The sequence below is a fragment of the Ostrinia furnacalis genome, unplaced genomic scaffold, assembly GCF_004193835.3.
Source record: "Ostrinia furnacalis isolate ACB-3 unplaced genomic scaffold, ASM419383v2 OfSCF1083, whole genome shotgun sequence".
Lineage (NCBI taxonomy): Eukaryota > Metazoa > Arthropoda > Insecta > Lepidoptera > Crambidae > Ostrinia > Ostrinia furnacalis.
This window is the reverse complement of record NW_021131322.1, coordinates 34-126611: the sequence shown is the minus strand read 5'-3', so window position 1 is coordinate 126611 and position 126578 is coordinate 34. Positions and strand designations below refer to the sequence as shown.

Genomic DNA, 126578 nt, shown 5'->3' with positions numbered 1-126578 from the left:
CAACTAAAATAATACTTGTTTTAGTAAGTTACTGGTACTACGTACGATTTTCACACCAAAACATGCGGCCATCTTGGCAACGACCACTGCATTTTGAATCCTAACTCAACTGAATAAAGAATACAAGTGCTTTCTCAAATTACGAGGTAACCAGAGATTCCAGTAGAAAGTGGTCAGTCTCTTTAGCGGTACAGACCGCGTCGCTCGTAGCACCTGGCCGTTTCAGAAAAAAAATCACCAGTGGCGGGAAGATTTGACAGCTGTCAAAACATAACGTGCGAAATTTCTTGTGGTTTTGTGCAATTTACAATTTAATTTGTGTTGTTCCAAGATATTTTAAAAGGTGAGTGTTTTAATACATTTCTTATGAACTAGTTTAAGTTTTCTTGTGGTGGTTATCTGAGATATTTTAATGGGTTTACAATGGTGTTGCGCCTTAGCGCACTCGACTATGCTATTCTATGAGATAAAAACAGAAAGCAAGCTAAGAAAGACGTATTTTCTTCATTATGCCCTTTACTTTTTATGCTTAACTAGTACCTACTTACCCGCGACTTCGTACGCGTGAAAATACTTTGAATAATATTCCCCATTGCAACATTATTCTTTACTGTCAGTGGCCTGTGCAGTGACTAGAATACTGACCGGCCACTGCAAACTAAACAAACATAAATCGAACATGAACATGACCGAGGAAACTCTGTGCAGATTCTGCCATACAGAAGAAGAAACGGCCATGCATGTTCTTTGCTCATGCTTCCCGCTTATGAGCAAAAGAAGTATCCATCTCGGGCGACACATCATGCACCCGGACGAGATAGCAGATATCACGCTCCAAAGAATCTGGAAATTTATAGACTCAACGGGACTAAGCAGTGAACTCTAAAGACAAGGGCTGCCACAATAGATCAAACCTGGTCGAGTTGGCGCAAATAAAGGCCCAAAAACCAATAATAATAATAATAAATATTCTTTACTGCTATTGGCTGTAGGGTGATGCTATAGCCTAAAGCCTTCCTCGATAAATGGGTTATCCAACACAATAAGATTTTTTCAAATCGGACCAGTAATTCCTGAGATTAGCGCGTTCAAACAAACTCTTCAGCTTTATAATATTAGTAGTACCTATAGATTCATTATAGATCTGGATAAAGTAAGTACATTTTGACCTTTAGAACCGTATCGAAGTCGATTTAGTATTTACTACGATATTACCTAATCAAGCAAGGCCAGATGATTTCAAGAAGTAATAGAGCTCGGCTATTTATGTTTTAGGCGCCCTTAAAATGAATAAATTGGGTCGTATTCGGTATATCAATACCTTAGGTACTTACGTAATTCTGTCTCTATAGTCGGCTGGAAGAAATTTCTTTTGCCTGCCTAAATATAAAATGCGTAAGATGGTTAGTAACATTTTTATGCAAAAACGATTGAACGGATTGCCATACGGTTTTCGTCAAACGAAAGAGGATATCTACGACGACGGTTTTTAACCAACTTCAAAAAGGAGGGGTTTAATTAAAATTAAAATAAATTCATTTGAACAATAGAGACTAACACCCATATTCAAAAACATTACTATGAGGTCTCACAGTGCGCGTGGACGCACAGGGTGACACGAACCAATTACAGAGCTCCATTCAACGCTGTGCGTTCGATTTGCTGCTTCACTTAAGCAAGCATCGTTTGTGCATACAGGCGTAGGTATATGTCCTGACTCATCATCATCATCATCAACAGCCCTTTACAGTCCACTGCTGGACTATGAGCCTCCTCCATTATAGTGGAGGGTTTTGCCATAATCCCCACGCTTGGCAGGCGGGTTGGAGATCGCAGTTTAAAAGATTGATGTTTTCCAGTGCTGCTGCCCGTTTTCTGTTTGATGTGTAGTCCCTAAGTCGCCTCTTACGACACCCGCGGGAAGAGTAGGGGTTGGTGACAAATGTATTCTACTCTGCCGTCACCACTCGGCTTTATGATGATAATTCTATCAACAATTTGTGTAAGTAGGTCTATAAACTGATACATTTTAGTGTTTCGTTTCACGCTCTCCTTATAACGGATCTACTTACCTATGCGCGGCGCATCTGAACTTACTTTTACTCAAGCACACTACTTATTTGCTTTGCTACACTTTCTTTGTGTCAATGTACATTTCTATTGACATTTATTGGGGCTTCTTCACGGTTTCAGAAGGAAAAAATCTTCGTGGGTTTTACGCCCGTCGTCACAAACATTACTTACTTATAATGGGGTCTCACAGTGCGCGTGGACGCACAGGGTCACACACGAACCAATCGCAGAGCTCTATTCAATGCTGTGCGTGCGATTTGGTGCTTCTCTAAAGCATCGTTTGTGAATACTTAGGGTGTTAATATCTTTTCTTCCGCCACTTCTTCTTAGCGCCAGCAGATATTATGTTGTCCCGAAGTTCGTTCGTTCGTTCGTTTTAGCCAAATGACGTCCACTGCTGGACAAAGGCCTCCTCCAAGGTTTTCCACAATGCACGGTACTGCGCTGCCCGCATCCAGGCTCTTCCCGAGACCTTAAATATCGATTTCAAGTTAATAAACAAGAAAGTAAATAATTAGAAATTGTCTAACCTATTTCAACACTATTAATGTGTGTGTACTTAAGCGATCGGTTACGAAATCGACTTCAAGTTAATTAAACAAGAAAGTTTTAGATTTTGTAAAAAAATAGTCAGAACTTCCAATTTACTGAAAATATCGATTTTCGATCAATTTACAGTTTAATCGATCCTTTGATCCATAAAACAATCGAAGAAATTGATCTCAGTAGTTAATTATGCGATGGCTTATCGGTCATATAAGTCACGGTCTATCGTTTCTCTTATCAGAATAATTAAGTAAGTACGTACTAACATGGGCTTTTCAAGGCGAGAGTGAATAGGTACTTACAGGGCAGATATGTACCATCCTAGACTGCATCTCACTTAACACCAGGTGCGATTGCGGTCAAATACCTGCCTTGTCTTACATAAAAAAATGATATATAAAGAAACGGATAAGAATTTAAAAAATGTAAATGCATATACGCATTGATTATTTCCAATTTCTATTAATTGTTAATTACATATAAATATTTATAAGTTTTTATAACATTACTTAGGATATTGTTTCCTCGATATTTCTTTGCCGCATTTCCTTTTATCATGATACTAGCTGTGCCCGCGACTTCATCATCATCATCATCATTTCAGCCACAGGACGTCCACTGCTGAACATAGGCCTCCCCCAATGACTTCCACATCGCCCGGTTCCTGCTACCTTTATCAGGCCGTCGGTCCACCTTGTATTGTAGACTTAATTCCCGTTTTTGCAACATTATTCTTTACTGCTCCGCCCCTATTGGCTGTAGGGTGATGTTATACAGCCTAAAGCCTTCCTCGATAAATGTGCCATCCAACACAAAAACAGTTTTTCAAATCGGACCTGTAGTTCTTGAGATTAGCGCGTTCAAACAAACAAACTCTTCATTTATAATATTAGTATAGATTGGATTCTAATTTATATGTATTGTTATATGTACTTACAGTTAAATGGAATACCAAATGGATTACTGCCATGTAATGGAATAATCGTTATAATAAACCAATCAGAACCAGTTGATTATATAAATTAGTAAATAAAACAATAATGTAGGGCATGTACTTGTCATATTATGATACTTGTTTTTTCTAGAAGTTTTTTTTCCTTGCACAATCAAATGAACAAAATGAAAAAAAATGAAAGTCAACAAAACCTATCGAGTGGGGTATTATCTATCCGCGTATCGCGTTAAAACCTGTTTCATCATCATCATCATCATCATTTCAGCTACAGGACGTCCACTGCTGAACATAGGGTTCCCCCAATGATTTCCACAATGCATGGCCGGTTGGTGGCGGCCTGCTTCCAGCGCCTTCCTGCTACCTTTATGAGGTCTTCGGTCCACCTTGTGGGTGGAAAAATTGTTTAAATTAATTTAATTATGCAACGCGAAACTTTAAAATGAATTATTATGACCTATCCAATTTGAAAAAATCAAATCGGACCAGTAGTTTCTGAGATAGCGCGTTCAACTAACCAACTAAACATATTAGTATAGAAATTGTAGTATGAAATTCCATACATTTCGTGAATTACAATATATCGTTTATAATGAATTAATTTTATACTATCGTGACTATAATAATGTTTGGACATACCAGAACGGAGTTATGTTAAATAATTCTAATGCTAAGTTTCACGTTGTTTAAGAAATTATGAAATGCACTTTCACTTATGTGAAAATAGCTACAACGCACCAAATTCTTATGTCCAGTATGTGGGGCAGTGGTTAGTGGTAGACTAGTTAATGACGGCGACTTTGTCTGATGTATTTAGGTCTTTTATATTCTAAAGATGTCGCTGACATAGCCCGACGGATTAGCAAGCTGAAGGGCAATGGGCAGGGCACATAGTACACAGAACTGACGGCCAATGGGACAGCAAGGTTCTGGAGTGGAGGCCGCGTACCGGAAAACGCAGCGTGGGATGACTACCCACAAGGTGTACCGACGACATCATAAAGGTAGCAAGAAGGCGCTGGACGCAGGCCGCTACCAACCGGGCAACATGGAAAGCATTGGGGGAGGCCTATGTTCAGCAGTGGACGTCCTGTGGCTGAGATGATGATGATGATGATGATATTCTAAAGATGTCGTTTGTAACATAAAGACTCATCGCCGACTACAGCCTTTTTTTAGGCCGATAGTTTAGTCGGGCTGTTAATAAGATAAACAAGTAAAGTACGTACCTACATTACACCAATATCGGCTGTTTCCTCATAAAAATTAGTTAAGCTGTCCAAACTTACGGGACAATTCCCACCTCTCGTTCCCACCGCTGCAACTCCTGTGTAGCCAGGATCTACAGCTTGACCGTCAACAACCCAACCAGTGAAGGCCAAGTTTGTCCCGGGGGAAAGTTAAACTGGCATTGGACCCGTAACTTAATTACTAATCAGAAGAAAATAGGAGGAGGTCGAAGATATGATTGTCAAATTAATAAAAATACACACCAAGTTACTTATTTTTGTTTACTAAACGAATCACTGCGCAATTAATGAATGCATCTACCTTGATTAGTAACCCTACCTAGCCAACAATATACTTGGAGTACAAACACAATTAAATTCCTGTACAATTAACTGCTACAGTTGCAACAGTGGACCCCATTATTGACATGCGATCATTGTACACGACGGCACGTTAAGCTCCACACTGTGTACACCCTATGTTGTTGATATAGGTGCTATTTTCCAATAAATATGTAAAGGCTGACGTGCTATGGTCTGCACTTTGTAGGACTGCAGGTTAAGTGGTCTGGTTTTTTGCGTACTTTAACACCCGTATTTACGAACGATGCTTGCTTAAGTGAAGCAGCAAATCGAACGCACAGCGTTGAGCTCTAGCTCTGTGATTGGTTCGTGTGTCTGTGCGTGGACGCATAGGTTGACACACGAACCAATCACAGAGGTCTATTCAACGCTGTGCGTTCGATTTGTTGCCTCACATAAGCAAGCATCGTTTGTGAATGGGCGATAATCAAGGAATTTTAACCACAAAACCATATTATAATCGACAATACCGATACCGACGATATCGATATATTTGCCGACCGCTTGGGTACAATATTAGTATTAATTAATCGACTTTTGTGTAATTAATAACTATAATATGGACATTAATACTAATATCTGGACATAATAATATTTAATACTTATTCTTATTATGTAGGTAATATGACATTCTAAGACAATTATTTATGTATTTAATTTTTGATTTTATTTGACTGATTTGTTATCGTTTTACTTGACAATTGTACACAATATTGACATTTTTAATTGATATTATTTGCACGATTGTACCTATAACTTGTTGGCGCGTTGGATTTTCTGTAAGCCTTCAAGCAGCCTTCTAGAATAAATAAATAAATAAATAAATAAATACGTCCATAAAGTTAATATCATTGCATGTCATCGCGACATGTCGCAAGATTAGTTATTACGTGCGCGTTACGTCACACGTTACGTACGCGGCGCGGCGACGTTACGTTGTATGTCGACTGGTTTTAAATACAATGTTTATTACTGCAGTAATGCTGTGGATATCTTATACTAGCTGCGCCTATGACTTCGTACGTGTGAAAATAGTTTGAATAATATTTCCCGTTTTTGCAACATTTTTCTGCTGTAGGGTGATCTTTTATAGCCTAAAGCCTTCCTAGATAAATTGGGCTATTCAACACAAAGAGATTTTTTCAAATAAGACTATTAGTTCCTGAAATGAGCGGGTTTTGCAACATTTTTCTTTACTTCTCCACCCATATGAGCTGTAGGGTGAAGTTGTATAGTCTGATAAATAAATGGGCTATTCAACACAGAGATATTTTCAAATCGGACAAGTAGTTCCTAAACTGAGCGCGTTCAAACGAACAAACCAACTGTTCAGCTTTATAATATTAAGTAGTTTGGTTATATGTATAGTTTTGAGTTCGTCCCATTTGTGATTTAAACTTTGCTTGCGGGTTCGCTTGGATTTTGATCGTTGATGTCAATTATTACAAATTCAAATTACAATGGTGACCGAGTTTGACAGACAAGACAAATGATTTGAAGAGTGCGTGGATTTTACCTGCCTTGCTCGCATTTATTGCGTGTCATGTAAACTATAAATTACTGTTTTTTATTGAAAAAGAAGCTGACAAAGGTGACTGAGTTTCTTTCGTCACTACTTCTGAGCGCCAGCCCATATGTTGTCCCGAAGTGGTGGTAGGGCAAGCTATATTTGGGTGAATTTCAACAAGTGCATATTTTTGCCTAATTTTGGTGGAAATTGTTATTTGTGTATTTTTATTCTTTAATTATAGATCAAATTTATTGGAAACTTATACTGTTTCTAAAATGATTAAGACATTAAATTTTGTCCAGTAGTTTTTTAGATTTTCTTTACACCAAAATTAAGAGAACACCAAAATTTATANAAGACTAGAAGCCTAATTCCAGCCGTTGTCTTGGCCAAGACAATAGTCGCACTCAAGAAATCTTGAAGTTATGCCCCAAGACAATGGTAAGCAAAAAAGGGCACAATCCTTTGGAAATCACTGAGACAGAGTTAAGATAACGCTTAAGGCAGACTTAAACCCTAATTAAGAGTGTAGTTTTAAGAATTTCTAAACAAGTACTATAATATAACTTGTAGTATGACTGTAGACAAGGAAATAGAGTTGAAGATATCTTGAATACTTATTTAAGAGTAATAATTATTTTTACAGCTAAGGTTTATTTAACTTCATGAAGAACTATGTAAGACACTTTTTATTAAAGAGGAACTTTAATTTTGTAAACATTGTGATCTTTAACACTAAATCAACTTTAGATAAAGGTTAATGAAAATGGCGATTAACTAATTTATATTATGTCTAGAATTAGACCGTGAATGTCATTTTTGCATAGGAAATATAAAACGCATTGTGGTTTCTCGTGTAAAATCAATGGATAATGTTATAAAACAGGAGGGCCTTGAAATAAAACTTAATAAGATAAATTAAATATTACGAAATTGTATTGCATAAAGAAAACTTTGAGGTTATAAAATAAGATTTTATTTTATGCAAACGTTCTTAGACATTTATGCAACTAGAAAAAGTGTAACAAAGACGTACTTCAATTTAAATGTCCTCTTGTTATGATATTATTGGTTAATTTCTGATTTATTTTTTGTTACACATAGCTCATAATGGCGGTAATTCTAATTTATCTCAATGTAGCAAGAGTATAGAAGATTTTTAATTTGTAAGTTTAGTGAAGAAAGAGTTGAGTCAAGTTATACTTTACATAACTAGCATTAGTTTAGAAACATTAGATTTAACTTACACTTAAAATTCACTTGATGAAGTATTACTTAAGTGCATATGGTATCAAGTAGATCTTTAGTTTTATTTAGTTAAAACTATATAGTTTTCATTCTGTCTCAGTCTTGCTTAATTATTGGTCCTGCTATACATTAAAGAACAATTCATTTACTAACTAATTTATTAATTACATGATTTCTCCCTCGGATTGTCCGTGTGGAAGTCGAAAATGGTTCTAATAGGATTTTAATTGGTTTTTACGTTTTTAGTTTTGTTATAACACTAGCGGCCGCCCGCGACTTCGTACGCGTGAATCCCGTTTTTCCCGCTAATTCCCGTTCCCGTGGGAATTTCGGAAATTCCTTTCTTAGTGCACCTCTACGGTACCTAAGCTACGTCTCTTCCAAATTTCAAGTGCCTACGTTTAGCCGTTTAGGCTGTGCGTTGATCTGTCAGTCAGTCAGTCAGTTTCTCCTTTTATATTTAGAAAAAGATATAGGGCGGGTAAATTGCACCACCCGCATATTTCGCTTCAAAGTATTCTTTGAACTTTGTAATTGCGACACTCAGAGATAAGAAATTAAATTTATTGAATATCGGCCATATGATTTTTGCCGTATTAATGAACACAATATGACGTATTTTATTGTGAAAAGTTTTTATTTAATTGTTTTTATGGAATTTTAACAATTTGTGATTTTGTTAAATTTAATCACACAGTGTAAATTTATTAAATGAGAAGATTAAGAAGCATTTTTAAAAATTACTGGTCGATAGGTTACTTTATTTTGAAGAATAAATGTTATTAAAAGTTTTTTTCTAAAACTGATAGTTTAGCCGGAAAAAAATATTTTCCATCCCATTAGTACGCCGGCTGCGCTCGATTCGGATATAATGACGTCACGCGACCTTGCGTACGTTGACTTTTAGCGGCAAAAACGGCCTATGTTTATTACTTAATATCTTCGTAAGTAATGGTCCGATTTGGATAATTCAAAAAGATATATCTTTCTTATGTCTTAAAGATTAACGTAGATACTGGTTTTATTGAATTTTCTACAACAGTACTGATCCTCATTAAGACATGTTATGGTTGTATTTTTTTCTTAAAGAGGCAATTAGTGAATATGTACTTTAAACAAATACAGAAATTCTCGACTTTGACTTATGACACTCTTTTCAAATTGTTTCACCTTATATTTTTAAAGAATCGAAATTCAGAATCCAAATACAGAATTCATTTTATCGAAAAACAACAATTAAAAAAATATGATCAGTCAAAACGAACTCGTTTAAATTAACACATGGACCGCCTTTTTGAACGAATCATTAACATTTAATGAATTGCCAATTCCATCAAAAATTACCTTTTTATCTTGTGAATTGAATATTTGTTTATTATTGCAGCTTAAAAGACAATAATTCCACAATCGCTTTTAAATATGAATGTTCCTACCGATTGAAAACAAAATTAAATAATGTAATAACTAAACAAATATCCATTCTCATAATTTCGTTGGAAGCCATCCTGTTGGACCATAGACAACTGCTACAATAGACTTTACCTAATATTGGGTAACTTTTTTTAAGCATAACAAGGCAGATATTTGACCACAATCAAATTCAAATTTATTTATTTGCATAAAACAGGGTTACAATGGGTCTTTTACATTTTCATGTTTCGAAGTGTCAGTGCCTGTTCAGCCTTAAGTCATAGCACCTGATATTAAGTGGGATGTCTAGGAAACATATCTGCCCTGTAAGTGCCTATATTCTATCCTATCACACGCACGTCACAGAAATATTAATATCGTGATCGTGTTATATTAACTGCAGTTGCAATTAAGTAGAAAAATTCTTCGAGTTTTACACAGCTTAGGCTATCCTCAGCGAAAGTACTAAGTTTATTAGCTCAACCTAATGGGATAAATATTACAGTACCAAGTGTTATGGTTTGCGTATAGGGCANTTTGTGTATTTTATGTATTTTTTTAGTATTGCCTGTTATTTAGCATTGTTACTGTTTTTATTGTATCAAGATATACCGCTTAGTTTAAAAGTTATTATGTTTTCTTTACAATAAGTAATTGGAAGAAAAAAAAATCTATAAAAAAATAAAAAAAAAATTTTGACCTCTTTTTTGTCGATAAAAATAGGTCTAGTTTCATCTATTTTGATATGTACACTTTAACGTGACTCACACTGTATATATAGATAGATAATGTCGTGCCCTGCGTGCCCAAACAACTGCACGCAGGAAGATTCAATGAAGGCTACTGACAACGCCACTCTTGTGGCGGAGTTTTGAGCTGACACTGTAGGTTTGTTGTCGACACGACAAGAAGAATAATAATAAAACAAAAAGGTAGCCCTTGGGGCACTTTACATGTCTCCTTATCTTTTGGGCCCAACCAGCTCTTCGATAAAATGTTCTACTAACTATTTCTAATTAAATTTTCAATTTAGACGTGTGAACACAATTTTATAATACAAAGGTAGAGACTGTCCAATATTTAGCAGACTCCGGCATGAGCACGAGATGACATGCAACAATTTACGGATTGAACCCTATAAGCCACAACAAATCATAACAAAATCCCAACCAATCGTCACGTTCATAGCCCTCATTAACTCAATAGTCCATCAACTCAAGGGGATCAACAAAACATAGCTTGTAAGCTACGTATTGTTGGATCTCTCTCTCTTTTCACGTTTGGTAGCAGACTGTATCCATTAGCAGACTGCAACTAAACGCCCTTGGAGCTCAGAACTTTCGATGTTCAATAAAAACTGTGAGCACATTATTAGGTACTTTAACCAAAATCGAAAAAGTGCCGAAGACAAAAAAAAATACAAAGGTAGGTCTAAACCGATGAAGCAAGATGTGTAGGGTTATTCAATCATTATTATTTATTGCACAAAGTATGTCATATCTTGCCGTGCCAAATTAAGGCTGATTGTCCACCGATGTGCTAAGCTATGCTTTTTATGGCTTGCATTGTCTCGAAGGTAGGCTTTTATAATACTAGAGGCCGCCCGCGACTTCGTACGCGTGGACCCCGATTTTGAAAAACGTTCGTACGTAACGTTCTAAAAGGAACCCCCATGCAAAATTTGAGACTTCTAGCACTTGTGGTTTCTGAGATTTCGGGAGGAGTGTGTGAGTCAGTAAAAAAAAAATATTCCCACCTCTCGTTCCCACCGCTGCAACTCCTGTGTAGCCAGGATCTACAGCTTGACCGGCAATAACCCAACCAGTGAAGGTCAAGTTTGTCCCTGGGGAAAGTTAAACTGTCATTGGACCCGCAACAAAATTAATCAGAAGAACATAGGAGGAGTTTGAAATTAAAGTTCGACTTCCCTCCATTGCAAAAGCGGATGACAGGTGACCAACTAAGTGAGTCAGTCAGTCAGTCAGTGACCTTTCGCTTTGCTTAGCTGCCACTACAGAGCTGGCCTATGGATGACACTCCTCATTAGGCAACACAACCTTTGCCCAGGGCTGTTTCAACACCCTAACCTAACGGATAGAGGTCGCTACGTGACGCTTTGTGTATGCACGACGCATCGTGGTTGATGCATGCCGGTGAACAAGGTCAAGTTGAGTTTTATTTATTTAACTTTATTGCGTGGGACATCCACCCACAAGGTGGACCGACGACATCATAAAGGTAGCAGGATGGCGCTGGACGCAGGCCGCTACCAACCGGGCAACATGGAAAGCGTTGGGGGAGGCCTATGTTCAGCAGTGGACGTCTTATGGCTGAGATGATGATGATGATGATGAACTTTATTGCATAAAGAAAAGTATGATTAGTGGACAGCATTAATTGCTAGGCAATCTTAAGGCAATAAATGTGACAAAGCCCAGCGACATAGAATTTGTGGAACGCTGGTAGGTACACTTGGTATACTCGTACATCTCACCTCAGTTGATGAGGCGCACTTAGGACTATTCTAGTATCAGCTTTTATCTTAGTACTTGTCTTTAACCACCTCTGTGGTCTAGTGGTAAGACCACCTGCTTCAGACGCAGAGGTCCCGGGTTTGATTCCCAGTGGGGGCAGATTTTTTTGTTCGGTTTGGTTGGTGGTAGGGCTTGTTCTAAGTCCGCCTGTCTAGCTACCACCATCTTACCTAAGTCTGTCGCCATAACAACGTTAACAGCTTTGTTGTGTTCCGGCGGTTGAGGTAAGATAGCCAGTTCCTCCGTGGTTGAGGATTCCGGGTGAAGCTCGCTTCCACCTTCGGCCTGATCGTCACTTACCATCAGGTGATATACAGGCCAAGAGCTTCCTCGTTGTGGATAAAAAAAAGTTCATCACAAGGGTTAGGTCCTAGATATACATAGATACATTGTAAAGAGTCCCTTTTGGGGTACCTTCCTTTTTTGACGTTCAGAGTCAGGGCAAACTTTCCCCCGGGACAAACTTGACCTTCATTGGTTGGGTTTTTGTGGCGGTCAAGCTGTAGATCCTGGCTACACAGGGTTGCAGTGGTGGGAACGAGAGGTGGGAATAGTTCCGTTCAGAGACAGGGTAGGGTAGATATAAATGACTTACACTGAACCGTCCCAGCTATGACATTGTCGGGAGGGCGGTACTTTTATAGTCTATCCAATATAGCTTGATTAGAATGACGGCTGTCAAACGAATGTGACTAGTGATGGGTATGTTTCGTACGGTTCACATAGATGTATCGATAAGTTTTCGAAAAAATGATATGAAAAAATGCACCCAATTTTTCTTCATATATCTTTATTCATAAAAAATACAATTATGATTTAAATTTAAAGACAGTAAAATTTAAAATTCATGTCAAGGGTGTACAACGGCTAAGTCGTAGTCATTATCATCAGTGTTCTTCAGTGGTTTTTTCCTCTCGCTAGAGGGCGGTGGACATCTCATCTAGAGCAACGGTGCTATGAATACCCAAAAAATTACCGGTGATTGATTTCCGATGTTTGATTATTTAAGAATGAAATGTTTTTTGGTTTTTAATAGTGAACATTTAGAAAACGTATAACTTGACTTAAATATGTTAAAAAATTAGTTAGAAAAAAAAATTGTTAAATAAATGTTTAAAAAATAGTTTTAATTTAATATGACATTTGTCGATATGTCCCAACACTAACATTTTTGTAACTCGAGATAACCTTGTAGAGACGTCGTTAATACTCTAGCTTGATTTTTATAATTTCGAACTACTACTTATTGGTGTAATTTAACGCTGCATTTACACGAAATTATCATTTTTATTGGAAGCACTGTCGTCGAAAATATTGTTTGTAGGTCAGACGTGAATTATTTCTTGTCCGCCAATATTTAGCTCTCATTGATCGCGACTACAAAGTTATGTCGTTACTTTTGATGACAGCTGTCATTCTAATCAAGCTATGTTGGATAGACTATAATACTGGATTATTAGTTCCGATTATCGCCACGTTGGACAACCATATAAGTAACTAGCGGCCGCCAGCGACTTCATACGCGTGGATACTGTTTTACCCCTTTAGAGGTTGAATGCAAAATCCCGTCTTAGTGAGCACCTACGATCTAAAAGGAACCCCCATGCAAATTTTGAGACTCCTAGCACTTGTAGTTTCTGAGATTTCGTGATGAGTGAGTCAGTCAATCAGTGACCTTTCACTGTTAGGTATAGATATAGATTATGGCATTTACAGGGGGGCGCTACTATCAATACTATCAATCCTTAAATAAATACTAAAACCCAGTAAAACTCATTTATTTCTGTAAGTAGGCTTTTAAAAAGCACTTTTACACGTCCCAGTATTAACCCTACCACTGCTTCAGGACAACAAATGGGCCCGTGCTGAGAAGAAGCAGCGCAAGAAACTCAGACACTATTGTCAGCCTCTTTTTCAAAGGTTTACTTAGAGGTTTTCAAAATACATAGTTTACTGTTTTGTTACTTTTTGATTTTTGCCACTTATTGAGTTCACTTGAAGTTTCAAAATCTTTGGACTATACGCGTGGTTTTCCTAGAAATGCTTTGCGATTTGAACCATCCTATAAATAAGCAGACACACATTAAATTATGTACTTTGGCAGAATATGACCTCATCTCTATGGGGTGTGTTAAGATACACATCTGTTACAAGGCTGTAGCATTTTTTGCAATCAGATGGTTTCAACAGAAACGTGTCTGATATTTGATATGTGCTTATTTATATTCTGATTATGGAATCAGATTAGATTTATACAACTAAGATATAAGTAGATTTATGGGATTTTCGTGTGTAGAGTCATCCATTTTGTTCGAATATATTACAAGGTTTTTTTGCACGACTGTGTGCAGAAGATAGTTTTTAAAATTATTTGTTAATTTTTCAAGTTTATAAAAAGCACCACACCACGGGGCCAGTTGTTAATCCGAGTGCTCCCGAGAGTCGGTCAAGACCCTCGTCTTCGGCTTGCCGAAGTGGAAACCGAGAGGGTCTGCAGGACTTTCACCTCTGGCTTGCCTTAACCGGCCGGCCAGAGTGGAGTCGCTAGAGCTATATGCTCCAGGGGTGGAAGTGTTAAAGGGCATAACGCCGCGAGTAACTTCGGAGAAAGCGCAGCACACCTCTCTACACCCCTGAGCTGGCAGACGCCAATGTTGCCCCTTAGTCCAGTCTATACGACTTACGCCAGGGGGGCCATTTCGTCGCTAGCTAGTCACCGCCTGCCATTTTTACCCGACTACGGCAAAGCAAAAGGAGGGTTATGAGTTTGACAGGCTATGTATGTATGTATGTATGTATGTATGTTCATGTGTTCCCTCGTAACTTCTAAACTACTTATCAGAATTCGACAAATGACATATCATTAGAAGCGTCTTAATTGTCCGCTGGTTATAGGCTATATGGGGTTTCACAAAATCGAATGTGGCGCCCTCTAGCGGACAAAACATACAGAGTAAAAAAATAAAGTTAAGATAAATATGCCGTGTTTGGTATCATTTGAAAGCGCTTTACTTGTACTAGCATTTGCTTGTGACTTTACCTGTATTCATGGGCTGATTGCATATAATTCAGATCTTTTCGTTCATAGCTTCTTTACTACTTATTAGTTCATCAATTTAACTTTTGTTAATACATATTATGCGCCACAAATACACTTTAACACCAAAATAGTACAAATAATAAAAAGTAAAAAAACTAAAACCCAACTACGACAAAAAACGACGCTGAAAAAGTATAAAACAAGATTTTCAGAATACTGAACTGAACGAAGTTGCCAATGTAGTTGATTGAATAACAAGCGATCTCAGCAATTATTTTGTAATACTTGTTTCATTTACCCCTTGGTCATTTGGGAAAGTTCAACATGAAAGCGTTATTGGCTTATGATAAGCGCAGTATAATTGTATTATTACTGCGCATTTAAAGTTTTGATAAATTATTTTGATTCACACTCCCACTCATAAATGCAGTAAGTTGTAAAGATACGGCGCATATATTACGTTGTAAGAACTAAAATTTAAATCAATCATTTAACACATGTACCGTAAGTAACGAAAACTACTGATAAACGCAGTAAGGAACAATCATACTGCATTCATGGGTAGTAAGTATCGAACGAAATCTTAGTTAATCCATAACATAAACAGTTTTTTGATAATTTTAAATACAAAATATTAATTAAAATACAAAAACCTCATATCAAAATAAACTTTGAGTTTAGCTCTATAAGCCCATATATTTTTTTTTACAAATATTTGCGTAACTAATTGTAGACACCCCAAAATAAAATTTCAACTTTGATCGCGTTTTTCTCGAAACTGTTCGCGTGTTACTTACTGCGTTTATAAATTGTGCGGCAGTATAGTCCACGAACGCCAAGCATAGTGGCAAGTTATACTCCTCAGTCTTCTGATTTATATTAACTGATTGATTCGCCCGACGGACGGATTAGCAAGCTGAAGTGGCAATGGGCAGGGCACATAGTACGCAGAACTGACGGCCGATGGGGCAGCAAGGTTCTGGAGTGGAGGCCGCGTACCGGAAAACGCAGCGTGGGACACCACCTACAAGGTAGACTGACGACATCATAAAGGTAGCAGGAAGGCGCTGGACGCAGGCCGCTACCAACCGGGCAACATGGAAAACATTGGGGGAGGCCTATGTTCAGCAGTGGACGTCCTATGGCTGAGATGATGATGATGATGATGAGGTTCTTTTGTAATCATTTGAGATGTTCAATGAATGACGATGTGTTAGGAACTTAGGATGCTCTCAGTTTCTTATGTTCCTATTTTCTTAACACCAAAAACTTTTTTCAAGTAGTTAGAATTAGATTTTAAATCGGAAATAATTCCTACAAAAGATTTTGTTGCTTTAATGGCTTCATTGGTTGCCCATTAAGACTCTCCTAGGTTTTCGACTTCGACGGAGTTGTGCTTAAGTGGTGGGGCCCCCCGAAAGGGGCGAAACTTCTCCATTGAGTTTATTTATGTGCTATAAAATTGGATATTTATTTTGGTTATATTCGTAACAATTCTGGATTCTATACAATAAAAAAAATCAAATTCTTTAATTTGCTACAAAACAGCACTGCTGCACAGGGTGTTTGACGGAAGGTTAGACAAACTTCGTGGCTGTATAGATAGGGTCATTTTAAGAATACGAGTTCGCCCATTTGAACCTAAGTGAGCTACTTTTTTGTAATTGGTATTTTTGTTTTTATTTATTTTAGGTGCGTGGATCCCATTTTACCCCCTTCATCTATCTTACGCGGTATAGATTTTTTTATACAAATGTTTTTTCCCGCTAACTCCCGTTCCCGTGGGAATTTTGCAATATCCTGTTGTAACTAAGCTTTAAGTTTACTAAGGTACCTGCATGCCAAATTTCAAGCGTCTATCTTACGCGGTTTAGATTTTTTCATACAAATGTTTTTTCCCGCTAACTACCGTTCCTGTGGGAATTTTGCAATATCCTGTTGTAACTAAGCTTTAAGTTTACTAAGGTACCTGCATGCCAAATTTCAAGCGTCTAACTTAAGCGGTTTAGATGGCGAACATATATTCTTAAAATGACCTTACCTATACACCCACGAAGTTTGTCTAAACTTCCGCCAAATACCCTGTATACAATTGAAGTATTCAAATCCATTTTTGTACGTCAATAGGAAAAATTCTTGAGATTATAGTTCCAGAAAAAAACATACTGTGGTGGAGGTGAATGGTTTATGGAAACACCATGCCAACCAACTTCATCATTGTAGTCGGGACTTGTTGTAACTCAAAATCCTGTATATGTATTTAATAAAAAAAAATCCAGATTTTTCGAGTCAACATACAGTTTAGTTTTTAGAGGGGGGGAACTTAAACTTTAAACTTTAATATTTTGCAAACGGATCCCAAAATCGTAAAATAGTGAAAACCCCTAAGCCATTTAAAAGACCTATCCAACGATACCCTACACCAGTGTTTTTCAACCTGTGGGTCGCGACCCCCTGAGGGGTCGCCATGCCTCTGTAGGGGGGTCGCGAGAGGTCGTAAAAACTAGCTCAGTAAAGTTATAATGATAGATTTATCCGAAATCTAATAATTATCCAAATGCACAAAATGTTGTATGGATTGAAATATTCGGTACCTACAACATTTTTGTGCCATTATAAAATGTATGAAAAAAAAGCGAACGGTCGGGGGGTCGCGAAATATTTTTTCATACTAGAGGGGTCGTGTCATGAAAAAGGTTGAAAAACACTGCCCTACACGATGGGGTAAAAGATGAAAAAAATTTCATCCCCACATTTTACATGAAGGAAGCTACCCTAAAAATTTTTTTTGTAGGCTGCCGCGACACAAGCACAGCTTAGTGCAGCAGCCGCTAGATAAACAGACTGTTAATTTTTTGTTGGCAAATAAAATACTTTACTTTACTTTTCAAATTTTATTCCACCACTTTGTCGGCGTGACTAATATACATACCTCCACAAAATTACAGCTCTCTAGTGCCAATAGTTTCCAAGCAAAACCTCTGATGGACAGACAGACGGACATGACGAAACTATAGGGGTTCCTTGTCAGGACTACGGAACCCTAAAAAGTTAGACTGAACTACGGAACGGAACCTTTTAAAGGCCTAAATCGGTTAAGTTTTGGACAAGGAATCAGGAGACTACGAATCGATGATTTTTTGTAATTTTAATAGGTAGGTATTTTCAGTCCAAGTTGCAGTTGCCTCTATCGTGCTTTGCGGGGGGAGGTTTGAGGCTTGCGCGACAGCAATAGATTTTAGAAATAAATAATTATTTTCCATTTCTCTATGCCATGATATTTCAAACAAAACAAAGTTTCAAGTGGACATGTGTTTTGCCATAGATATCTAGAGAGACGAGAAATTCACACACACAAAGTAATCAAAATAAAAACAATATGTCGCGAAGAGTGTGTGTCATGCACACACATTGCATTAAGTGCTACTATTCGTTCACATACCAGGTTGCAAGTAATGTACGTACAACCAGGCCTGTTCATCTCCGCGAGTTTACATCGAAAACAAAACACGCACGATGGCCCACCTACAGGATACTATTCGACAAGGCCTCACATACGAGCGAACATTGACTCACGCACGCGTATTCTTGTGTATGATGGAAGAAAATAAAGAAAATGGTGTACTAAATACTGTGCAGTATTTAACTGCCTAAATAAGAATAAAAACACAGAATGTACTTTTTTAAGTTGCCTCAAGACACTGAGAGGTAAATAAGTAGTTAATATTATTCATGATAATTCATGCTAAATCATTTGTATTTCCTCCGCCATTTTCCGCAGTTTGGCACCTCACGTCACATCATTTTACCGAAGTCAGCCCTATAGCTTCGGCGCAGTGCCGATCACTGACGTTTGTCAACAAAATGGTGCTTGAATCTTGAGACAGGCTAAATTACACCATATTGTTAATGACATTGAGCATAATTTTTTTAAATACCTTCGCGAAGTAAAACTTCTGTACGTAGTACTTATTATTATTCTGTGGTACAACTACAACACCACTACTACCTAACCTACATACGCAGTGACGTGCGATTGAATGAATTATGTTAGTGTGAATGTGCTCATTATCCACTGCGGTATCGCCGGTATCACTACTCAACGTTCGAATAATCTTTAGTACTACCACAGAATAATAATAAGTACTACGTACAGAAGTTTTACTTCGCTAAGATATTTAAAAAAATGTATGCTCAATGTCATTAACAATATGGTGTAATTTAGCCTGTATCAAGAGTCAAGCACCATTTTGTTGACAAACACAAAGTGATCGGCACTGCGCCGAAGCTATAGGGCTGACTTCGGTAAAATGATGTGACGTGAGGTGCAAAACTGCGGAAAATGGCGGAGGAAGTACATGATTTAGCATGAATTATCATGAATAATATTAACTACTTATTTACCTCTCTGTGTCTTGAGGCAACATAAAAAAGTACAATTCTGTGTTTTTATTATTATTTAGGCAGTTAAATACTGCACAGTATTTAGAACACCATTTTCTTCCATCATACACAAGAATACGCGTGCGTGAGTCAATGTTCGCTCGTATGTGAGGCCTTGTCGAATAGTATCCTGTAGGTGGGCCATCGTGCGTGTTTTGTTTTTGATGTAAACTCACGGAGTTGAACAGGCCTGGTACTACGCAAGCAAATGTAAACTGTTTGACATAATGATGTCACTGCTGTTATCATTGCTGTCGCGAGCAGTGTTCTGTTTTTGAGCATATTGCATATTGCTGCCACACAAGCCCCGCCCCCTTTTTACCCGACTACGGCAAGCAAAAGGAGGGTTATGATTTTGACAGGCTATGTTTGTATGTTCATCTGTGGATCTAAACAAAGTGCAAATTATAATCGCAAACCAGTCGAAAAGTGGTCGAAAAGCCCCTTTTTTGTATGGAGTTTTGACGGATTCGATTTTCGATTCGATCAAAAAGTGCGTTTTGTCTAGGGGGGCTGTTCCCTCGTAACTTCTAAACTACTTATCAGAATTCGACAAATGACATATCATTAGAAGCGTCTTAATTGTCCGCTGGTTATAGGCTATATGGGGTTTCACAAAATCTAATGTGGCGCCCTCTAGCGGACAAAACATACAGAGTAAAAAAATAAAGTTAAGATAAATATGCCGTGTTTGGTATCATTTGAAAGCGCTTTACTTGTTACTAGCATTTGCTTGTGACTTTACCTGTATTCATGTGCTGATTGCATATAATTCACATCTTTTCGTTCATAGCTTTTTTACTACTTATTAGTTCATCAATTTAACTTTTGTTAATATTATGCGCCACAAATACACTTTAACACCAAAATAGTACAAATAATAAATAAAAAGTAAAAAAACTAAAACCAAACTACGACAAAAAACGACACTGAAAAAGTATAAAACAAGATTTTCAGAATAGATAAACGACACTGAAAAAGTATAAAACAAGATTTTCAGTATAAAACAAGATTTTAAATAAAGAACTGAACAAAGTTGCTAATGTAGTTGCATAGTAATTTTCATGTTTGGAAAGACGTAGTCACACGTTACATATACCTACCTACCGTAGCACTTAGACAACGTGTGACTACGGTTTTCCAAACATGAAAATTACTATGCAACTACATTAGCAACTTTGTTCAGTTCAGTATTCTGAAAATCTTGTTTAATACTTTTTCAGCGTCGTTTTTTGTCGTAGTTGGGTTTTAGTTTTTTTACTTTTTTCACATCTCCCTTTAGTTTCTGTGGTCTGTGGGTTTTTCTAACGCCCTTGGTCAAAACCACTTTTGACTGATTTTTGCAGTTAAAAGTTCTTTTGACAGATTTTATTTGGGTTTCAACTGTAATGTAACAATAAATGTAATATAATATTTTATACATTTTCGGATTCGATCCCCATTCCGAATTAAACAGCAAAACTAGCTTAACTTAAAATGCGCTCTAAAATATTAATCAAATAAGCAGATAACATAATGCGTTGAAATGAAGAGAGCTGGCAAACTCGTTTAAAATGATGTTTAGTGAGAGAAGCAATTAAGATCATATTGTACATAGGTGAGGGCGGCGAGCGAGCGGGCCGCCCGCCCACGGGCCCGGCCGCCCGCCCCACGCGCCGGGAGCCGAGATCACTTCGCAGCGGACTCTTGCTCCGGCCGCTCGCACTTAGTTTCGAGTTCCACTGTTCCGCGCAGTTCGAGGACTCGCGTAAGAAATTACGTCTCGAGACTTCAGCCGAACGCACGACTACTTCTAAATAATTTTCAACGTTAATTGAATTGAAATTTCGTTTACGGAGACGTTTGTAATCAGATTTTTATTTTGAACTAGAAACTTTTATTAGGTACCTACTTTGAATTTGAATCTATTCAGTTATACTTACATCATCGACACTCCATAATAGTCTAGAACTAATCATAGAAGGTGATTAAGACATTTTTAAAATTATTATTACTTAATCAAAACTTTTAAAAAATCTATCAGCGGTACTTCTTCAGATATCTTTAGAAAGTCCCGTTGAATTCTGATTTGTAACGCAAATACTGAAAAGTTTTGCGTTACCGCCGGGCAGCAGCCCGCTTGCTTAGTGGCGCGCGCACTGCTGAGGGACAGCACCCTCTCGTCAGCCGTGTCGGCGGCTTGGAATTAGAAAGCAGCTTTCGTTAGTTTTGAATATCGCGCGTACCTAACGAGACTGCATTAAGTTTACACTTGCATGATGTTCAAGTTTCCACTTTGAATGGATTTCCTCAAATTATCTTAATTTTTTAGTAGTAATATTGAATCGAAGTTTTATAAGGTCAGTCTGAAAGTTTGATAAGCTTCACTGAGCAAAAGTGCATTCGAGTTGACACCGCTAGGCCGCGGAGCTCGCGCACGCAGCGCCCGGGTAAATCCGCGAAACAGTAAAAAACTTATGTTCCGATCGATTAAAAAAAAACTGTTGTAGTTCTGGTAAATTAAACTTCTGAATAACGATTCGTACAAGTTTCNTTTTTACCCGACTACGGCAAAGCAAAAGGAGGGTTATGAGTTTGACAGGCTATGTATGTATGTATGTATGTATGTATGTTCATGTGTTCCCTCGTAACTTCTAAACTACTTATCAGAATTCGACAAATGACATATCATTAGAAGCGTCTTAATTGTCCGCTGGTTATAGGCTATATGGGGTTTCACAAAATCGAATGTGGCGCCCTCTAGCGGACAAAACATACAGAGTAAAAAAATAAAGTTAAGATAAATATGCCGTGTTTGGTATCATTTGAAAGCGCTTTACTTGTACTAGCATTTGCTTGTGACTTTACCTGTATTCATGGGCTGATTGCATATAATTCAGATCTTTTCGTTCATAGCTTCTTTACTACTTATTAGTTCATCAATTTAACTTTTGTTAATACATATTATGCGCCACAAATACACTTTAACACCAAAATAGTACAAATAATAAAAAGTAAAAAAACTAAAACCCAACTACGACAAAAAACGACGCTGAAAAAGTATAAAACAAGATTTTCAGAATACTGAACTGAACGAAGTTGCCAATGTAGTTGCATAGTAATTTTCATGTTTGGAAAGGCGTAGTCACACGTTACTTAAACCTACCTACCGTAGCATTTTGACAAGTAGTCCGAGACTATGAACCAGGCAGGTGACCCGTAGTTTCCATCCATAGCCCTGATCCATTCTTCAATAACTGCAATAGCTCCTGTGCACAGGCTGGGGATGGTCTTTGTCTACATCCCATGATATAGTCAGAGGCTAGATCCAGCATGTGCACCACTTTCACTTTTGTCGATTATTTTGCGCTTAAAACGGCCTCTACGTGTTGGATCTGTATCCCCACGCAAGCCTTATAAAGGACCGGGCCACTTTTGACCCGTGAGCTCCAAAGCGTACAACAAATAATAATAAAGGATATTAGCCTTTGTCTGAGTAGTGTAGTGTCGAAGTAAAGTCATGTCGATATTCAGTAGTGTCGGAGTAACGTAATGTCGAAGTAACGTAATGTCGAAGTAACGATTGTCGGAGTAGCATTTTATAGCCCACCACAAACTATAATAATTTGGTAACCAAATCGTACCTATATTTAGGACGCCACTTACGTGCGTTAGGCTTAGGACGTTACGTGCGACTATTATGACATTTATAATGTTAGCAACATTCTTTTCCGGACAAAGCGTAGTTAATCTATATTTAATTTGCCCAAAAGTAGGCGAGTACAAACAATTTATGAACTAAAGTGGGACAGAAAGTACTTCAATTGTTTCCCAAATTATAACTTGTAGGGCACAGTTGACGTCACATCACACGGTATTTTTGTTGCAAAATTGGCCAAGAGCGTGTAGGGTTCCGTAGTTGTCCGTCGTTAACACAATATATTTCAGAAGCAAGCAATTACTTCATCTAAAGTTACTTTTAATATTTTCTTCTAAAATTTTAATTAGGTAGGAAATTTTAAAATACATGAGTAAACAACTATTACTCTTAAACTAACTAATCAATCTTAACCGTTATAGTTTTCTTTGAAAGTTCATAAAAAGCACTTTTATTATAAATTTTTTCAGATTTTTTAAGCCAACAGTTTAGTTTTTAGAGCGGGGGGACGCCCTACTCGAACAAAAACTGGCACATGATAAAGATAAAGATATTTTTATTTATCAGAACATGTGTGACAATACAGAAATATATTTTTGGTGTTAGTAGGTTTTGTTAGTATCAACATGTCTTACCGATATTCGGCGTGTAAAAATTATAATTTGTCTGTTTTTATAAAACTTTATTTATTTATGTAACTTAATTTTTTTGCAAACGGATCCCTAAATCGGAAAATAGTATTTGATACTAAGCCATTTTAAAAGACCTATCCAACGATACCATACAAGATGGGGTAGAAGATGAAAAAAAAAATATCCCCACTTTACATGTAGGGGAGCTACCCTACAAAAGATTTTTAGTTGGCCGATTGGGTTGGGCTGTTATCAGTATGGAGATGTATGAAAGTGCGCACATTATACCGATTTGGTATCGGCCGATTCTTGATACAAATTAGAATCAGGTCCAACTATCGGTCAACTAAAAATCGGTGATCTGCGCCTAGACTTCGTTCGTTTCAGCCGAAAGACGTCCATTGCTGGACAAAGGCCTCCCCCAAGGATTTCCACAAAGACCGGTCCTGCGCCGCTTGCATCCAGGTACCTCCCGCGACCTTCACCAGATCGTCGGTCCACCTAGTGGGAGGCCTGCCCACGCTACGTCTTCCAGCTCGTGGTCGCCACTCAAGAACTTTCCTGCCCCAGCGGCCATCAGCTCTTCGAGCTATGTGCCCCGCCCACTGCCACTTGATTTTAGCGATTCTGCGGGCTATGTCAGTCACTCTGGTTCTCCTACGGATCTCCTCATTTCTGATTCGATCACGCAGGGAAACTCCGAGCATAGCACGCTCCATCGCTCTTTGGGTGACCTTGAGCCTTCTTATGAGGCCCATAGTAAGCGACCACGTCTCAGATCCGTACACCATCACTGGCAACACACACTGGTCAAATACTTTTGACCAATAGTCGCCTAGACTTAAACTGCATAAAAAGTGATAAATAATCATAAAACAATAATAAAAGTTGAATAAATACCTGAATAAGCAGTTTCTTACCTAAAGTTTTTTTGTACATATTCAAGTTATTTTATTAGTGTTTATTTCAAGAAGTAGGAGCTTGTGTGACTTCATATCGAAAAAACACGATCAAGGTTAAAAAACGTCTATAAAACGCGTGCTCCAGATATATGAACTACTTCTGTTATTACATAAGCTTTTTGCAAACAACTCGCGATTTCAATTAAATACGGATTTTTCTGTTATATTGATTTAACCAACTTTGATAAAATTTAAGTGGGTGGAATATATCTTATCAAACAAGGATTTTTTGGAATCGTTTCGTAATTTATAGAGTTCTGTGGTAAAACATATCAAATAAAAAAATACATGTAAAGCCTGGTCCGTGAGCACGTAGAATTTTGTCCAATGACCCCTAGCTACCCATCCTTATCGCTCGCGTGTAATTATATTGCTGTCGCGACTGTGCGAAGGGCGCCCGCAGTGAGTGTGTGAGCGCGACAGCAACATAAATACGCGCGAGCGATAAGGATAGGTAGCTTGGGGTCATTGGACAAAATTCTACGTGCTCACGGACCAGGCTTTAGAATAATTGAGTTCTCTTTAAAAAAAAAAAGATTTGGAGTGATATATTTAACTATTGTTCATCACCATCTCAGCCATAGGACACTGCTGAACATGGGCCTTTCCCAATAATTTCCATTGGCCGTTTGTTTGCCATCTTGTCTGCATCCAGCGTCTTCCTGCTACCTTCATGAGGTCGTCGGTCCACCTTATGCGTGGATCCCACGCTGCGCTTTCCGATACGTGGTCTCCACTCCAGAACCTTGCTACCCCATCGGCACTAACTAGGTATTGTTAACCATTGAAAGAGCTGACAAAGGTGACTCAGTTTCTTCTCATCACACTAGCTCACTTGTCCCGACGCAGCGGTAGGGTTAAAGTTAAAGTTAATACTGGAACTTGTAAAAAGAGAAGCCTCGCTACATATTGTTCAGACTTTCGTCTTGAGCGTTGAGGCATGGCTAGGTGTGTTATAATACTCCACCATCAGTCAAGCCTGCTCAGAAAGTCTTATGAAGACGAATGCGGGCGATGATTAGTGAGTACAGTCGGGGGACAACAGCCAGTTCATTTGTCATTTTCTTTTATGGTGGGTTGGCCTAATAATAAAGGAATTTAACAGCCAGCTCGTTTGTTGTTTAACATGGGGTTCCCTGATAAAGTGTGAAAATACAGATTTATAACATGAATCCTGCAACTAGAATGACAAGAAAGTTTAATTTGATCGAAAAATATTTGTGTAAAAGTTTCGTTCGTTTCAGCCAAATGACGGCCACTGTTAGACAAAGGCCGCCTCCAAGTTTGGCATTTTTCTGCGTTTTGTTTCATGTATTGAACACGAGTAAATTGACTAAGTAGTTACATTATTCTTCGCATGGTCTGTAACTGTGTCAAAGTTCAAGTATGGACGTGACGAAAATAACTCGTTGAATCAAAATATGCTCTCCAAACAAATTTTTGGCTTGGCTTCACCCGCGTGAAATTTTGTCCGTCACAGAAAAACTTTATCGCGCGCTTCCTATAAAACTATCAAAACTATCCTATATCCTTTCCCGAAACTCAAACTATCTCTATGCGAAATTTCATCAAAATCGGTTCAGTGGTTTAGGCGTGAAAAGACCCAGACAGACAGAGTTTCTTTCTTATTTATAACTAGCGGCCGCCCGCGACTTCGTACGCGTGGATCCCGTTTTAACCCATGGAGTTTCGAAAATCCTTTCTTAGCGGATGTCTACGTCATAACATCTACCTGCATGCCAAATTTCAGCCCGATCCGTCCAGTGGTTTGGGCTGTGCGTTGATAGATCTACGCACTATGTCAGCCAGTCACCTTTGAGTTATTATATTTAGATATAAGTAGGGATAAAGTCCCCAAATTCCTGACAATTACACACATACTCACACTACGTACAAGCTGTTCTCCCTGCGCTGCGACACGTCGTTACAATTTCTACAGTTTCCGCACTAATTACCATCGCAATCGTGCCGGCGCGCGTCGCTTGCACGCGTAGGGTAGGCTTTCGTGGGGTTTCACCGGATTTATCACCTACCCTCACCGGTGTATTCACCGCCAGGAACTACTCACTAAAGGTCGAAGGACGAGGATACCCACTAAAGCCCGACGGTGTCCACCGGAGCCCAAAGAAACGGAGCCGCGAGTTACGCCCGTATTCACAAACATTACTATGAGGTCTCACAGTGCGCGTGGACGCTCAGGGTGACACACGAACCAATCACAGAGCTCTATTAAACGCTGTGCGTTGTGTGCTTCACATAAGCAAGCATCGTTTGTAAATACGGGCGTTATTGTCCTAACTTAGACATTCGGCCGCAGCTCTGTCCCATAACGGTGTCTTTTAATTTTTAAATGTTTTTGGACAATGTCCACTACAAACTGATGAACGGAAACTCTTCTTATTTTTTTATGTAGCACTAAACAGTTATTTGACTGCAATCGCACGTGATTTGCGTGAGATGCAGTCTAGGATGGTACATATCTGCCCTGTAAGTACCTTACTTACACTCTCGTCTTGAAGAGGTCCTCACTCACTCATCACGAAATCTCAGAAACTACAAGTGCAAGTGCTCAAATTTCCTTCTAGAACGTAGGTGCTCCCTAAGACGGGATTTTGCAAAATTCAACCCCTAAAGGGGTAAAACGGGATCCACGCGTACGAAGTCGCGGGCGGCCACTTGCGCCCGTATTCACAAACGATGCTTGCTTAAGTGAAGCAGCAAATCTAACGCAAAACTTTGAATAGAGCTTTGTGATTGGTTCGTGTGTGACCCTGTGCGTCCACGCGCACTGTGAGACCTCATAGTAATGTATGTGAGTTTAAGAGTTAGGCCCAGAACAGACGGTGAAACGCAACTGCAACGAAACTGCAACTGCTAGTTACTTTTGAGTTGCATCTAAGTTTCTGCCATAGCGTCCGTTGAGAGACCACACATGACGCGACCAGTTCGAAACTTTCTGTTTCAGTTTCATTCATCAGAATCATCAGAAAGTTGCAGTTTCGTTGCAGTTGCGTTTCACCGTCTGTTCTGGGCCTTAGTCTCTTAAAGAGATTCCCAGCGAAATTTCCATCGTTTGATACCTGTCATAAATTGATCGTGTTTCTATAATTCTACGCTACCAAACAACCTTACTAGCGAGCTGCGCATGCGCGTTGTTGTGACAACCGAGCCGATGTTATCATAACACCATTGTGCTCGGTTGAGTCACAAGATCGTCTGTCTGTGTAGTAGGTACTTGATGTTCGACCCGGCTTATGAAGATTTTAAACTTTGGCAAAATTACGTTCATTATGCAGTAGGTGAACATGACCTACCGATGATCTGGTGAAGTTTGCGGGAAGTGCCTGGATATGGGCAGCGCAGGACCGTAGTGGAAATCCTTGGGGAGGCCTTTGTCCAGCAGTGGACGTCATTCGGCTTGACTTACATCTTGACATTTTGGCAGCAGTATGTACCTACATCGTGCAAGCAAATTCCGTGTAGTTTGGGAGAATATAATCTTTTTCTTCGTAGGATGTCGTAAGGGGGCGTCCATTAATTACGTGAGACAATTTTGGCTATTTTTTAACCCCCCCGCCCCCCTTGGTGAGATTTCATGAGATTTTGCCAGACCCCCACCCCCTAATCTCAAGTGAGATTTTCCAAAATGCCTATGTGCAATGTAAATGAGATAATCCATGCTTCGAAAATATTAGATTTTATAATAAAAAACCAGATCTGCGTAAAAGAAAATACTTTTAGTACAATTTTTAAGCATTGGTAGCAAACTGCGGATCTAAAAACTGGGCCTGTGTTCACAAATGCAGACGGAGGATTTACTCTGTTTGTTATGGAAAAAAATTACGTGATATTTCTCGACACCCCCCTCTCCCCCACGTGAGATTAAGTGAGGTTTTTCTGGACCCCCTCCCCCCCTAAAAGTCTCACGTAATTAATGGACGCCCCCTAAGCGACTAAGGGTCAAAGGGTCAAATATGGAACTTCAGCCCCCCCCCCAACCCTTCTGGCCAGCGTGGGGGGTCCCTGGCTGAGTTAAACGGTAGACCTATAGTTTAGTAGATTCAAATAATCATCATCATTTCAGCCACAGGACGTCCACTGCGGAACATAGGCCACTTCCACTGACTTCCACATAGCACGGTTGGTAGCGGCTTGCATCCAGCGCCTTCCTACTGCTACTTTTGTGAGAGCGTCGGTCCACTTTGTAGGTGGACATCCCACGCTGCGTTTTCTGGTACGTGGCCTCCACTCCAGGACCTTGCTGCCGCATCGGCCGTCAGTTCTGCGTACTATGCCCTGCCCTGCCACTTCAGCTTGCTAATAAGTTGGATCGAATAAACAATGTACACAGTATTTTTCCAACAAAACTGTGAAACCTAAGTTTACTTAATCTGTTATGAAGCATCAAATCAAACAGTTATTTTCTCGATAATCAACCGTTACATCGATTGGTTATTCTTTGCTTTCAATTATGTACGAAATCAAGACTATTTTGTGGAAGATTGACCTTTTAAACGGGTTTATTTGCAAAATAATGTCAATAATGTTTTCGTAATCAAAATATCATCATATTATAAGAATGCCATGTAGTTTCGTTACAGTAGATACCCCTACTTTTCCCATGGATGTCTTAGTTAGCGACTAAGGGACAAATATACGAACATCAGGCCTCCCCAACCCGTCTGGCCAGCGTGGGGAGTGTGGGCAGGCTTCCCTCTAGCAAGGTGGACCGACGATCTGCTGAAGGTCACGGGAGTACCTGGATGCGGGTAGTCCAGGACCGGTCGTCGTGTAAATCTTTGAGGGAGACCTTTGTCCAGCAGTAGACGTCATTTGGCTGAAACGAACGAACGAAATACATCATCATCGTTTCAGCCACAAGACGTCCACTGCTGAACATAGGCCTCCCCCAATGATTTCCATAATTATGTTGGTTGGTAGCGGCCTGCATCCAGCGCTTTCCTGCTACTTTTATGATGATTTATTATTATGGGGCGGCAAGGTTCTGGAGTGGAGGCCTTGTACCGGAAAACGATATAACTCAAAGGTGACTGACTGACTGACTGACATAGTGATCTAATCAACGCACAGCCCGAACCACTGGACGGATCGGGCTGAAATTTGGCATGCAGGTAGATGTTTTGACGTACGCATCCGCTAAGAAAGGATTTTACGAAGCTCCACCCCTAAGGGAGTAAAACAAGATCCACGCGTACCAAGTCGCGGGCGGCCGCTAGTACCTAACTAATATAAAAATCTGTCTCATAGTGCTTCTAAAACACGCTTTACAACTAATTTGACAAACAAAACTTGAAACCAACTCACTTTTCAAAGATTTCTCGTAACCCAGTTCACGAGTCCCATACGCGTACAAGTGAATTCGAAGCATTGTTTTAGTCAAACGCCAGAATGTAAGAGTAGTTGGCATATTATGACAGTCTGTGGTATAAGAGGGAGCGGGTTTGAATTTAATAGTTTTTGAGATCAAAGTGGTAGGCGTGTATAAGTTGCAATATACTAAGTAGAAAGGGTAATTTTGAGAAAATGATATTACTGAAAATCGTCATTTGATTGCAATAAACTAATTTGATTTGATTTGACATTTTGACTGTGCTTTGAGGTAAGAAATAGAAGCCCTCCTGCAGTGGAGACATAATTATGATATACAGCAGACACCAGAGGTAAGTGCCAGTATGACGTGCTAATTTTGGGACAGCCTGTATATTTTTTAGCTGAATATGCTTGTGTTACGTACGAGTGAGCTCACCACAATGGTCGAGCGGCGGTGGGATTCAAACCCGCGTTCCTCGGATCTCGAGTCGGCCAATCCGACCCCTTTACCGTTCGTCTATCGTGGCTTTGGATGTACCGTGGCTAATGATGATGATGTACCGTATTTTTGCTTGCAAGTAAGAATCTTCCTTTCTGTGGTAGATTTCTTTTAGCTTCAACCACACCAAAGCGTGCAGATCGCCATCGCCGGCGCGATCATAGGGAAATGACAGGTCGCGTGAACTGTCATGGGTCGCGCGACCTGTCATTGGTCTTTGGTGCAGCGATGGCGACCAGACTTAAATGCATTAATCGCCATCGCTGCACGCCGGCTGATCGCGTGTGATCGCGTTGGTTTGGCCGAACCTTTAGTGTGATTGAAGCTCAAGTGATTTAGTTTCCAGCGCTGCTTCTTCTAAACTTACAAACTTACATACAATTATAATAATTATTGTCCCCAACGTTGTAATTTTCTTTACAAATTCTAGCATAGTCCTAAGTCTGTAGCCATAGCAAAAATTTTGGCAGTTGGCTGTAAGATAGCCAGTTTCTGGCGGTCCGAGTGAAACTCGCTTTCACCTTTGGTCTAATATTCTTTTTCATAGGTGAGATAAAGAGCTAAGGCAAGAGCTTATAAAGCAGGGGAGGCCAACTTGATTAGACATAAGATCTAATGTTTACTAACGAAACCCTGGGCGATCTAACACTTACATACTTCTTGAAATCTTAAATGGAACAGCATAGTTTAGTACACAATCATGTATAGTATTTTTTGCCTTGCTACGATCGACTGGACTAATATTCGCGATCGACCGGTTGACCGCCCCTGTTATAGAGGTTAAAATATTGAGTTTTAGCAGAGTAAATAAATACAAGTGAGTAGGTCATCTTCATAGAAACGCACCGAGCGCGGTTTGTATGTGAGCGCGCGCCGAATACGTATTGGCGCGCTCACATACAAACCGCGCTTCTATGAAGATGACCTACTCATTTGTATTTACTCTGGTTTTAGTACCCATTTTCTACCCGCTTCAGCTTCTCACACAGACTCTACCGCCTCCGAGAGTCCGCCCGCTTTCTCCCGCTCCGTTTTTTGCGTCCATCTCGCTCCAGCTTATTTACGATCGCACATACTTCCACATAATTGACTATACAACTATTTGGGAATGTTGTTTTTAGATGTTTAGTTCGCCGAACAAATTGTTTGACGGAATTTACTTGAAATGTATAGTTAATTTAATGACAACTATGATCTGAGCTTCTTCAAGGCGAGAGTGAATAGGCTATATTTATTGATATGAGCACAGATCACAGAAACTAAAGGGAGATGTGACAAGGGGGCGGGGCCGGTGTTGCAGCAATATGCCCAAAAACAGAACACATTGCTCGTGAAAGCAATGATGACAGCAGCGACGTTATAAGTTTACATTGCTTGCGTAGTACTAAAGATTATTCGAACGTTGAGTACTAATACCGCAGTGGATAATGAGCACATATTTTGATTACTTTGAGTGTGTGAATTTCTAATGCGACACTGAGTTTCGAACTCAGCGCATTAGTTGGCATCTCTCTATACAGGGTGGAAACGATAAGTGATCTCACGCGATTATTTCTAAACTATACAAGATATCGAAAAACTGGTTACTGATCCTGAAAGAGCTTCACGAGCTCTTTCCAACGTTTTAAGTAATAGGTTACAGAATTAACTGGATTTATCCGAAAATTCAATGTTTTCAGCCTCCATACTAAATGTATGCCAGCCACACAATATTAGAAGTGTTAATTTTTTTTAATAAATAATAAACACTTAATATGAACTCGTAAATTGCATTCTTATTTAAAATTATTCATGGAAAACATTGGTTTTAGGCTTTACTTGCTATAATATTATCAAGACATGAGTGCCATGACTGTTGTAGTACTAAATGTATGGAAGCAGGAAACATTGAATTTTCGGATAGATCCAGTTTATTTTGTAACTTATTATTGGTACCGTTGGATAGAGCTCGTGAAGCACTTTCAGGATCAGTAACAAGTTTTTGGACATCTTGCATAGTTTTTAATATTATGTGGTTTTACTAAATGTATGGAAGCTGGAAACATTGAATTTTCGGATAGATCCAGTTTATTTTGTAACCTATTATTGATACCGTTGGATAGAGCTCGTGAAGCACTTTCAGGATCAGTAACCAGTTTTTGGATATCTTGTATAGTTTCGAAATAATCGAGTGAGATCACTTATCGTTTCCACCCTGTATGTATATCTATGAGTATGAGTATGTACTATACTGGACTGCATTTACTATACATTGCATGATTGCGGTCAAATACCTGATTCTTCTGACTAGACGATCTGGTGAAGGTCGCGGAAAGTACCTCCATGACCGGTAGTTGTTTAAATCCTTGGGAGATGCCTTTGTAAAGCAGTATAATCCGGATAAATAGCAGTATAAGCAGTATAATCAAGGCGAGAGTCAATAGGCACTTACAGGGCAGATAATTGTACCATCCTAGACTGCAGGGGAAGACCGCCTAAACGATGGACAGACTATATCCGGCAGCAGGCTGGAGTGAACTGGATGCGTGTGGCCAGGGACAGAAAACGGTGGAGGGTTGAAGAGGAGGCCTATGTTCGAAGGCGAACCCAAAGGCTGACATAGATAAATAGATAGACTGCATCTCACTTAAAAAACATAAAGTGCGATTGCAGTAAAATACCTGCTTTTCTGCATAAAAAGTGGACGTCAGATGTCAGTAATGAACGAACTTGACTTTTGATGTATAAAAACACTTGTCCCTTAAAACCTGTTAATAACTGTCAAGGGCAGTGAAAACAAAGAAAATTCCACACAAAAGAATCCTGACTCACTCTGATTTGAACCTGGGACCGTTGGCTGAGGTCATACACTCAGTTCCTCCTACGCAGTTTGCATACTGATGGAGTTTGCCGTGAGTAATTGGTTAGTATTGTATTGTTCCTTATTTGCAATTTAATTGTGTACCTGCCTACTATTATTATTACGAAATCTCCCTTCTTAAGTTCAAATCAATTCAATTATTAAATACTTAGGCCCCTTCCAGGGCACGAACAGCTAGGGACTGCTGCTGTCTTGCCTGAACACTATAATCCGAGCCTTTTCAAGGCGAGAGTGAATAGGCACTTACAGGGCAGATATGTACCATCCTAGACTGCGTCTTACTTAACACCAGGTGCGATTGCGGTCAAACTGCCTTATCTTGCTTAAAAAAAAGTTGTGTGTAGAGAGAGACATCTTTGAAAATATTTGGCTTGTCCGTTTCGTTTACTACAAGAACTTTGTAGTGGCAGGGGCATACCCGTGCCGCCAGATTTAAATCCTTTGAGTAGTTTTTGCTTGAATTAAAACCAACATTTTTCCTCACAAATTTTCACATGTCTAATGTTAGTAAGAACTAGGCTAGGACTCAAGAAGATAGAAGCAAAATTGGAAATTCATCTCCTATTAGCATTACACAAGTTCCTATTGTGCAACGCGCGCCACTTTCGACGCGCGCGCAATTACGAGCACGCGGCGCGCGCGCTCTTTCCTAGTGGCCGTGAATTTGGCTGCGGATTTAATAGGATTAACGGATAAAAACTCTACTCAAAGTTGCACCGGTGTTTCTTACGATATCGAATTAGAAATGAGGATCAACTTTTTATAACATTACATTCAATTACATCATTACATTACTTTTTAGTCTTATACGAACAAAAGTCGCTGACATAGCCCGACGGATTAGCAAGCTGAAGTGGTAGGCAGGGCACATAGTACGCAGAACTGACGGCCGATGGGGCAGCAAGGTTCTGGAGTGGAGGCCACGTACCGGGAAGCGCAGGGTGTAACGTCCACCCACAAGGTGGACCGACGACCTCATAAAGGTAGGAAGGCGCTGGATGCAGGCCGCTACCAATCGCGCGATATGGAAATCATTGGTGGAGGCCTATATTCAGCAGTGGACGTCCTGTGGCTGCAATGATGATCAAGCCAGTGCCCCACTTCATTGCCAGTGAAGCGACGCGTGCGCATCATAACTCGACGGCGCATACAAATCGGCGCATTGGAATAATTAGAAAATAATAGTGTTATATTGCACATGCCACGGACTATGTAGGCTTGAAAAAAATGATTTGTGGCGTTACTAGATTTTGCCCGCGGCTTGGCTTGCTAGGATCTCGTTGTCACGGAAAAATATACGTCATTATTTAGACTCCACTGCAGGAGCACGCCTACACTCTCCACGCTGACAGACGGGTTGAGGTCACACACACTTAACTTGACTTATGGTCCTATGTCCCCTAGATGGGGCAGAGGGCGTCCACAACAGTTCTCCATCTCGTTCGGTCTTGAGCTTCTCGCTTGATCTCGCTCCAGGTCTTGCCGATCTTCTTCGCCTCGTCCGCTACAGTGCACCGCCAAGTTTGCCTGGGTCGACCACGTTTGCGTTTTCCTGTTTTTAGATTATTATGTGTCACTGATTTTATAAAGGTCACTGACTGACAGACCGATTGACTCACTCACTCATCATGAAATCTCAGAAACTACAAGTGCTAGGAGTCTCAAATTTTGCATGGGGGTTCCATTTCTAACCTTCTTCTCAGCACTGGCCCATTTATTGTCCCGAAGCAGTGGTAGGGTTAATATTGGGACGTGTAAAAGCGCTTTTTTAAAGCCTATTTGCAAAAATAAATGAATTTTATGAATTTTATGAATAACGTAGGTGCTCACTAAGAACGGATTTCACGAAACTCCACCCCTAAGGGGGTAAAAACGGGATCCACGCGTACGAAGTCGCGGGCGGCCGCTAGTTTGTATATAAAAGGTTAAAAGTTAAACATAGGCATAACATATGCATAGTCAGCGAGAAGTAGGTTGCAATAGAAAGTGTTTATGTTACCGGCTCGTGGGCGAAGATGATTCTGTGTTTAGTCATTGACAAGGTCGACTGGCGGAGAACGCTTAGCATTAAGTCCGCCTTTTGTACTTTTTGCAATAAAGTTTTAAAGAATAATTAATAAGCCACAATAGTAGCCAGTCCCAACTCTATCCATTCGATAATCTGATGATGATGATTTAACTTTTTAGTCTACACTAATGATAAAATAAAGATTTGATTGTTAGAATTATACAGGGTGTTTGGCGGAAGGTTAGACAAGATACGTGGCCACTCAAGAGCCTTGGCTTGACGTTGCCGGGGCAATATTTTCCGGAACATAACTGGCTGTCAATGGAGATTTCTAACCACTTTTATGATCTAGTATCTTCTCTATGGTCCCCTCACAAAAAAGTGGCAATTTCCTGAGACAGTGAATACTGGTCTAGTGTTACACCACTTGCTTCAGACCCAGAGGTTCCGGGTTGATTCCCAGTGGGGGCAAAATTTTCTGCTTGATTTGGTTTCTATAACTTATTTTAGCATAATAATTTCGTCCTTCGTTTTCCGAAAATCCTTTTACACGTCCCAGTATTAACCCTACCACTGCTTCAGGACAATAAATGGGCCAGTGCACAGTGTGTTATGGGACTGTATAAACGGACATTCTCATTGATTTGATGAAACGTATAGAGCTCAGTTATACAAACATGATAGTAAAACTCCCGTTTGAAAATTCCACGTAGTTTTCGCGGTATAAAAATTCAAAGTTACCTATTTTTTTACTTCAAAATTATGCAAAAATATTCTCACTTGTTAACTAATAACATTTAATTCAGAATTGTTATAACACTTCATAGAGCTCTTAAAACTACACGCAATAAGCGTATTAAGTGCTTCGTAAACGCATTCAGTTAATTAGGAAAAATGATTTTAGTGATTTTTGTTTTTATTTTTTTTCTCAATTTTACCTTAATATATGCAAACATTTTTAATTGCAAGATATAGTCTGATATTTAATCTAATTGTATTAATAAAATCAGCTTTAAACTCCGTGATATATTTGAGAAAAAACATAAAACGTCTTAATAAATTTTTTACGAGTCTAGGGTCGACAATTTTGGAAGGAATAATTCATGTCTAAAAAGTTTCAAATCCCGCCTGTTATGTGGCGTCTTTCCGTTCTATACATGGCCAGAACGCACCCATAGGAAACTGCTCGTGTATATTTTGTAGTGCCCGTTTGTAAATCTGTGACTCCAAACTATACACGAATTCTGATCGTGTATAGTTTGGAAGAGCTTAGTAAAAAAAGTCATATCCAAACTATACTCGATTAGTTTCTACTACACCACTTACACTTGACTAGAGTGTGTTTTTAGTTGATATTGATTTAGTAAAATATGGAATTATATTTAAAATTACATTTATTCGATATTATTACATAAAATATTATTATTTTACTGAATCTATAATAAATCTAGATTTTTAACACTATTGTAAGTGGTTTTTGAAATTAAATTGATTAGGTAGATTTCAAATTAAATAACAATTATTAGTGTAATCATAAATTCATTTAAAATGAGAGAGAGTGAGAGAAGAAAGTTCAACGTGCATTATTAATACATTATGCGAGACTTTAAATGCTAGGTTTGTATTATCGGCCGTTTGGTGTAGTGGTTCGAAACGGACTACTATTCCGGAGGTAGCGGGTTCGATTCCCGCACAGTACAAACATTTGTGTGCATGAACATATTTGTTTGTACTGGACTGGGTGTTTTCTATGTATAGTAAGTATGTATTTACAAAAAAAAAGTATTTAAGTATGTATGTTTAATACTTAGTATTATGTACAAGCTTTGCTTAGTTTGGGACTAGAAGCGCAGTGTAAAATGTCTAAGGATATTTATTTATTATTTATTTTATTTATTAACTTTTATCTCAAGAACAAAATCATTTTGACATATTTCCATACCTACATAATTCTTAATTTAAGAGTTATTCGAGAATTGGTGAAAATTAAATATCAGCCCCAAAACAAATATCTTTTGGGCAAAATACGTGTCGAAAGATGATTCAATGTTTAAAGTAGACACGCAGATATGAATTAATATGTAATGGAAAGAGAGGTCAATAAGACAAAATGAATAGCATGCAACTACTCGCGTATAAATTGTAATCACGCACTTATTACAATACATACATGATTAGTCCGTATGCGTACTGGCGATGTATATTTTGGAGTAAGATAATTGACCTAAGTCACTACAAAGTATACGCGAGCAGTACGCAGCATATGCGTACTGGTCGTGTATAGTTTGGAGGAGCTTATTAAAAAAAGTCATCTCCAAACTATACTCGATTAGTTTCACACCCTTGCGTTCTGGCTATGTATAGAACGGAAAGACGCTGTTATGTGCATAGTGTTGAAGGTTCTAAAAAGTCACATTCACATTGTTTTTAACCGACTTCAAAAAAAGGAGGAGGTTCTCAAGTCGAGTCTTTTTTTCTTTTTGAACACTCTTATATTAACTTAAGTTGTATGTAAGTAACTCACTAAAAAAGTATGTAAACAAATCTAGGAAGTCGAATTTATTCTACCTTTAATAATTTTCTCATCGATTTGAAACCTATGTAAATCGAATGTCAATACAATAATTTGGTACAATCGAGCTGATGATATTTAAACATTCAAAAGAAATATTGCTATTAAAAAGTGATGGGAAATTTACAATTCTATATGGCGCATATTTTCAATTTGATTTTCCTCAAATATATCACGGAATTTAAAGCTGATTTTTTTTATACAATTAGATTAAATATCAGACTATATCTTGCAATTAAAAATGTTTGCATATATTAAGGTATAATTGAGAAAAAAAATAAAAAATATCACGGAATTTAAAGCTGATTTTTTTTATACAATTAGATTAAATATCAGACTATATCTTGCAATTAAAAATGTTTGCATATATTAAGGTATAATTGAGAAAAAAAATAAAAAAAAAATCACTAAAAGCATTTTTCCTAATTAACTGAGTGCGTTTACAAAGCACTTAATACGCTTATTACGTGTAGTTTTAAGAGCTCTATGAAGTATTATAAGAATTCTGAATTAAATGTTATTAGTTAACGAGTGGGAATATTTTTGCATGATTTTGAAGTAAAAAAATAGGTAACTTTGAATTTTTATACCGCGAAAACTACTTGGAATTTTCAAACGGGAGTTTTACTATCATGTTTGTATAACTGAGCTCTATACGGTTCATCAAATAAATGAGAATGTCCGATTATACAGTCTCATAACATACTGTGCAGTGCTGAGAAGAAGCAGCGCAAGAAACTCACTTGTTACGGCCAGTAACAATATTCAATATTTCCGATGGCATAAAACTACTTGTAATGCATTGAATCTACTTTTTGCAATGCTTGAGCAGTATTTATTCCGCTATGATGATAGGGTGATCCATTGTGATTAACGCAAGTATTCACAAACATTACTATGAGGTCTAACAGTGCGCGTGGACGCACAGAGTCACACACGGACCAATCACAGAGCTCTATTCAATGCTGTGCGTTCGATTTGCTGCTTCACATAAGCCAGCATTGTTTGTGAATACGGGCGTAAAACAAAAACGGATTGATTCTACAGTCTACTGCTCAAATACAATAATGAAAAAAGTTTAAATCTTAAAAAACCTTTCCATACAAATTGTCATCAGTGACCAGCAATTATTTTTGAGATTTTGGATATTTTTCATGTTGGTATTTAGTTGCTTTTGAGCAGTAGAATCAATTCATTTGGTTTGATGACCCACCAATGGGTCAGGGACTATTCCCACCTCTCGTTCCCACCGCTGCAACTCCTGTGTAGCCAGGATCTACAGCTTGACCGCCAATAACCCAACCAGTGAAGGCCAAGTTTGTCCCGCGGGAAAGTTAAACTGTCATTGAAATTAATCAGAAGAACATAGGAGGAGTGGGTCACCCTGTATACATTACTAGCTTTCCGCCCGCGGCTTCGCCCGCGTGAAATTTTGTCTGATATAGAAAAACATTATCGCGCGCGTCCCTGTTTCCAAAACCGGGATAAAAACTATCTTATGTCCTTTCCCGGGACTCAAACTATCTATATGCCAAATTTCATTAAAATTGGTTCAGTGGTTTAGGCGTGAAAGCGTGACAGACAGACAGACAGACAGAGTTACTTTCGCATTTATAATATTAGTATAGATAGTATAGATAACGTGACTATCAAGCTTAATGGGGAGGCATGATGATTGCATTCCTTTATACCCTCAGTAGCTTTTGAAACACTCCCCAACCCGTCTGGCCAGCGTGGGGAGTGTAGGCCAAATCCTCCATTTGCTGGTAAATTAGAGAGGGTCGTGCTCCTGCGTGGGCAGGCCTCCCACTAGGTGGACCGACGATCTGGTGAAGGTCGCGGGAGGTGCCTGGATGCGAGCGGCGCAGGACCGGTCTTTGTGGAAATCCTTGGGGGAGGCCTATGTCCAGCAGTGGACGTCTTTCGGCTGAAACGAACGACGAACAAACGAACGTGTTCCTGCAGACTGAATGACCTGATGATGGAAGATATCTTCATTTGTCTTTGAACCTAGAACTCTGGCATTGACGGGCGTGTTTTAAAACACAAATATCTGATTGTTCTTCATACTATGCTAATGTAGCCCCAGTTATTTCGAAGGTAACCGAAGTATAATGGGGTATGTTGTGTTAGTCCGTTATTCGTGGGAACTATTATGATTGTGGAAATTGGCCAACAGTTTGTCTTGTTCAAACATTCTCATGTAATTGTGGTTATCTGTACGGATTATTGTATAAATCGCAAATTTTATACAGGGTGGTTATTTATTCAAGGATACAAACGTGTATGCAAAGTAAAAGTACCTAGGTACTTAGTTAGATATTATGAATACAGCTATTACTAGCTAATACAGTCATTTTTGGCATAAACCAGTCAATGCCAGTCTAATTTGGACCACGGCTGCAGCATAGCAGCCGAAACATCAAGCCGTGAGTGCATACTTAAATAACTCATAAAACTCATTTATTTATGCAAGTAGGCTTTTAAAAAGCACTTTTACACGTCCCAGTATTAACCCTACCACTGCTTCAGGACAATAAATGGGCCAGTGCTGAGAAGATAAAAATGTTTGCGCTAAGACCCGTGTTTCTCTATTTTAGTTAAAAAATAATTCATCAAAACATCAGCCCGTATTCTGACCTAGAAGCAAAGTGAGCGGATGTCACGGTTGCAACGAGTTGTGCGATTTATATAATAAAAGAAACTGTCGTATTACGAACACGAGCATTCGTATGGGCTTCCGGATTTTGCGTGTTTTGAGTTGGGGCCGTTTATCTCGCGGGCGTTGATTGTTTTATGAAAACACTAGTTTTCCCGTGGAATTTTGTCTGTCACAGAAAAACTTTATCGCTCGCGTCCCTGTTTTAAAAAACCGGGATAAAATCTACCCTATGTCCTTTCCCGGGACTCAAACTATCTCTATACCAAATTTTATCAAAATCGGTTCAGTGGTTTAGGCGTGAAAGCAAGACAGACAGAGTTACTTTCGCATTTATAATATTAGAATATAATAGATAGTATAGTTAGGTGTATTTGGAATTGAAGTGGTTTCCCACGTAAAATGCGTCTGCACTCACTTTTCAAAATCCAGCCATTTCTATTTAAAAACTCTGAATATAGGAAGGCAGCGACCTACTAAAAAATCCTCGCTATCCCAGCTTGTATTATTATGAAAAACGTTACAAATGCTTCCTTTACTTGTGAAGTCTTCCAGCGACTTTTATCTTAGTCCACGGGCCAAGTCACCGGTTTGAATGTTTAAATGTTTTTTCTTCCGGCAACTGGGCCCACCTTCAATGTTTTAGTAAAAAATATACCTATACCAAATCAACAGAAATCTACTCTACAATTTTAGAGTGAGCCCAGTTGCTAGAAGAAAAAAATATTTAAAAATTAAATCCAGCTACTTGGCCCGTGGACCAATCTAAAAGTGGGTCAAGACGCTAGCTAGCTAGACTTTTAGGGGGGACAACCTTGACCTGAGTATACCTTAAAATAGGAAGCAACCAATATCGGTCACCCATCCTCGTTTCTTCACAGCACGTGACGAGAACCATTATCTGATTACCCTCACGTGCGAATTATAATTACCCCCAAATTACAACATTGGAGTAATGTTTGCAACTTCCTAGTGGCTGACCTTTAGCTGAGTGCGGCAGTGTTTCTCAAACTTTTAGTTTAGTGGTCTGATAATGAGGGCTATCGTTTTTATACTTAACAGTTGGCACTCCTGGCGATTGACAGGACCTTACTCTACAGTGGCGCCATCTTGATGAGTGCAAATGCGATAGTCTTCCTACCATATTCGCGCTCACCAGTTGGTGCCACTGTCTTCGGTACTAGCAAGTGACAAGACCTGACTCTACAGTGGCGCAAACTGGTGAGCGCTAAAACGATAGCCCTCATTACTTTTGCGATGGACTGACTTTGACTTTTGACTTGTCAGCACTGGCCCATTTATTGTCCCGAAGCAGTGGTAGGGTTAAAGCATAAATATTAGAGAGATGCCAACTAATGCGCTGAGTTCGAAACTCAGTGTCGCATTAGAAATTCACACACACAAAGTAATCAAAATATGTGCCCATTATCCACTGCAGTATCAGTACTCAATATTCGAATAGTCTTTAGTACTACGCAAGCAATGTAAACTGGTTACATTATGACGTCGCTGCTATCATCATTGCTATCTTGAGCAATGTGTTCTGTTTTTGGGCATATTGGAGCAACACCGGCCCCGCCCCCTTGTCACATCTCCCTTTAGTTTCTGTGATCTGTGGGGCCTGCCCACACTACGTCTCCTGTCCCGTGTCGCCACTCGAGAAATTTGGTTTTGTGAGTTCTCACCTAACCCTGGAACAAAATAGTTGTATTAAAATTATTGAAATGTTATTTCCTCATATTGACAATCGGTGCCGTGTCAACAATATGCTCTGCATCATCATATTTCCACATTACCGTTACAAAACACTCTGGGAAGCTCGGATCCTCTATGAACCGGAAAATATACTTAATTCCATACTGCAGTGCCGTAGTGGTGTGCGTTTATCGATAAAAATATCTATAGTCATTGAAACTTCGAAGCAATTTTGAAACAATTTCTAATCAAATCAAATTTCTTTATTTGCGTAATTCCAGGTACTTGGTACATATTTGGTAGGTTTCACTAATATGAATAAATTCAGATTTGGTGTAAGATAACTAGTCTTCTGTGCTGGATAAGCCTCCTCCAATGAATGGCGCGTTTCTGAAAACCTTTAAAATATGCAATCAGTTGCAATCACTCTCCTGAAAATAGTTTTATTAAGTCACGAGTTCACGACCCCCTACTATTTTAGAAAGAGGCATATTTAAAATGGAAGATATGAAAAAGCTGGCCAGACGAAATGGGGGGTGGATAGTCACAATGTTACATATTTGTTAATGTTTCTTTATTTAGTCGTCTCTTACGACATCCACGAGAAGAGTGAGGAAGATAAATTGTAACCACACGACTACATAAAGCCTGTTGTCAACTCATTACTCTTGCCAACTTGAAATTCGATGACCTAATTATTTTTCCAATACTCAATAAAACTTCCACGCCAAAAGAAATTCCATCGACAACTCACCCACTCATGCGCACCCCTACGAGTAATCGTTGCACGCGCCATTTCCAAATAAGTGGCGGTTCGACTCCGGTTCCTGCGTCGGTTGCTAAACTCTTCCGGACGTTCGTTCAATGCCATAACAGGGGGGGGGGGGGGGGAATTGGGTCAGTTAAGATGGGCGGTTATGTTCTCTTAAGTTCTTCTGATGTATTTATTTGCGGGTCCAATGACAGTTTAACTTTCCCCCGGGTTAAACTTGACCTTGATAGTTATAATTCTGATATCACTAGATCAGGTGTTTTCTTTGGATGTAGTCATACCCCAGGATGTCGGGCTACCGATTCAAAGATGAATAGTTAATTGATACTTATATTCGCATCCCCTCTTCCCGTATCCAGTGACACATGGCATGTTAGAGGCCCAGGGCCCCCCTAAAATAACCTACATACGCCAATGGATGTAGTCTGACTAAAGCTAGGAATCCATCATCATCTCAGCCATAGGACGTCCACTGCTGAACATAGCCCTCCCCCAATGCTTTCCACGTTGCCCGGTTGGTAGCGGCCTGCGTCCAGCGCCTTCCTGCTCCTGCTATCTTTACGATGTCATCAGTCCACCTAACTAGGAATTCACAATGCCTAATTTCGATCATTTAACTACTGGAACAGCCCAGGAGCGGTCGTTGTGGAAAATCTTTGAGGGAAGCCTTTGTCCAACAGTAGGTCGTCTTTTGATTGTAAAGACGGACGAACTACATAATATTCTAAATGACGTCCGCCATACAGGTTTCCATAAAACATAATGTATTATTTAACCAAAAATAAAGAAAATGGTGTACTAAATACTGTGCAGTATTTAACTGCCTAAATAATAATAAAAACACAGAATGTACTTTTTTAAGTTGCCTCAAGACACTGAGAGGTAAATAAGTAGTTAATATTATTCATGATAATTCATGCTAAATCATGTATTTCCTCCGCCATTTTCTGCAGATTGGCACCTCACGTCACATCATTTTACCGAAGTCAGCCCTATAGCTTCGGCGCAGTACCGATCACTGACGTTTGTCAACAAAACTTCTGACAAACTTGCTTGACTCTTGAGACAAGCTAAATTACACCATATTGTTAATGACATTGAGCATACATTTTTTTAAATACCTTCGCGAAGTAAAACTTCTGTACGTAGTACTTATTATTATTCTGTGATTTAACTTCGAATGACTCGTAATAAAAATAAATTAGTTTTTTTGTGCAAGCTTGTATTAATATGTTAATTATTTTGTTTATTATGTTTTAGTCGTGATGTTGCTGTTTTATAATAGCACAAACTTTTTTTTTAAGACTTCTAATTGTTTTTTGCATAAATTACTTATTAATAATTTGTTTTTGCACAAATTACTATTAATAGTCCCGTTAGGCCCTGTAAGGAAATATACTTGTGTCACGAGTGGGCTCACCACAATAGTCGAGCGGCCGCGGGATTCGAACCCTCGGATCACGAGTCGGCCAGTCCGACCCCTTCAACGTTCGGCTATCGCTTGCAATTTGGTAACTTTGTAAGCCTGGCTAGCTACCACCATCTTACCTAAGTCTGTCGCCACAACAACAATGTTAACAGCATTGTTGTGTTCCGGCAGTTAGAGGTAAGATAGCCAGTTCCTCCGTGGTTGAGGATTCCGGGTGAAGCTCGCTTCCACCTTCGGCCTGATCATCACTTACCATCAGGTGAGATACAGGCCAAGAGCTTCCTCATTGTGGTTAAAAAATAAGATCACATTAAACGTGGCAACACTAGCTGGTACAGTAGAATAGAACCATGCCAGTGGGGGTGCCGCACTCTTCCTGTGGATGAAGTAAGCGACTAAGGGACAAATATGCGAACATCAGGCCTCCCCAACCCGTCTGGCCAGCGTGGGGAGTGTAGGACAAACCCTCCATTTGCCTTTGGTAAAGAAAAACATAACCCTCATTCTGGCGCAGTCGGGTAATAAAGTGTTGTGCTTCTGTAGTAGAGTAGATAAAATTTTGCTGACAATAGTGACTGTTTCTTGCGCTGCTTCTTCTCAGCACTGGCCCATTTATTGTCCTGAAGCAGTGGTAGGGTTAATACTGGGACGTGTAAAAGTGCTTTTTAAAAACCGAATTGCAAAAAAAAAGAAAGAGTTTTATAAGTTTTTAAAATGCTAAATGATGATCTAAGTATAAGCTACAAAATAAAGAAAACTGCTAAAATAAATATCTTTCTTTTTTGCTTCACCGTAGTCGGGTAAAAAAACGACTGCCTCAGTTGAGATTCGAACTTATGACATTCAATGATTGCCTCTTTTGCTAAAAAGTGGTCGATTTTTAAGAGGAAAGTCAAAGAAAACTGTTTATATTTAGCATTTTAATGGAAATATATCACAAAGGTTAAAGTTTGACTCTTTATTTTTTACTTTGCAAAATGATATTTATTTACATAAATAAACAAGGTCGTTTTATTTTCATAATAACAAGAATACTTATTTTTAACTAAAACATTTTTTTATGCATAACAAGGCAGGTATTTGCCCACAATTAGGCACTCACTAAGTATAAATAGGTATTGTTTATTTACTACATAATTAACATTTTTAACGGAGAATCTTTTGATCTGTATCTCACCTGATGGTATGATGATGAAGCCAAAGGTGGAAGCGAGCTTCACCCGGAATCCTCAACCACGGAGGAACTGGCTGACTTACCTCTAACTGCCGGAATATAACAATGCTGTTAACATTGTTGTTAAGGTGACAGACTTAGGTAAGATGGTGGTAGCTAGCCAGGTGGACTTAGAACAAGCCCTGCCACCAACCAAACTGAGCAGAAAATTTTGCCCCCACTGGAAATATAACCCGGGACCTTTGTGTCTAACGCCCGTATTCACACTAACCAATCACAGAGCTCTATTCAACGCTGTGCGTTCGATTTGCTGCTTCACATGAGCAAGCATCGTTTGTGAGATCACTAGACCAGGGTTTCCCAATTTTTTTTTGCCAAGGAACCCTAATTGATTATACTTTTCCTAGCGGAACCCTACTTTGATAAATGGAAATTTAAATGAAAAACAATAAAGTTTTTATGCAATTATTTGTAAACAAGTCGGTGCGCGCGAACAACGTCGGTCACGAAACGTGGGATAATATTTTTACGGAACCCTTGCGCCCTTTCCACGGAACCCCAGGGTTCCGCGGACCACCTTTCGGGAACCGCTGCATTAGACACAGACGCGGTTAAACACATAACCTCCTTAAAAAAGAAAGAAGAAAACTTAAAAATATGTAAGTAGTTCACGGACTCACTCTGCGAACTTTTTGCGGATGATTCCATAGATTTCTCAATGCAAAAAGGTCCATAGACAAGAATCAAGGCCAAACAGTGCTGTCCATAGCGAATACTCCGCACTTTCACTAAAAAACAAACATTGAAATCGATTGGCACGCTGTCTTGAGCGCTCGTGACGTCTTTGTGACGTAATTTTGGAATTTAAGTATGATACTGTACTCAAGAATGGTTTAAACTTGAGATTGGGCAGTTGACTTGACACTATCCTACTAATATTATAAATGCGAAAATTCGTAAGGATGTATGTTTGTTAAGGTTTAGTCAAACCACACGCGATCAGCCGGCGTGCAGCGATGGCAATCAGACTTAAATGCGGCTTCACCTGCGTGAAATTTAGTTTGTTGCAGAAAAATTATTGCACGCGTCCCTGTTTCAAAAATCGGGATAAAAACTATCCTATGTCCTTTCCCGGGACTCAAACTTTCGCATTTATAAATTAGTATAGATCACAAATGTGACCGAGTTTCTTCCGCCACTTCTTCTCAGCACCCGCCCATATGTTGTCCCGAAGTGATCACTGTCACTGTTAAGTTATTTGGGACGTGTATAAGCGCTCTGGAAAGGGACTTATGCCCGTTTTCACCATCAATCCCTAATTTTTAAGTGACCTCTATGGTAACACATAACGGGAATTATGTTTTCATAGGGGTCACTTAAAAATTAGTGATTGATGGTGAAAACGGCCATTAATTTGTTACTAATTAATGACTCTTGAATTACCCCTTTCAAGCAATAGATCTAGAATCCCTGTCACCTTGTCAATGTATTCTTTATTTATGGTTAGCTAAGTATTACTAAAGCAATAATCATAGAGTCGGTGCTCTATGGAAACGTCTATAGGCCGTTTGAACTAGTACAAGGTCAGTCCATTGCGATCGCAGTACTTAAAGATAAGTAAAGTCAAAGGTTTCGCAAATGTATAGTATTGCGTGCTCAAAACTTTATTTTTGCTTGAGCAAGTTAAATTTTGTAACTGGAAGTATATTTGTAGGATTATGGCGTTTGGAATGGACGTTTTATTTAATTACCTTAATTGACGGTTTAAGAAATGTTTAATTGATAATTAAGCATTTTAACATCACCCTACAGCCAATAGGGGCGGAGCAGTAAAGAAAGATAGTGTCACGCGCAGTGTAGGGTTCCGTAGTTGTCCGTCGTTACCACAATATATTTCAGAAGCAGTTACTTCATCTAAAGCCACTTTCAATATTTTCTTCTAAGGAATTTTATTACTCTTAAACTAACTGATTTATCTTAACCGTTATAGTTTGCCTTGAAAGTTCATAAAATTCTCCAGATTTTTTAAGCCAATAGTTTAGTTTTTAGAGGGGGGAGGGGGATAGTTTCCAAGCAAAACTTCGGATGGACAAACGGACATGACGAAACTATCGGGAAATTTTTTTTTTTTTTTTTTTTTTTTAATTTATTTAAGGCAACATACAGTCATGTACAATCAATAGTACTATAGTAAAGATGAATATGATTAAAGACCAAATTAGTGCCTATTTATAGCTATTACAATATTGGTTACAAATGAGCCACTCTTAGGACTAAAATTTTTAACAACAAGCCAAAACCTAGTGCACAGACAACGGCATATCGAGCCAACCACTATGGAATCTTATGTAGTTGTAATAGTTACTTTTTGCAACTGAAATATATGTAGATATAGGTCCGACATGCCGTCAGTCGGAAACAAAATAAAATAAAACAGAAAAATAAATGAGGAACACAAAGATAGTGACAGATTGGAAAGCTATTCACTAGCCAAACTATTAAAAAGAACGGATTTGAGCTTTGATAATGTTACATTAAACAAATCAATTTCTGTGAAGTTTTTATTGTAAACGTTAGTGGAACGATACACGAATGAGTTACGAGTATAATTTTTACGATATCGCGGGGTAACGAAAAGTGGTTTACTACGTGAGGAGCGCACTGGCAGACGAACTCGGGACACAAATGACAACTTACTCAGTAGCATCGGGGAGTCGACTAAATTATTTAAAATTTTGTAAAGTAATACAATATCGAACATTTTTCGCCTGTTGCAAAGTGATAGCAATTTGTTATTTTTTATTCAAACTATTTTTACGCGAACGAAGTCGCGGGCACAACTAGTTGAACATAAATTACCTGTACTTATTATTCATAGCATTATAGTAGTGATAAATATATGCAATCTAATATACGAGCAGTGACAAGCAGACAGGTCTGTCTATACGACAGATAAATGTCGAGCTGTATTATGAATTTAAACCAGTTTTTAGTCATTATAATAATCTCAATTTACGCCTGCTCTTAGACTATTTATGCCTGCGACTTTGCCTGAATTTCGTAGTAAGTGTATTTTGATTCTTAATGAAAAAAAAAACCGGCCAAGTGCGAGTCACACTCGCGCACCGAGGGTTTCGTACAAACCTGTTCCATCTAGAGCCCTATCGATATTTTGGGTGATAACTATAAGTAAGTTTTCAGGGTTAAAATCTGGTTTCCCTTAGAAAATTTGTGCCTTGGTGACCTGAACATACATATTACATGCCCTATACTTAGCTCAATATCATTTATTTTATTCATAACAAGGCAGGTATTTCACCGCAATCGCACCTGGTGTTAAGTGGGATGCAGTCTAGGATGGTAGGTACATATGTGCCCTGTAAGTGCCTATTCACTCTCGCCTTGAAAAGACCCGGATTATAGTCTTCGGGAAAGACAGCAGCAGGTATTGAATTCTAGCCCCTAGCTGTTCGCATTATAAAAGAGTCTTACATCCTTAATTCCATCAAAAATTCATTCACACACGTCCAAAGGCATCACTTACAAAAAACTTCAAATTGAATTTTATCGAACAAAATTCACTGTACTGACTACAGCATATTTAAATGACCCTTATGTATTTAAAATAGAGAGCATTTTGTATTGAAGCTGATGTTGAAGACTGTACAGTTCGCGACCCTGACTGTACGACGTTCAACAGTTGTGACAAGAATGAAAATTACTGCTAACTATACTTTACAACTGTCCCCGTACTATGATACCTCAATCTATAGTCAAGGGCCAAGTCACTGGATTGAATTTTTAAATAAAGTTTCTTCCAGTAACTGGACCCACCAATATTTTTCGTTCGTTTCAGCCGAATGACGTCCACTGCTGGACAAAGGCCTCCTCCAAGGTTTTCCACAATGAACGGTCCTGCGCTGCCCGCATCCAGGCTCTTCCCGCGACCTTCACCAGATCATCAGTCCACCTAGTAGGAGGCCTGCCCACGCCACGTCTTCCAGCCCGTGGTCGCCACTCGAGAACTTTTCTGCCCCAACGGCCATCGTCTCTACGAGCTATGTGCCCCGCCCACTGCCACTTGATTTTAGCAATTCTGCGTGCTATGTCGGTTACTTTGGTTCTCCTGCGGATCTCCCCATTTCTGATTCGATCACGCAGGGAAACTCCGAGCATAGCCCGCTCCATCGCCCTTTGGGTGACCTTGAGCCTTCTTATGAGGCCCATATGAGGAATATTTTTATTAATATTAAACACCAAATCAACAAAAATCTACTCTAGAATCTTAGAATGGGCCCAGTTACAGAAAGAAAAAGTATTTCAAAATTCAATCCATCAATTTGGCCCGTGGACCAAGAAGTGGGCCAAGTCACTGGAAGACTTAATCTATACTAATATTATAAAGAGGAAAGATTTGATTGTTTGTTTGAATTGAATTAGCTCCGAAACTACTGGACCGATTTGAAAAAAAAAAAAAAAAAAATCATTTTGTGTTGGATAGCCCATTTATCGAGGAAGGCTTTAGGCTATATAACATCACCCTACAGCCATTAGGGGCGGAGCAGTAAAGAAAAATGTTGCACAAACGGGAAATATTCAAACAATTTTCACGCGTGCGAAGTCGCGGGCACAGCTAGTAATTTCACCGAATTGTTCCTTTATTTCAAATTTCAAATTCAAATTCAAAATATTTATTCATAGCAAAATACATATTGCGTTGAACAAGTTACAAAAATACATTACATTATATTTCAATTAACTAACATGTCATTTTAAATAATCATAATAAAAATAAAAAATAAATAAAAATAATTCAATTGATATACGATAAAAATGTCATAATTTTTTAAATTGCAATTAGTCAAAAATATGTCCAGCCATTAAATATTATACTTATCATTAATATATTCCGCGACAGAGTAATAACACTTTCTCAATAGAAATGATTTTAATTTTCTTTTAAAAACCGATAATTTGTTAATGGTCTTCAGTTCCATCGGGAGCCCATTATACAGACGTGATGCCTGATAGTAAGCACTGTGTTTAAAAATGTATAAACTAATGTATAAAATAATGTATAAACTAAGGCGATATTCAACCTTACAGTCAAAGAAATAAGGCAGCGATGACAGCGACCGTCGCATGCGCAGATCGTAGCTTGGTAGCAGCCGTATGACGTCACAAATTGGGATGCATGTAGTGTCACAACGATGTAGGTTACGTGCGGTCGTTGGTTACTTGGAAACGTCTTTTTCCTTTTAGTTCAATAGCTATTTTGTTTAAAGAAACAGAGCCTTATTACAAAAAAGTTAAATTGGTTTAAGTTAAATTGGCGTAGTGTGCGCCTGCGCACTCTCATACATGCCCATACTGATCAACTGCCTGACCAAACTATCGGCCGACGAAAAATCAACGGTTGTGCGCCTACTCCAAATGTGAATATAAACAAGTGGTCAACGTGCGTTTAGCGACCCACAATCTTTATCTATCAATTTTTTAGACAATGTCAGGTGCGATACATACACCTGTTAACTTAAAAAAAAAAACAGACTGTAAAAATGATGGGGAAAATTCAAAGAAAAAAAATAATAATATGAAGAATTGGGTAATATGAAATTTTTTCCCTGTGTCTTGCCTTGGTCTGTCTTGGTTGAGCTTGTTTTTTGCAAGAACTGTTTTTGCAGGATATAATAATATGTAGTTGACTAGTATCTATTGTACTTTATTTCTTTGTTGCTTATACTATTCCCATCTCTGCAACCCCTGTGTAGCCAGGATCTACAGCTAGACCGCCAATAACCCAACCAGTTACGGTCAAGTTTGTCCCGGGGGAAAGTTAAACTGTCATTGGACCCGCAACGAAATTAATCAGAAGAACATAGCAGGAGTTCTAAGTTAAGGTTCGACTTAGCCTAAGTGCTGTTGTCTACTACTCGTAATTAGCATTCTAAGAAGCTCGTCTCAAGCTCACGACTCTGGGACACGATTGTTAATACTTATTTAACTTAAGTAATACCAGGAATAGGTAGTTGGGATGAATGTTAAACTGTTATTAGGTAGTTAAGAACATCATGTTTGATTTTGTTTAATGGATGTGAAACTTTAACTTAGTAATCAATATTTTTTCATAGAGTCTAGAAAAGAATTTTTCTAGAAATAAAACTCATTTATTTTTGCAAATAGGCTTTTAAAAAGGACTTTTACACGTCCCAGTATTAATTAACCCTATCACTGCTTCGGGACAATAAACGGGCCAGTGCTGAGAAGAAGCAGCGCAAGAAACTCTGTCACTTTTCAAGGGTTTACTGCCTTTACAATATTACATAGGCATCATAGTAAAAAAATATCTTTTATCGCAAGAAAATCTTAAACAAGTGAAATAGAAGATGAAAGTTTTGAGGAAAATCCAAAAAAATTCAAAAAATTCAAAAATCAAAATATTTATTGCTTACTAAGTGACAATTTGTAATGGTGTAAATTACATAATATACAGGAGCTTAAAAACCCATCATTCATTATGTAAATAATCTTTGACAGACGTAAATCACAGCGGTTAAACCCACGGGATTATGTTAAGTCATTTACAAAATTTTAGATGCATATCTATATTCATTTCTAAGTATACTTTCACCTAGTTGCGTCATACTTTATGTAAATATTCTTTAAAGATGTACTCGTAACAAACTCGTTTTGAACAATTTGTTATTTATTACATGACGTAAGTGTGTAATAATATATCAATACTCTGGCCTTGGACCTTTAAAACTATTTTTAAGAACCTTTAGTCTTTAAAGATGTATTCATTCGTCGTTTCTGCCAAATGACGTCCTCATCATCATCATCATTTCAGCCATAGGACGTCCACTGCTGAACATAGGCCTCCCAATGCTTTCCATGTTGATCGATTGGTAGCGGCCTGCTTCCAGCGCTTCCCTGCTTATGATGTCGTTGGTCCACCTTGTCGGTGGACGGCCCACGTTGCGTTTTCCGGTACGCGGCCTCCATTCCAGAACCTTGCTGCCCCATCGGCCGTCAGTTCTGCGTACTATGTGTCCTGCCCATTGCCACTTCAGCTTGCTAAACCGTCGGGCTATGTCAGCGATATATTGACCGGTTGGTAGCGGCCTGCATCGCCTTCCTGCTACCTTTATGAGGTCGTCGGTCCACTTATGTTCAGCAGTGGACGTGCTATGGCTGAAATGATGACGACGAAGCGAAATTAAATTAGAACTTAAACGATTTTTTATGTTTCGAAGACAATAAAAGGGCAAGTTACAATATTATTTGTCAGAAACTTTCTTTCAAACAAAAACCAAGAACAAACCTGCGGTAATAATTAATTAAGTAGGCACAAAATTAACTAATCTGTTCCAATTATTAATTTACTTATTACATAACAGTGTTACATAGAGTCACCTTAATACAACGAAATACGCCCGTATTCACAAACTATGCTTGCTTAAATGAAGCAGCAAATCGAACGCACAGCGTTGAATAGAGCTCTGCAATTGGTTCGTGTGTCACCCTGTGCGTCCACGCGCACTGTGAGACGTCATAGTATTGTTTGTGAATACGGGCTAAGTGAAGCAGCAAATCGAACGCACAACGTCGAATAGAGCTCTGTGATTGGTTCGTGTGTCACCCTGTGTCACGCGCACTGTGAGACCTCATAGTAATGTTTGTGAATACAGGTGATAGAGTGACTAAGAGCTAGTGAACGCCAGACCTACGTCATTTTATAAAAGCTGAAAGTTTGTCAGCGTGTGCTCCCAATAATAAGGATTAATGTTGGTGAATTATGAAGTTTGGGTCATCGTGGCTGAAATGACGTAGGTCAGGCGTTCACTAGCTCTTAGTCTAATTAGTTACCTACCATGAATCAGTGTAAAAGTATTTAATAGAAAGTTATAAATATGCATAAGCCAAGGGACTGGTTAGGCTTCGTCATTAAGGTCTATTATTGTGCGAATTTAAATTGAACAATGGTAATTACCATCACAATGAGGTGACATAATCGCCAAGCGAGTTTCGGCGTTGTTGTAGAATAATGGCGTTTAATTAAATTATAGTTTTTCAATATACTGCCAAATATTTGACTGGAAAAACGCGACTAAAAGGTGACTGATGCCCGTTTTCACCATCAATCCCTAATTTTTAAGTGATCCCTATGGTAACACACATAGAAATATAGGGAAATGCCAACTAGTGGCTGAGTTCGAAACTCAGTGTCGCATTAGAAACTGACACACACAAAGTAATCAAAATATGTACTCATTATCCACTGCGGTATCAGTACTCAACGTTCGAATAATCTTTAGTACTACGTAAGCAATGTCTGTTTACAGCAAAGTGTTCTGTTTTTGGGCATATTGTTGCGACACCGGCCCCGCCCCCTTTTCACATATCCCTTTAATTTCTGTGATCTGTGGTAACACATAACAGGAATTTTGTTTTCATAGGGGTCACTTAAAAATTAGAGATTGATGGTGAAAACGAGCATGAGTTTCTTCCGCCACTTCTTCTCAGCCCCAGCCCATATATTGTCCCGAAGTGGTGGTAGGGCAAGCTATAATGACGTGGATAAGTGCCATGAAAAGGGCTAGACACTAATAAAGAATTTGAATTTGAAAAGTGGAATAACCCGATAAAACCAATGATACAATGATAAAACCACTTAGGTTGTGCTGTTTCTTTCATCATCATCATCATTTCAGCCACAGAACGTCCACTGCTGAACATAGGCCTCCTCCAATGATTTCCATGTTGATCGATTGGTAGCGACCTGCATCCAGCGCCTTCCTGTTACCTTTATGAGGTGGTCGGTCCGCCTATGTTCAGCAGTGGACGTCCTATGGCTGAAATGATGATGATGATGAAACAAAATTAAATTAGAACTAAGACGGGCTTATGTTTCGAAGGGCTTAAAAGGGCAAGTTACAATATTATTTGTCAGAAACTTTCTTTCAATGATTTCCACATCGCCCGGTTGGTAATGTCCTTTATGTGGTCGTCGGTCTACCTTATGGATGGACGTCCCACGCTGCGTTTTCATTACATTAACTAAAAACTACTTTTTCTATGTTTATTCCCCAGTTTTCTTTTCTATACGTATTTTATCCTGTGTTTTTCTGTCAATGCCATTCCATTAAAGGTATTTTCAGGTTTCTTGCTGGCTCGTCGCCAATCGATTTATTTATAAACCCTTTTATGTATAATCCAAGGTTTTATTAGTTTTTGAACACATCTGCGCGTTTACTATCTGCTAGTAATGCATTTAGGTGTAGTCCACACTGACGAGTATTCATCATCAACACTGGAATATTCCCACATCTCGTTCCCACTGCAAATCCTGTGTAGCCAGGATCTACAGCTTGACCGCCAATAACCCAACCAGTGAAGGTCAAGTTTGTTCCAAAAACAAAGTTGATGAATGAAAGTCGAATCTTAACTTCCTATGTTCTTCTGAATTATTTCGTTGCGGCTCCAATGACAGTTTAACTTTCCCCGGGACAAACTTGACCTTCACTGGTTGGGTTATTGGCTGTCAAGCTGTAGATTCTGGCTACACAGGAGTTGCAGCGGTGGGAACGAGAGGTGGGAATAGTCCCGTACCCTAGAGACGTCTAAATTCCAATATGTGGCTGCTTTTTAACCCCAAATGAAATAGGAAATGGCAAAGTTCTTGAGTGGCGACCACGAGCCGGAAGACGTTGCGTGGGCAGGCCTCCCACTAGGTGGACCGACGATCTGGTGAAGGTCATGGGAGGCGCCTGGATGCGAGCGGCGCAGGACCGGTCTTTGTGGAAATCCTTGGGGGAGGCCTTTGTCCAGCAGTGGACGTCTTTCGGCTGAAACGAACGAACGAACGAACAGATCACATAAGAAGGGAAGCCTTTTCAGCAAGAAACTAATGCCCGTATCACAAACGATGCTTGCTTAAGTGAAGCAGCAAATCGAACACAGCGTTGAATAGAGCTCTGTGATTGGTTCGTTGTCAATTGCCTCCAAGCGCACTGTGAGTAATGTTTGTGAATACGGCCGATACTGTGCTCCTCCCCTAACACTACATAGGTATCCATATACATATACGCAGTCGACTATTTACGTTCGAACCGGTCGCTGTGCAAACTAAACAGTTTCTTAGAACTCTGCTTTATTTATAGGCAGATTTTATCTACCCATTAAGCATAGCTTAGGGTTCATTGGATATGTTTTTAGTTAGCTTATTAATAAGGTTTTTCTGCTTTATAAGATTTTTTCGCGACTTCGTACGCGGGGATCCCGTTTTACCCCCTTAGGGGTGGTTTCGTAAAATTCATTCTTAGCATATGCCTACGTCATAATATCTACCTGCATGCCAAATTTCAGCCCGATCCATACAGCAGTGGTTTGGGCTGTGCGTATAGGATGTCCACTGCTGAACATAGGCCTCCCCCAATGCTTACCATGTTGCCCAGTTGGTAGCGGCCTGCGTCCAGCGCCTTCCTGCTACCTTTATGATGTCGTCGGTTCACCTTATGGGTGGACGTCGCACGCTGCGTTTTCCGGTACGCGGCCTCCACTCCAGAACCTTGCTGCCCCATCGGCCGTCAGTTCTGCGTACTATGTGCCCTGCCCATTGCCACTTCAGCTTGCTAATCCGTCGGGCTATGTCAGCGATTTTAGTTCGTTTACGGATCTCCTCTTTGAGTTTATTAATTAAGTTATAATTTTTTGCTACGATCTGTAAGTATCATCATCAGATCATTTAGTATCCACTGCAGGAGCATGCCTCTCCAATTTACCAGAGGTAAATGCTACTGAAAGATAAACAGAGAGACAGATAGAGAAAAATCCCATAAGGTAGACCGATCTCAATAAAGGTAGCAGGAAGGCGCTGGATGCAGGCCGCTACCAACCGGCCGTTATGGGGCCATTCGGGGAGGCCTATGTTCAGCAGTGGACGTCCTGTGGCTGAAATGATGACGATGATGAAATGCTACTGAAGTGGCAGTTAAAGGAAAATCCGCAATAAAGTTTACCTACTTTGATAACATTGGCATCTTTCCTGTTATTTTGATACGATAAAAATAAATAAATAATTTATCAAATCGGTTTTAAAAACGGAGTTTCAAAGCAAAAATATTTGTATAACATACTTTTTCCCTATACAGCAGGGTTCGAAAATATCCGATATTTATTATAAATATCAAAATATCGGATATTTATGATATATATCCGATATATATCAACTTTGATATATATCAATTTTGTATGAAAGCCACAGTATTATTTTATTGTATTATTCATGAATAATATTGCATATGTGTTACATAAACATGTATTTAATGTTTTTAAACTTAAAATCAGATAAATAAAGCAAAAACATAAAATATTCTTTTAAATACGGCAAAATCAACTAAAAAAATCAAAATCTTATGTCAAAAATTACAAATACAGTAACAAATTTTAAAAGTTGATATATATCATCAAAACCGGCTTGATATATATCGGATATATATCCGATATATATCTTGATATATATCCCTTGATATATACGAGTATCCTCGAACCCTGCTATACAGTGTGATAAAAGGTTTTAAGTAAAAAAAAGTATTAGTTGATTAGTTCTATAAAAACGTCTGTTTTTTTGTACAACATGCAATTAATACTTATCACAGATTATTCGCTGCTTACTAGCTGTGCCCGCGACTTCGTACGCGTGAAAATAGTTTGAATAATATTTCCCGTTTTTGCAACATTTTTCTTTACTGCTCCGCCCCTATTGACTGTAGTGTGATGTTATATAGCCTTAAACCTTCCTTGATAAATGGGCTATCCAACACAAAAATAATTTTCAAATCGGACCAGTAGTTCCTGAGATTAGCGCGTTCAAACAAACACACTCTAGCTTTATAATATTAGTATAGATTAACTTATATTACGTGGTCAAGCGTTCGTAAAGGACGTAGCACATTTATCAACCTGGAAAGGGATCGTAATCGTATCAACTCGAGGCGGTCAGTATTTTTTGTATGAAACTCCATACTGCAACGCACATTTATCCGCACCGTAACGTAAACGCCTCGCCTCGCGGTTGACAGCGCGCAAAAGGCGATGACAGCTCGCGAAAGCTGATATACATGACCCACGCTAAACTGTCCCATCAAACTCAATGACAGTGGGGCGCTACCATCGTTCAACTATTATGGTTTCCAACATGGCAAAAATCGGAACCAGCGATCCGGTATTGACGGTGGCGCCCCGCTGTCAATGTCATGGATAGGACTAGGACAGTTCAGTATATTAGAACTTTACGGTGTTGGTCCCTTTTCGAGTTGATAAGTCTGCTATGAGCTCAAATGTTGTTTTTGCTAGCTCCGCCAAGAACGGGTTGAACTAGTGAGATTGCGAAACTAGTTTCTGAGAAAAAAATCAAATGTTTTTCTTATCTGACGTAGTAAGTTAATCTAGTGGATGGCAAAGGCATTTACCTACCTAAGGTACTGTTGCTACGTTCTGTTTGGCAAAACCTTTAAGGTTGCACCTTCTTATTAAAATAACACACGTAAAAAGTCTGTCAAAATCTATACAAAAAAAACCGGTTATGGTTAAAGTCACGGTTAAAATCAGGTGATGCAACTTAGCCTTACCCGCAGATTACAGAGTTTCTGTCATCTGATAGTTTGGTCGTTTTCCGATTTATATGAGAAAACGGCCGATACCAAATCGGTGTAATGTTCATACTGATTAACAGCCCGACCCAACTATCGGCCGACTAAAAGTGTAGTCTGCAGGGGCTCTTAATGCTGTCATAGTTCTACTTATCGGCTGGCACAGAATAGTCTGCGGGGATTATTATCGCTGTCATAGTTCTACAAATATTACTATGGATTGGACAACTATAACCTAAGTCTGTATCCTATCATCTTACTAAGTCTGTAGCCATAACAACAGGGAAGGGCAGCTGCCCCCCCTGGAAATCTCGCAGAGTCGCTTTGAGGAACTAAGTCAAAGGATCTGACCTAAAAATCTGAATTACTCCCCCTAGTCTAGAACGGGACTATTCGCACCTCTCGTTCCCATCGCTGCAACTCCTGTGCAGCCAGGATCTTCAGCTTGACCTTCATAAAAACCCAGCCAATTAAGGTCAAGTTTGTCCCGGGGGAAAGTTAAACTGTCATTGGACCCGCAACGAAATTAATCAAAAGAACATAGGAGGAGTTCGAAGTTAAGGTTTGACTTCCCTCAATCGCAAAGCGGATGAATGGTGACTAACAAAGGCTTTATAACCTTCAAGAAAAGATTATAAGCTATTAACATTTTTCACAAAATCGCTTAAAAGCACGGAAAATTTTCCTTGTCGCAAGATCGGTGTAATAAATTGCCTAATCTAGAAGCTGGGTATGACTTGCCCCCTCCCCTAGGTCAGAAGCTGGGTACATCCATGTATAATTGTATCCTTACAGTGCGGAAGACCGGAGACTATAACAACCTTTTTACGAGCTAAATGAAAGTCTGATAAAATTTCCCCAAATATGGCATAATTATGCGGAACTCGCTGAAAGATGCTATACTCCTTGATCTTTACAAAGATCACACGGTAAATCGTCATCGAGGATGTAATAAAATTAAAAAGTACATTAATCTTGGCATTTCTTAAGATACAGGGTGTAAAGTGCTGACAATTAACTAAAGTGTCATGAAATTTAATACATCCGAAATTATACTACTTACTTATTAACTCGATTATTAATTAGAAAGTAACTCTTTTTGTCTGTCTGTACCTTTTCATTTAAACCACTGCACTGAACCGATTGAGTTTATGAGATAGTTAAAGACGCAGCGAAAAACATAACCCTCCTTCTGGTGCAGTCGGTTAAAAACTAGATTTTAATGCAAAGATATCAACCTGGCTTTACTAAAAAAAAAAAAAAACTAAATTATTTTCTAAAAGGAACAGCATACTGAGTTGTTACAACACTGTTTTGACTTTGACTCTAAAGAGTTCAAGATCTGTGGAATTTTTGAATAAAAAATAACATAATACGTATATTATGGCGACCAAGAGTCAAGTAAAATGCATATTCATAATGCTTAAAAATTGTGCCGTTTGATTTTCAAAGTACTTCTTTTATTTGTCTGTTTTGTGTTTAGTGCTTTAAAAGGTATTTTTAAAGACTATTTATTATTAACAAATCCAAGATAGTAACTATGATTTTTTTGTACTTTAAGTACAGTAAACATTTGCCCAGGGCTTTGCCCTCATGAATTTTAGTCTGTCACAGAAAGACTTCAACACGCGCGTGTTCTATAAAAAACGGGGAAAAAAACTATCCTGCTTTTCCCCGGACCTTAAACTATCTCTATATCTTTCATTAAGTATGTTTCAGTAGTTTTAAGCATATGTAACCGATTTATTCTCGCATTAATACTAATATTATAAAGCTGAAGAGTTTGTTTGCTTGAACGCGCTAATCTCAGGAACTACTAGTCCGATTTGAAAAAATGATTTTGTGTTGGATAGCCCATTTATCGAGGAAGGCTTTAGGCTATATAACATCACCCTACAGCCAATAGGGGCGGAGCAGTAAAGAAAAATGTTGCAAAAACGGGAAACATTATTCAAACTATTTTCACAATCATCAATCATCAACAGCCCTTTACAGTCCACTGCTGGACTATGAGCCTCCTCCACTATAGTGGAGGGTTTTACCATAATCTCCACGCTTGGCAGGCGGGTTGGAGATCGCAGTTTAAAAGATTGATGTTTTTCAGAGAGCGCTGCTGCCCATTCTCTGTTTGATGTGTAGTCCCTAAGTCGCCTCTTACGACACCCGTGGGAAGAGTAGGGGTTGGTGACAAATGTATTCTACTCTGCCGTCACCACACGGCTTCACAACTATTTTCACGCGGGCACAAATAGGTAAAGGAAAGAAGATTATCGATGTATTGTATGTTTGTATACCATAATAATGTAACAGCTGATTTGTGTTATTGTATGAAATCAGCTCAGTAAGCGATTTCACGGTTTTATTTACGACTTTGTTTACAATGTCGGTTATTATAAATCAATACGCAATAATGTCGCGGAAAATGGCGGACGACACGCTAGTGTAGTTAGTGTTAAAGTTAATTTAGTTTAAAAGACTTATTCTGAATTGATAATGAAGATTTTGTGACAAAAATGAGAGTAACAGAATCTAAATTCAAGTTGTTTATAGGATGTCTACATTAGAGGAGTCTTCGATAGTGAGTGTAGTGGTAGTTAATAAATGAAAAGAGTGGACTGTATGAAAATAATTGTCTATTCGGTATAAATTTACAAGATTATCGAGACCGTTTAGTGCAAAGTCGTTGAAGAGAGTGCGTCAGGATCGTCTTCTTCGATGTTCGCTCGCGAACCGAACATTGCTCGTTCGTTCGCCGAACGCTCGCCGCTCCCTCCGGTCACGCCGCCCGCGGGCAATGTCCGTGAGTAGACAAGTTTTAAATATTTTTTCTTCCAGCAACTGGGCCCTAAGATTCTAGAGTAGATTTTTGTTGATTTGGTATTTCATTCATTACTAAACCATTGACGATGGGCCCGGTTGCAGAAAGAAAAAATGTTTAAACAATCAATCCAGCACTTGGCCCGTGGACCAAGTTACAAGTGGGCCAAGTCGCTGGAAGAATAAGAATAGAATAAGAATAAGAAGACTCCTTTATTTATTTATTTCAAGACCTAAAACTTTTTAATCTTTTTTTTATCCACAACGAGGCTTTTGGCCTGTATCTCACCTAATGGTAAGTGATGATAAGGCCGAAGGTGGAAGTAATAGGGATGTTTCCTGGGTCAAAAAGCAAGAGTTTTAATTAGTCCGTCAGTTAACTTATCAAAAAATACTCTACGCGTATTTTTCACTTTTTCAAACTAATGAAAATTTAAAGAGATAAAGCGCGCCAAAGTTCATAAGAAGAGGCCCGTGACGTCAATGCGTGCATAAAAGTGCCGCACGTTGTGACGTCGCGAATGTAATTATTTGTTAGATTGACAAATAAAAATATACGTGTCCAATATTTTTTTGATATTAAACATGACGGACTAAAAAATTTTTTTTAAGAAACTAGCCTATTAAGCTATCTATTTATTGCACCTGACCGGTGTCAAACCAACAACTTGTAGTGACTTGACCTTTGCCTACAACTAAGTAGGTACTATTTGACCAACCAGTTGCTTCATCAACCTGTATTTGACCTACAGATACAACGCCCTTGGAGGTCAAATAAAACCTTTAACAAAAATCGATGAACGAACGCAATCGTTTAGAATCGAGTAGTTTGTTTTTAATCGAATCTTTACGATGTATTTACTTTAAAAAAAAGAGCAATGACAAAAGATGGGATAAGCAAGATATTGATTTGGCATCCTACTAATATTATAAATGTGACACTTTGAATGGATGTCTGGATGTTTGTTACTCTTTCACGCAAAAAGATTTTGATGAAACTTTACAGTATTATTCTTTATAACCCAGAATAACATAATTATAATTTATGACGATCTGTGACAAACTAAATGTCATGATGATGGTATTTGTATCGATAACTCTGTTTTTATATTATTTTACACTGTCATCCCATTGTTTCTAGATGATATAACTAATTAGAAAGAAAGAAAGATACATTTATTACAATGGACATCACACAAATACATAGACATGACAGTGGCACATAATAATGGAAGAAGAAAAAATAAAAACGAGTAAACTGAGCAGTGCCAGCCATTCACCAACAAGATGCCCACTGCAACGGGACCCCACTCAGCATATGCCGTGGCCCACGGTGACAAAGGCCACGGCGCTGGTTTTCAGTGTGCCCCATTTAATTAGAAAATACTAGCTTTTGCCCGCGGCTTCACCCGCGTGAAATTTAGTTTGTCACATAATCGTCATAAATTATAGCCTATGTGTTATTCTCGGTTATAAACAATAATACTGTAAAGTTTCATTAAAATCCGTTAAGTAGTTTTTGCGTGGAAGAGTAACAAACATCCAGACATCCAAACTTTCGCATTTATAATATTGGTAGGATAAAAAAGTCTCATCAAACTTTTAATTAGGTACTAGTATAAAACATGACCATGTAAGTATACCAATGTATTTATTGCACGTGTCTTTTATTAATTGTTTTGTATAGCAAATCATAAATTATACCAAACAAGAGAATAATTAGTTAGTTTTACGATGTTTTTGGACTTTCAATTTGTCTAAAAATGCTAAAAAACACGTTGTTTTTTAAACTTCCCTGTTGACATGAAAACTGCCTAGATTTCTACCCTAATATTTTAAAGAGGAAAGATTTTTTGATTCTTTGTTGATATTGAATAGTCTCCAAAATTAAAAAAATAAATAAATATCCTTGGACATTTTACACTACGCTTCTAGTCCCAAACTAAGCAAAGCTTGTACTATGGGTACTAGACAACGGATATAAACATACTTAAATACTTTTTTTTTAATACATACATATTATACATAGAAAACACCCAGACCCGTCACAGAAATTAAAATTCATCATTTCAATTTCTGCCCGGCCGGCAATCGAACCCGGGACCTCTCGGCGTAGTAGTCCGTTCTGAACCACTACACTTAACGGCCGACCAATTTGAAAATTGTTGCACTACTTATTAGAATTCTACATTATTTCTGATAAATACATGTCATATAGGCGGTACGAAGTTCGCCGGGTCAGCTAATAGTTCATAAATAAAATAAAATTACATATTTAACTAAAACATTTATTGTCCTGTAGCAGTGGTAGGGTTAAAAAAGTGGAAAGTGGTTCAAGAAGCTTTAAAAGAGCTGTAAAAAGCCAATTTTCAGAATTTATGACGTTTAAGAATGCATACTTCGTTTGTTTCAGCCTAAAGACGTCCACTGCTGGACAAAGGCCTTGGGAAATCTTTGGGGGAGGCCTTTGTCCAGAAGAATACATACTTTGTACAACTTAAATCTTATAGCACTTTTTTGAGTATTAGAAAATTGATCCTACCTACATTATCATTATTTTTGAAGGGTATATCATTAATTCCTTACATTAATATGAATGAAAGCTACCGTCCCACTAGAATCTTGCGAAAAATTGGTCGCCTATACTGTTTTTGTCCCCGTGTTAATATTAATTGGAATACATTTAAAATTACCATCACAATACCGTCTATTTCACTAAATAGTTCGTACATTAATTACCTACTATCAATTTGTAATTACGGGACCTATAAGCTTGACTCACAGTTCAAAATCCTCAGCTTAAACTATACTAAACTATTCTTTCTTTACAGCGCGCGCGCAGCCAAGAATCGCTCCAAACCAGTCGCCGCCCGACCGCCGCCACGAACGGACGTATGGATTTAGTGAAGTGCAGTGAAATGTCAGTGTAGTGTCGATAAATTACAGTGTTTTATATTAAACTATCAAAATGCAAGGCCGGGATAAATTATGCGCGAAGCTCACCAGCGCGTTTCTAAGGAAGTGGTGTAAGTTTTTGATTTTAGTTTTAAGAATATTTTAAGTAGACGTGAGTGCATGTACGCTTCCGGAATCGAGTCGGTCAAGTGTGGTAGTTTTAGTGCAGCTTAAGGTGTTATAAGTGCTAAAAGTTTCGCTCAGGTCTTGTTTAATTACTTCTAGATCGATATCAGTGACATAGGAGAAGGAATAGTCGTTCTTTTTCAATAAAATTGGTTTCTAAAATGATTTTGCAAGCTGTTATGTGTTGGTCTTATTTCTCATTAAGACTTATAAAGTTAGACCCTTTTCAGGGCACCTAAACACGTCCCAAATAGAGCTTGCCCTGTCAAGTATAACATAGAGGTTTTTAACATAATACTTACAGGTTTTTGACAAGGCATGCTATGCAGTTTCACTCTCCATTAAGTGACCTACTTGCCCCCTCTTCAAGAAACTTAACTTAATAGCAAAACTAAAGAGGTTTTAAGAAGCGAAATAACTTTTTAAATCTTTGGAGTCTTTAAGTTGCCGTTCGTTTAAATATTGTAAGTTATGAATGCGTTGTTTTTGAATGACAACGATTTTGCTCATTCAATTGTTTAATTTCAATTCAATTGAACAAAATAATGTTCTGAATGTTGAATGTTTGGTGTCGCTTAACCCAATATTATAAATGCGAAAATTCGTAAGTGTGTATGTTTGTTACCTCTTCACGTCTAAACGGCTGGTGCGATTTTAATAAAATTTGGTATGGAGTTAGCTGACACCCTGGATTAATACATAGGCTACATACTGCGGGTAACATCGCGGGGCACAGCTAGTATTGTAAATGCGAAAGTTCCTCAGGTGTTTGTTACTCTTTCACGCAAGAACTATTGAACGGATTTTGATGAAACTTTACAGTAATATTATTTATACATCAGAATAACATATAGGCTGTAATTTATAACGATCTGTGCCCAACTGAATTTCACGCGGGAGAAAAGTTGGTGACACTAATTTTTATTTTTTATTGTATAATCGCTAAATAAATAAGATGCCATAGTGATTATAATGCAAATAAATGATTTTATTTGATTAGCTTAAGGTGCTATCTGAACTTTGATCAGACTTTTCTTAACTACTAAAAGATAGTAGTTATGTGAGCCCCAAACAGGTTATTTGATAGAAAACAGATAAATTACCATAGATAGGTATAAACTAGTTATACATAATCTACATTCCAGTTCGTAAAAGAAATAATATAAAAAAGTCATTTAAAAACGTAACTCAATTACATAAAAAAGTAATTTCGAATAGTGCTAAGAAGTCCAGTGGTAAGAGAATTGGATTCTTAAAGAAGTGTTGGATTCAATTTCAATGTGGGACAAATACATTGGGACTTACATAAATACAAAACTAATTAAAAATATAGATTAACTTTTTTTTCTTTCTTTCTATTGACATCTAACTATCTATCTTCTATATTTATAAAACTGTCACTGACTGACTGACTCATCACGAAATCTGAAACTACAAGTGCTAGGAGTCTCAAATTTTGCATGGGGGTTCCTTTTAGAACGTAGGTGCTCACTAAGACGGTATTTTGCAAAATTCAACTCCTAAGGGGGTAAAAACGGGGTCTACGCGTGCGTTAGTTTTCAATATTTGCTATTGATTTTTCAGTATTGGGAAGGGAAGTTCCTTACATTGAATTTTACATTACATCGAATTGTATTTTGTAGTTTTTCTTGTCAAAGAAACTGGAAAAAGATACTTAATTTAGCATGCAGTCAGTGACATATTCAAAAGTCAAAAATCCTAGCAAATTCAGTGTGTTTTTGTATTGCAAATGTCTGGAATAAACAAATTTATAAACAACTAGCTGTGCTGGCGACTTCGTACGCGTGAAATTTAGTTTGTCACATATCGTCATAAATTATCCATACTAATATTATAAATGCGAAAGTAACTCTGTCTAGTCTGTCTGTCTGTCTCTCTTTCACGCCTAAACCACTGAACCGATTTTGATGAAATTTGGCATAGAGATAGTTTGAGTCCCGGGAAAGGACATAGGATAGTTTTTATCCCGGTTTTTGAAACAGGGACGCGCGCGATAAAGTTTTTCTGTGTCATACAAAATTCCACGCGGGCGAAGCCGCGGGCGGATAGCTAGTAGCCTATAATGTTGTTCTGGGTTATAAACAATAATACTGAAGTTTCAATAAAATCCGTTCAGTACTTTTTGCATGAAAGAGTAACAAACATCCAGAAATCCAAACTTTCGCATTTATAATATTAGTAGGATATAAGATTCCTCATCCTCATACAAATTGTAAGCAGACCAAACCAGTATTTTGTTCTATCAGCCAATAAAGTCTGCGGGGACCTTTATAAATGACAGTGCTCTCTGAATTTGACACACTTTCTTCGTTCTATTGACCATTATGTAATAAATGACCGTGCATTATTTGAGCAGCATTAAACCGGTAAACAATGCCGCACCAGCCCATATGTTGTTTCGAAAAGAAGAAGCTTTTTAAGCCCTTGAAAAAGAGGCTGACAATAAAATTGTGACTGGGTTTCTTGAGCTGCCTTCTCAGCACTGGCCCATTTATTGTCCCGAAGCAGTGGTAGGGTTAATACTGGGACGTGTAACAGTGATTTTTAAAAGCTTACTTGCAAAACAAATGAATTTGAATTAATTCTTTCTCAGTATATGTTGGGATGAAATGATTTAATTTAATTTTGACCAAGATTTGACTCTTGTGTTTTGTGCTAAGTCTACTTAAAATAATTTTCATTTCATATTAATATGTAACTAGTTAATATTTATTGTAGTTGTAAAAAATAAAATAAGATAATGTATCCGGGCTCAAATATTAAATAATTACATTATTTACAACTGGAAAGCGAAATTACTGACTAGTTAGTGTTGTAACTAATAAAATTTCGTAATGAAATAAAAAGAAAGTATTTAACTAAATTACATAGCAATTAACTAAATAATCATTAACGATGACACTGTCTGAGAATTGATTCAGGATTTTGAGACTATGAAATAAGTAATTGACTAATGTCTTTTTAAATCATCATCATCAGTTCATTTAGTCTCCAATGCAGGAACACGACCCTCTCTAATTGTTTATGAATGGAGGAATATTAATTAATATCAAGTAACTACATTACATAGAGGTAAGATAGCCAGTTCCTCCGTGGTTGAGGATTCCGGGTGAAGCTCGCTTCCACCTTCGGCCTGATCGTCACTTACCATCAGGAGAGATACAGGCCAAGAGTTCCTCGTTGTGGATAAAAAAAAAGAAAAAAAAGTATAAAATAAAGACACTTTTCGCTGTCTGTCCCTATGTATTAGATCTTTAAAACTACGCAACGGATTTTGATGCGGTTTTTTTAATAGGTGAAGTGATTCAAGAGGAATGTTTATATGTTATACTTAACACCCGTGTGAAGCTGGGGCGGGTCGCTAGTTGAAAATAAACTAGTAGTTATATTCCGGAATTCTGCTAAAATTCGACAAAAGATATTCTGTCGTAAACAATGAAAGGGAAATTGAGGAAATGCCAGCGATATGAATGTAGCTAAAAGGTGGAAGATGGAGATACTAAAAATCCTGTAACGCCTTATAAAAATGATTTGATTTGATTATTTGTACAAGAATATACCATAATTATGTCTGGCTTTACACTAAACATTGCGTAGTTAGTAGTTGATTCTAACAAAACAAAATGTATAACCTTATTATTTTTAAGGCGGTTGAAAATTATTAATGGAACATGAATAATGACATTAAGTTAGTATTAATGTACTAAGAAATAAATTATTTCTATAGATATTTCACAACTGTATCGTAAGGGCGATTTAATTTAAAATTCAAAGATTACAAAACGATTAAAACATTGAATACAATATTAATAATCTGATCACTATAACCTCTTTTTTGCAGTCGGTATTACTCGTTGTGTAACATCAATATGGCTTACTCTTTAGTTTTTTACGCAAGAAGGTACAAGTACCTACCTACTTACTTGTGGCCAACAAGTTTGTGTTCAACACAAGGTAAACGTACAAAATTGGTCAAGTACAAGTCTGTTCTTAGTTGAAAGATTCCGTACTTATTCTCGTATTCACAAACGATGCTTGCTTAAGTGAAGGCAAATCGTACGCACAGCGTTGAATATGTTAGGATTATATTATCTTTGGAAGTGTATTAAATATTAAAAAGTTAACTGTTTCCGGTAGAACGTTCTTCCCTCTTCCGGCTATGTACGAACAAGATGTGTCTGTGTAAGAACCCGAATAATAAATGCTTATCTCGCTAACTATCGGTCTTTTCATTAAAGAAACACAAGTTCTGATAGGTTATGGGCCCAGACGCCCGTTAGTTAGAGTTAGGGAAAGTTTTAATTGTAGATTATTCGGGAAAAAGCGGATTTGTGAAATATAAAAATGGCGATGTCAAGTAGTAACACGCCGCTACCGCAATTGAGTGCAGGGGCATACGACAACTGGGTTTTCAGGATAAAATGCATACTCGCAGAAAAAGGTCTAACAGAAGTTTTGGATATAAAGAAAATAGTAGACTGTGATGAGAAGATGAAACTCATGGATGCAAAAGCGAGAAGTATCATCGTCCAAAGCGTGACAGACCAACACTTAAACCTGATAAAAGAAAGCACAAGCGCGAAAGAAATGTTAGAAGTTTTGAAAAACACATTCCAACGAAACACGGTCATATCAAAAATATGCCTAAGAAGAAAGTTATTGACTTTGAAACATACAGGAAAATTAGAAGAATATTTCGCCAATTTCGACAATCTTATAAGAGAATTAGAAGTGTCAGGAGAGAAAATTGCAGAAAATGAAAAAATCAGCTACCTCTTAACTGGATTGGGAGAGGAATTCAACGCAATAATAACAGCAATGGAAACGGTAAACCAAGAGCTAAGGCTCGACTTATCAGAACTTGTGTTTCTTTAATGAAAAGACCGATAGTTAGCGAGATAAGCATTTATTATTCGGGTTCTTACACAGACACATCTTGTTCGTACATAGCCGGAAGAGGGAAGAACGTTCTACCGGAAACAGTTAACCTTTTAATATTTAATACACTTCCAAAGATAATATAATCCTAACACTCCCTCTCAATTACAAGTTAGGCTTTAACTTTTAATTGCAAAACAAAATAATTTTTATCTACTAATAAAAACTTCTAATAACAATATTCCACTTATGTTTTAGTATGGCAACATTAAAAAAAAGAATTTGACATTTCAGAAACTGACATTAATGACAACTAGTGACACATGCAACTCACTTCACACTGTTCTATTAATGTNTAGAACAGTGTGAAGTGAGTTGCATGTGTCACTAGTTGTCATTAATGTCAGTTTCTGAAATGTCAAATTCTTTTTTTTAATGTTGCCATACTAAAACATAAGTGGAATATTGTTATTAGAAGTTTTTATTAGTAGATAAAAATTATTTTGTTTTGCAATTAAAAGTTAAAGCCTAACTTGTAATTGAGAGGGAGTGTTAGGATTATATTATCTTTGGAAGTGTATTAAATATTAAAAGGTTAACTGTTTCCGGTAGAACGTTCTTCCCTCTTCCGGCTATGTACGAACAAGATGTGTCTGTGTAAGAACCCGAATAATAAATGCTTATCTCGCTAACTATCGGTCTTTTCATTAAAGAAACACAAGTTCTGAGCTCTGTGATTGGTTCGTGTGTCACCCTGTGCGTCCACGCGCACTGTGAGACCTCATAGTAATGTTTGTGAATACATCTTACTTTAACTGTAATAACCGTCAAAAATCTGTCAAACTTCATACAAAAATAAGATGGTGCAACTCAGTCTTAGACATTTCAAGGAAAATATTTATAAGTTAGTATGATTTTCAGTTTTTTTTTATGCACAACGAGGAAGCTCTTGGCCTGTATCTCACCTGATGGTAAGTGACGATCAGGCCAAAGGTGGAAGCGAGCTTCACCCAGAATCCTCAACCACGGAGGAACTGGCTATCTTACCTCTGACTGCTGGAACACAATAATGCTGTTAACATTGTTGTTATGGCGACAGACTTAGGTAAGATGGTGGTGGCTAGCCAGACGGACTTAGAACAAGCCCTACCACCAACCAAACCGAACAGAAAAATCTGCCCCCACTGGGAATCGAACCCGGGACCTCTGCCTCTGAAGCAGGTGGTCTTACCACTAGACCACAGAGGCGGTTTAAAGTAATTAAAAATGAGGATTTCTTCTTCAACCACTGAACCTTCACTGTGGCCTCATTAGTTAAGTAATAACTATAATATTTGTGTCGCTAAAGTAACATTATACGGCCCATTAAGTTTAATAACTCGGTGGAAACCATCTTAATGTCAAAATATTAGTGGTAAGGTAGGTAGTTAAAAATTGCTTAAAACTAACCACCTTATTTCTTTGCTGCTTATTGTCTAATATGGACTATCTCATCTGCAACTCCTGTGTAGCCAGGATCTACAGCTTGACCGCCAATAACCCAACCAGTGAAGGCCAAGTTTGTCCCGGGGGAAAGTTAAACTGTCATTGGACCCGTAACGAAATTTATAGGAGTTCAAAATTAAGGATCGACTTTCCGATGCAAAGGGGATCAAATAAAGATGTACCTAAGTAACATTTAGGAAACCTCGTGGACTATTCATAAACTTGTATGGAAGTCAGACTGCACATAACACCGATTCGGTTACGGATTCCTCTTACAACTTAGAATCCGATCAAACTATTGGACGACGAAAAGTTTGTTATTTTCGTGGAGTATAAAGGAGCTTGCATTAATCAAACAGTCAAAAGTATTAAAGTCAAAGACAAAATTTCTTTATTTGTTTAGACTAATAAATAGTTCTTACAAATCGTCATTTTGCTCTTAAGGGGCCTTTACATGTCTCATAATCTTTTTACCCTACCAGCGCTTCGAGACCAACATTTGGCAAGTGCTGAGAAGAAGCGCCGCAACAAACTCAGTCACCACTGTCTGCCGGTTAATATGAATAAATAGAAAAAGCAGTAGTAGGTACATTTGATTCAGGAGCAGTTCACTGAATTTACCACGCATTCTTGTATGATGTATCTTATAAGAATGGGTATACAAAATTGCGTGGCATATTAAACAAGGTAGTAACGTGCTAATATCTAGACTTACAAATTAAGATACTTAAATACCAGGAGAAATGATTCCCATTAATAAATTTGAATAACTTGGATTGACCAGTCCCCGAAAGCAGCGCCTGTTCACAGACATGACAAGTGAATTAATAGTGACTGAATTTCTTGCGCTGCTTCTTCTCAGCACTGGCCCATTTATTGTCCCGAAGCAGTTGTAGGGTTAATAACTACTGGGACGTGTAAAAGTGCTTTTTAAAAGCCTACTTGCAAAATAAAATGAGATTTTATGAGATATCCTTTCCTGTTTCAAAAACACGCTACAGTTGTACATTTCGATCCAAACTGTTCATACATAAAAAAAACTCATAAAAAGTCATGAAACTCATTTATTTCTGCAAGTAGGCTTTAAAAAGCACTTTTACACGTCCCAGTATTAACCCTACCACTGCTTCGGGACAATAAATGGGCCAGTACCGAGAAGAAGAAGCGCAAGAAACTCAGTCATGATTTTAAAAGTACACAAGACTAAAAATTAGGTAAATTTTGGCTCAAAATATTCATATCTGAGTTTTAACACGAGACGAACACCCAACACATGTATTAAATAACTCGCAACGCAGGCGCAGGTTACTTAACCCATTCGCTGACGCAACAGTGCCTCTTACTCGCACTTAACTCGCCACTGACCTACATGCGGTGTGCGAATTTGACTGAGCCTAGATGTGTAGGGAGGAGGGGGGGCACACTTTACACTTTATTTAAGAGACTTCATACTTGCGAATCTGTAGGGGGGACACTTTATACTTTATTTATCTGTGGGCTCAGTGTGAGTTTACATCGAACTAGTGAGCGCGTTAAAAAAAATATTACAATTTTAGTTCGTTTCCGAACGTTTCCGCTAGGGGCGCTGTTCAATCCGTCATACATTTAATGTAATTTTTACGCGCTCACTAGTGACAACGTTTTCTATAAACTCACACTAAGCTCTCTGACGAGGGGCTGACTTGCGAATTTGCGCAAAATCTGTGGTTATATCATCTTTTAACCGCCTATTTGGCCAAATAATAAGACCTCCTGTCTCAGACCTAGAGATCCCAGGTTCGATTCTCAGTGGGGGCAAAAGTTTCTGCTCGGATTGGTTGGTGATTATAAGATTCTATACCTGCCTTAAATGAAAGCCTAATTAGCGTAATTGCGTTCACCAGTTTCACTGTCTTAATCACAAGCAAGTGACGACACCTTACTTGTCACTGAAACCCTCATTGAAAACTTTTTCTGCTACTTCTCAGCACCAACTGATGTTGTCTTGAAGTGGCATCATTGGAGGCCAAATTCTCAGAATCTATTGGCTACATATTACTAAACCTTTGTTTGTCGCCTGTCATCCGCTTTGCAATGGAGGGAAGTCGAACCTTAACGTCGAACTCCTTCTATGTTCTTCTGATTAATTTCGCTGCGGGTCCCTGCTACACAGGAGTTGCAGCGGTGGGAACGAGAAGTGGGAATAGTCCCGTTTGTGACTATACTGTACTGAGAAAGAAAGATAGGATTACTCCCGTTCCCGTAACAGTTTTTCAAAAAGTAAGACCATATCTCGTTAGAAACTTACCAGTTTTGTGGTTAATAACCTCATTTGAATATTTTCAATCATTTCATAGAAACAGACTGATTCATGGCTCTGTAGTTTTTATATCTATGCTATAAAAAGAGATATCTGAATCAATAAGCTTACAACTTATTTGACCTAGAAAGTTTATTGCGTAGGTTTCTTCTATGATATTAATATTTATTAATGAATGAGGAAGAATATTTTAAAATTAAACGGTGGCCTAGTTAATGGACAGACTTAAAATTTTGATTCATCATCATCATCATCATTACAGCCATAGGACGTCCACTGAACATAGGCCTCCCCCAATGATTTCCACAATAGCCGGTTGGTGGCGGCCTGCATCCAGCGCCTTCCCGCTACCTTTATGAGGTAGGTACCTAGTCGGTCCTTTTGATTAATACAATTAAAGAAACATGTAGTGTGAAAAATATTAAAATGTCAATTCTACTATACCGTACCCGGACAAAGAAACTAAACTAGAAACAGAAACACACATAAATCCTAAATAACAGTACATTTTTCGCCAAACCAAAGCCAGGCGTGCTCCTTCACAATCAAAATACAACAAACTACCTTTCTCTTTCAGTCCCAATAAGTGGGACTGGGTCAAAACTAGTCTGAAGCAACAATAGTTATCTTGAATCGAATAATATTTACGTTCGAGAGACAATGGCGTCCACAAACACAGGCTAGCGAGTACTATTATTTATAGTAATAGTTTAAATATAGTCTACTAGCGACTACGTGCGCGTGGATCTCGTTTTTCCACCTTAGGAGTTGAATTTTGCAAAATCCCGGCTTAGTAAGCACCTACGTTCTAAAAGGAACCCCATGAAAAATTTGAGACTCCTAGCCTTGTAGTTTCTGAGATTTTGTGATGAGTGAGTCAGTCAGGGATCCACGCGTACGAAGTCGCGGGCGGCCGCTAGTTGAATTTGGCATAGTATTTTCTTCAACAATAATGAGATTGTCCAAATTCTAAGGAATTGGTTTTTTGCATGACACTGTAAGAATCAGTTCCTGCAAGAAACATAATGTCTCCGTGCTTATGCTACTTTGCCATTGCATTCTTCCGCCACTTCTTCTCAGCACCAGCCCATAAGGTTGTCCCGAAGTGGTGGTAGGGCAAGCTATATTTGGGACGTGTTTAAGTGCCCTGGAAAGGGCCTATGTACTGAATAAACTATTTGAATTTGAAACACAAATGTAGCATGATGTGCTTGCTCTTGCTAAGAGATGAAATAACCTCATAATAATTTCTGCAATAACGTGGTTGTTTTTATACTTAGAGAGAATAATTGATTATTCATAAAAAAAATCTTCATACAAGACTATGAGTCAGATCAGAAGTGAAGAAAAAATACCTGCTTAATACCTACATATTTAACCTTAAAAACATACTTAAAGTATGTTAACTTCCTAAAAGAATAGTGCAAAGTTGACAGCACATCACGTTTGTTTTAAAATACCTACCTTTTACAAACGTTGTAAGATATATCATGCCCGTATTCACAAACGATGCTTGCTTAAGTGAAGCAGCAAATCGAATGCACAGCGTTGAATAGAGCTCTGTGATTGGGTCGTGTGTCATCCTGTGCGTCCACGCGCACTGTGAGACCTCATAGTAATGTTTGTGAATACGGGCGTAAAATACCCAAAGTTCCAAACACGACAGAAATTCTAAAATCTTGAATTTTGTTGTAGTCGTATAATAGCGTTTATTTTAAGCAACATAAGATGGCTTATAGTTGTAATATTTTAAAAGTGACACCCACTAATGTGTCTAGTTATCCAGTCTTTAAAAAACAATTAGTGACAATTACTAAAATGACTTTTTCAATGTCTCCACAGATTACGTGCACGATTATTTTTAACTAGCTTTCCGCCCGCGGCTTCGCCCGCGTGGAATTTTGTCTGTCACAGAAAAACTTTATCGCGCGCGTCCCTGTTTCAAAAACCGGGATAAAAACTATCTTAAGTCCTTTCCCGGGACTCAAACTATCCCTACGCCAAATTTCATTAAAATCGGTTCAGTGGTTTAGGCGTGAACGAAAGACAGGCAGAGTTACTTTCGCATTTATAATATTAAGTATAGATTTTTCCAAAGACAGAAATATCCACAAGGAAGTGTTATGAGCCCATGACTGTTTTCTGTTGAGAAACCACGAGTTAAGTGTGTGTGCTTAGTAGAATATGTTTGCGATAGGCAAATATACGTCGAAGATGAATAGCCTGCAAGGTCGTGATAGAAACTACGTACTTTAGAAACCAAGTGTGTTAGAAGTTAAGCTTAAACCACACCAACGCGTGCAGATAGCCATCGCCGGCGCGATCATAGGCCAATGACAGGTCACGCGACCCAGGGTCGACCCAGGGTTCTACAGGGCCCGCGGAGCGAGAGCGCGAAGATGATCCAAACGCGCCCTCACTCCGGCGACGGCGGAGGGGTCAGAGGAGGCGACAGTATGATCGCCTCCAGTTTCCTCTCCTCGGTGATGGCCAGCGGGCCGGGGGCGTGGGGGCGCCCTCGCCTGCATTGCACAGGCCACCACCACCGTCGGACGGGAACAGCTGTGTGCTCCTAGCTGCTCCCGTCGCCCCCCGTCCTGGGGGGCCTGTAGGGCCCGCCGTGTAGGCGGGCAATCGCCGGGAGGGACTGTGGTAGTAAAGGCTTTGTCCGGAATCCCACAGTTCCTTCCCACTTAAGGCGAATGACGGAACACCGGGGTCTTTTTAGTGGGTATGCCTTTGTCCTTCTGACTTGGTGAGCCCCACATAACCTACCCTGTCCCCGCAGGATAGGTATGCAATTCAATGCATTTTTTCCCCGAAAAAAAAAGGGTTCTACAGGGCGATCTGCAAGCGTTGCTGTGGTTGAAGCATTACTTGATACTTGACAGAAGTTTCCAAAGATGGCCGCTGGATGCCTTCCCCCTAGGCAAGTTACAAAACGTGACAATATCAAAAATAATATGACGCTTTTTATATCTTGTCTAGGGCGTTCAACGATAGTTTAACTGCACCGGGCAAAATGGACCTTCCCTGGTTGTGATACCTAATGGCGGTCAAGCTGTAGATCCTGGCTACACAGGAGTTGCAGCGGTGGCAACGAACGTCCCTTTCTTTCTACGATTAGAGGGCGAAATGATGCCACATGGTTTTACCTGGTCGGAAGTTAAAGATTTTCTATGTTTCCGGAAAATATTAGATGTAATAATTATTTAAAAGGACTCTCACAATAGTGACTGAGTTTCTTGCGCTGCTTCTTCTCAGCACTGGCACATTTATTGTTTCGAAGAAGTGGTTCGTTCGTTCGTTCATTCGAACGTTTATTGGCCCATTTATTGTTCCGAAGAAGTGGTAGGACTATGAAGTATTCTAGGACGTGTAAAACCACTTTACAAAGCCTTTTGCAGAAAATAAACGACTTATAATCATCTTCAGTTCCTCTCTCAGCAGAATTTTCCAATCAAGTTTAATCATGGTGTCATGACGTAGGCAGTTTTGAATCGAGCTCACGATCTTTATTTACATTATTTTACATGTCTAATTATTTAAGCAAATATACGCTTCATTTTACCTACCTATACCATTTTTTGCATGTGCTTCCCCTGAGGTTAAGTCCGTGATCGATGCTTGCTTAAGTGAAGCAGCAAATCGAACGCACAGCGTTGAATGGAGCTCTGTGATTGGTTCGTGTGTCAATCTTTGCGTCCACGCGCACTGTGTGATCTCATAGAAATGTTTGTGATACGGGCGTTTTTCACTAATCTCAATATTAAAACTGTTTGAATATTCAAAGATATATCTTAGTAATATTTTACAAATAAAATATTACTAAGATATATATAAGATATATTTTATTTTACAAATAAAATATTACTAAGATTCTCAGAGACTTTGGTCATATTTCTTGCGTTTCACATAACCCTGAGTTAAGTGTGAATTTTAATTTCCTTAACAGACATATCCATTTACCTATATTGTTATGTGTCATTTTACATTATGTATTTTACATAGGTCAGTATTTGCAAACTCATTAACACTACTTGACTCTAGTACAAGGTACAGCCAGCGTCAAATAGTAACACCCAAAGTGGTCAAAATGTTGACAACACAACTTTATTCCAATAAGGGCTATCGTTTTAGCGCTCACCAGTTAGCGCCACTGTAGAGTAAGGTCCTGTCACTTGCTAGTAGCGAAGACAGTGGCGCCAACTGGCGAGCGCTAAAGTGGTAGGAGGACTATCGCATTGGCACTCATCAAGATGGCGCCACTGTAGAGTAAGGTCCTGTCACTTGCTAGTAGCGAAGACAGTGGCACCAACTGGTGAGCGCTAAAGTGGTAGGAGGACGATCGCATTTGCACTCATCATCAAGATAGCGCTACTGTAGAGTAAGGTCCTGTCAATCGCCAGGGGTGCCAACTGTTAAGTATAAAAACGATAGCCCTCATTGTAACAAAGACGTGTTGCGAACTTTTTGGCTACTTTGGGTGGCACGAACTATTTGACGCTGGTTGTACTAATAGAAGTTCAAAATGAGATTCAATTTTAAGATAGGATTATGTTTGGTTGAATTAAAAAATGTAGAGCTATCATAAGAGGGAACCAGATCATATGACAGATTAGCAGATCAGGTCTAGGGCTAAAAATTCATGAGACATGGTAAAAGTATCAAGATTTTTTTTCGATTTGTGGGAATATGCGAGTACTAATTTATTTAGTCCTCACAAAGAAATATTTTTTTTATTGAATTGAGTTTTGCTTCGTTCTGTTGTGCTAAGGACCTATGGAGCTTCCTCAGTCACTGTTAAACTTTCCCCCGGGACAAACTTGACCTTCACTGGTTGGGTTGTTGGCGGTCAAGCAAACGAGAGGTGGAAATAGTCCCGTTCCTCAGTCAGTTACACCTATTCATTCGAGTTGGAAATATATAGGATATTGTAAATTGTAGTATGTTCTAGTGGTAAAACCACCTGCTTCAGACGCAGAGGTTTCGATTCCCAGTGGGGGCAGATTTTTCTGTTCGGTTTGGTTGGTGGTGGGGCTTGTTCTAAGTCCGCCTGGCTAGCTACCACCATCTTACCTAAGTCTGTCGCTATATAACAATGTTAACAGCATTGTTGTGTTCCGGCAGTTAAAGGTAAGATAGCCAGTTCCTCCGTAGTTGAGGATTCCGGGTGAAGCTCGCTTCCACCTTCGGCCTGATCGTCACTTACCATCAGGTGAGATACAGGCCAAGAGCTTCCTCGTTGTGGATAAAAAAAAACTAATTATTAAACATAGAAATCATGTAATGCATTCAAAATAAGGAAATTTCACGCGAGTGCGCAGGGCCGCCGCAAGCGGGCGTGCAATGCGTGCACCGCACGCGGGCGGCACGCCCAGGGGGGCGGCAAATCGGGCGCTCAGAGCTTCCGAGAAGAGAAGCTCAGGGCGCTTAGAACAGCTGGGATCACGCAGCTGTTCCCGTCTGACGGAGGAGATGGTGTGTGCAATGCAGGTGGGGGCACCCCCACACTATCAGCCGCTGACCATCATCGTGGAGGGGAATCAGGAAGCAATCATATTGTCCCCTCCTCTGACCCCTCCACCGCCGACGGAGTGAGGGCGCGTTTGGTTCGTCCTCGTGCTCTCGCTCCGAGGACTCATTTTGCAACATGACGTTTTCGCAGAAGGAGGCTATGGCCGCCCAGGCCTCATTACTGTCCAGCATTGCTTTGACTATGCTAGCCAGCACGAGGTCCCGGCCCTTCCTCGAGCCCACGCCGCACACACTGCGAGGGTATCGTGCGCCTCGTCCTCCGAGCCACGCGGCGGACCACCTGCTTGTACGCAATGCTTTTCAAAATGCTGGCGTAAAGGAGCCGCCATTTGGCTCTCGAACCCCCCCACGATAAAGCATCCGCGGCCTTAAGCAGGCGCTATGACAGTATGGCAAAATGAGGGTCAAACTGACACCGGCTATCCGACTATCAGGCCCAGACAATTGCTCTGAACCTTAACTTCTATCCTGACTCCATCCACGGTAAAATAATATGGGCGTTAGGAGAAACACTCCAGTCTCCAGACGCGCGCAGGCAATTTAAGTACTGGCAGTGGTCGCCAAATTGGCCGCGTCCATACAATCCCTCAGGCTGTGACGAGTGTCACCTGCATAACTGATAACATCTACGCCCGGGAGGAGGGCGCCGCTTTGTACCCAGTCATATCCGATGTTGAGTTACCTGGACGGCCTTCCTTGCGCAGCAGGCATAGTTATCCGGCCTAGGCAGGCAAAGAGGGGCTCCCTCCACAGCTGAGTTGACACTGCGGGAATCTATCATGGATGGTAGAGCGAAAAAGGCAAACTGGTTCGGGAAGAGCGCTCGCAAAACCTTGTCTAGCAGAGCCTGCTCTTTAGTCAGTGGAGGACCAATAGGCTGTAGTTGGTTTCTAGCATAAAATCTCCCACAGTTAGTATCGTCGTCCAAACTTGCGAGCATTTCTGCCCTCGCTCGGTCTTTGGCGGCTCCGATTTCATAAAGGCAAGCCATATGACGGGTCTCGTGAACGTTTACGCCAGCTACGAGTGAACGCAGCTCAGCTAGTTCAGCCGACCACCAGTAGACAGCACGACAAGGTGTGCGGTAGCGTAATCGAGGCATGTTAACATCACACACCTCAATTAACGATTTTCTTAATTGGTTGGCCGCCATATCACCGTCCGTGACTATCGCATACGAATGCAGCCTCCTTGGCCATCTCCCGATCAAAGCGGGTAAGCGCCCATCTGGGTAAGGGAGAGGAAATTGAGCGGGTCGCTCCCGCACCCTTCATTGCTCCAGTGCGGTTAGAGCGGGAGTAGCACACGAAACGTCCACCACTAACCCTCCCTGCTATCGCACACTCGTGTGCACCGTCCCTCTACCCAAGAGGGATGGGGAGGCTACTACAATGATTTTTGTGCAAATGAAAATTTTCTACCTTGTATAACTTTTTATCAACAACGCGACGTACAGAATAAATAAAAATACTTAAACAATTGAAATTTTATCGTCTTTATACTTCTCAAAGACATTTTCCTCATATAGTCAATTATTGAAGCGTTAAATGTAAAAAATAATTAATGTTCGGCCCTTTAACTCAAGATGGTGACTAACGCTCTGACCTCTCGAGTTCGAAAACATACTTTTTTCATAACTAGTCCATACATAAAAATATACTTAATACAAATTAAAAAATTTTACTTTCCACCTTTTGCAGGAAAAAAATACCAATTGATTGGACTATTAAGCATGAAAAATGAGAAAACATCAATTAAATTAGCCTTTTTTTGACAAAACTCATTAAGTAGGTAGTCGTAGGGCGGCATAATCGGTTTTGCACGCGGGCGACGAAACAGCTAGCGGCGGGCCTGCGAGTGCGACACGCGCCCGCTTTAGTTTTTTGTCCAATAAATTATTATAATCGCTACATAAGTAACGCCATCTATGCTATCTGTGCAAAAACTTGAGTTATTGAACTAAATTCGCCGAGTTTTTGCACGTTTGGCACAGAGGTCGTTACAGGCGAATGCCTTCTGTTAATATTAAGTATTACTTTAACAGATTAACCCAGTTGTTACGGATATTGGTAATTGGTACTTGTTGGTGTTCAAATAAATAAATAAATAAATATCCCTTTTTTCTTACGATTCCTGTGATTTTGCATACATCGGCTATTTAATGCATCAAGGCAACAGGAAAAATACAAAAAAAATGATCGGTCTTACGGAAACTCTGGAAAATGGTGTTTGATATACGGAACGCTAGTAATATGTACGGCCACTTGTATGAACTTAGAGATAATAGGTACCTACTCTTGGCGACTTGCGTAACTTATTAAAGTATTTGCATAAAATATGGAATATTTATTAATAAAATAATATTATTTATTAATAAAATAAAATTTATTATTTTTCAAATTTAATTCCAGTAGTGTGAACTGTATAATTACGCCCAAAACATTTTCTGCGATAAAGGGTACTAATATATTTCTTGAAAAAATTTTTTATCAAAGCGTGAGTTTCATAAAAACTGTGTGTTGTGAATTGAACTGAATTTGAGATGTGAAAATACTTCTCGTCTGTTTATGTGGCGGAGAAAATCTCTTGGTTTTGACAGTTGGCGCAATTTTCAATGCATTTGAAGCAACTGTAACCACACTAAATCATTTCATTTACAAAAAATAATTTTCTTCATATCTTCAAACATGACTGACCCTGTCTAGGGCATAATTGGCAATCTAAGCTAACGGGATGCAGTCTTCTTCATCATCACTGGATGAAGAATTCTCTAGTTATTTCTATGTGGGCTCTCATTTGTAATCCAGGCAAATCTATTGGCACTTTATTTTCATCACCAGAGTTCTCTTTGGTTAAGTCACCATTACAATTATCCGGATTTTCCTGCGGGAAAATTGTGATTGAGTTAGGAATACACTCATTTTCATTTTTCTCCAATTCTTCAATGATTTCATTTAAAGGAAAGGGCCTCGAAGGCAGGCGCTAAAACAACAAAATACCGCAGTTCATATTACTAGCGTTCCTTATACGGATCACTAAGTTTAACGTTGAATTAGTAACAGTTACTGTAAAAATGTTTATAACTATGTTATCGATTTACAAAAAGTGGGCTACAAACTTCCAAATTTCGGCAAGAAATACTCTAGAATAAATACTTGTCATGTTTGTATTCACCTTGAAAAAGTCATCGTAAAATTTACGAAAACAAAAAAACGCTTACGATTGAAATGTGACACCCAATGGAGAACAGAACACTTCTGATGGACAAAGGGACCCCACAGCAATCGTTTAACATAAACAATGTTATCAGAAACCACCCTCATTGTTTATAATAATGTAATTTTTATGTTGATCCGTATATCAAACGCTAGTAACAAGTGGGTTAACAAAAATTTTTTTATTAGGTACATTATACAGGGTCAGCGTCATTTTTTAAAATTAGTTACATTATACAGGGTGTCCCGAAAATAGTGTCAAGCCGTAGCCCAGAGGTAAAACAAAACAAACACAAAACACGAAACGGAATGGAGAAATGCGGAGAAATGTTTACCAGACTGTGCCAGAAGGAGGGTTAATCTATAGAATTTCCGCGTCACGGAGCGTTGATGTGTGGGGCAGAGAGGAGAAGTGGAATTAAGGCGATTAGAGTCCTCAATGACCTTGGGCGTTTGACCTTCACGCCGCGCGAAACACCCGCGCACCCCGCACGAAAACTCCGATTTGACACCGATCAAAATTACACGGGCATAGGTAGATACAGAATAGAAGCTCTTTTTTCATGACATTACTGCCTATTATTTTAAACTTGAATTGATGAACCTTTGATGAAATTAAACAAATCTGCGTCCAGGAGAGGATGTTGGATTTATGGACGCATAAGAGAAACTCCTTACTAATTGTCTTTGGGCACTCTCGTCCTTGTCGCGTTGACAAAATGTTCTCATATATTTTACTCTAAAATATAAAGTCTTCATATTAAGCTTTGTTTAATTTCATCAACCTTGATGTCGGTGTCATTTAACTCAGGCGTAAAGGTATTTAATAAAAATAACACAATCCATGAACATTTTGTACAGGATATTTTTTTTTAATTTTTTCGTAATTTTTCTAATGTTTTTGTCGGTTCAGCCGTTCTCGAAATTTGAACATGTAATATGTAGGTAACTTCGGGTGGAATCTTGCAAGCTGAATTTGTTAGACCAACTTCCTGACGACAACTGTAGGTATTGGAACACATGGTAGTATTGTCTATGGTTTAAAAAAGCAAATGATTCTTCTTTTGTCTATTGTCATTCTCTTTGTGTCACTTATGAAGAATAAACTGAAAATGTGTTTAATCTCGTCTCTTTATTAGAAATCCTTCAACAACTGATTGAGTTAAAATTTTGGAATACATGTCATTCGGATGACAATGCAATATTGTGATGACATGGAGTCGATCTGATGATAGAACTGGAATGCCAGTGGCCCCATAGCAACTCCGGGATTAAACGATTCCATCGAGTTTAGGCTCGTTTGATTTGTATTTATTTATTTATTTATATAAATATAAGTAAGTAATATTATGTAAGTAAGCTACTTTAAAAATCACGAGTACCTACCTACTTCAATTCTCAAAGACAAACAGGGTCTGATGATGGAGCTGGAATGTGGCCGTAGGAATTAGGCTAGTTTCTTAAAAAAACACTTTTAGTCCGTCAATTACATTATCAAAAAATATTGGACACGGGATATTTTTATTTGTCAACAAACAAGTAATTACGAAGTTATGATGCGATGAAACTCCGCGTGACGTCACAAATCGCAACAATTTTAAGCACGCCTTAACGTCATGGGCCTGTTCTTAACTTTGGCGCGCTTTATCTCTTTAAATTTTTATAAGTTTAAAAAGTGAAAAATACACTAAAGTATTTTTTTGGTAAGTTGACCGACGGACTAATTCAAACTCTTGCTTTACCCAGGAAACATCCCTTTTCTTCGAAATTATTACGAGCTACATAACGAAAAATCTTTGCTACTACGCCGCAGCAAATTCCGCATCATAAATAAAAAAATAAATTAACTCAACAGCAAAACGTTCGGAATTTATCAAAAGTAAAATTTATGAATGAAAGTAATGTTCGATTGAAAAACGCAACGTGTCATTTAAAGATTAAAGAATTCCTAATCTATTCGTGTAAAAATCTTTTAAATTAACATAGCCGTTTTGGAGGAGTAGGGAATTTAAGTAAAAAATCGATGTCCCGTATTTATTTTTTTAATCCAAAACAAAGAGACGTAGCAAAAATTCAAACGTCACAAATGTAGTCCTTGAACTGTTGTATAACATATATTTTTTTCAACTATTTCTGTCCAGCAGTAAAAGAGGAGTAGGCTTTACAAAATGCCCATTTGACGCGGATTGAGGACTCTAATCGCCTTAATGAGGGTTTTCGCGATTGAAAAATCCGCCAGATGGCAATACGTAGACGGGAGGTCCAAATACTATAGATATGTCAAAATCCACCAATCATGCAGCATTTGGACCTCCCGTCTACGTATTGCCATCTGGCGGATTTTTCAATCGCGAAAACCCTCATTAAATCTGATTGGCGGAGAAGTGTTTATTCAAAACAATTCTCCGCTCAGCTCCGCTCGTGAAAAACGGACCCAAGTCGGCTATTTCGTTATATCTTCACACAGTTATTTAAACTTGGTGATATCATGATAATGACGTACAGTGACTTTATTTACTATGTTGTTAACAACTTACGCAAATAAGAACATACAATTATATGATGGTTGTAAGAGCATTGTACTGTAAGATGGAGACTTACTTGTACCACTATTAAGTATTCTATGCTTGTACAGTCACAGCTCACAGTACATCAGAATATTATACAGGGTGAAAACGATAAGTGATCTCACTCGATTATTTCTAAACTATACTGTTAATTGTGAAAAATATAAAACGTTAAAATAGCGGTATCGTTATAGCCAATGAGATGCTGTCATAGTGACATTGACAATACGTCAATGTCACACGAGAATCAAACGTCAGAATAGAGGGACGCGCGGAGACGACTCCGCGCGCTTTTGTGCTAAGTGATGAATTGTAATTAAAATAAGGCAATATAATGTGAAAGTTGAGTATTCAGTGTTTCATTTATGAGAATAGATCGACCGGCCTCTAATAATACAAAATATCAAAAAACTAGTTACTGATCCTGAAAGTGCTTCACGAGCTCTATCAAACGATCTGTTCTGATCTGTCCGAAAATTCAAAATTCAATGCAAACCAGCTTCCATACATTTGGTACAGTCACATAACCGTTACCGTTTGAAAAATCTCGTGAAGCACTTTCGCGATCAGGTGTCAGTTTTTCGAAATAATCGAGTGAGATCACTTATCGTTTCCACCCTGTATATTTTTGTTGCAAAATTAAACTTTATTGCATCTAAATATGTCGTTCTTTAAACATTACTATGAGGTCTCATAGTGCGCGTGGGCGCCCAGGGTGACGCACGAACCAATCACAGAGCTATATTCAACGCTGTGCGTTCGATTTGCTGCTTCACTTAGCAAGCATCGTTTGTGAATACGAGCGATGCCTTAAATGCCAATTGGTAATGTAAACGTTAATTTCAAACTAAAAATACCATATTCTCGGAAAATTTTTAGCTTAGTCATCTTTCATGTTTTCTAATAAACAGTGTTAATATTTTTGCTAAAATAAATAATAACAAATACATCAAAGTTTAACCGGATACTCGTAAGTGATGAACGGAAACCAACATTTGAACTAAATGTTAGTTATTTGGAGTTATTTGGCAGGATGGACATGTCAAGGCTCTGGAAAATTGATATGTAGCAAATATCAATTAACTTCGCAAATATTTTGTTCTGTAGTAGGTACACGCAACTTGGACGTTTTGTAGGCCCATGGTTTCATCGGTTTGTTAATTATATGAACATGAATGCAACATTTATAGATCGTTTCATCCACGAAGACGCGCCCCACCATTCTTCCGCTAGTGTTTGATTGTTATCGGTACACGCTAAATGATCCATGAGTGCACACGCACACTACAATAATGTCGCTCGGATTGCTCGGATCAAACTCCCCGCACCCGCACATATCATAAGAATCGGTCAAGCCGTTTTGGAGGAGTTTTGTTACAAACAAACACGAGAATTGTAGGATGATTCTTTTTTTTTAGGAAAATTGGAACTTATAAACCTTCTTCAAAGTCAAATCCAATCATCAAATCCAAATACCAATATTCATCAATATTGTTTCAGCTGTGTAAGTGGAAGTAGGTACGTAAAGGCAGATTTATATTTGCCTGACGTATTTTGTCGTAACGTATGAGAACAGAACGGAATCGTTTTCATACATTTGGTATTCGACACGTTAAAGCCATCACGACACGACACATAAAACTAATTAAAAACTAATTTATTATTTCAAATAGGCTTTTAAAAAACACTTTTACACGTCCCAGTATTAACCCTACCACTGCTTCGGGACAATAAATGGGCCAGTGCTGAGAAGAAGCAGCGCAAGAATCTCAGTCCCTAGAGCTATTTAAACTATTTCTTGTGGTTGTAACCACTGGTACTAAACTCTGGTGACCTGGTTTTATTTTTGGCCACAATTTTTTGTCTCGCTTCAATGGCATTGTCTTAACTACTAATTAGAGATCCGTATTGAGTAATTTGATGGTAAAAACCCTTTAATTTAATAGGTACTACAACTTTGATTGAACACGGTACTATTCCCACCTCTCGTTCCCACCGCTGCAACTCCTGTGTAGCCAGGATCTACAGCTTGACCGCCAATAACCCAACCAGTGAAGATCTAGTTTGTCCCGGGGAAAAGTTAAACTGTCATTGGACCCGCAACGAAATTAATCAGAAGAACATAGAAGGTGTTCGAAGTCAAGGGTCGACTATCCACCTGCTACATTGATTGCATTCCCCGACTCGTCTATGGATGTCCTAAAAGGCGACTGAGTCACAAATATGCGAACATCAGGCCTCCCCAACCCGTCTGGCCAGCGTGGGGAGTGTAGGACAGATCCTCCATTTGCTGGTAAATTAGAGAGGGTCCTGCTCCTGCATTGGAGACTAAAGTGTCTCTACCTTTTTACGCTTAAACCACTAACCCGATTTAGATGAAAATCGGTATTTATAAGTAGTTTGAGACCATGGAAAAACAGGATAGTTTTTATACCAATATCTGAAAGAAAAGTCTTCCTGTGACACATCGAAATTCACGAGGGTAAAGCCGCGGGATGAGCCTGGATGCGGGCAGCGCACGACCGGTCGTTATGGAACTCCTTGGGGGAGGCCTTTGTCCAGCAGTGGACATCAAAAACGGGACTATTCCCACCTCTCGTTCCCACGACTGCAACTCCTGTGTAGCCAGGATCTACAGCTTGACCGCCACAAAAACCCAACCAATGAAGGTCAAGTTTGTCCCGGGGGAAAGTTTTTCAAACTGTCATTGGACCCGCAACGAAATTAATCAGAAGAACATAGGAGGAGTTCGAAATTAAGGTTCGACTTCCCTCCATTGCAAAGCGGATGACAGGTGACAAACAAAGGTTTAAAACCTTTAAGAAAAGATTATGCACCACGGACAATAAATGGACAGCAGTGGACGTCATTTGGCTGAAACGAAGTCGTGTGCAAAAGCTGTACATATTTATCTTTACTTTAAAATAAAATTCTCGCCATTTTGCTAGTGAAGCAAGTGTACGCAACCAAACCGTTCAGAGCAACTCAAGCTTGACGCTTTTTTCATAGTAATTACCGTCTCTGTACGGCCTCGACTGCAGAGGTCGGGGGTTCAATACCTGTACAGAGTTTGTATGTTAATTTTGAGTATAATCTATATATATAAAAATGAAACCCGTTTCGCGTTGTCACGGCATCACGTGTGAACGGCTGAACCGATTTCGATAATTCTTTTTTTTAAATGTTTGTGGAAGTCCAAGGATGGTTCTTACGGAAAAAAATATTAAGAAAATCTCTACGCTAAGGCGGTACGAAGTTCGCCGGGTCAGCTAGTTCATAATAATAAGGTGTTTAGATTCTATGTGGAAATTATTCAAATAGTTTATTCAGTACATAGGCCTTTTCCAGGGCACTTATACACGTCCCAAATATAGCTTGCCCTACCACCACTTCGGGGCAACATATGGGCTGGTGCTGAGAAGAAGTGGCGGAAGAAACTCAGTCACCTTTGTCAGTTTCTTTGTTTTGTGTAGAAATATTAAAGCTATCTATAATTTAATAACTACCTACTACTTATAGCTTTACAAAAGTTCCTTAAAATTAATTTCATCCCCTATTTCACCCCACAAGTAGGTATTTTTTTGCGACAATAATACCTACCTGTTTCTAACGTGAAAATATTATGCCACACAAACTTTCAAGCTTATTATCCAATTATCATCATCATCATTTCAGCCATAGGCCGTCCATTGCTGAACATAGCCCTCCCCTAATGCTTTCCATGTTGATCGTTTGGGAGCGGCCTGCCTTCCGCGCTTCCCTTCTAAAATATTATCCAATAGGTCTGCGATAATTTCGTCCAGGTTGGAATTTTTTTATTATGATTTCCTTAGATTTCATCCTATTGTACCCCATAAGTTTATTTATTCCTTTATTTTCATCTCCTATTTCTTCCCAAATATTTTTGCTATAGAAGTTAACTTCTTCAAGGTCCAATTTGTTTCTCTATCCACCAACATTAATCAATATTGATTCAGCTGATTAAGCGTAGAAACAAACGAATGTGAATTTATGTACTTTCGCATGTATGCTATAGTAATTTTAGTAGATAACAATGGCTATTTTCTGGATATATTTACCTACCTACTCTATATTTTCCCTTTTAATGTTGAACATGAACCTTTCGAAGAGTGGTTAGGGGTTTAACCCCTATAGGGGATTAAAGTAAGTACGAGAAACTAATAATTTATCTCATATAACAGATAAAAAAATAGAATTTTGTTTATTTATTATTATAACTGTTACATCTTTGGGTGAGTAGTGTCTTATGAAAGTATATGTATTTCTTCACGTAGACCGGTAGGGGATGAAATCTTTTCTTATTTTATCTTATCTATGAAATGAAATCATTTGTTCATTCAGTACTTAGGCCCTTTCCAGGGAACTTATACGCGTCCCAAATATAGCTTGCCCTACCACCACTTCGGGACAACATATGGGCTGGTGCTGAGAAGAAGCGGCGGAAGAAACTCACGCCCGTATTCACAAACAATGCTTGTATAATTGAAGCAGTTAATCGAACGCACAGCGTTGAATAGAGCTCTGTGATTGGATCGTGTGTCACCCTGTGCGTCCACACGTGAGACCTCATAGTAATGTTTGTGAATACGGGCGTCAGTCACCTTTGTCGGTACATTTTGCAATTGCAAGATAACCGTAAAATTATCAAGTTCAATATAACTTTTACAGTTAAAACTACAGACACAGCCGCGTGCATTAACTAGTCACTAAATAAATACCAGACGGACTCTTAGCTGTATCAATTATTATTTTATTAAGCACGTATAACAATTTTAATTGACCGATTTCTTAGAGTAAGAAATAAACTGTTAATTGTGTAATAAATTACTGTTTAGATATTTTTTTTGATTCACTCGCAAACGAATAAGATCGTATTGACGTTGCGGTGTGATGGAGGAATCAGTGGTTTGCGCAATTTTCCAAAGTTTTTGTTTTATTTTGATCTAGATTCTAGACTAGCGGCCGCTCGCGACTTCGTACGCGTAGATCCCGTTTTACCCCATTTTAGGCCCAGAACAGACGGTGAAACGCAACTGCAACGAAACTGCAACTTTGTGATGATTCTGATGAATGAAACTGAAAGTTTTAAACTGGTCGCGTCATGTGTGGTCTCTCAACGGACGCTATGGCAGAAGCTTAGAGGCAGCTCAAAAGTAACTAGCAGTTGCAGTTTCGTTGCAGTTGCGTTTCACCGTCTGTTCTGGGCCTTAGGGGTTGAATTTTGCAAAATCCCGTCTTAGCCTATACGTTCTAAAAGGAACCCACATGCAAAATTTGAGACTCCTAGCAATTGTAGTTTTTGAGATTTCGTGATGAGTGAGTGAGTCCAGTCAGTCAGTGACCGTTCGCTTTTATCTAGATTCTAGATTTTTAAGTCGTCAATCATTTCCCCTAGTGGTTCGTCTATCGGACATTATTTATTATTGTCATCATCATCATCGTTTAGGTTGCTATTCACAAACGATGCTTGCTTGAGTGAAGCACCAAATCGAACGTACAGCGCTGAGTAGAGCTCTATTATTGGTTTGTGTGTCACCCTGTGCGTCCACGCGCACTGTGAGACCTCATAGTAATGTTTGTGAATACAGGCGTAAGAATAAGTGTAATGCTTACACTTATTCTTTGGGGCTGTCATTCTTTATTTTTTAAGTGCCAAATCTCAGTAAAAATAGAATAAAGACATTTTTCTTGAGTGAAGGCTAACAAAACATAACAGGTAGATACTTACTCAAGTAAAGTATACCTGTTGCCTTGTAAAGTTTTATTTCGTTTACAAAATAACATAGTTGGTTTATTGCGAAAACTAAACCGGTTATCGGTGTAGCTGTTAATAAATGCAACTCTATTTGTTGGAGAACCTAAAATATTTTAGCATGTTTTTTCATACATTATTTCTTATATTTAAACTGTTTTTGCAGAATAGCTAGGCACCTCATCAACATCATCATCTCAGCCATAGGACGTCCACTGCTGAACATAGGCCTCCCCCATGCTTTCCATGCTGCCCGGTTGGTAGCGGCCTACGTCCAGGGCCTTCCTGCTACCTTTATGAGGTCGTCGGTCCACGGTCAGCAGTGGACGTCCTATGGCTGAAACTTAAGGTGCTGTGGTCTGGACATACAGATAAACTGATATGTCCACAAATGAAGTAATATTTCATACAGTAAACAAAACGATTTTTACATATATTATTTGCAGCAAGATTAGGGTAAGTAGTTTTTGAAAATGAGAATCTTAAGAAATATAGTCAGTATTAACACCTTTGCTGCGGCAGTAACTTTCTAATACTTTCCATTCCTTCGGTACAAGGTCGGTAAACCTGGTATTAAAACTTACATTGCGGCGGCACAAGGCTTAAAGACCTTGTAATATTTAAGATGTATTAATTTTATTTTTGGCTTCATGTTAATAGATATTGTGTTTTTTTCTATGGATATTAATAATAATAGCATTTATTGACATACACCTGAAGGCGTTCGTGAATAACTTGTTTAGTATAAAAATTATAGCTATATTCAAAATACAAGGCTTATGCACCCTGTGTCGCACTGAAGTAGGGAAGGCTGGTGGGTATTCTAGGGATGTGAAATACAAATATCGATAGTTTTAATTAAGTTTTAATAAAAATTTAAAAAAGTAACAAACAAAGATGTTTTAATAATTTAGTCTAAATATTTTAAAAATAAGACATACGTGCATAAATACTTAAATAAGCTATATTTAACGAAAACATATTATTTAATAACATTTAGTTACAACTTCAAATATTTGTCACGAAAAACTATTTAAATTAGCAATAAATCGTGTAGCAAATTAAATAATAATCAATTTTCAGTTTTGATTTTGTTTGTTTCTCTTGACGCCATGTCGACATGTGCGTTTCTTACGAATGCGAGGCAACACTGGCTGCACGAAGCTAGCGTGGGGTGCGGTACCAGGTGCGCAGGGTACAAGGTGCTTCGACCTGGTTTCGCATTGTGAAGACATTTTATTACTTCCGTGCGGTACCAGGTCTAAAAACCTGGTATTAAGGTAGGTACATCATTGGATTCTATTTTAAGAATACATCATAGATATATATTCATCACTTTCCTACACCGGACCCAATTGAAGTTATGCCTTTCGCACGACAAGGAAGACTATAATTTTCTTAGCCGCACGGTAAGCGAAACGTACACAAGGTCTATAGACCTGGTTTCGCACTCAACGTGTTAAGACCTTTGAGTGTTCAGTTTTTGGTTTGTTTTACTTTCCCTCGATTCTTATACCAGCACATAATAATCGGTTGCTCAAAAACTAGATACTTAAGTATTTGTATTTTTCTATTATTGTTTACAATTACTTTTCACCGCGTTGCAATCAATGCTGTTACGAAAACCGGACAGATCACAAATTGTCCGACGCGAAAAAAAGGTTGAACTAAAATTGCACAGTCGCTGTTACAGCCAGTTACGGCCGCGCCGCCGACGCAATATGGCGTCTCGCTGAAAACTCCTTGGTCCAAAAACTCTTTTGTCAATTTTCCCGCGCGAATTTCTTTTTAATCTGTGCGCCAAGTTTTTGGGAATGACGTACCACTCCGTTTCGCGCGTTATGGAGACGTTGCGGTTGAATAGGAAAATCAGTGAGTGTTATAATATAATTTCAGTGACCTTTAAGTGTAGCAAGCAAGAGTGAAATATTCTACGGCTGTGCTATTTCAAATATTTGGCATAAATTCCGTTTTTATGATAATTTCGTTGCGTAAAACGAAATCGAACGGTGTACTGTTGACATAACGCGTTATAGCTGTGTCGAATTGATTTCAATCTTCGATAAGTGGTTGTGGGATTGATTTTTTGCTGATTTCCTACAATTTATTATACTTGCTGTTAAGAAAAGCATCTGAAACTAATTTGTTAGCTTGAAAATTTCGTGGGTAACTTATTGGGAATTCAAGTCACCCAGCAAGCGATAGGTCCTAGATTCAATTCCAATTAGGGCCAAAATTTGATTACCTACAAATAAAAGCTTTTTCGCGGGCCCATTTATTGTCCCAAAGCAGTGGTAGGGTAGGGACGACCTCATAAAGGTAGCAGGAAGGCGCTGGATGCAGGCCGCTACCAACCGGTCAGTCTGGAAATCATTGGGGAAGGCCTATGTTCAGCAGTGGACGTCCTGTGGCTGAAATGATGAGTGGTAGGGACAAACACTCTTCTCACTGGCCCATTTATTTTCCCGAAGCAGTGGTAGGGTTAATACTGGGACGTGTAAAAGTGCTTTTTAAAAGCCTACTTGCAAAAATAAATGAGTTTTACCTGGACGTGTAAAACTTTAAGCCTATTAGAAGATAATATATGACTCTTATGACACGTTTTTATAATTTAGAGCTGTATATCGTCATTTTAAACGAAATACCAGTAAGAACAACGATCTTATATTAGTCGGGAACACAGTTTTTGCTGGTAAAAGTGTCGTATATCACTCTAGTAGTTTTCTAGAGAGACTAGTTTTTGACGCGGATGAGCAATTTCAGCGATTGCTACTAACAAACTGACAACTTCACTTGTTTTTTAATAGCTACAAGTTTTTAAGATTTTTTTGTGCACAACAAGGCAGGTATTTGACCGCAATCGCACCTGGTGTTAAGTGTACAGTCTAGGATGGTACATTCTGCCCTGTTGCATATTCACTCTCGCCTTGAAAAGGCCCGGATTATAGTGTTCGGGAAAGGCAGCAGGCAGGGAATTCCAGTCCCTAGCTAAATCGTAAAAAAGTGTGTTCTTTTATGCCTATCTGTCTGTATATCACAAACCATCAAAATACTTGTAGATTTAACAAAACAGACGAAACTCCTGAATTGTCTGTCATTCTCAAATCTGACACTGGATAGCAGCCTATTGGCCATAATTGAAGCTACAAATTGCTTAATAGGTATCACCATCACAGGTCACTTAGTCTCCAGTGCAGGAACACGACCCTGTCTAATTTACCAGCAAATGGAGGATTTGGCCTACACTCCCCACGCTGGCCAGACGGGTTGGGGAGGCCTGATGTTCGCATATTTGTCCCTTAGTCGCTTACGACATCCACGGGAAGATTGGGGGTGGTCCTGTTCTACTCTCTGAGTTTGTTCCGGCGTTTCTTCTCAGCACTTGCCATATGTTTGTCTCGAAGCGCTGGTAGGGCTCAAAAGATAAGGAGACAAGTAAAGTGCCCCTACCTTTTTTTTATTTACTATATTTTGACGTTCATAAGTGCCACCAGTGGTCTAAATTGATTAAAATATTTTTGATTTTGATTTTGATTTTACTCAACACACTTATAATGTAAAAAATTTAAGTCAAACACGTGGCATCTCTAAATGTCTTGACACCAAAGATGTTACAGCTATTAGAGTACTTAGTAATTAAGATAAATATTACTCACTCTTAAAGTACCAAATAAGGAAAACCTTTGTTACATGCCTAATTACTTACAGTAGGTATTTCTTACCACTGATACAAGATAAATACTTAAGTATGTTCAGGATACATTATATGCTATTGTTTATGGTATTTACAAACAATAACTTTGAACTTGGATAGGAAGTGGTCTTCTGCATTACCATTTGAGAAATAACTGCATTCATTTAAAGGGCAAACTCGGGGCATGTAACTAACTACGTAATGAAATATTTCATTTTAAAGTACTCGTAACTAGGCAGTTTAGTTTTTCAAATTTATTTTAGAACTAGGTTTCCGCCCGCGGCATCGCCCGCGTAGAATTTTGTTTGTCACAAAAACTTCGCGCGCGTCTCTGTTTCAAAAACCGGGATAAAAACTATCATATGTCCTTTCCCGGGACTCAAACTATCTCTATGCCATATTTCATCAAAATCGGTTCAGTGGTTTAGGCGTGAAAGCAAGACAGACAGACAGAGTTACTTTCGTTCGTTCGTTATATTAGTATAGATACGCTAAAGATATTTGTATATCTGTGATTGTCATCTACATCAAAATATATGACTAATACATAATTTTCACATCAGTCACGATTGTACGTGACATCTCATTCAATTCATACAACTGAGGACAGATCATCTAATGGAATAAAGCCTTTACTACTTTCATATAAGAACGAATTTGCATTTGAGGGACTATACGTTTTGTGACGTGCGCAAGAGTCACGTAGCTGTCAAAATGTGCCAATTTGCAGTTTGTGTTACAATAGGTTTTGCACGCGGCTTTGGTTGTATTGTTTTTGGTACTTAAGCCTTTCAAAGTACAGGCAGTAACGGGACTATTCCCACCTCTCGTTCCCACCGCTGCAACTTCTGTGTAGCCAGGATTTACAACTTGATCGGCAATAACCCAACCAGTGATGATCAAGTTCGTCCCGGGGGAAAGTTGAACTGTCATTGGACCCGCAACGAAATTAATCAGAAGTAACCTACTTATTATAGTTCATCATCATCATTATCATTTCAGCCGAAGGACGTTCAATTCTGAACATAGGCTTCCCCTGATGACTTCCACATCGCACGGTTGGTAGCGGCCTGCATCCAGCGCCTGCCTGCTACCTTTATCAGGTCGTCTGTCCACCTTGTGGGTGGACGTCTCACCTAGATCTTTCCAGCGAATTTATCTAGAAAACTCACATTAACATAAAATTATACAAAATACTTTTATTTGACTCTAGTAATTGCAGTGACAACCTTGGCTTGACCGCAGTGTCGAAATTATAGTCAATAAAACACAATTCGCTAGTACTCTTGAGAAATTTTGAGATATAAAACACAATTTGCAAGTACTGTTGAGAAATTTTGAGAGATTGCTGTATTTGACCGTGTGGTTCCGGCGAATAGAATACAATACAACCACCCACTCGTCCCGTGGATGTCGTAAAGTACTAAGGGACAAATATGCGAACATCAGGCCTCCCCAACCCGTCTGGCCAGCGTGGGGAGTGTAGGCCAGATCCTCCATTTGCTGGTAAATTAGAGAGGGTGGTACTCCCGAAGTGGAGACTTTATGAAACTCTTTAAAATAAGCATACCTACCTATTTGTACTTTTGAAATATTATACATAATTATGTTTTATTACAAAATTGCCATATTGTAATTATTTTAGCAGAATAAATAGCTTACAGTACATGGTTATTTCTTCATACTTTATTGTTGGTTGGTTATTATAATGACAGCCATATAATTTTGTAGTATTCTCGTTTACAATACTGAAATGCAACTACGTGTAGCTATTTACCGTCATTAAAGGTAGACTTTACAAGTAATAAATAATATTATGTAAATTATGTGTTTTAGGGGCCTTTGCCTCACTATTTTATCTTCATATAGATCAAAATCAAAATCAAAAGTATTTATTCAGTTTAGACCACAAGTGGCACTTATGAACGTCAAAATTATTATATAGAAAATAATAAAAAAGAAAAGTTAGCCCTTATGGGGCACTTTACATGTCTCCTTATCTTTTGGGCCCTACCAGCGCTTCGAGACAAACATATGGCAAGATTGTTCGTTCCTTCCAATCAAAAGACGTCCACTGCTAGACTACTTGAGAATTCGCGTTATTGCTGAAATGAACTAACGAACGACTGTGCACAATCTTGACCTAAAAATAAATTCAGTTTCCTTTCACACAACTGGACTAGCTTAAGTTAGTCAACTTTTATTGAAGTTTTGAATTGTTTCAGTAGAAAAGATGACCAAAATCGAACCAGACAGTGATTTACACTCTGTATACCTAACTAATTGGTTAACAATTCTGGCCCTGAAACTTCAATTAGTTCTCAATTAACTGTACAATAAGATTTTATTGGAGCTAGTTTAGTTGAGTTGGCGACAAAATGATGTCATAACTTCTCTTTGGCATTCAAAGTCTATGGTATCACGAAAATATCAATTTACTGGTGTTGTCAACTACAATTTTGGTGAACTTGACCTTCACTGGTTGGGTTATTGGCGGTCAAGCTGTAGATCCTGGCTACACAGGAGTTGCAGCGGTGGGAATAAGAGGTGGGAATAGTCCTGTTACCGTTTTGGTGTGATTTTTTTTCTTTTGATAAACATACCTACGTTACAAGAGGTAGGTGTATGTTACATTGTTGGATACAGTCATACTTGTTATTCAAGATTCATTTAAGACGTTGTCCTTTTCCATCATAAAAAGGGCAAAAATATTTTTGCAATGTCAAAATGTTAATTTGATTGTCATTTGAGATTGTCAACTGCGTGGAATTTTTGCTGTTGTAATTTTATTTAAGTCTGATACATAGTCTTAAAATATAATCTCAAATACTCTTCATTATCATGATCATCATTTCAGCCATAGGACGTCCACTGCTGAACATAGGCCTCCTCCAATGATTTCCACAATGGCCGGTTGGTAGCCTGTATCCAGCGCCTTCCCGCTACCTTTATGAGGTCGTCGGTCCACCTTGTGGGTGGACAAATACTCTTATTAAAGTTGAATATTTTCATCAGTATTCAAGTAAAACTAAAATCGGCAATTATAAAATACTATCCCCAGCAAAAAAGTTTTACCCCTTAGGTCTACTTGGGATCTAGGTGGTCAAATTATTTTCTAAACATATGCCTAGACAGTATTATAGTGGTATTATATTCTGAAAAGAAGATACACTTGTCCTTAGCACCGACCGCAAAAACATCTTGTGGCAAAAATGGTTGACAGTTGACACAATTCGCACTCACAGGTCAAACAATTAACGTCAATATTTTGACAGAGAACCGCCGCTTCCGTCACTCTTCCAAGAAACAGATAACAAACAAAAACTTGTTTACAAAATCATTACCTACACAGCCATGTTGTAGAATATGAACCCAAATAGTGACTATTTCTTCCGCCATTTCTCAGCACCAGCCAGTATCCTAATAAATACTTATTATGTTTATTGTAGGTTTCAAAGCACCTGGCTGGATGCTATAGACTCAAATAATGTATTTGAGGCATACCTCATAATAAGGCTCAGGTCACCCAAAGGGCGATGGAGCGGGCCATGCTTGGAGTTTCCCTGCGTGATCGAATCTGAAATGAGGAGATCCGCAGGAGAACCAAAGTGACCGACATAGCTCGCAGAATTGCTAAAATCAAGTGGTAGTGGGCGGGGCACATAGCTCGTAGAGACAATGGCCGTTGGGGCAGAAAAGTTCTCGAGTGGCGACCACGGGCTGGAAGACGTAGCGTGGGCAGGCCTCCTACTAGGTGGACCGACGATCTGGTAAAGGTCGCGGGAAGAGCCTGGATGCGGGCAGCGCAGGACCGTGCATTGTGGAAAACCTTGGAGGAGGCCTTTGTCCAGCAGTGGACGTCATTTGGCTGAAACGAACGAACGAATGAACGATACCTACATATGTTATATGGAATTTGAGTTTGAATATTACTACTACAGAATAAGCACATAACAGAGTAGGTTTTTGATGTAGTGGAGCGATGAGAAAGGGTGGGTCTTTATCCACCCATCTGGATTACTCTTGTAATAAGAACACCTGTCTCAGACCCATTTCATTTCAATATGTTTTTAGTCAAAATATCTACAGTAGTTTTTACAATTTCATATTGTTTAAAAGATTAAACAATGTTAAAGTGTATCGAAAATTATGGATATTTGAACGTACAGATTCAAAGACAGTTATAATTCGCATTTGGACATAAGAGCGTTTACGTCTAGCGTGGCATGTCAAGTTTAGGTAATTTCGATGCTATTTTTATTCACACTAAAATAATTGTGACTGTGTGCGTGTTCTCACGCTCTATAGTCAAACCAAAATACTTTGATCCACCATCGTAAAAGTGTGCCAGGCTGTCAAGTGACAGCCCAAAGAAACTATAAAATCTTCAAATCTTCCAACACCGACTCTATAATTATAAATAATGGTATACACTAGTCCTAATCAATAATAAATACGTAAATTCTTTATCAAATAGTAAATTATCAAAGGTTTTTTACTATTTTGAGAATATTTTATACAGCCTATGTTCAGCAGAAAAAAAATGAATTTTAATGGTGAGAGATTTTTTCAAATCGGTTCTATTCAAAACAAACTTTTCCTGTTTACTATTCTTTTTTTATCCGGAAAATGCATACCATTTCATACCCACCAGCTGCGGGGGCAGCTAGTGGGTTATGTGGGGTTCTTCCTACCAGAAGGTGGGTAGCCCCTACACCCACTAAAAACCTGACTGTTTCTGCCATGATCCATATGAGAGATATGAGGGAACGCGGGACATCGCCATTGGCTGTTGCCTGTAGCATTCGTCCTTAGCCGCCACCAGACACCTCCATGTCTAGCGACCGAGGCCTGTTAGGAAGGGACAGTTGGAGGCCATAAGCTGTCCTCTTGCGCCCAGGGTGTCGGCGGCGGATAACCGGAGTGTCGGCTGAGGCCTCTCGCTCCCCCTTTCCACTGCTTCTTTCTGTGAAAGTGTTCTTTCAGCACGTAAGTAAGCACACTATACCATAAGATTATTTGTCTCATCATATATTTTATACCTACTAATGTAGATATTGTTTCCGAAAGCGAGCGGGTTCATTCCGTACCTGTACGCTTCATGCGTTCTCTAGCAAAAGCTGAAAATCAGTGTTCTGCCCTTTTGAGGGTAGTGTTTATACTGAGCTCTTTGCTTTTTGCATCGCTGCGGCACACATCACTCTGACGCAGGGAACTATTTGAAACGCTAGTCATCTTTATCTTATGTTGTTTTGTCACTTTTGTTATGTTGCAACTGTTGAAATTATTAATAACCTGTGTAACAAAATACCAGTGGTGTCACCTAGTGTGTTTCTTGACTAACTAACTTTATTTCGATATTGAATTGAATTTCAATAGCAACTATACATAATGTGTGTGTTAAAAGCATTAAAAAAAGTGTGTTACAACAAATAAACAGTTTATCTATCTATCTCACGCCTCTTCCCGATTGGTAGGGAGAGGTCATTTCCAACCGCCGCTCGTTCGCTTAGGCTGGGCACTGTTGGAGCGTGTCAGTCTGCTGCGGTGACTCACGTGCCAAGACTGCAGTGTTAACTGACAACCATCTACAGGCTCTCGGCCTATACGGTGGAGGAATGGCCCGAAGCACCCATGGCCCGGTAGAACCTGGGTCGCCCTTTGTGTGAGGCGATCATGCCGTCGCACCCACTCCTCTAATACAGGCAGAACTGCCTCTATGGTGCGACGTAAAATTTGGCTGACGGCCAGGCGTACCCTTCAGCACTCTAGGGCCTAGATCCTCAAGCCTCTACCTTTTGGTTTCCACCTCTCGTGGTGCACGTACACGTACATTTCCCCTTGGGACCTATGGTCACCTCGCAACTGGCGTCTATTCTCGGTTGTCGACACTAGCTTTGTCGCCACTGAGGATAAATGGCATAAATAATATCGATTGTCACCAGTGGTGACACATACTTTCCCAGTTGTAGCTACAGGCTTTCTCACAACTTAGGTATGACAAATTAGAATAATACATCCCAATTATGCCTAGTGGGGACGTACACAAATATTGACGCAAATGTCATCGTGCATGACATACGTAAAGTAAAAGTCAAGTAAGACCAGATGAATACAAATATTATTAATTTTATTTTGAACTAGCGGCCGCCCGCGACTTCGTACGCGTGGACCTCGTTTTACTCCTTAGTTCGTAAAATCTGTTGTTTGATATCATGTTGATAGATGGCGTTTCACGGCTTCCCCCGCATGAATATTTACGAACGTCAAAAACAGTAGTTTGTCCAGCACTGTAGATTTTAACCAATGACGATAGATTGCGCTTTTTAGACACGTCTTATTTATTTATTGAAATTTATTTGTCACATATCGTCATAAATTATAGCCTATAATTATGTTAATCTGGTTTATAAACAATAATACTGTAAAGTTTCAACAAAATCCGTTCAGTAGTTTTTGAGTGAAAGAGTAACAAACATCCAGACATCCAAACTTTCGCATTTATAATATTAGTAGGATTGTTATACGTCGCCACTAATGACAATATTTTTTTTCCCATTTATCCTCAGTAGGGACATAGTCAGTGTCCACAACCGGGAATAGACGGACTGCGGATACTATGCGGTATCCACGAATTACCTCAGCCTGTGCCTCAGTGATATCATGCGTTGCGCTTTTTTGAACAGTAGGATGCTCCACGACTACACAGCACTGTGCCATACTCGAGCCCCATATAGGACCATATAACGCGCGACGCAAAAGTATAGTCAGCGACTCAGTGCAGCCGGGCCTCCGAGATTAGGCATCAACCGGCTTAGTGCGCCGGCGGTAGCCAAAAGCTTAGGGGTGAGACGATTCAAGTGGCGGTCAAATGACCACTGTCCAACTAACTACAATCCGAGGTACCTACCGCAAAGATTTTCCGACTGTAATATGTTGTGTATGTTCCCCCTACAACTAGGTGGGACCCTGCTGGCAGAGCATTCCTATTAACTATTCTGTAACCACCTATTTATGGCAAATAAATTATTAGTATTATTCCTCTTTATAATATTAGTAGGTATACATACATAACTTGCTGTTCCAAATTTTCGTCATTCGTTTTCGTTTCATCGCTAAAAATAACTTAATTTTATTTTTCATTACGTCTGAAATAGAATTTGTAGTAAAAATAGACTGTAATGAAAAATAACAATAAAATATTTTAATTACCACGTGATCGCAAAATCTACCACCAAGATTTTGCGGATACACTATAAAAGTCCAGCTACCTGTCAAAGATCAACGTACGCGTGACACATGTCAGCAGAGCACCGAGCGACGTGACCTCACTCTGGAACGCCTCGAGGCGGACTGAATTTGAACGATTCGTGCGCGGCGATTTATAGTAGTTTTCAAATACTCATAGAAAAAAAATTACAATGAATTATTTTAAATTTCAAAGTAAATATTTTAGATAAGATATTCTTCTATTGTATTAAGCTATTTTTGTGTTGAATAAAGGAAGAATATTGGTGAAAAAATCACTTTGATTTTTGGGTATTTCACGTTTTTTTAATTTGTGATTTCTTACTGTAAAATGCTTAAATCTAAAAATTTTCTCAGATAACTATTTGCCCAAGGATCTATGCTATAGGATATAAATGTTTGTTAAATCGTTTTCACAGTATTTTTATAAAAATTTCAGCTTGTAAACTGACGCTAAAGTGGAAATTTACAAAACCTGTGTGGACTTATCTTGATATAATTCTTGAATACTAAACTAATCGCAATATTTTCTCAATTAACTATTTAGACGACGAAATTGCCTAACTATTTATGCCTATAACATATTTGTAGTATTACTGGTTAATGATTGTAACGAGTTGAAAAAGTACTGTTTTTGCGCCAAACGGCGTAAACGCTCATAATGGGAAACGGACGTTAGTTTACAATTGACATTTTGTTTAGAATTAAGTTTGTCTTAGTTTTAAAAAAATCTGTTTATTGACAATAATTGTTGTTAGTAATCATATGAGTTTAACTAGTGTTTAATACATTTTGCATATTCAAATTAATTGTAATGAGCTTCTGTAATTTATATAAATTACAATGTATTAATTACTCAGTTATGTATAGTTTTGTCCGCGAAACAAAATAAAATGTTTTGTAAGTAAATCGTTTTCCCCATATTAATTTGTTTTTCGGTCTCTCTTCAAGTTTTCTTTCAGGACACAAAATCACAGTCTGGTCTTTTACATGAGTCGAATTTTTGTCTACTATTCAAAAATCTACCTATTTACACCAAAATTCATTATGATTGGTTCAGGATTTTCACGTAAAAATATAAAAAGACAGACATGGTTCTTTCGTATTTAATGAGCAGTGAAGAAATAAATCCTTGGGGAGGCCTTTGTCCAGCAGTGGACGTCTTTCGGTTGAAACGAACGAACGAAGAAAACTTTTGGATTTATTTTTATTTAGCAGTCTAGCTAGATGAAATCCACATCTAAGTGCTTGTTACGTCACTCGAATTAAATTAAATAAAGTATTGGACTGTGAACTTTGGCCAATTTAGTTAGGTATCATTGTCAACAATCATGGCCGAAAAAAAACTATATTAATGTCACCCGCTTCACTGAATTTCGAGAACGTTACATATTTTTTAAGGAAAATGAGCCATGAAGTACATTTATTTATAATAAATATTTATAAAAAATAAAGGGCGTAAAGGACAAAATGACGCAAATGAGTATTTAATTCTCTTCGATCTGAATATTTTGTTCGTTGAATTTCCTAAAAAAAAGTGCCTTTACGTATCTTATATTATAAGATGTCACATTTCAGCTTGATGTAGGTAGGTACAGTCAGCGTCAAATAGTTCGTGACACCCAAAGTGGCCAAAAAGTTGACAAACACAACCTTATTCCAATTGTAACAAAGACGTGTTGCGATCTTTTTGACTAGTTTGGGTGTCATGACCTGTTTGGCGCTGACTCTACTTACTTACTCAAAAACTACCTGGCTGACAATAGTGACTGAGTTTCTTGCGCTGCTTCTTCTCAGCACTGGCCCATTTATTGTCCGAAGCAGTGGTAGGGTTAATACTGGGACGTGTTTTGAAGCTTACTTACAAAAATAAATTAGTTTTTTATGAGTTTTACCATGACCTCATAAAAATATGTTGAAAACAATGCCTTGACAGGAGCTTGTTAGTTATAATGATGCCAGTATCTTACAAGTAATCGCAATAGGTATTTTGTTTCGGGGTTCCTTAACTCAAAAAAAAATCCTTATAGAATCACCACATTGTCTAGCTCAATATTATCCTTGGACATTTTACACTGCGCTTCTAGTCCCAAACTAAGCAAAGCTTGAAGTACTATGGCATGGGTACTAGACAACGGATATAAACATGCTTAAATACTTTTTTTTGTAAGTACATATATGTTTTTTAAGTCTTACTAACTACATTGTAACTTTTCCCGGGACAAACTTGACCTTCACTGGTTGGGTTATTGGCGGTCAAAGCTGGAAACATTGAATTTTTGGTAGATCCAGATTATTTTGTAACCTATTATTGATACCGTTTAATAGAGCTCATGAAGCACTTTCAGGATCAGTAACTAGATTTTTAATATCTTGTATAGTTTAGGAATAATCGAGTGAGATCACTTATCGTTACCACCCTGTATACTAGCGGCCGCCCGCGACTTCATGCGCGTGAATTCAGTTTTATCACCTTAGGGGAGGAGTTTCAAAAAATCCGTTCTTAATGAGAACCTACGTTCTGAAAGGAACCTGCACCATTTTTTTTTAATTTGAGACATCTAGCACTTGTGACTGAGTTTCTTGCGCTGCTTCTTCTGCACGGGCCCATTTATTGTCCCGAAGCAGTGGTAGGGTTAATATTGGGACGTGTAAAAGTGCTTTTTAAAAGCCTATTTGCAAAAATAAATGAATTTTATGAATTTTTATTTTATGTAGTTTCTGAAGATTTCGTGATGTCATCATTTTCGTGAAGTGTTTCGTGACAGTCAGTCAGTCAGTCACCTTTCGCTTTTATAATTATAGATTTAACTAGCTGTGCCCACGACTTCGTACGCGTGAAAACCCGTTTTTGCAACATTGTTGCTCTGCTCCTATTGATCGTAGCATGATGTTGTATAGCCTATAGCCTTCCTCGATAAATGGGCTATCTAATACTGAAAGAATTTTTCGAATCTGACTGGTAGTTCCTGAGATTAGCGCGTTCAAGTAAACAAACAAACAAACTCTTCAGCTTTATAATATTAGTATAGATTGGCCATTTCAAAACACAGACCAAAATCGGCATGGTCCTTGAAACCACGGCAAAACTCCGTAACTGTACTTACCTACTTTTACTTGATCTCTGGCCAACGCGGCCAAACCGGTCGGGTACGATAATGTGCAGTTACACGAATCAATGGACTATTCATAAGGCTGTACTCTAGTGTGGATAAAATAGGCCTTATTATAGCCATTTTGTAGCTCTAAGGCCCAGAACAGACGGTGAAACGCAACTGCAACGAAACTGCAACTTTGTGATGATTCTGATGAATGAAACTGAAACTGAAAGTTTCAAACTGGTCGCGTCATGTGTGGTCTCTCAACGGACGCTATGGCAGAAACTTAGATGCAACTCAAAAGTAACTAGCAGTTGCAGTTTCGTTGCAGTTGCGTTTCACCGTCTGTTCTGGGCTTAAGAAACTCAGTTAGTGCCTGAGATATGGGAGCGGGACCACAGATCACAGAAACTAAAGGGAGATGTGACAAAGGGGCGTGGCCGGTGTCGCAGCAATATGCCCAAAAACAGAACACATTGCATGCTCCGTCAATACCGGATCGCTGGTTCCAATTTTTGCCATGTTGGAAACTAAAACTTGAAGGATGGTGACGCCTCCCTCTCAATAAGTTTGGTGGGTCAGTTAGTGTAGTTCATCATAAATGCTCTTTCACGTCATATTATGTCAATGTCACCCCTCCCGTGCCGCTCAATGAGGGCTATCGTTTTTATACTTAACACTTGGCACCCCTGGCGATTGACAGGACCTTACTCTACAGTGACGCCATCTTGACGAGTGCAAATGCGATAGTCCTCCTACCACTTTCGCGCTCACCAGTTGGTGCCACTGTCTTCGCTACTAGCAAGTGACAGGACCTTACTCTACAGTGGCGCTAACTGGTGAGCGCTAAAACGATAGCCCTCATTGATTAGGATGTCCACTGCCTGTGCCTGAATATGGTTAGGTTTGAGAGAGCTCTTGAAGAATTTAAATTTTGTTGTTATAGCCCTCAAGGCTCCAGGATTTGAATTTGAATATTGTGTTTGTCGCCACCCTAAGCCTCTTGATCATCAAAGAATCTTTGAATTTGAATTTGATTGTGCCGTTTGCCCCCAGGGTTTGTGCTGGCCACCGCGGTGATCCTGCTGCTACTGGGCATCATCTGCGCGATATTCTTCGGCACGTGGGTCCGGCTGTTTATTGACCATGTGAGTATATCTATATATATGTATTGTTTACTTTTTCTCTTACATTGCTTCTATCACAAAGTAATATTTTTCCTTATTGGAGAGGATACCATACTCTATTTTTAAAAATACGTGTAAGTATATGCTACAATCTCATCGTCATAATAATTTCAGCCATAAGACGTCCACTGCTGAACATAGGCCTCCCCCAATGATAACCGTATGTAGCGGCCTGCATCCAGCGCCTTTCTGCTGCCTTTGAGGTCGTCGTTCCACCTTGTGGAGAATTTATCTTAGATAACCTAACAAACTGACTCAGTTCACAATTTTTTCGATGGAAACTGGTCGCTGAAGAATTATTTTAGCTAAAATTCAAACAAGTATCGTCTTCTAACCATACAAACTCGTTGGTTAACCGACAGTCGTCCGTCATACAGATCGCGTTAATCGTGGCTATTGGCAAGACATGTCGTAACTGCTTGCCCAACGTCCGAGTTGTCCGAAGTAGTGTTGTGAGTGGTATAAAATATCTATAGTGTATCGATACTAAGGCCTTGAAAAACACAAACGATATCGACAGGAATATTAATGGTATCAGTAGCCAATGGCCTGTTGAGATACCACCAGAGGCGAGAGTGAATAGGCACTTACAGGGCAGATATTATGTACCATCTTAGGCTGAGTTGCACCACCTAACTTTAACGGTAACTATGATGATAACCGGTGCTTTTTGTATGGAGATTTTTGACGTTTGTCAAAGTTAAAGTAAGATGGTGCAACCCACCCCTAGACTGCATCTCACTTAACACCAGGTGCGATTGCGGTCAAATACCTGCCTTGTCATGCATTAAAAAAATGATGTCATAGTATATCTGTAGTCTACTATTTAATTAGATACTATCAACATCTGTATGAAGAACATACTAAATAAGTATTATTGAATTCTTAGCAGAATAACTACATCGAAATTTGCCTATCGATAGTTCTTCAAGCAAATAGTAATAATATAATCTTACTTATAATAATACATACATACTATGTCCTTGTAGTATGCACACGATGACATGACATGTTATGCAAATAAATGATTTCAATTTGAATCGTTTTTCCGATACTATTAGTCGATAATTTTTTTCTGTCTTCCTTCCTTCTATATGCCCAAAAAAGGGCCCTGTGTAGTGCCTTGAAAAGAGCCTACATACTGTTAAATTAAATAATTTGATAAATTTGTGACTTTCGATGTCAACTATCGACACATTCGACACTAGCAACACTAGTCCGAGGATGCGGCGCCGAGGTCGCTGTATGAACAGGTATTGGGCCAATGCTGCATTGCCGGTTAATAGAATATTATTATAATAGGTCTTTACCTATTAAGTTGTATGAACCGTCTTTTCTGCAGAATGTAAGCATAGGCGCAGACCACTGACTTTTAGTTGGCTGATAGTTATTATGTCTAGTGTCTCGGCTGTCAAAATTTTCTAAATTCCTTCCACCTTCGGTCTGATCATCACATTCCAACAGATGAGATACAAACTAAGAGCTTTTCCGCTGTGGGTAAATTAAAAAATACAAATTACTCGGAAATGAACGCGATTTAGGACACAATTTTGATAAAATTGAAATTTTGATTTTTTTATGCAAGACAAGGCAGGTATTTGACCGCAATCGCACCTGGTAGGATTCCAATTAAAGAAACAAATAAAAATTTATTCAATCTTTGCCTGGCCCATTCCCATTTTATTTGAGGTCGGCCCTCCGCGACATGCGTCTTCAGGCGTCTTGGGTCCTGGGTTGTCTTACTGTTAACTTGGGCTTCTTTAAGGTCGTAATTGATTATTATTAAAGAATTACTAAAGAATATTATTAAAAGAACAACCAAAATTACCTATACGTAATCATAGTTGAAGGAAGGTATTGAAGCTAGCTGACGAATAAAGTAAAATAGACAATATTAGATTAATTTCTCTTAAGTCAAATATTTTGTCTTTAAATCCTTTTACTCACTTCAAATCACTAATTTACCATTGAACAAGAATGTGGTCTCCACATCCACCTGCCACATTCCTCAATAGATTTCTACCCTACACCTCAATCATAAGGTCCAATATCCAATATCGAATAGTCAATTTCGTGCTAAGTTCACCGCGTGCCTTTCGATACGGTTTACTGGACCAAGTGTGTCAAGGCGCGGTCCCACAGTGTGGCGCAAGCCCATTGTGTGGTGCTAACTGGTTAATTGTTAATATGATTTGATGGTTAGTTTGGTAGATTACTGGAAAAATTCGGAACATTTACGCCTACAAGGTGGACCGACGAAAAATTCGCGAAATTGGGCCGTAGACCTCATAAGGAAGGCGCTGGATGCAGGCCGCTACCAACCGCGCGATGTGGAAGTAATTGGGGGACGCCTATGTTCAGCAGTGGACGTCCTGTGGCTAAGATGATGATGATTAAAGGCGACTGTAGCCTACCAATGTCCAGTACCTCTAGTAGGAAAAACTTTCGAGTTCGTTTCGTTGCGTATTCAAAGTGTCATCGAAAAATTTTGTATGAAAAATTAAACAGCGCCCCCTAGGGCGGCTATAATATAGGGGGCGCTGTTTAATTTTTCATACAAAATTTTTCGATGACACTTTGAATACGCAACGAAACGAACTCGAAAGTTTTTCCTACTAGAGGTACAGGAAGGCTGGTTCGAACGCAGCTGGCCTATTGTGGTGAATCCACCGTCACACAATCATATTTAGCTTATCACGAGGCGAGGGGTCAACGGGACTATTAGTAATTTGTGTTGACAATATATAATCGCCAGTACTGTACCGATTAACTGGTCAATGAACACTCAGCTCAAATTACTGAAACTAAATGTTCACTGAAAGTCACGCAAATAGTTATTAAGACGTAGTCATCCGTTATGAGGGTTTTCCATTTTACCCTCTAAGGGGATGAAATGGGGGTGTATGGAAAAACTTAATAAACGCGAGTGACTTCCGATCCTAATCCGACCCAAACTATTCGTTTGTACATAAAGCCTGGTCCGTGAGCACGTAGAATTTTGTCCAATGATCCCAAGCTACCCATCCTTATCGCTCGCGTGTAATTATGTTGCTGTCGCGACTGTGCGACGGGCTCCCGCAGTGAGTGTGTGAGCGCAACAGCAACATAATTACGCGCGAGTGATAAGGGTAGCTTGGGGTCATTGGACAAAATTCTACGTGCTCACTTTAGTAATTTTCATTTTACGTACTGTCCATAATCAATCCAAATCCGAAGCCATCCATTTGGGGTTGATATCATCAGATTTCTCTATTTAGATTTCTAGATCCATATTTTGACGGATTCGGATCGGACGTAACGCAAAACCTATCTAAAAGTTAGTTTTTTTTATCCGCAACGAGGAAGGTCTTGGCCTGTATCTCACCTGATAGTAAGTGACGATCAGGCCGAAGGTGGAAGCGAGCTTGACCCGGAATCCTCAACCACCATGTACCATCCATCCCTAATTTTTAAGTGACCCCTTTGAATTGATGGTGAAAACGGGCATAAGTCTAAAAATAAGTTTGTAACAAATCTGTTCTTTACAGGAGCTGGTGCTTCGCCCCGGCTCGATGACGTTCGAGTGGTGGGCGCGGCCGCCGGTGCGGCCCTTCGTGCGGGTCTACGTGTACAACGTGACCAACGCCGACGAGTTCCTCAACAACGGCTCCAAGCCCGTGCTGGACGAGCTCGGACCTTATGTCTACTCGTGAGTAGAGTCACTTTCCTATGACACAAATATGAAATAGTGACGCAACCTCACTTCTACACTGTAGTTATAGGGAGGTTCCTGCATCGCGGTGACGAAGTTTTTGACCCTGGCTATATATACCCCCAGTGTTATTTTAGACGACCAAGTCCAAGGTGCTCATGAGGCTTATCCAGCTTCTAAGACATAGCATGGGGGCAATCTGATGACTTAGAGGGGGGGCAAATCAGATGCTTTTGAGGCAGAATCCTCGCGCTTAGAGGCAGGTCTTTAGAGGCCATTTCCAATGGGGAAAGCTACCTACCTTGGTCTACTCTGGCCACAGATGAGTCTCTAGGCTCTGGTGCTTCGCTCCAGCGGGTGCTTCGCCCCATCGGGTGCTCCGCCCCAGCTAGTGCTTAGAAGTAGGGAGCATGAAGCCATTTCCAATGGCAGCTACCTTCTTTGGGCTACACTGGCTACCTAGGAGTTGGTGCTTTTCCGGGGCGGGGTGCTCCGCCCCAATCAGTGCTTCGCCCCTTAGAGGTTAGGTATGTAAGGGCCATTTCCAGGGGAGGGAGTGGCCCTCCCCTGCAGAGGGTTTGGCCTACGCTGGCCATGGTTGGAGTCCCCAAAAGCGGGTGCTTCGCCCCCTAACGTTCGTGCGCCCTTCGTGCGGGTCTACGTGTACAACGTGACCAACGCCGACGAGTTCCTCAACAACGGCTCCAAGCCCGTGCTGGACGAGCTCGGCCCTTATGTCTACTCGTGAGTAGAGCTATATTCGCTTATCATGTTGCCTAGCTAAGTTCGGGACTTCGCTTCTGCACTGTACTTTCCTGCATCGCGGTGACGAAGTTTTTGATCGGGGCTTTATATACCCCCAGTGTTTTCTTAGACGAACAAGCCCAAGGTTGCTGAGGTTCATGAGGCTTCTAAGCCAGCATAGGGACAATCTGGTGGCCTAGAGGGGGGGCAAATAAGATGATCTTAGGGCAGAATCCCCGGGCTTTGAGGTAGGTATAGAGGGGCCATTTCCAAGGGGGGCAGCTGCCTTCCTTGGTCTACACTGGCCACGGATGAGTCTCTAGGCTCTGGTGCTTCGCTCCAGCGGGTGCTCCGCCCTAGCGGTTGCTTCGCCCCATCGGGTGCTCTACCCCAGCTAGTGCTTAGAAGTAGGGAGCGTAGAGGCCATTTCCAAGGGAGGCAGATGCCTTCTTTGGGCTACACTGGCTACCTAGGAGTTGGTGCTTTTCCGGGGCGGGGTGCTCCGCCCCAATCAGTGCTTCGCCCCGTAGAGGTTAGGTATGTAAGGGCCATTTCCAGGGGAGGGAGTGGCCCTCCCCTGCAGAGGGTTTGGCCTACGCTGGCCATGGTTGGAGTCCCCAAGAGCGGGTGCTTCGCCCTGGCTAGTGCTTTGCCCCCTGACGTTCGAGTGGTGGGCGCGGCCGCCGGTGCGGCCCTTCGTGCGGGTCTACGTGTACAACGTGACCAACGCCGACGAGTTCCTCAACAACGGCTCCAAGCCCGTGCTGGACGAGCTCGGCCCTTATGTCTACTCGTGAGTAGAGTCACTTTCCTATGACACAAATATGCAGCGATGACGGAACTTCACTTCTGCACTGTACTTTCCTGCATCGCGGTGACGAAGTTTTTGACCCTGGCTATAGTGTGAGTCACGTTAAAGTGTACATATGAAAATAGATGAAACTAGACCTATTTTTGTCGACAAAAAAGAGGTCAAAATTTTTTTGATTTATTTTTTTATTTTTTATAGAATTTTTTTTCTTCCAATTACTTATTGTAAAGAAAACGTAATAACTTTTAAACTAAGCGGTATATTCTGATAAAATAAAAACAGTAATAATGCTAAATAACAGGCGATACTAAAAAATACATAAAATACACAAAAAAGGCCAACAAATAATAAAAAATGATACTTTTTGAAAAAAATCTGCTTTTAAATTCGTGTTTTTTTGGTTATTTGATAAATTTCTCCAAAAAATGCCCTATAACCGGTGGTTTTTATTACTTTGTATTATTCTCTATCGTATTACCTTTGTAAAACCAAAAATCGCATGTCTCTATCCCTATCACAACGTTTGCAATGATCGTTTGAACTAAGCCTCTCCGGGCGCGCCATTCAATGCTTCGTTAACAACGAAACTGAAAATGGCTCTAGATTTGTAATTTTGATAAAAACAAGTTAGATTTCAAATAAAAACAAAAGATTTAGAAGTAAAATAAGCATTTTAGTTAAAATTAAAATTGTCTCTACCTGTAGCGGAGAGTAATGTTGTGGCAGGCCTTTGTTCAAACGATCATAGCAAATCAGGAGATGCAGCTGTGGGAACGAGAGGTGGGAATCGTACCGTACTAATCAATTCTGCATCGCGGTGACGAAGTTTTGACTGTGGTCATAGTTAAAACTCCAGACTACCTTACTTCAGTCATAACCATGGTCATTGCCTCTGTGTCTACAGTCACTTTGCGGTCGCAAATTGAAGTCACACCTATGAGGAAAATCGATTTAAGACGTGACAAAACTGACAAATCATTCTTAGTAAATTGTAAATGGGACAAATTAACTAATTCATTTGTGCATTAAACTTAATAACCTTTTGATAGATTTTTAATTGAAAACTCATATAGTTAACGATTAAATCTATACTTACTAATATTATAAAGCTGAAGAGTTTGTTTGAATGCGCTAAGCTCAAGATTTCAAGAACTACTGGTCCGATTTGAAACAGTCCTTTTGTATTGGATAGCCCATTTATAGAGGAAGGCTTTAAGCTATACAACATCATCCTACAGCCAATAGGGGCGGAGCAGTAAAGAAAAATGTTGCAAAAACGGGAAATATAGATCGTTTCATCCACGAAGACGCGCCCCACCAATGTTTGGTCTCGGTCGCGCGGGGTGCGGGGAGTTTGATCCGAGCAATCCGAGCGTCATTATTGTAGTGTGCGTGTGCACTCATGGATAAATTTAGCGTGTACCGATAACACTCAAACATTAGCGGAAGAATGGCGGAGCGCGTCTTCGTGGATGAAACGATCTATTATATTCTACTCAAACTATTTTCACGCGTACGAAGTCGCGGGCACAGCTAGTCCCTCCATAATTAAGATATTTGATAGCATTAATATATTTTCCGTGATGCTGTTGATTCTTTAAGTGCCACTAAGGTCAGTGTTGAGGAAAATGATGTTTTCTAGGTCAATAATCAGTCGTGTCATCTTATTATTCGGGTCAGGGATGCTTAAAAACGATTAAGTAACATTAAATTGTATCGTGCACCAAATATTTGTGATTTATGTAATACTAGCTGTGCCCGCGACTTCGTACGCGTGAAAACCCGTTTTCGCAACATTTTTAATTGTTGCTCTGCTTCTATTGATCGTAGCGTGATGTTGTATAGCCTATTCACTAGGTGGGGGTAACATAATCGATCGCAGCGCTCATGGTGGTCAAAAGTAGAAATAATGTAAGATCTGTCATCAGATTTATCTGTCAATGGCAAAGCGATTCTACATAATACATTTTAATATCATTAACTAATCGCATGAAAAGGGTCCTACTGGGAACTTAAATAAAAGAGTGGACTGTATTTCGATAGGGCTGGTTTAATAGCCGTTTACAATTTGGAAATAACTAGACTATACAACGTGGTAGTACAAAAATGAGTCACAGTAGTTGTTGTTCACAGATGCTTGCCTTATGATGAGAGCGTGAATTATTGAACTCTGCCCTTGTTTTGTTCTTAATTCTTCTACATCTCGGACTTGTCCAGCCAATACCAACAACTTTCCTTAAAATACGGTTTGTTGTTGGAATTTGATATTGTAAAACTCACAAACCCGGTCTTCAAAACAATACTCATTTCGATCTGAAAACGATATTTAATTTATTACTAGCGATACAGGAACATTTAAATATATTTACTGTTATTTAATGAAACCGTTAAAGTAGCTTTTTCTTTTTGTTTTACTGTAAAACTACAATTAATAAATGAAGTAAACAAACTTTGACACAATCAAAATTAAACACACTTTTTGGACTTACCTCATTTGATTTGAATGACCAAAATGATTTCAAAACCTTTTTTCCACCCAAATCGTGGTATCACAACAATTTATTAGTTGAAAATATTTGTTATGTTTTCATTTCGATATTTTTTCACAAATAAACGACCTAAATGTCAATGTGACAGAGCCCACAAAGTTGTGGACGCTAGTTGGCGCTGTAATCGTGCACAGAGCCAATAGCCTTCCTCAATAAATGGGCTATCTAAGACTGAAAGAATTTTTCAATTCGGACCAGTAGTTCCGGAGATTAGCGCGTTCAAGTAAACAAACAAACTCTTCAGCTTTATAATATTAAAATTATAGTATGGATTAGATGACCCGGCGAATTTCGTACCGCCTATGTTCATCAGAAATAACGTAGGATTCTAACGCCCGTATTCACAAACATTACTATGAAGTCTCACAGTGCGCGTGGACGAACCAATTACATAGCTCTATTCAACGCTGTGCGTTCGATTTGATGCTTCACTTAAGCAAGCATCGAGCACTTAAGAAATCGAGTTCTGTCTGTGATTAGTTCATGTGTCACCCTGTACAACCACGCGCACTGTGAGACCTCATAGTAATGTTTGTGAATACGGGCGTCAGTCTATGTATTAATTTAGCAAACAACAGTTTATTGTCAGGTGCATAAAGTGGAAGAATCATATTTTAAATTAATTAAATCGAAATAAATTGACCACATCCTGTATTTTCCGGTGATAACCTTATTTTTGTTATTAAAAATAATAAGAAACAAAACACTGGAAACTTTTGCATTATTATTTATAAACTGTTTGTTTAAGTGATTTCATTTAATCTCTTATTTTTATCATTATAAGATTAATTGGCACCAAGTTTCCGATTAAACTCGATTCGTATCCGGCGAGACTTAATCGAGTTCAGTAATCGGTTAAACTTATAAACTAGCTTTTGCCCGCGGCTTCGTACGCGTCAATATTTATCTGTCTCAGAAATACTTTATGGCTGTGTTTCCCTTATATAATATAATACTTTTTATCCCAAAAAACCGGGATAAAAAGTATCCCTGGATTTCAAACTATCCATACTAAAGTTCATCAAAATCGGTTGAGCGGTTTCCTCGTGAAAAAGTACTCTGTGAGACCTCATAGTAATGTTTGTGTATACAGGAGTTAGGCAGTTAAGTAACTAACTGCTATAGTAAGTTCAAATTGATATGATTTCAAAGTTTCCCTCCACAACATCCGTATTCCGCGTGTATTTCTAGACTCTAGAAGTGAGTTTTCTTTTTTACCCTATATTTATATCAATTCTACAACTTGTGTCAACACGCAACTTCGCGTGAGAAGTCACTGCGTTATTATTTGTTACGTTATATGCATAGTACTCAAGGTGACTTGTATAAGGGATTAAATTCAGTTATAAGCAAAAGTCTTCATCAAAATAGGCTAGTTTTAAAAAAAAAAATACATTTATGCCCGTTTTCACCATCAATCCCTAATTAAGTGAAACATAACATATAACAGAAATTTTGAATTCAAAGGGGTCACTTAAAAATTAGGGATTGATGGTGAAAACGGGCATTAGTCCGTCAATTACATTATCAAAAAATATTGGACACGTATTTTTTGGTTTGTCAATCAAACAAGTAATTACGATGTTATGATGCGTTGAAGTTCCGCGTGACGTGACAAAGTGCTACACTTTTAAGCAGTCCTTGACGTCACGGGCCTTTTCTTTTGAACTTTGCCCTTTATCTCTTTCAATTTTCATTAGTTTGAAAAAGTGAAAAATACGTGTCCAGTATTTTTTGAAAAGTTAACCGAAGGCCTATTCAAACTCTTTGGCTGGGTTGCACCATCTTACTTTAACTTTGACGTGCGTCAAAAATCTGTCAAATTCCAAACAAAAACGCCGGTTATCGCTATAGTTACGGTCAAAGTCAGGCGGTGCAAATCGGCCTTAGTTTTTTACCCAGGAAACATCCCTGTTTGTTGTGGCTTTCCACCAAGGTGAGATTAGTACCTTTTAATCTTTATTTTACGTCTCTTTCTTTCCTCAGGGAAGAGTGGGAGAAGGTTAACATAACCGACAACGAGAACGGGACCCTCTCGTTCCACTACCGGAGGACGTACACCTTCCAGCCTGAACTCAGCGCGGGGCCTGATGACGATGCTGTGGTCGTGCCTAACATTCCCATGCTGGTGAGTATTTTCACAATACACATAAAATTATAATAAAAAAAAACTTTTTTAAAAACAAACTTTATCCTGAAATGCAGTTGTACTAAAACGAAAATAATAATTTATGCTAGGTTCAAAGAATTTCGAAAGCTTGTATCGCGCATGGAATGTATTCCTCTTTTTTTCTGTTTGCGCTACAAGCTTTCGAAATTCTTTGAACCTAGCATAAATTATTATTTTCGTTTTAGTACAACTGCATTTCAGGATAAAGCTTGTTTTTAAAAAAGTTTTTTTTTATTATAATTTTATTTTACACTTTTTAGTTGTAACTATCTTAATATCTTGTCCTGGTCATCATTCAGCATAAAAGTGCTCGGGAAGTCGAATCCAACGAACCCAAACTCGAGAAGTTTCCGCCGTTTCGTTGAGTTCCTATGGCCACCTCCTGACTCCATCATCAGACCAGCTCAATGGTACCATAATATTGCATTGTCATCGTACATACATAAGTATACCAAATTTCAGCTCAATAGGTTGAGGAGAACTGGTCTTAAATTCAGTTGCAAAATTTGTCCCACACATACTATCAAGTGAAGTCAATATAAAGCTTGTAATAATAAAATAGTTTAAAAACTAAAAACACGCTTTAATTACTGCAATAAAAGGCCAAAAATTCCGCTGTGTCGTTTAGGAGTTCCTATGGACAATTGGACACCTCCCGACTTCATCATCAGAACCCTGGACATCATAGCACTAATGTACTCAAAAAGACAAATCCAATGAACCCAAACTCGATGCGATTCCGCCGTTTCGTTTAGGAGTTCCTATAGCCACCTTCCAGTCCCATCATCAGACCAGCTCGATGGTACCATAATATTGTATTGTCATCTAATCTACATATAACTGCCAAGTTTCATGATGATACAAGAATTAGAAGTGCAATTCAGATTCTTAAATCAAATCAGCCCGCATTCACAAACATTACTATGAGGTCTCACAGTGCGCGTGGACGCACAGGGACACACACGAACCAATCACAGAGCTCTGTTCAACGCTGTGCGTTCGATTTGCTTCACTTATGCAAGCATCGTTTGTGAATGCGATAATGTCATTATACAAAAACCGTTCCCAAATTCTTATTTTAATAATTATGTTGAAAGATTTTGCATGTAAATTAGGTATAGGTTAATAAACAGGCCAGTTTTACAGGTTTCATTTATTTCTTGTATTTCAATTTTCCTGTATCTTAAACATTTCGTTGTCTTTTAAGCAAGTGAGTGTTATGTTTTTATAAAAACATCCTGTTAAATTAAAATAATAACAACATTCAAGCAATGACAAGCATACCTAAGGCATTAATCATAATACTTAGTAATTACAATACGCAGAACGTAACCGCGGATAAAAATTACACGTAATTAATGTAAATTGTCCAGTCATTAAGCTATAGATCATCTGTCATTCAAGATCATGAGTATCATTAAGGCAATTGATTATAGATTTTATAATGCACAGCTAACTTCTGCCAGCGGCTTTGCCCGTATTTTTACAAAAAAACTGCCCCCTAGACAAGTTGCACTTTTGAATGGAATCGAAAATCGAATCCGTCAATACTCCACACAAAAAGGCCTTTCGATCACTTTTCGACTGGTTTGCGATTATAATATTTTAAGCACTTTGTCTAGACCCACAGATCCTTGAAAAAGAGGCTGACAATAGTGACTGAGTTTCTTGCGCTGCTTCTTCCACTGGCGCATTTATTGTCCCGAAGCAGTGGTAGGGTTAATACTGGGACGTGTAAAAGTGCTTTTTAAAAGCCTGCTTGCAAAAATTCACTCACATAAAAAAATATTAGAGCTCATATCTTCAGCGTGCCAATAAGTGCTAACGAACTGTCAAATAGTTGCAAAAAACGTTTCTGTTTGACGTGACGGCGACGTCATCACGCATCTCTTTTTATCACACAGTGTTGCTGCTAGTGACATCTAGCTCGCTCAGTCCTTTGTTGCTCTATTCCGCTAGGTATTTAACTTGATCGTAACACATACATACAAATGTATGATCAATTCGAGCCGTGGTGCGCATACGAACCACGGATCGGAACGGCAAGTGGCGCGTGACGCGTTACTGTTAACAACGCCAGACTTGCGCATGCGTCGATATGGTAGCAACAAATAACTTGTTCTTTAGGTCCCCTTCATTTATATCCCACTAGCGGCCGCCCGCGACTTCATAAGCGTGGACCCCGTTTTACCACCTTAGGGGTTGAATTTTGCAAAATCCCGCCTTAGTGAGCACCTACGTTCTAAAAGGAACCCCCATGCAAAATTTGAGACTCCTAGCACTTGTGGTTTCTGAGATATCGTGATGAGTGAGACAACAATGCTGAAGATCGTTTCATCCACGAAGACGCGCCCCACCATTCTTCCGCTAATGTTTGAGTGTTATCGGTACACGCTAAATTATCCATGAGTGCACACGCACACTACAATAATGCCGCTCGGATTGCTCAGATCAAACTCCCCGCACCCCGTGCTTCCCTCGACCAAAAATTGGTGGGGCGCGTCTTCATGGATGAAACGATCTAACATTGTTGTTATGGCGACAGACTTAGTTAAGATGGTGGTAGCTAGCCAGGTGAACTATAAAATTAAGAATACCATTCAATTGACTCTAGCTAGGAATCAAATCCAGAACCAGTCCACTAGAAAGTGAACTGACAGTAAAAAAAAATATTTCACCACGAGAAGCCCAGTTTCACTTAACACGGTGTGATTTAGAAAATTGGCGATTAGCGGTTATGGTCACTAATATGGTTAATGCGACCACGTATCGGCCATTTTGCTAAATGTGTGGTTAAAGTACACGCTAGAAGTAGGTTTTTGAGTTGTGGCCTTGATTTTTAGTTTTCGATGCAATGACAAGAAATTTTAATTATCAAGTAGGTACGCGCGACGTCACAAAGTGCTACACTTTTAAGCACTCCTTGACGTCACGGGCTTCTTTTGAACTTTGGCGCTTTATCTCTTTCAATTTTCATTAGTTTGAAAAAGTGAAAAATACGTGTCGAGTATTTTTTGATAAGGTAACCGACTAAATGCTTTTTTACCCAGGAAACATTCCTATTTCAATCCTCAGTCCTTCCCTACTTCCTTACACAATCTGGCCAGAGTGGGGTAGTTCAAAATTAAATTCTTCCTTTGCCTCTGGTAAATTAGAGGGTCGTGCTCATGCAGTGGAGACTGATAATGATGATTTTATTAAATGTATACGTTATTTTATTAAATAGTACAAGCTCTACAATTTTCTGCTCAGCACTGGCCCATTTATTGTCCCTAAGCAGTGGTAGGATTAATACTGGGACGTGTAAAAGTGCTTTTTAAAAAGCCTTCTTGCAAAAATAAAACGAGTTTTAATGAGTTTGAGTTTTTTATAAAGCAGGTAGTTTACATTCAACTAATCATGATAGAAAATGTATCTATGCCTAAGCATTTAGCTAAAAGAGTGGCATTTATTCCTGTTTTTAATTAATACTGAATAAATCCTGAAAAGTACATTTGCACCCCACGGTGGTCCCGCGTCTATGTAACAGCGGTCAAAAGTGAAAAACTTCTTAATAAAATAAAATACTTTGTAAAACATTGTATATTATTATATTATGCTACTGAAATTAAAGTAAAATACTCTTTGGGTAAAGAAGACTTCCTTTTTTTAGGCAAATTTCGCAAACCAGTGATTATAAGGATCGCTTAACCAGTCAAAATGTCTATTTTTGGAAACTTTTGTAGACTGAGATGCCTTTTTAAAATACTCTCAATCAGATAATTACTCTTATTTTCTAAATTCTTCATGTTAATATTTTCCTCATCACTAACTAATGATAACTTTAGATTCTGGTACACAAGACGAGACTTTTCAGCATTCGTGCCTTTTGTAACATTCCATTGCTCAAATACAAACAATCTTGAAAACGAGCAATGAATTTCTTGGCCTAGAACAGAAAAATAAATTGTCTTGGATTTCAAAGCTAAGTAAATAATGCAACTTTGGACCCCTACTGTCAAGGCCTTTGGTACTCTTGGGTGAAATTACATACAAAATATAATAAAGCATATTGTCAGCTAACAAATGACGTATAAATTGTTACGGGGCACGACGGGGAACTAAACTAAAAGTCTGAAAATATTTAATAAATCATCAATTATTTTCATCATATTTGACATGTTAATACCAGCCATATAACTTTAAAATTTTGACAAAAAGTTACACATTACCTTTTTCCAGGATTTCCATTGTTAAATGCACTAGTTTTAAATACAATTTATAAACAAAACTTTATGTAAACAAAGCAATAAACTTAGGACGCGCTGATAGCAACCGTTCTTAGGCGTGCAATCATTGACTTCTGACTCGCAAAAGTATACCAATTTGTTAAGAAACATGTTGGAACTTTATTATTTTCTAAAACTAGAGGTTTTTAACTACCTACCTGCGTAAATAAAAAAAGATTAATAGACAACTGATTTTTTTGACTTTTGACCTCTGCCGGGCCTTCTGTGCACCCCTTTAATTCCAACTAACATACAAATACATTGTCTTATTCTTTTCGAAAACGCCATGGCGTGAAAGTAGAAACTTTCTCTTAATTGTTATGTAATACGCCGTGTGATATCCACACCAAGTGTTGGATATTCAAAAACGTACAGTCGATTTTTTAATACAGTAAAGTGACTTTTATTGTCAAAAAGATATAAATTAGGATGGCTCATTAACTCATAAAGGTAGCAAGAAGGCGCTGGATGCAGTCCGCTACCAACCGGGCGATATGGAAATCATTGGGGCCTATGTTCAGCAGTGGACGTTTTGTGGCTGAAATGATGATGATGATGACCCATTAGCCGTGTTATTCCGTATAAATACGACAGGATTACATGACCACTCTTCCAGTGGATGTCGTAAGCGACTAAGGGACAAATATGCGAACATCAGGCCTCCCCAACCCGTCTGGCCAGCGTGGGGAGTGTAGGACAAATCCTCCATTTGCTGGTAAATTAGAGGGTCGTGGTCCTGCAGTGGAGACTGAATGACCTGATGATCATAAGACAAAAGAAGGTTGTTTTACGTATGTGTGACGTTTCTAAGTTATGTGACATACCTATTTGACGCGATTCTGACGCGACGAACCCAATATGGAAACCAGTTTGGAATGTGTTTGGCGAAAATACATTAATTTATGTATTCGATGCCATTTACATAGATAACATAGAGATAGAACTGTATGTGGAAGAGACTCTTAATTTCGTGGATCTAGAAAAATTGTATTGTCTTACGCCCGTTTCTCATATTCAATCAGTTTTCGATCCCTAAATAAAATTAAACCGGAATATTTTTACCATAAACATAATAAAATTTGACAGTTGACGGACGGATTTGGATTAGGATTAAATAATATAAAAATCCAGCAATAGTAAGCTATGATAGACAGAAGCTAAGATGATAATCGATCTTATAAAAAAGTACTGAAATCAAACTAGAAACGATCTTATAGGTATAGCTGAGCGTAACGTCAGAAAACACTCACACTTACTAATGGGACGCTGCCCGGTTTCAACGTGTAAAGTGACGTCATGAGATTACAAATATCTTAGATAATCGGAAAAGCACTGAATACTTTTAAGTAGGCTAATGAATTTTAAGTAAGCAATTAAAAAGACAGTAAAAAATATGGTTATTAGTTTTTAAGCAGCGCTTTAATACGTGTCCCATTATATTTGAACTCCTATGTTCTTCTGATTAATTTTGTTGCGGGTCCAATGATAGTTTAACTTTCCCAAACACGTCTTGACCTTCATTGGTTGGGTTATTGGCGGTCAAGCTGTAGATCCTGGCTACACAGGAGTTGCAGCGGTGGGAACGAGAGGTGGGAATATTCCCGCGTCCCTACCACCGCTTCGGGATAACATGGTCCCATAAAGTCCTGCGTCATGTCTCATCCATTGATCACATATCTGTTGTCTTGTTCGTAACGGTCCGATATGATAATGCGTGTACCGCTATCAGAGCGTGGGTGGCGGTTCGAACCTCCGTTCGAGCGATTGCAATAACTTATCATATATGCGGAAGTTTTCCTAATAAAGAAAATCTATGTATGTAAGCGAAAGGTCACGAAATCTCAGAAACTACAAGTGCTAGCTCAGCTACCTCAAAATACGGGACTATTCCCACTTCTCGTTCCCACCACTGCAACCCTGTGTAGCCAGGATCTACAGCTTGACCGCTAATAAAAACCCAACCAGTGAAGGTCAAGTTTGTCCCGGAGGAAAGTTAAACTGTCATTGGACCCACAATGAAATTAATCAGAAGAACATAGGAGGAGTTCGAAGTTAAGGTTCGACTTCCCTCCGTTGCAAAGCGGATGACAGAATGTTTAGTAACCTGTATGAAAAAGATAATGCTACCTCAAAAGGAGAAATTGTAGCTATCGTTACAACTTTGAACTTTTAAGATTATTTAAAGGAAGTCAGGTTAATTATACAGTTAACATTATGAGGTTAAAGTCCTCAGCAGTTAAGGTGAACATGTATTATTTCCTTACTCCTACCTCGTTTTTCCTTGACCGCACCTTGAATATTATATTGATGACATTCTCATTGGTAGTTTCTTAATTAAAAGACTAATTATAACGGATTTGTTAAAGAATTAACATAAAATTTTGATTGGATGGAATGTGTGTTGTATGAGAATTTTTGTACACAATAAAGTTTGGTAGGAAATACATTGAAAATAGCTATTTTTTCGTTAATTGGTCAGTGTTATTAAATTTTTAGCGTTTAGAGTCGCATCTCAAACTAATTTCTCAGTTGGAAGAGCAGTCGCCCGGCAAGCGGAAGGTCGTGGGTTCAATTCCCGCCTTAGGCAGTTCGATTTTTTCAAGTTATTTATAATTTTAAAATTGGTCAGTGGTTTCAAATGAATGTTAAGTTACCATTGTTTAAGAAATTATAATGTGATATTAGAAAAATAAAAGATGATATAATAAGGTCTCTTTAAGATCCTACGGTTAGTCTGTTACCTTAATTATTGTCGTACTAGCTTTCCGCCCTCGGCTTCCCCCGCGGGGAATTTTGTCTGTCACAGAAAAACTTTATCGCGTGCGTCCCTGTTTCAAAAACCAGTAGGCCTAAGATGCGCGCCGTGATAACTATTATCGACGTCAAAATGTATGGGCAAAATCGATAAAATGGCGTGATAACCGCTTATCGCGGCGCGCATCTTAGGCCTACAGGACAAAAACTATCCTATGTCCTTTCCCGGGTCTCAAACTATCTCTAAATTTCATCAAAATCGGTTCAGTGGTTTAGGCGTGAAAGCAAGCAAGACAGACAGAGTTACTTCGCATTTATAATATTAGTATAGAAGTATAGATAATGAACATGAAATCAGCTACTACCCGCACAGACCTAGACATTTTTGTGTCCAGTTGCTTCCACACATAGGTACTAACTCGATTCCGATTAAAAAGTGTTCGGTGTCAGTAAGCAGAAACTACAAGTGTCAGTAGACAATACCAGCAACGTCATTTTAATATTATTTGTACTGTTGATAGTCCCTACCGAACAAAGTAACTGGGTGTGCCATGCGTTGAAACAAAAAATGTCTAAGTTTGTGCACCTTCTTATTGAAAACGTCATCCCTCCTCTGCCCCATCCCCTATTGTATTATACAGCCTAGAATATTACAGTTCAGTTGCATAATAGTTCGTGACACCCAAAGTGGCCAAAAAGTGGCCAAAAAGGTATCACAAACTATTTGACGCTGACTGTAGGTATACAACGGGACTATTCCCACCTCTCGTTCCTACCGCTGCAACTCCTGTGTAGCCAGGATCTACTTGACCGCCAATAACCCAACCAGTGTAGGTCAAGTTTGTCCCGGGGGAAAGTTAAACTGTCATTGCTTTATCGTACAGTGGCATAAGATGCCACAGTGTTTAGCTTGATTTACCTTTATCTGTACCCATAATGTTATTATTCATCATCATCATCATCATTGACGTCCACTGCTGAACATAGGCCTCCTCCAATGATTTCCATATTGAACGGTTGGTAGCGGCCTGCGTCCAGCGCCTTCCTGCTACCTTTATGATGTCACAGGGACCCATGTATTAATCCAGCCTTATCATCCACAGAGCGCCACCTCCCAATCCAAGCACGCGGCGCGGTTCCTCCGCCTGGCCATGGCTTCCATCATGGACATCCTCAAGATCAAACCATTCGTGGAGGTGTCAGTCGGTCAACTACTCTGGGGGTACGAGGATCCTCTCCTGAAGCTTGCCAAAGATGTGGTGCCGAAGGAACAGAAACTGCCGTACGAGGAGTTTGGACTGTTCTATGGGGTGAGTTATCTTCAACATCTTATGTGTTTTTTACCCGACTGCGCCAGAAGGAGGGTTATGCTTTTCATATGCAGGACAAGGCAGGTCATAATCATCATTTCAGCCACAGGACGTCCACTGCTGAACATAGGCCTCCCCTCAATGATTTCAATATTGACCGGTTAAAGGCCTGCATCCAGCTCCTTCCTGCTACCTTTATGAGGTCGTCGGGCCACCTTGTGGGTGGATGTTCAACTCCAGAACCTTGCTGCCCCATCGGCCGTCAGTTCTGCGTACTATGTGCCCTGCCTATTTAATAGTTAAAAATCCAAAGTGCCTATGGTGGGGATCGAACTCACGGTCTTTCGCTAGCCGAGTGACTGCTCTTACCATTCTGAGCTACATAGACATTGGGTAAAATCGTCGAATTTGTCAAGTATAATACGCAGCGTTATTTCATCAATGCTAGGTAGATAGAGTTGCTAACTACTAAAAACCAAAAAAGACTAAAGATCTGCACCATAAACGTAACTTGAGACTTTAATCCAACCAATTTATTTCCAACTCTAAACAACTCATTCGCGTATCCCTTCCAGAAAAACGGCACCTCCTCAGACGTGGTCACGATGTTCACTGGCGCCGAAAGCATGAACCGCTACGGTATCTTTGAGAAGTACAACACGCGGGACCGTCTCCAGCACTGGACTACTGACCAATGCAACAGCATCGCCGGGTCAGATGGGTCGATATTCCCGCCGCATATCACCAGGAATGATACGCTGAACGTGTATGACAAGGATCTGTGCAGGCTGCTGCCTCTCAAGTGAGTGATCTTCTATTCCCATCATTTGTTCGTTTCAGCCGAAAGACGTGTACTGCTGGACAAAGGCCTCCCCCAAGGATTCCGGTCCTGCGCCGCTCGCATCCAGGCACCTCCCGCGACCTTCACCAGAACGTCGGTCCATCTAGTGGGAGGCCTCCCTACGCTACGTCTTCTGGCTCGTGGTCGCCATTCAAGAACTTTCCTGCCCCAGCGGCCATCAGCTCTACGAGCTATGTGCCCCGCCCACTGCCACTTGATTTTAGCGATTCTGCGGGCTATGTCAGTTTAACAAAACTGACAAAAGAAATACATATGTAGTTTAAGAAATATTGTTCAAATCACAATACTTCGTTGTAGTCGCTTCTAAATTAGGTGTTAACAGATAAATCACTGTAGATCATCATTGATCCGACCCTGACACCTCTATACAGTCAACACATCAATTGCATTCTGCACCACTGCATCCGCTGCGGTGACAAATCGCGCAATCGTGCGCAGATTGTGAGTGACAGCTCGTTTGTGGGAATTATCTTACCTAAGTCTGTAGCCATAACAATGTTAAAGGTCTAAACGGCACTATTCCCACCTCTCGTTCCCACCGCTGCAACTCCTGTGTAGCCAGGATCTACAGCTTGACCGCCAATAAAAACCTAGCCAGTGAAGGTCAAGTTTGTCCCGGGGTTTTGTGTTAAAGGTAACCTCGAACTGCTCATATTATGTTCTTCTGATTAATTTCGTTGCGGGTCCAATGGCAGTTTAACTTTCTCCCGGCACAAACTTGGCATTCACTGGTTGGGTTTATTAGCGGTCAAGCTGTAGATCCTGGCTACATAGGAGTTGCAGCGGTGGGAACGAGAGGTGGGAATAGTCCCGTAACAAACCCTAGGGATCTGTGAACTTAGGAACTACATCAGGTATTCTGCGTAAACATTAATTATTCTAGTTAAACGACATATTGACTCGCAACGCAACGGTTGTGTAAGAGTTACACCATTGTGCCGTGTGAAGTCATTGTTTGCTTCGGGGTATTCAGTAGTGTTGTGTGGTTATCGATACTTTTACTATCGATAGACGCATTCCACGTTCTATTGTCAGTCCCTAAGAAAAGTATTCGTGACAGTTTTGACTTGGAAATTGTTCGCGCTGTCTCTTTTTAACGGACTTCAAAAAGGAGGAGGTTCTCAATTCGGTTGGTATTTTTTTAAACGTTCTTCGCTCCTTGAAGCGGTCACGATATTGAATCTATCGCGAATGTTAGTTTGTCTAGAGAGGCTTTTTTCCAAACATTCGAAGTAAATATCGATGATATTTTTATCAAGTCTTTATAGATTTACTCTGGGTAGAGTACAACACTAGTATTCTATTAAACGATGTCGTGGCTTACGCGCGACGTTTCTTATGAATCAACATGGTTTTAACGCGGCTCCGCTTGCCTTATTTATCATATACCTACAGGGTGGAAACGATAAGTGATCTCACTCGATTATTTCGAAACTATACAAGATATCCAAAAACTGGTTACTGATCCTGAAAGTGCTTCACGAGCTCTATCCAACGGTATCAATAATAGGTTACAAAATAAAGTGGATCTATCCGAAAATTCAATGTTTCCAGCTTCCATACATTTAGTAAAACCACATTATATTAAAAACTATGCAAGGTATCCAAAAACTTGTTACTGATCCTGAAAGTGCTTCACGAGCTCTATCCAACAATACCAATAATAAGTTACAAAATAAACTGGATCTATCCGAAAATTCAATGTTTCCAGCTTCCATACATTTAGTAGTAGTGGTAGTAACCACGGTCATGGCACTCATGTCTTGATAATATTATAGCAAATAAAGCCTAAAACAATAAAAAAAATTGTTTTCCATGAATAATTTTAAATTAGAATGCAATTTACGAGTTCATACTAAGTGTTTATTATTTAATTAAAAAAATTAACACTTCTAATATTGTGTGCCTGGCATACATTTAGTATGGAGGCTGAAAACATTGAATTTTCGGATAGATCCAGTTAATTCTGTAACCTATTACTTATACCGTTGGAAAGAGCTCATGAAGCACTTTCGGGATCAGTAACCAGTTTTTCGATATCTATACTAANAGACACTCAGTGTCATGGCCATGTCCTTAGACACTCAGTGTCATGGCCATGTCCTTAGACACTCAGTGTCATGGCCATGTCCTTAGACACTCAGTGTCATGGCCATGTCCTCCTTAGCTACTCTCAGACACGCGCTCTTTCCTTTTCATCTTCGTCACTTAAAGGTCAGTAAGCAGTGCAAGCAATATGAGACTACGTGCAGTTACTTCAAAGCAGTTCAGTTCCATTATCCTGTGA

At 39.0% G+C, this 126578-nt stretch overlaps 1 protein-coding gene across 2 annotated transcripts; it reads left to right on the top strand.

The window, feature by feature from the left end:
* The first annotated feature begins 63879 nt into the window (after positions 1–63879).
* Positions 63880–124235, top strand: emp (epithelial membrane protein). Of its 2 annotated transcripts, none has more exons than XM_028302114.1 (6): positions 63880–64074; positions 105002–105093; positions 108660–108820; positions 114914–115055; positions 123223–123429; positions 124005–124235. In XM_028302114.1, the coding sequence occupies exons 1-6, from the start codon at positions 64017–64019 to the stop codon at positions 124233–124235; spliced, it is 891 nt and encodes a 296-aa protein (XP_028157915.1). In that variant the 5' UTR covers positions 63880–64016. The 2 variants fall into 2 exon arrangements, with proteins under 2 accessions (XP_028157915.1, XP_028157917.1); XM_028302116.1 differs by lacking the exon at positions 63880–64074 and adding an exon at positions 91604–91777.
* Positions 124236–126578: the final 2343 nt, after the last annotated feature.

Bases quoted from the DNA above. Each gene is read 5' to 3' on its own strand.
- emp (XM_028302114.1), top strand. From the start codon at position 64,017: ATGCAAGGCCGGGATAAATTATGCGCGAAGCTCACCAGCGCGTTTCTA. The intron at 108,821-114,913 runs GTGAGTAGAGTC...TTCTTTCCTCAG, and splicing joins CTCGGACCTTATGTCTACTC to GGAAGAGTGGGAGAAGGTTA. The intron at 115,056-123,222 runs GTGAGTATTTTC...TATCATCCACAG, and splicing joins TGCCTAACATTCCCATGCTG to AGCGCCACCTCCCAATCCAA.